The 104006-nt window shown below is 32.2% G+C and overlaps 11 protein-coding genes across 11 annotated transcripts; 5 read left to right on the top strand and 6 right to left on the bottom strand.

Annotated features, from left to right (window-relative positions):
- The first annotated feature begins 10138 nt into the window (after positions 1-10138).
- LOC129895178 (uncharacterized) lies at positions 10139-10887 on the top strand. The gene has a single exon (XM_055970856.1). It carries the CDS (start codon positions 10196-10198, stop codon positions 10640-10642), a length of 447 nt encoding a protein of 148 aa, XP_055826831.1. The 5' UTR covers positions 10139-10195; the 3' UTR covers positions 10643-10887.
- Positions 10888-15363: 4476 nt separating this feature from the next.
- LOC129895836 (oleosin G-like) lies at positions 15364-16473 on the bottom strand. The gene has a single exon (XM_055971608.1). It carries the CDS (start codon positions 16351-16353, stop codon positions 15847-15849), a length of 507 nt encoding a protein of 168 aa, XP_055827583.1. The 5' UTR covers positions 16354-16473; the 3' UTR covers positions 15364-15846.
- A 329-nt stretch (positions 16474-16802) lies between these two features.
- Positions 16803-20732, bottom strand: LOC129895835 (zinc finger BED domain-containing protein DAYSLEEPER). The gene is made up of 4 exons (XM_055971606.1): positions 20426-20732; positions 20135-20359; positions 19105-19979; positions 16803-18300 (listed from the first exon to the last, which is right to left on the bottom strand). The coding sequence occupies exons 1-4, from the start codon at positions 20463-20465 to the stop codon at positions 17383-17385; spliced, it is 2058 nt and encodes a 685-aa protein (XP_055827581.1). The 5' UTR covers positions 20466-20732; the 3' UTR covers positions 16803-17382.
- A 2372-nt stretch (positions 20733-23104) lies between these two features.
- Positions 23105-26113, bottom strand: LOC129895508 (uncharacterized). Its single transcript, XM_055971230.1, has 4 exons — positions 25695-26113; positions 25474-25595; positions 24305-24466; positions 23105-23322 (listed from the first exon to the last, which is right to left on the bottom strand). The coding sequence occupies exons 1-4, from the start codon at positions 25914-25916 to the stop codon at positions 23217-23219; spliced, it is 612 nt and encodes a 203-aa protein (XP_055827205.1). The 5' UTR covers positions 25917-26113; the 3' UTR covers positions 23105-23216.
- Positions 26114-37354: 11241 nt separating this feature from the next.
- Positions 37355-45155, bottom strand: LOC129893887 (protein decapping 5-like). Its single transcript, XM_055969312.1, has 8 exons — positions 44881-45155; positions 42303-42403; positions 40591-40662; positions 39638-40509; positions 39044-39197; positions 38098-38268; positions 37902-38003; positions 37355-37816 (listed from the first exon to the last, which is right to left on the bottom strand). Exons 1-8 carry the CDS (start codon positions 45038-45040, stop codon positions 37658-37660), a joined length of 1791 nt encoding a protein of 596 aa, XP_055825287.1. The 5' UTR covers positions 45041-45155; the 3' UTR covers positions 37355-37657.
- A 1795-nt stretch (positions 45156-46950) lies between these two features.
- On the top strand, positions 46951-48396 carry LOC129894189 (peptidyl-prolyl cis-trans isomerase CYP26-2, chloroplastic). Its single transcript, XM_055969750.1, has 2 exons — positions 46951-47915; positions 48100-48396. The coding sequence occupies exons 1-2, from the start codon at positions 47077-47079 to the stop codon at positions 48200-48202; spliced, it is 942 nt and encodes a 313-aa protein (XP_055825725.1). The 5' UTR covers positions 46951-47076; the 3' UTR covers positions 48203-48396.
- LOC129894188 (uncharacterized) lies at positions 48210-54470 on the bottom strand. The gene is made up of 7 exons (XM_055969749.1): positions 54326-54470; positions 53999-54182; positions 52817-52940; positions 52333-52670; positions 50839-51844; positions 49797-49990; positions 48210-48765 (listed from the first exon to the last, which is right to left on the bottom strand). The coding sequence occupies exons 1-7, from the start codon at positions 54406-54408 to the stop codon at positions 48685-48687; spliced, it is 2010 nt and encodes a 669-aa protein (XP_055825724.1). The 5' UTR covers positions 54409-54470; the 3' UTR covers positions 48210-48684.
- Positions 54471-60682: 6212 nt separating this feature from the next.
- Positions 60683-61767, top strand: LOC129896255 (mavicyanin-like). Its single transcript, XM_055972112.1, has 2 exons — positions 60683-61123; positions 61211-61767. Exons 1-2 carry the CDS (start codon positions 60949-60951, stop codon positions 61546-61548), a joined length of 513 nt encoding a protein of 170 aa, XP_055828087.1. The 5' UTR covers positions 60683-60948; the 3' UTR covers positions 61549-61767.
- Positions 61768-69063: 7296 nt separating this feature from the next.
- Positions 69064-71894, bottom strand: LOC129896660 (uncharacterized). The gene is made up of 3 exons (XM_055972597.1): positions 70550-71894; positions 70210-70446; positions 69064-70115 (listed from the first exon to the last, which is right to left on the bottom strand). Exons 1-3 carry the CDS (start codon positions 71813-71815, stop codon positions 69942-69944), a joined length of 1677 nt encoding a protein of 558 aa, XP_055828572.1. The 5' UTR covers positions 71816-71894; the 3' UTR covers positions 69064-69941.
- Positions 71895-88753: 16859 nt separating this feature from the next.
- LOC129893886 (uncharacterized) lies at positions 88754-90952 on the top strand. The gene is made up of 5 exons (XM_055969311.1): positions 88754-89482; positions 89586-89822; positions 89923-90088; positions 90704-90788; positions 90844-90952. Exons 1-5 carry the CDS (start codon positions 88754-88756, stop codon positions 90950-90952), a joined length of 1326 nt encoding a protein of 441 aa, XP_055825286.1.
- A 2822-nt stretch (positions 90953-93774) lies between these two features.
- Positions 93775-99112, top strand: LOC129893800 (uncharacterized). Its single transcript, XM_055969199.1, has 9 exons — positions 93775-93873; positions 94332-94412; positions 94913-95035; positions 95900-95977; positions 96595-96741; positions 97026-97097; positions 97196-97318; positions 97492-97572; positions 99018-99112. Exons 1-9 carry the CDS (start codon positions 93828-93830, stop codon positions 99110-99112), a joined length of 846 nt encoding a protein of 281 aa, XP_055825174.1. The 5' UTR covers positions 93775-93827.
- Positions 99113-104006: the final 4894 nt, after the last annotated feature.

Raw genomic sequence — 104006 nt, 5'->3', positions numbered from 1 at the left:
CTTAAGTAATAAATATTTACTCTCTTTTCACTCTTTAAAATATATGAATTAGCGACAAATAAATTTTATAGTTAAACAATAAAATTTATCAGCGACAAATTAATGATAAATTATTGCTAGGCAATACAATTTTCTCCTTTAGTTAGTGGTGGAAGTAGTGATGAGAAGAGAGAAAGGAGGAATAATTTTTTTAAAAAAATAATAATCAAATTTTGGAGGAAGGATCAAAATTTGATCTTGAACTATGCGAAAAGTTTAAATTTATGTATTGTTTAAAAAGGTTTAAAAGTAAGACAAATTTATTCCTTTCGCATAGTTGAAAGACAAATTTGACCCGAACTAGTAACAAATAGAGCAAATTTAACCTCAATTATTAACAGAGGACAAATCTGTTCCATTTCACATGTATGCCGAGACAAACTTGACTTTTTCCCCTTCTCAATATGTTTGACAAAAAAAAAATTAATTAAAATTTTTATGTTCAAGCAAACACAGACATATAAAATGAAACGTGAGAGCTAGCTATACTTAAAAGGGGAAGTGCAAAGTGTGTCACCGTAGGTGTACGTGTTAATGTGGAGCAACGGTTAGAGATTGCTTCAAGTGCTCCATCATTTTGTTTAAAAATATATACTGATGTCTTGTCCAAATTGCCTAATGATACACTGTCCTAGAGAATAAGATAGAGCAATCTCAATTCTCAACTTTATGTGGCTCATATTTCATAACATGGTCATTTGTATGCCTGCACAATCAGCCACTTGTCAAGTGCCACTAATGTTTTGTTTTTTTGGTTTTATTCCATATGTTTATAAGGAACAAACTCGAGAACCAAAACTTGGAAAAGAACAAATCCAAAACGATCGAGAATGCTATTTGCTCATACCAATATAGAAGTGCTAGGATATTAGTTAATTAACCAATCATATGTCGAAACATCTAATAGCCCGTGTAATAAAGGGAAGCAATTCATGAGTCATGCCACTAGAGAATCATTAAGAATCGACTGAATTTTAGTTGATCAATATGTTAGGCTATTTGAATGATTACTCACCTTATAATTTTCTCTCCTATTTACGTATATTATTTTATTCTGTAAAAATTGAATCAAAACTCTTAATGGTGTTTACTTCATAGTAATATAAAAAAGAGAGCATTGTAGTAGAGATCTTTCTTCAGATTTTTCTTTATAACATTCATTTTCCCTGTGATATGCAATATAACCATTCTTTAGATTAATTTAAAATAAATATAAATTAATTATGATTTGACAAATTTATCCTTATTTATATTAAATTCTTCATATTAATGCATATTATTTAAGAATAACTTAATTAATACTTTAAAAATAAATCAACACAACCAAACAGAGCATCATTTCTCATGTGATCAATGAGCAAAAGCTATTATCTTGAACTAATTACTCCAGTAATTAACACAACCAAACGACCCCTAATTAATAGTTTTACGAGGGTTTATTCGGATTGCTAGCTTCTCTCTCTCTCTTTTTTTTTGGATAAATAGATAAGAACAAAACTAAAGACATATTAATTGGAGTCACAAACCATTACCAATTACCCATAACACCAAGTGGTACATTATTGATTATTACGGCAAGCATAACCATTATTTCCCATTGAGAAGATAATCCTAGCCGTTGGTGCATAGCTTATAAATTTTTATTTAGAGTAATAGCATGTAAACAATATTAAAGAGGTAAATCATATTATACAAATTTTGTGTGATAAACTCGATCAAAAAATATATAATTTTTTTTAAATAGATTATTAAGAGATGATGTGCTCAACCAATTCGATTATTCGTGTACCACATACCTGGAAAGAGTAATTAAGAAAGGGAATATGGTGGGACCAAACTATGTTGGAACCCAAATTACAAGTTGCGATGCTGATTAAGAAATACTCATTGAAAAGACTTCATTCATTTATTGAGAGATGCTAAATGGCCCAAAAAATTTGGTCTAAATTTGACCAAAAAGATAAAAAGTCTATAATATCCTTATGTCGATTTTTGTATTTATTTCTTCAATACTTTTCCCTTCAAGACAAAATTAATTGTCTTTTATTTTCTAAACTTCTTGAACAACTAAAATACAATCTCTTTGGTTGCTAAGAGAAATGAAACGCTTTTTTGTGTATTTTTTGTGTGTGTGTGAGATAGTTCATTTGATTAACAAAAAATATATAATTTATTTGTAAAAACAAATATTATTCAGTTAATTAAAAAAAGTTGTACGCTTTAGTTAAAAATTATTTTTGTAATTTCATTTTTATTATATTAATATATTTTTTATTACTATACCATACAAATTATATTATACGTATACATAACCTTCATTTCCTTCCCCATCCCTCCCGAAAACTCAATTATATTCACAATATACCAATGAATACCTTTGAAAAATATTTTTTCGCTTAAAATAAATCACTCTATTGAAGGAGACAATTAAATTTTTCGTTAATAATAACTATAAAAGAATATCTTATCTACTTAAAATTATACTTAATTATTTTATAATAAAAATTTAGTAAAATATATTGTAGTAATTAAGCGTGAATTTAAAAAATTACAATTTAATTTTTTTCTTTAAATATAACCAACTAAATAGATTAGTCTATACGATGGATGTTTTTCAAACAAACAATAATCTAATTTTTAAAATTAGATATTTAATAAAAATAATTGATGATATGACATTTATAACTATACCATGAATAATATACATTAATTGTTTTTATATGATAATCATTCCAAACAAAAATTAATATATATAAAGATTGGTAAAAGTATTTCACCAATTTTAACCACAAATAAAAAATTTAGTTACTCCAAAATACTTTACTAATTAGGAGGATGTTTAAAAAACAAATAAATTAAAGATCACTCAATACCTAAATATCGATTATAATACTTTAAAATAGATATATTTTATGCAGGATGCTACACTAAATTACAATATGTTTAATTTCTATAAATAAAGTATAACATCATTAGGATATATTTTTTTTTAAAAATATTTTCATATAATATAGGATTTTCTATTGAAGGAGACAATTGAAATTTATGATTTTTTATTAATTAAAAAAATATACTAATTAGTCAGTAATACACAATTTAATAAATTGAATGGATTTTTAAATTTACAGTTGATTTTTATTTAAATATAATCAACGAATAAAATTACATACAATTCAACATGATAAATTGATCGTTCATACAACGTGTGCATTTTTTTAAAGAAAAAAAATAAGAATATAATTTAAAAATCAAATGCTTTAAATATAAAAAAATATAAGACATTTATAACCATACCTTGAATAAGATATAAATTTTCGTATATTGTAATTGCTCTAAATAAATAATAATAATTTCTAGTAATTGATGGAGTTATTTCACCAAATCTAACCACGAACACATGATTAATTACTTCAATTATATTAATTAAGAAGATGTTTCAAAAAAAAAAGGAATAAAATCATATGTATATATTCTATATGTTTATATATATTTAGGCCCAATTATTAATTAAATAATCAATAAAATTATATATATATATAATTCTTGATTTGATAAGATGACTAATTGTAACGCTTAATATAGTTCTCTTGGAAATTTTATTTTTATTTTGGTAAATAATATTAAGGACACGTATAAATAATTTATTATTAATCTCTTATTATTAATTATATTAATTTTTTATTGGTACATGAGAAAATTATAAATTTCAATAATTGGTCTCTTTTAGTTATAATATTGATTTGACTTTTTTTGTTTGTACCATCTCTCATTTAAGTAGATAAAAATCAATATATACATATATAATTTATAATTAAATAAATAATTTAATTATATTTTATTTATTACTTTAGCTATTAAAATAGAGCATTGCAATCATTTTTCTTCATGCCTCAATATTAATATGTTCATCATTCACAAAAGCTCAAAGTTTTGTAATGAGATTAACAATTCAGGACTAAAGTGTGACTACAACACTAATGTGTGACTCTCTTGGGTTGCAATTACTATGGTCGACACTTATAACTATATAATTTTTTTATAATTTCTAGGCTATGTCGTTGTCTATCGTGTAAAAGTATTTTTGAGTTTGACAGTTGTTATTATAATATTTTTAAATTATATTAAAAAATTGTTTAAGTATGTAGTTAAATTTATTTAAACATAATAATGAATAAAATTACATATGGAGAAATACAGGCAATGATTCGCAGGTTATCAAATCGGTGTAACATAGAGACACAAGACTACAATGTTAATGTGCGACTCTTTTGGATTATTGTTAACTAGGGTTGACACTTATCCACTTCAGTAAAACCTCGATAAAGTAAAAATCTCGCTAAATGAATATTTTTCTCCGGTCCCAACTTGGGTCAGTTATATTAAAGTAATATTCTCGCTAAATGCATTAGATAATAATTAAAAATAAAGTATTAAAGGCCCCAAAAAGTATAAAGTAATAATTACTAGAATACATCAAAAATTTATATATATTTAATCAGTCAATAATACTAGACCCATAACTATTGGTTAAAGATGATTTTTGTACACCTTTCAAATGATGAGAAGACATTATACTTGGATTATGATTTTTGAACATCTAGCTTTTTCCTTTTATAGTTAACATAAAATGTCTTCATATTCTATATACATGAATACAATTAGAAACATTAGACTTCACTAAATTCGTTTAGCTTTCCTAGATTTAAATAATAAATATGCAAAGACTACACTTTTTAGTTTCCTAGATTGAAACTTTTGAAGTTCTTAATTCAAATATTTTCTTTCTTTCTTATGACACATGCTACAAAATACTCTGTAAAATAATAAATATTTATAGATAAATTAATAATCTCGATAAATGAATATTTTTTTCCAGTCCAAAGCATATGCATTTATAGAGGTTTTACTGTATATGAGTTTTATGATTTATACAATGTGTTGATGTCTAACATGTGTAAAGTATTTTGAGTTTTGACCGTTCTTATTGAGATATTGTCAAATTATATTTAAAAATTTATTTAAATGTATAGTATAAATTTATTTTTACATAATAATTAATAAAATTATTTAATTAAAGATCATATTAATAGTAAATATAAGTAGTGATTCACAAGTTATCAAACTAACGTAATATAAGGGCACATGACTAGAACATCAATGTGTGACTTTCTTGAATTGTTGTTAATTAGGATCGACAGTTATGAACTAAATATTTTTTAGTTATTATATTTCTATAACGTATCGATATCTACATTATTTAAAGTGTTTTGAATTTTAACTATTGTTAGTGAAATATTATAAAAGTATATTTAAAAAATATTTTAATGTATAATTTAAATTTTCTTAACGATAACAATTAATAAAATACTTAATTAAATGACATGTTAATAACAAATATAAGTAATGACTCATAGGTTATCAAATTGGGGAAACTACAACATTGTGCAACTTTCTTGAATTGCTATTAACTAAAATTGGCACTTATAAACTTATGATTTTTATGATTTCTATAATATGTTTATGTTTATCATGTCCAAAGTGTTTTAAATTTTATTTGTCGTTATTGAATATTTCAAATTATATATATATTTTAAAATAATAATTTAAATTTGTTTAGATACAATAATTGATAAAAGTACTTAGCTAAAAGTCATATTCGTAACATATTTTTTAAAACAAAGTGGTTTATGACAAAATTTTAGATGTTTCAATAAAATTAATTAGAAAAGACATTAAAATACCTTGCATACCTATTTGATACTACTACTTAAAATATTTGTTATAATGCAATAAATGTGTCCCTTTTCCATGCATTGAAAATGTATCCTATGTATGAGAAAATAATTGATAAATAAATCAATAAAAAAAGTTCAAATTTGAGAGGAAGGACAAAAATATCAAAATAATAATAATAATTTATAATGTAAATAAATCTTTTTAGCATTTTGGCCAAATTCTTTTGGCCCAAAGGATTTTCCCTATTCATTAGTAAACTCCTTTTGGAGTTGACTCAACCAACACCAAAGCTTGTCTTTCATTCAACGCCTTTTGAGCCTCTTTGAAATATATATCCACATTTCACACACATTTCAAATTACTCATTTGTCCAAAATACTTGTCAAGTTTTGTTTTTAAAAAAAGTTATTTAAGTTAATATTTAAAGTTAAATTAGATTAAATAACTTTAAATTTAAATAATATTAATATTTTATAATACATAAAATATTATAAATAAATATTTTTTTATATTAATATAATAAAAAATATATATTAGAATATTAATTAAAATTCATATAGACTGATTCTCTAGAAATAAAAAGCGAAAAGTATTTTGGAACGGGAGGAGAAAAAAAATATGAAAAAGAAAAAGGACAGAAGTCTTTCAAGCATCAACGTGTGAAGTGCTTTGCGAGTACAAAGTGATCCAATGGATTTTCACTATATTTATTGCTTAGTACTCTCTAGCAATAATTGTAACAGCGCTAATTCTTTTAATTTCATAAAGTAATACTCCCGCCGTCCCATATTATATAGATATTTTATATTTTATATGATAATTAAAAATTATTAATAGATTGATTATTTTTACTATTTTGCTTTTTGTTCATATCAATGCACATAAAAATAAATTAAATATATATATATAGAGAGAGTATATGAATAACTATTATTGAGAATTATTCAACTTCAAAAAGACTATATTAATTGTAGGGGTAAAATATGAAAATTTTAATTAATTCTATCATGATTTAGTAAGTAATCAAGTAATATGAGATAACTATTTTTAGTAAGATATCCTATTTAATATAGGACGGAGGTAATAATAATTTATTTTTTGCTAGATTTAATTTCCTCCAATGAGTTAATTCACGATACGTATTTCTTTCAAATTTAAAGTAATAGTTCGAGTTGAATATTGAAGTTAAATGTAACGCATAATTTTATTACTAGATCAAAGAGAGATTATGAGAATTTTTTGGTCAAGAAACATTAATCAAATAAGCACGCACCACACATGTATATAATAACCATTAAGTAATAATTGATGTATTTTTTCCCTTGTAATTTCTAATTACTATTTAGAATATTAATTTTTTAAATGGCATTGACTTCAAAGCTTTATAGGATAAATTTCATAATGATTCACTTGCCTTAATAAGATAAATTGTTGAAAAAGAAATATGGCAAGCAAAATTTTTTGGTTAGAAAATCTATCTGATCAAGTCACTACATTTTTCTTAATGTTATAAAAAGGAAACATATAATATCTAAATGCTCTTGCTAAATTAGTGGCCATAAAAACCTTATTATCAAATCTAATGCTCTCTTTCACACAACTTAAGTGTCTTAGTTTCATTGGCACAAAATTTAAAAAATAAAATAAAACATAGTAGGTTTACTAACTATTTGATTGGCACAAATTTAAAAGAAGTATTAATAAATAGCCAATTCAATAACTAACCTTTCTAAATGCTAAAATAAAGTCTCCAATTTTAATTGTATTTATTAGAATACTAATTATTTTACATCCTCAATTATTTGAAGGAAAAATTACCTATTTACACACCTTATATTACCATATTTATTAATATTTTTTACCATTTATAAAAATCTCAGAACTTCCTCTTTTTTTAAGTCACTCTCCATCTCACAGATACAACATATTTCACTTCTCTCAACTATCCTAAATTCACGCCTATTATCAAGTCACAACTACTGCAGTTTTTTTAAAAAAATTTCAGTCCAAGTACTACTCAATTTCAAGCTTCTAAGTAAGGTAATTCAAGTTATTCCTTTTCTGTCATCTAACTTCAATCTCACCTCCATTGATTTTCATTGATTTCTTTTGTAATTTTTTGTTGTTTTTACTCTTGTTGTTCACTAATACGTATGGAATCCACTCTATCTTTTAGTGTTGGTCTCACACAATTGAAACAAAATCAAGAAATTCTTGTTTCACTGGGTTCTGATTCATCTTGGGAAGGTTACCACGAGGTTAGATCCAAATATCGTAACGATCCAATAGTTATGGATAAGTTACGTGCGAAATTAAAGTCGAAATCTCCAGTTCAACATGCACCCACAGAAGCAGACAAAAAAATTGAAGGGGTTACAACACGCCCTAATCTCCCAAAGGTATGAGTTTATCTAAGCAGTGTTCTGTTATTTTTATTTTTAAATCTCGATTTTTCTAATACATTTCAATGTACCTTCTTAATGTTTGTATTTTGATACTTAAGCTTCTGATATGGTTTTTGTTATTATTTTTCTGATACATAAGGTCTAATGTTTTTTATAATTTTCTGATACATCAAGTACTAATCGAGATACATAAGGCGTTTCTGATTTTGCATTATTTATGATACATTAATTTCTGCTTTTTCTATTATTTTTGCTATCTAAAGGCAAAACAAAGTGTCTCATATCAATATACATAAGCTCTACACACTATGAAATGTACATAGTGTTACTTTCTATAAAACAAATTTATAATATATGTATCAAATAAATATTAAACAATTATACTCACTGTATCAAACTCAATATAAATATCTCTACACACTATGTATCTGCATATGTCAGAACTCATTAACATTTCAGAACTCATTCAATACCATACACATAGCAAAATAACTTCAAATGCCCATATTTTTTACTGTCAGATCTTTTAACTTTGTAATTGAATCCATTATCAATATTGTATTTGGCCATTAGCAATTAGTGTTGCTTTGTCCTTATACAATTACTTCTCACTCACTTTCACACCAATTGTATCAGTTGTGTAGTTCGTCACATCCAATTTAGGTATATAATAGGTTGTAGCATTATCAGATTCTTCTAAACCAAGAATTTGTGAATCATTCATGTTTACTTCGACACAAACAATTGCTCTAGATGTAGCGTCGAATGCTTGTATCTCACATATCTTTCTATCTGATGTTGTTATGCACAGAAGATACATTACGAATTCAGGTTTGTTTTTCTTCAACTCTATGTAAAGATTAACACCATATCATTACGAATAATTATTGGCGACGAGTTACCTTAAACTATGTATCGGATTTCAATTTTTTTTACTGATTCATCTATGGTCAATTCAGCAACAATTGTTGATTTTAGATTCACGAAAGATATATTGTCGCCAACTACGATTCCATCACTTTTGTATCGTTCATAACTCGCCTCGGATTGCCAAACTCTGAAATGTCTCAGTAAAATCGAGATATTCATCTCGAATAGCTTGATGAATTTTGAATTTTGGTTTGAAGTTTGTTAGGATCCTATGTTCTGTTTTTTGAAATTTTCAAATTCTTCATAACTGTTACGCTTTGTTTGGGTTAATTTCCTTATTTAACTAAGTAATTTATTGAAAAAAGGAAACTTAACTTGATTTATGTTATCTTTCCATAAAAAACTCAACAACATTAATTATTATATATCAAATCGCAATGTATCAGGCGCTACTCTTATGTATCAGAAAACTGCCCAAAAACAGAGAATTTGGATAATTTTAAAAAATATCATAATAAGTTATAATTTAACTTTTTCACTATGAATTTTAAGTAAAATCTACTTATTTGAAAACATCTAAATAATAGATTCTATGCTGCTCTTCTTTGAATGAACGCGCCAAGTTTAAATTAAACTACATGGAAAATATTAAAAGTTTTTGGCAACAAAACCGTTGAACTTAAGTTTTTGGCAAACTACATTATCATATAATCTCTGACTTTTATATTCAAAGAAATCCCACTTGTGCACACAATTAATAAATTTCCAAATAAATAAAATCAAAATCAATCATAATTCCAAGGTCAAAATTTCCTATCTAATCTTCGTTCATTTTTAACTGTCATATTATGGTTCTTATAATCAATTTGACTAATATTTAAAAATAAATTAAATTATATTAATTTAATATTTTAAAATAAAAATAAAAATATTTAAAAACCATATGGAAAGTACTTATAAATTTCATATTTTTTTGACTTTCGAAGAAGAAATTGTAACAAGTAAAAACGGGAATAGAATTGTTACCGGCTATTTTCGGTTAACCACCTTTGCTCGCCCTCTGTTATAAATACGCCTCATATTCGTTTCCACCTCTTTCACCAGTTGCTCGAAAGCCAAAAACAGAGAAAAGGAAAAAAAAGAAAATGGTTCTACTAACACCACCACGAACTCCGGGCCGTGCTGCAACGGCGATAGCCGGCTCATCGAAGCGGCTGATGGTGAATTTCATCGGTTCGATGTCTTTGTTAGCTTTGTGGTTGAAGAAAGCAAGCCGAGGAATTAAAACCCAAAAACTCGGGAGCGATTCGCCCAAATCGCCGCTAGCGAAGCCGAAGGAGTTTTTCGCGACGATTAGTAAAAAAGCGATTAATCTGAGGCACAAGAAGAAAGCGAAAGGAGAGCTTGTAGATGAAGATTTCGGCGACGGAGGGCTTTGGCAGAGGGGGATTTTGATGGGAGACAAATGTCAGCCGTTGGATTTCTCCGGCGTGATTTATTACGATAGCGAGGGGAATCGATTGCAGGAGGTGCCGATGAGGTCTCCGAGGGCGAGTCCGTTGCCGAGTTATCTTTACGCTACACCAAAGTGAATTAGAGAGAGAAAGTATCAGTTAGTTGATGCTCTGTTTTTAGGCATGTAGTTTTGGTTGGTCAGTTTTCTCTCTGTCTACAGCTTAAACTTTTTTTAAATTTTAATTGTTGTTATTATGCTGGTTTGGTTTGGGTTAATTACAAAGAGAGAGCGCATATATGAGCTAGCTCTCCTAAATCTGGAGAAAATACTGTATAAAAAAGGTTTTTGAATTTAGTGGAATAAACTGAATTTGGGCTATAATATGCTTCACTGGGATATTAATCCAAAATATTATGTTGCTATGAATTTGCAAATTCTTGCTTATTTAATAGTATAAATTATGTTCACTTTTTTGTGAATAGTACCAAATTACAGACACAGAGACCATCACTTAATAGCCCACCCAAATGATTTGAAGTATTTTAGATCAAAAGTTTTAGTTTTTAAATTTTATATCAAGTTAAACGGTGATGGATCACGATCTAAGTTGCATGCCCATTTCCTTCCCTTTTTTGTTTCCAAAAAAATATTACTCCCCCCTTCTACATTTCTTGTAAACTATTTCTTTATTAGTACGCTACATAAATATTACTAACATATTTAAAATCATAATTTTTAAACGTTGTAATAAATATGGTTAAGAATTGAGGTCATGGACGAAAGACTTAATATATCTATTCGAAGAGGCAAAGAAGCAGTTGATTAGGGAAATATTAAAAGCATTTTTTTCCCAGCATATGTTATAGTTTTATTACGATGATTAGAGAGTTAAGTTATGGAGGTTCAAATTTTATTACAACTTGTTACTCCTCTATTTTCCTTTTTTCAACTATTTAATGATGCCAGTTTCCAAAAGAAATATAGAAAAAACTAGGGGTTTGTTCACCTCTCAACATGACTACTATTTCGTTCTCATCGAAAACCAAATAAGTATTAGTTTTCATATATATTAGAACTTGTTCCATCTCAAAAGGCCACAATCATGTCTAAAATTGTTTCGTATAATTAAAGGCTTTAAACGTCAATACTTGGTGATTTAGTCGTTGGAAATATTTTAGGGGAGATAAGAGAACATCATCAAGTATTTTGATTCCCTTTCAAAGCCCACCTATATGCATTATATAGCCATTATAAATTGAATAATAAATTAAATAAATATCAAACAGATGTATAGAAATTTAATTTCTCATTTTGATTAAGACGTTTCCACATAAACAATTAAGATTTCTTTTTTTTTTTTAAAAAAAGCCATAAGCCGCAATAGTAGTACGCGGGCATGAACTCAGTCATCTCCTAATTATTTTGTTTAGTGAATAATTACTATTAAAAAAATGACCTGGTCCACTTAATTAATAGTGCATATAGTATTTTATTATATGAAATAAAATGACACTTTCTCATGCGAATTTGAGTAGATATGGCAAAAAATGTGGTTGAAATTGAATGATTCAACCTTTTGTTAATTAATTCTACTACTACTTTTATCCTTGTGGGACAAAATTTTGCATCATAAGTATGGTCTACTGGACAATCTGGGAACACTAGTCTCACATACAGTTTGAACCAGTCAATATCCAATTTTCTTCTAAAGTAAGCACAAAAATAATTATGAAAAATCAATTCAATCATGAAGTGATAAATACTCTTTTTATTTATAATTGAAAATTTACATTATTTGATAGAAAGTGTATAGTCACCCCAAAGTTAGATTTATTGCCGTGAATCTTAAATTAATTGGGTCCAAAATAAATACTGATAAATCTTCTCCAGTCAACTATAAAGGCTTACACAAAGTACCAATAGGCATGAGTCATATTATTTAGTCCAATTGCATATTTTTTTCTTTTTTCTTAAAAGAAGAAAAATGGAAGGTCAAAGTCAATAAATGTCTCGTACTTTCTTTTGTCTCCAAAGTCCTAATCAGTATTAGGTACTTACTATTAAGCAATTGATATTTCAAAGAATGAAATCTTTTTTTCTTTTTTGCCCAAACATTTCAGTAATTGGTCTGTCATTTTGTGTGTGACTACACATACCCTAGCTCAAACGTGAAAAAAGAATACTTGAATTAGGTGGAAATTATTACTAATTCTCCATCTCATAAAATCATAAATTTTTGTATCCCCACCACGTGTCACCATCTCCTTTATCTGTATATATAAAGTCATAATATATGATACGTCCTCTAATTAAAATTAAAAGGGGGTCACAATTACCTTCTTCTGTGGAAGTATCCTTCTAGGCCTTCCTTTTTACGGTAGCATGACATTTGTACAAGTGAAAGTCACCACGTCAAAGAGCTTAAATTTCTCCACATCTCAAACCAAATGTACACATAAGTCATAACAAACAAGCTTTACATTCCTGGTCCTTCAAAAAATTGTTCCATGTGAGCAGCGGCGAATTTAGGATATTAATAAGATGGGTGTATCATTATGTTAAAGATAAGATCTAAAATTATAGAAAAAAGACATGATATATTTTTTAATTTTATCATTTAGAATTGATATATCTCTCGTTATGAAAGAATGTATACTCCTAATGTTATACATATGGAACACATATACTCTTTTCCTCTAACATAAGTGCAAAAATAATAGTAATAAAAATAATTCATGTAGAGATATATTTGATCTTTCTCACATTTTTTTCTCAATTTTTTTTGATTTAACAGCTAAATTTGAATTTATTATTTTGATGATCAATTTTTTTTTGCACTAATTTTATTGTTAAAATTTACTATAACTGCAATTGTTAAAATTTACTATAACTGCAAAGGAAGACCTTGATTTGGCTTGTTTAATTGATTCGTACGTAATCCGAAAGCTTCATATGTGGTTTTTTTTTGGCAAAAATAAACTATGTCAAACCAAGACCAATTAATATCCAAACAAAACGGATTCAAACTTCTCCTAAAATCGCTCGCTATCTGGCTGAAAAAGATGGCCCAAAAGCTTTCTCTCTCCCAGCAAGAGAGACGAGATCGTGTCTCCAATAAGGGCATCATGAGATGTAGCTGTATCTCTCCCAGCAAGAGAGACGAGATCGCGTCTCCAATAAGGGCGGAGAAAAAGAAGTGTGGAGGAGAAGCAGCCGAGCTCATTCCCTTCGCTTCCTGGGCCCAAAGCAGTGCAGTTTTTTTTTTTTTTTTTTTTTTTTTTTTTTTTGGGAACAGACCATACACGAGGCTCCCACCTCTCATGCGCGGCCAGGGGTTGAGCCGCTCACCCCCAAGCTGTATTATACATAAAAATAGAAAGATACACGGAGGGGGGCATAAACCTAACCTCCAATCCTATGGTGGTTCATAAGCCGATATTCCTAATAAGGTCAATCAGCTCATCCCCGATACAAGCACACAAAAAAGGGTCCTAGAAACTATGCACCTAAAGGAGAGGACTCCTCTCGATACAAAGAAACTAGAAAAACATAAATAAGGGAGACTCTCCCTTTACATAGTAAAGGAAAAATCTAAATATAAAAGGAGATAATCTTCATAAAAGCTATATATACAACAAAATTTTAGCGTAAACGAAAATCATCAAAGAACATGGCTAAAATTATAACATGGGGAATCACAAACACTGCAATTGAGTGATCAATCCAAGAATGCAAAACAAAGTAGTAGATCATGGAGGCTTCTTAATCCGTTTGGTCTTCCTCCGCCTAAAGCTAGGTAGGCCGATTCTATCTAGCATGTAGTATCCTCGAATACCACGAGGTAGCTGCTGGAGGGTAGTGTAGTGGCCTGGAATGGTAAGAGTGTGACTGTGCTTGGAGAGAGCATCCGCAGTGAAGTTTGCCTCCCTGTATACATGTTTGCAAGCAAAGAAGGCAAATAATTTGGTAATATCAACAAGGTCATGAGTTACCTGGTGAAGGCTCCACGGAGGTTTCATCTGGTGACTGATCCATTTAGTGAGCAACTCCGAGTCAACTTCTAGGATAACATGATGGAAGCCCTGTTGAATGCACCATCTAAGCCCATAAGTAGCCGCCTCTAGTTCAGCTTGATTGTTGGTTCCCTCCCCTAGTGGTATGGCAAGCAGTGCAGTTGGGAGAGAGCATTCTATCTTGTTGCCCAACTTTTTTTATAAATACAAAAACTAAATTATAATATAGTCGAATTTTTTTTATTTAAACTACAATATAGTCGCAAAAAAAGATTATTTTAATTTTTTTTTGTACTTTTTTTTCTTTTTCGATTCACACTTTTTTCTATTCCTCTTAATTTTTAAGATAAAAGAATGAAATAAGAATAAAAAACTCAAATAATAATAATTAAATAAAGCCAAAAAATACTTTTATGTCAAAGAGATATATTATATCCCTACATGATTTTTTAAAATTTCATCGGAGCCCATTGACTTCTTTTTACAAAAATAAAAATTAATGATTGAATTGTGATGTTGGTTAGATTTTACCTTTTTTTATATATAAAAATAAAAATAAAAATTAATAAGCAAACGCTAAGTTCGAACTTGAATCCATAATATTGAAAACAAAGCCTTAAATAAATGAAGTATCTCATCACTGGATTCCTTTTTCTAATAAAATCGCCCCTGCATGTGAGGTGGCCAAGTGTAGTTGTGTTCATTTTATTTTATTTTTTAAAAAAAGGGCAGCATGCATTTAAGCTTCAGGATCCGGGAAGGGTCTAGGTAAAAGTGACTCCTCTATTTAAAAAAATAGAAAACTTTTTATACCTCATTAAAATCACTCCACTAGAATCTAGATTATTTGTTCAAAAGTGCCATAAAAGGAGTACACCTTCAACCCATTTAAACACAAGTAGGATCCAGTTTGACGCACTTTCAAGTCCCTACTGAAAGTTACTCATCAATTTCCTAGCAAGTTAAATTCTAGTTAATATTACCATTCCTTAATTGGGGTTTAGAATAAACTAGTGAATTCATATGGAAAACAACCTTCCCAGGGACTCGGGGATAGCTGGAGCAAGAGCTGCCTTTGTTGATGAGCTTGAGACACTAATTGAATGCAACAAATAATTGAGCAAACAAAAATAAATAGATTATGATGCCCCGGTTACAAACATCATCATTTCTATCCTCTCTGAGGGCCCCCATTATACCTCTATTAAAATCCAGATAAAATTAATCAACAAGAAAAATCCGATTTTATATATTTTTCTAAAAAAGAAGTGAACAAAATCTCGAGAAAATTAACCCGGTTCAAACAAACTTATAGAAACGGTTCAGCTCAAGCACCAGGAGCTGCATCCTTCACTTTACTATGAAGGTAGCCGCCGTATTCCCTAGCGTAATCCTTCACATGACTAGCCGTATCAGCAATCCGACTTCTCGCGTAATCAACCCGGTCCGAACCGGGTGGGTGAAATCCCCTAATGTACCTATATAACCAAGATAGAGACGCCAGCGTGGCAACCCCAAATCCACAGACAGATAGAAATCCCGCAATGGCTATAAACAGAACAGTACCCACAGGAACCCAAATCGGGCTCGAGATTAGAACCAAAGGGGTAAAGAAAATTAAACCCAAAATAATCGCGGTAAGTGTAAGGCCAGTGAGAAGGAGCAAAATCCCTCCGGAGATAATCAGGGTTAGAAATCCGACGAGTTGGGTGGAATTAGGGACGTGTTCTTGCAATTTGCGGAGGAATGAAGGCGTAGTCATATTGCTGTGGAATCCGGAGGATCGAGTTGGTGGCCTTTGTGGACGGCCGTAGCTGGGTTGTTGATCGGCCATTTTTGTTGCAGAGAGAAAAAAAGGGATACGAGTATTATGAATCTGGAGAAGGAGAAAGTGAGAGTGAAATAGATGAGAGTAAAGGGAGAAAAGGATGGGGTGATGTGACACGTGTGAGGAGGTGGATTACATGCAAGAACACACGTGGGGAGTAATACTCCTAGATGTGCTTTGGGGGAATTGGACCTTTTCTACTTGTCAGATTTATATTTTTCGAAAATTTAATGGTTCATATTTTCCCCTATGTTTCCATCTTGTAAAGTAATGTTATAAACGCGACTAATAATACGTTTTAATTTGGTTGATTTCTTATAAAGTGGTCATATTACAGGTAGAGATAGGTTGGAAAAAATTAAAATCAAATGATTAAATAAGATTATGATGCATTTATAATTTATCAAAGACAATGACTACAGAGGAGAACCTGAAGGTCCAAGATCAAGATTAGGGTTTAAAATCATCGGAGTTAGTTCAAGTTGTTTAGGATGCTAGTTTTCTAGTGATTGGGGTTGATAGTGTTAGTACTTATAGGGCGGATGGGTGATATATACCTTTATTTCATTTTCCTTTCTTTACATTTTGGGCATGAAATCTGCTTTCTTTAATGGTGACTTGTACTCCATATCCTTTACCACACAAGATAGATTCCTACATCTTGAGCAAAGCATCGTAGTTTGCTAAAAGTGGAATGATATGTTATAAAGGAGTAAATTTTAAGCTGGTATAAAAAAAATAAAAAAATCCACGCTCTAATTTGCAGTTTCAAGCTAAAGCAGCTCCTGATTCAGCCTATCAGTTTCAAACAAATCGATGATCACGATCCTGTTACCGGGACTTTAGGGGAAAAAGAAGTCATGCTATATTTCCTAAGAAAATATATTCATTGTCTACTCTCTATCAACACCTGTACACTAAACATATGATGCATCTACATAATACATAGAACAAAAGATGGAACTTCAATGTAAAGTTTATCAGCCATTCCATGGCTTCAATTAGATACCTTCAGTTTCATCAATTAAAATCCTATCATGATTTTTGTTTGTTGTCGGAACCTGCCATAGAACTTTCAGCTGCTGTAGTGATAGCTAGTTCCATTAACCTGTCACAATCAATTTCAGTTGATTTATACTTGAACTTAAATCCGCTTTGCATCCATGACTTTATACAATGCAAAGCTTGAGTGCTCTCATAGGGTGTTGAGAACCTCTGCTTATGTATCTCATCACCTTTGCTGCAGAAAAGGTCTTCAGGCGCCAAAGCAGTCGGTTGTGCAGCTAAAAAGTCTCGAGCCATGATTGACAACCGCGGGTAGCGTGCATTGTTCACCTTCCACCATTCCAACACATCTGTTGGTATAGGAGCAGGAGGCTCTGATAAATATTGGGTGAGCTCATCTGTGGCAGAGGACATGCTTGCCTTGCGTTTTTTACGAGCAATTTCCTCTGCAAAAGAAACGCTTCCTCCATCTTCCAGGTCATGTACAGCATAAGACCCGGTGATACAAGGAAAATGACTGGTGGAATAGTTTCTTATAAAATGGCTTCTGGCCTCCTCCAAGTGATTCTCACAATTGAGACTTTCAGGAATGAGCTCAACTTTTATTCTTGGATCAAGAATAGCAGTCATATATGTGAAGGAGTTGCAGATCTGGTCGTTGTAGCTTCGAGCTTTCGTAGCCATTTCTTCAGCAGCACTTTTGAGCCAGTCAGGGCTGGGTCGAGAGTCTCTACAGGCTGTAATTGTTTCAGAAATATGATCCATGAAAAAAAGAACCAAACCAATGGTTAGTACTTTGTTTGTACATATGTCATTGATGGTTTTATAGAAAGGTTCTAAATATGAATGCATGATATTCACAGCATTCTTCTCCGCGGTGTTGAGAAGCACCCTACTGCCTAGTAGTTCATCATACTTCCGGACGACAGTTTCCATTGATTTACCTGCCTACATGGAAAAATATAATTATAGTCATCACTCATTTGTAGATTAAATGTAAAGCAAAACCTAAAATCCAGTTCTTGTGTTTCCTCTTTAAGATGGCGTCCGCTTTTATCTACAAGTAGCAAGAAACAACCCATAACTCAACAATGTTGACGTATCTATGTTTCCTTTGTGCAATTTTGTCTAACAGACATCCAAATGTAAATTGAACGTTAGGAATGATAATGCTTTGGTTGTAGAGTCTAAATAATTAAACCTAATATAAATTCTATTCCTGAATAGGATTGACATTTTGAGTGCAAATATTTTGAACTTTTTACTTGTATAATTATCAAAGTTTCTCTTTTTAATATGGTAAACCTTGCGCCATAACTCCCCCATTCAGAAGCTCTTCAGTGGTTGAAAGTGGAGGGTCCTTGACACTGATCAAAGTTTTATCTCTAAAAGACATACAAATCAACTTCCAATTTCAAGCTGGACATGTATAAACTGACTGTTGCTAAGCATAGATTAGAGGTTGTTAATCAAGTATAATCATGATATCAGAGAAGAGAATAAAATTCATTATCATAATATATTCAACACAATTAAAGGCAATCTAATTATACACGTATTATTAACATTGAAGAACTTCACTATAAAAATGTAACAAGTTAAAACGATTTTCAGAGTGAGCTTTGAATGGTACTGGTCCAACATCACAGTAAACTAATATAAGATAGATATGTGTTTTTACCTTGTTCAACATTTTTACGAGAAGCTAGTAGCTTGAAAATTTTAAACATATTTAACAGGACAGAGAAATACCTTTCGTACAATGTCAAGCATCTGGTAATTGCCACTCCAACGAGGTGAGGCATCAAGAGGGAATTTCCAAGTGCCTTCTTGATAAGCATTGCAGCATTTTAAAAAATGTTGAGAGATCTCAAAGGATGTGTTCATCTTTAGGACAAATTCTCTTATTTTAGAAATTATCGACTTTGTAGAACTTAGTCCATCATTTATGACCGAATTCAAAGTATGAGCAGCACATGGGAGATAGTAGAAAGGACTCATTTTTTGGTTGTCCATATCTTCTTTGAGTGTATGGCACGCGTGCAGTGCAATCGGACTATTATCATGTGTGCAACAGAGGACTCTATTATCAATATTATAAAGCTTAAGAACTTTCAACAAAGCATGAGAAACTTCAGCAGCCCCACAAGGAGAGGTTATGTGACAAATATCAAGGAGCAACTTTTGGAAGGACCAATTTTCATCAATCCATTGGCATGTGATGCTCATATAAAGGAGTTGCTCGTAAGACGTCCAGAAATCAAGAGTTATAGAGACTTTGGAAGAAATTTGGTCTACTATCACCCTTACATCTTCCTGCATACTTGTAAAAACATCACAAAGTACTGTTTGGAACTTGTCTTCAGGCCAAAGTTTTACTGTTGGATTGAGAAATTTAAACGAATTCAAAAGCCAATGCCCATCCAAAGTCGAAGGAGGAAGAGACGCGAGAATGAGCCACTTAACAAGTAACCAGTTCAAATGATCGAGCTCCATATAAGGAACTTTGAGGTGAGGTTTAGGTTGAAGCTTCTTGAGAACACTAACAGATTGCGGTGCAGGACTTGCAACATTTACTGTTATATCATATCCTGGATGGCGATTGCTTAGATGTTTTCCCAAATTGCCTATAGATACATCATAATATCCATATTTTTTAGCTATTTCATCAAGATGTAACTATAACTTTACCACATTTGATTATCAATTCATTATGTATCACATGAAAAAATAAGCATTTGTCTTGATTAATCAATCGGTGAAAAAAAAGGTTTAGACGTACCGGTGGCTGTTGCAATTGAATAACTCTGTCCACAAAATTTACACTTTCTAGTTTTCCCATCCGGTGCTGTTTCAAAATACTTGAGATACACTGATGTGAGGGCCTTTTTCCTTAGTTTTGTTGAAGGATCATTCTCTGAAGCACCCGGGCCAATAGCGATAGGTTGTACGTCTGGAAGGATTGTAGTTGTAGCTTCCACAACAGCAAGGGATTTGGATTCCATTTCTGTTACAGAGAGAAAGAGGATCAAAGATGATGCGTACACAATCAGAGGTAGAGTGAAAAAGTTACCTTTTAAGGTCTTATAACCAGTGTTGACATTCCAATCCATGGCGAAGAAAATCAATAGCAAAACATACAAATTAGTGTTGAAAATTTGGAATTCCAAGTTTAGTGAGAGAAAGAGAAAGAGAGGGAGAAAATGGGTTGCAGAGAAAGAAATGGAGGGAAAGGAATTGAGTTTGAAGTGGTGAAGGGGAAGCTGAGAGCCAGATAGATTAGTGATGGAAGCCGATCTCAGATCCGACTGATACACAACTTATGTGGAGACGAAGCTTTAGCCTTTAGTTTGGTAAAGCCGTCACGCCAAACCCTTCTCCCTTTTTCTTTTTCTACTTTTATTACTACTCCTTTCTCTTTTGTTTTTACTCAATTTTGTCCCATTAATTCGAATTTACCAAACAGAGAAAACACTCTTTAACAAGATTTTGGAATTTCGAGATTTTCCCTCCCCTTCAACAATATTTGCAACGTTATAAATACAAAAGCTAACAAAAAAATATTTTCCTTCAACAAACATGTCAAATCATTTAGTATATGGGATGGACAAGCAATAATATTCCATGAAATTGTCAAAACAATTTTATCATTTTAGTATAAATAATGGATAAAATAATTTTAAAATTATACATGAAAAAATAATTTTAAATTTTATACTGAAATTATTTTTCTAATTTCACGTAATATCAAACGACCCCATGTGCTATACAATTTGTGAAATGTAATCTGCTTACAATATTTTTTAAAAAATTGTTTGGTGTGCTCTACAGCTGATTTGTGTGAACTTTTCTAACTTATTTTTTTAAGAGTAGAGCGCAAAAAAAAACAACAACTGTAATTTCAAGTGATGCCATGTAAACAGCTCAAGCTGTGGAGACTTTTACTGAGTTGAGTTGCATCAACTCGGACTCAGTTCTCTAGCCGCCATTTTTTATTTATTTTAATTTACTCTTCTTTTTTTAATTTATATTTTCTCCAAACTATTTTATTATAAAAAAGACTTAGTCTTTAGTCTTTGACTAAATCTTAGATGTAACAATATTTTTGTTAAACTAGCAAAGTTATTTTGAATTATGGAATGTTTTAGAGTGTGAAATAAAATGACCATTTCTCAATTTTGTCTTCTTTATCAAATTTATCTTTATAACTAGTACTAGTATTTTTATCATTATTTTCGAGTTTCTAGATTTTCATTTTCAAGTCGAAACCCAACGAATCTGAGGATATTTTCATTTTATAATATTTAAGAAAAACCAATGAACTTACGATAGTGAAAAATAGTTAAATTTTTTTGTTATACTGGGAGTGGGAGATTAGAAAAGGGGCAAGAGAAACTGAAAATCGAACGCATATTTATTAAATGAAAGAACTTTACGGGTATCAATTTTTAGAATTCTATATTAGTCAGCGAATGAATTAATATAATCTAGAACTTGAATAATTTTTTCTTCTTGAATTAGTTTTTGGAATCGTGTTAAGTTCAAATATTGTATTTTACGTTATTAACTAAAAACTTTATGAAAAAAGGTGTTTGTTTTTAATTATCACCTATTGTGGGGAAAGAATTCTACCGATACCATTAAATTATAAGCTTTAGTGAAAAAATGTGTTTATTTTCAGCTGTCACATTTTTTTCTTTTTATAAAGGAAACTTATGATAATTGAAAACAAATACCTTTTTCGATTCCTTTTTTATCTTTTCTTTCGAGTTCATTGATGCCATTTGTTTTGGTGGATATAGAAATAAGAATATTTAATATATGAAATTTAAACCGATAAATAGAGAATAATTTATTAAAAAATAGAAAAGACAAGTTCTGAAAAACTTGACATTTCTAGTACTCTTTGGCATGTCACTCAAGGGCCCTTTGGGCTCTAAACATTTTTGATACGCAAATCTTGTCACTAATCGCAATGATAAAATCTTGTGCTCATGAGTTATGTTAGGCTGCATAATTTCAATACAAATTATTTACAATGTTTTGTGGAATAGATAAAACTTGTCTTGTTTATAATTTATGACGGACGAGGATAATAATAGTACAGATTATTTTTGGTGGGCGCATAAATGCTCACAAATTTTGTCGGACCAGCAAAACTTATCTGTTAAGTTGTTCACAAATTTTGTTGGACTAGCAAGACTTGTTACTATATTTTCATTTTACCTAGTCGTTCACAAATTTTGCTCAACTGAAAATAAATTTCTTTGTTCAATTCTTCACAAAATTTATTGGACTAACAAGGACTTGCTACTAGTTTCATTCTTCTATCTTGTTAAATTATCACAATCAACAGGTACCGTTAGATACTTAGGATAGTTCACTTAGAAAGTTAAGTGAGTTTTAGATTATAAAATAAAGTTAACTAACTTTTTAAGAGAACTATCCATAATTGAGGTAGTGATCATCTGAAATATTATCTTGTTAGATGCCTGAAAGTATTAAGCCATTTTTTCTCGATTTAGAGAGTAGTGTTCCAGACTATAGACAACAACAACAACAACCCAGTGAAATCCCACAACGTGGGGTCTGGGGAGGGTAGATTGTACGCAGACCTTACTCCTACCAAGATAGGACGGCTGTTCCAGACTATAGAGATTAATGAAATTTACAACTATATTGATTATCATCAAAATGAATCACATGATTATGAATATTCATTTTCCAAATTACCAAATAAACTTTGTGAATTTTGTAAACTTTTTTTTTTTGGTCTTTGTTCTATGCCCTGTAAGTCAAACTAACAAATTCCACTTTTGTCATCAAATGATGAATAACAGCAGATAATACATAATTCTTGATTTTTAATCTCTTCTTGCCCATCTTCTGGATCTCCCTTTTCTCCAAATAATGGCATTCGGGTCTGGACAAACTTGGTATGGAATCCTTGGTGGATCAGTTATTGGGACACTGCACACATTATATTATTCAATCAAATCATCAATGCAAAGTGGGACACATATTATGTGTTTTTTGGTGGATGATTTATACACAAATTAACCACCAAATGTTACTAAAATCGTACATGATCACAATTTTAGACTGCAAGAAAAATAGTAATTCCAAATAACTTCCTTTATATTAATAGTGGTTATAAGGGTGGTTCAAAATTTTCTTTAAATCATCATAAGTACAAATTTCATGTGAGACAATTTTATATTTGTTCTAATTCCCTTTATAAGAATTTCTATTAATGCCTCTGTCAACAAATATATATATCATCCAAGATGTGATATCAAGTTGACAGGCAGACAAACTCATTTATTTCTTGTTACTTCTTTGCTTGTAATGAAAACCCTATCCTTAACTCTTTAATATTATATATAAATATGCTTCACTACCAAAAAAAAAAAAAACCTATCCTTAATTTCTATTGTCTAAAGCTGTACCATATTGCCTTACATATATATTCCTGATCACATCACAACTAAGGTATAGCCAATTCATTTTACCACTTTAAGCTAATGATTAATAGAAGAAGAAAGGTTCAATCGTATTTCATTTTGAGGTTCGATTAATTTGGATTCACATCGAGAAGTTTCACTTTCGATGTAATGCTCTCTACTGGAGATGACTCTGTTCACAAAGTTCAAATCCAAAATCGTTAAGGAATTCAGAAGCAAGGCTAGAATTTTTTGAGTTTATAGATTTTAAATTCTAAAAAAGACGGTTTATTGTGTTCATGATAAATTACTTTGACATATTAGGTAAATCAAAGCTAGTAAACTTTATTCTAGAACCTTTAGTTATAGAAAGGTTAAATATTGGTTTATTCTTGATGAACCTTTATCATTTTAGTGATTTAGTAGGATTATACAAGAGTCTGGACCACAGAGTATAATATATGAAGCAGGTAAATAAGAAAAGGAAAATTAGGAATACATATTCTTACCTCAATGCAGCAATTTCAATTTGTGACAAGTCCATGTTGGTTGAACTGTTAGGTAAAGAAATAGTCCTTTTCCTGGTTGTGGTTATCAATTGTGTTGGTTGCTTGATGGCCAGTACTTTGCAATTCAAATTGCTAGCTATACTGTTATGGGCCATGGCCATCCTAGTAAGAAATGAATAAATGGTACTACTAGTTTTAGTTCCACTCTAAATATATTCAAGAAAATATAACATTCCACATGAATTGATCCATGTAAAGCATAATGATTATTGAGAATTCATACCGTCGACTTAATAAAATATATATTTTGAATTTAAACTTGTTGATGAAATGATCATATCTTTTAACATGTAACAGGTACATGTTTAGCCAATGAAAAATGACTATGTTCTCTCCAATAATTCAAATATTTAAATAAAATAATCACACAATAATAATATGATATTTTGAGGATCATCTGATAGGCATGAATAAAAAAATTTAGGAAACGGCCTGCCAATGGGAAACGTGGCAGAGCAGAAAAGATTGGCCAGTCTAGCACAAATCTCACCAAGTAAACAACAACAAATAGGAGTTCCACAACAAACTCAATTAATAATTCACAAATCCTTATCCAACCCTATAAATTTTAGATCAACTAATAACTAAGTTAACTATGAAAGCGTACAAATATTTCTACTTGGAATAATCGTCGTTCCATTCTTAACTAAAGATTTTAGATTTTAAATTTAAATTTTAAATATCAAAAGAGCTTTACCCATTAATACTAAAAGCGGCTGTTCGGAGAGTTGACCAACCATAGCTGTATGCCTTTAATGGCTCTATTACTAGCAACTTCCTATCCATTTTCTATCTACAATGGAATAATTCAATTCACACAAATTCCTTATCATTTAATCAATCTGTCCCTAAAGAGTAAAGACTATACCCTATAGTCTTAAAACTTTTGTTCTTATTAAAGAAATGTACTCCTAATCAAGATTGTGACGCTCAAAGGTGTGATCTAGAGATTAATTAATCAAATTAACGAGGTATCGGATTCAAATTTCATCGAAAATCAAGATACTAGATAATTTTCTTCATATTTATCCAAGTTTTGATAGTATCCGATATTTGTATTGGTAGGAGATAGCAGATATCGCGTGAAGGGGGATGGAATTGAAACTTACTTGTAGATAAAGCTATGATCATGAAGTCCAACAACAAGAGTTGAAGCTCCAATTTGTCTAACCATGTCAGCAATTTTCCCACCATCTTGATCTCCTTCAGTGACCACAATCTCTGTCTTGGTCTGTAACAGATCAACCACCTATCTCTGTTATCATATATGTATCAGCAACAATACAAATTAAAAAAAAAAAAAACAGAACAAAAACACAGAGTGACTTACGTTGGGAAAATTGTTGCAAAGGTCTTGAAAAGAGAGAGCTAATTGAAAACCTTTGAGACGAAGATGCCTAAGTTTGTTGCTGCTTCTGGATCTCAAATTTGGGAAAACGTGAAGAAGTGTCACTAAATCTCCATAACGTAAGAGATTATGAAGAGCCCATTGTAGAGCTGTTCTTGATACCTCTACATCTTCTACTATTATCACTATTTTCCTCACATCCATCCCCACTACCTCTTGTGTTTTCTTCCAAAAAAGTTTCTATGAATTTTTTGGCCTAATCAGAGCTCTGGTTTTCTCTTTTGATGTATAGTAACAAACAAAACATAAACATAAGACTCTGTCTGCTTACGTTTTTTCTTTTTAATAAAAAAATTGAAGTGTGCCTGTAAGATTGAGATTGGATGGAGAGAAAAACGAAGTATTGGAGTAATAATATAGTCGAATTATATGGGGTCTGTCTCTGCAGGTTGTGCGAGTATGCCAGATTGGACCGGGCAAAGACTAGAAGTCAAATGAACCAGTTGGAGTGAATTTGAGCTAAAAATTAATTAATATTAGTGCCTAGTAAAATCATTTTCTTTATCATAAAGAAAATATCACAATTAGCCATGAAATATAATAAATCCAACTCGTTCATTTATTAACTTGGGTTATTTGACTGATACAATTTAACACATTGGAAAAAAAAATTGGACTAATATGTAAAATCTAAATTAACGCATAAATTTGTCAAAGTATATTTGTGGAAAACTTTGTGCACCAATTCCTGTGTTTTGTATAGGGGTGTACATGGACCGGGTTGGTTCAGATTTTTTACAAACCAAATCAAACCATTTGTGTTGGGTTATTAAATTTATAAACCAAACCAAATCAATAAAAGTCGGGTTTTTCGATATCAATTTTTCTCGGGTTTTTTCGGGTTTTTCGGTTTTTTCGATTTTTTTTGGATTTCTTGGGTTTTTCATAGTATCTAATAAAAAGCACAGAGTAGTACTTCTTAAAAAGAGTTCTAGTACAAAATATCAACATATAAGATGGAGACAAAACACTGTTTGAAGTTTTAACTTTATAATATAACTTTATAAGATGAGCTTTTTTTGTATATTATTTAGATGAGCTTATCAAGTCCAAATCTAAATGTAAGAAAGAAAACAAAAATTATGAAAAAAATTTAAAAAAAATTTATAAATTACATTTTAATAAATATATTTATGTATAACATAATTTAAAAATAGTATATCTATAATCGGGTCGGTTTGGGTTCGGTTTGACTTTTTTTAGTTAAAACCAAACCAACCCTATAATGGTCGGGTTTTTTTTCCAAACACCAAATCAAGTCAAACCAAACCACTAGTCGGGTTTTTTTTCCGATTTGGTTCGGTTTATCGGTTTGGTGCGGTTTATCGGTTTGCCCTGTACAACCCTAGTTTTGTACCCAAATTAATGTTTGTATGTGTGTAATTATTAGGGATTTAATTTGCTAGACTCGGATACAACATGGGATTTATTACTGTGAACAAAAAGCATTTACTTATGTAGATTTCATGAATAGACTTTTAAGATACTCAACTGTACATTCAATAATGCTCGACATTAATCGTGCAACATTTTTGTTTTCATTTCACAACATTGACAGTACTGTTAGGAGATTGGGAAAAAAAAAGTACTACTACGACTACTATATAATTGATGTATCGTTTTAGATGTCGAAAAATGATTTGAAATATAAATAATTAATATTGAGAGCAATACAGAAAAATAATAATTATATTTTTTAAATATATTAAACAATACTTATATAGTATTAGTACTTTTTAATTAAAAAAAAACAAGTGGAGTGACGAGAAACATCCTCAGAAAATTGTGGTGGTCTGTTTTTTGGTTCTTAGTCCTTTGTCCTCTTTTCACCATTTTTTTTCTTCTTTAGTTTGTTCTACTCAACGTTATTTTAAACATAAGAAGAACCTTTTTTTATAAAAAAAATGAAGCAACCTTGAAGGAAAATACATATTTATAAACTTAAATAATTTTTCATAATTTTCACAACAGAAAATAGCTAGCAATTAATACCTTTATTTATGAGGGGCGAAATCCTACTTTAACTCAAAAACAAGAAAACTTATTTCTATATGAATTTTGATTATAAATTTTAACTAGACATAATTACATAAATTAAATATCAAATTTTAAACAATTTAATCTTTTAATATAGCTTTGAATTATTATTCTAACAAACAAAATATGTATAATTACAATTAATAACAATAACATACTCAATGTAATTTTGAAATCTGAAAATATTAAAATGTATGCAAACCTAATTCATATTTTGCGGAGATGGAAAAATTCTACCTGACATAAACTTTCGATTCAAATAAAATATTTTAAATCAGTTTAAAAGAAAAAAATACGGGAAGTGATATATTATTCAATAATGTGAACACTCACTCTGAGGAGGAAGTGACTGGTTAAAGTGACCTACATAAAAACTAATCATACCGTTTCATATTAATTGATCATTTTTTTTTCCACATCCATATTAAAAAATCATAAATAAAAAGATAATTTTACTAATTCACTCTTAAAAAACTTCTTAGCAGTTTTACAAATGAATGTGAACACTTTCAAAAAGAATTAATTGTAAGAATAATATAGGAAAAAAACAATTAATTCTTTAATTTCTTGATTTAGTAAGGTGGACAATTAATATGGTATAACTATTTTTTTAAAAATAATTAACTAATATGAAATGAAGGGAGTAAAAAAGAGTCTTTTGTAATGGATCTGAGATTATACCTACTGTACCTTTAACTTAGTAGTAGTAAAAGTTATTACATTGTTCAATTTTACTTATTCAGTTTGGATTTTGCCACACTGTCCTTTTCTTAAGAAATTATGTAATTATATGCGTATTTTATCACAATATTTATAGTCATTGATATATAGTTTTAGGTCTTAAGAAATGATTTGGTAAATAAATACTAATTAATATTAAGGAAAAATAATTGTCTTAATTTCTTGATATGTTAAAAATAATAAGTAAAAATAAAAATTATTTTAGTAAAGAAAGACGTAATATCTGTTGTTAACAATCGAAACCGAAAGTTATATATTACTGTATATTCATAAATTGAGCTAATTCAAAGGAGCTTTAATACGATGCTTGTCACTTGTCATGATTTAATTTTTGTCTGAGAAAAAACAGCCTCGAGATGTTAAAGTGCAAAGGCATGCAGCTATACAAGCGGTTGGTTAGTAAATGCTGTTTGTTTTAAACTTGTCCAGACAACCTGTTATTAATCAAACGTTACTTTGTCTGATTTGTCTATTCGATTTGATTATTAATTAGAATACTAATTTATAAATTTTTGTATATATGCTAGCTAGAGAAAAGGAGAGTGGCATTCATGTCAATTCACCCACCACCACAATAATATTCATATCAAAAGAATAATGCTTGTTATGAATTAACTTACTTGACAATTTTATAAAGGAAGAAGAACAAAAGAATATGTATATAGAAAGTATTAATAGAGAGAGTAGTAATATAGAGAGAGTAATAGTAATTCTTTCTTTTATGTGTTTGTGTGTTTTTACATTGAAGTTTAAGGCTATATTTATAGCCATATTTACAAGTGGAGGAAAATATTAGTGGGCATTTTACCCACTTAAAAAGTAAATGGACTATCCACCATTTTAAGTGGACAACCATTTTACTTGGTTGATAATACTCCCCCTTGGATGTCCACGAGAAATGTGCCTCGTTAAAACCTTATTAGGAAAAACCCAGTGGGAAAAAGCCTAATGAAGGAAAAAGAGTACACATATCTGATAATACGTCTTGAGTGCTGCCTCATTAAAAATCTAATCAGGAAAACCCAGTGGGACAAAACCTTGACTAAGGGAAAAAGAGTACAGCGCGTATTTTGCTCCCCCTGATGAAAATATCACTTAATATCTCGAAAACGACGCATTCCAATTTTGTATCTCATTTTCTCAAAGGTTGATGTTGGCAATGCTTTGGTGAACATATCCGCCAAATTGTCACTTGAACGAATTTGTTGGACATCTATTTCACCCTTCTTTTGAAGATCATGAGTGAAAAAGAATTTTGGTGAAATATGTTTTGTTCTGTCTCCTTTGATTTATCCTCCCTTCAGTTGAGCTATACATGCAGCATTGTCTTCATACAATATTGTTGGAGCGTCTTTTGTCAAAGAAAGACCACATGTTTCTTGAATGTGTTCAGTTATTGATCTTAACCAAACACATTCTCGACTTGCTTCATGAATGGCTATTATCTCTGCATGATTTGAGGAAGTGGCAACCATAGTTTGCTTTGTTGAACGCCATGATATAGCTGTACCACCACATGTAAATAAATAGCCTGTTTGCGATCGACCTTTATGGGGATCAGATAAATATCCCGCATCTGCATAACCAATCAATTGTGACATGGAATCATTTGAGTAAAACAATCCCATATCAATGGTACCTCGAAGGTATCTGAATATATGCTTAATTCCATTCCAGTGTCTGCGTGTTGGTGAAGAACTAAATCTTGCTAACAAGTTTACTGAGAAAGCTATATCTGGTCTAGAATTGTTGGCAAGATACATTAATGCACCAATTGCACCAAGGTATGGTATTTCAGCACCAATAAGTTCTTCATCATTTTCATAAGGCCGAAACGGATCTGTATTAATATCAAGAGATCTCACAACCATTGGAGTACTCAATGGGTGTGCTTTATCCATATAAAATCTCTTTAAAATATTTTTAGTATATGTTGACTGATGGACAAATATCCCATTTGTAAAATGTTCAATTTGTAGACCAAGACAAAATTTTGTCTTTCCAAGATCTTTCATTTCAAACTCCTTTTTCAGGCATTTTACTGCCTTTGAAAGTTCTTCTGGAGTTCCAATAATATTTAAATCATCAACATATACTGCTATTATGACAAATTCAGATCCAGACCTTCTCATAAAGACACAAGGGCAAATTGGATCATTTTTATATCCTTCTTTTAGCAAATATTCGCTAAGACGATTGTACCACATTCGCCCTGATTGTTTCAACCCGTACAAGGATTTTTGAAGTTTTATTGAGCAATTTTCTCGAGAATCCTTGTATGCTTCAGGCACTTTGAACCCTTCGGGAATTTTCATAAAAATGTCGTGGTCCAATGAGCCATATAAATAGGCAGTGACCACGTCCATTAACTGCATTTCAAGCTTTTCATGAACTGCCAAATTCATTAGATACCTGAAAGTAATTGCATCCACCACAGGGGAATATGTTTCCATATAGTCAATGCCAAGTCTTTGCGAAAAAACTTGGGCTACAAGTCGTGCTTTATATCTTACGACTTCACCCTTTTTATTTCGTTTACGCACAAAAACCCATTTGCGCCCTACTGGCTTGACACCTTCAGGTGTTCGAACTATTGATCCGAAAACTTCACGTTTTTCAAGTGAAGTTAACTCTGTTTGAATTGCATCCTTCCATCTTGGCCAATTATTTCTCTGTCTGCATTCATCGACAGATTTTGGTTCAAGATCCTTATCTTGTTGCATTATTTCAATGGCAACATTATAAGCAAAAATATTATCGACCACAATATTATTTTGGTTCCACCGTTTTCCTGTCGAGACATAACTTATTGAGATTTCTTCATTCTCATTATTTTCAGGTACTTGGACCTCCTCGGTGGTATCACCATTTGTTGTGTCTCTGGGCTCTTCTTGAGCACTCGCCTCCAAATTATGATCATCTTGATCATTCATTCCTTTCCTTTTTCGAGGATTTTTATCTTTGGAACCAAATGGTCTTCCACGTTTTAAGCGTGGTCTAGATTCATTTGCCTGAATAAGTTGTCCTACCGGGACATCAACTCGAACTTGAGCATTAGCAGCTGGGATATGCGATTTAGTAACCCGTGGAAGGTTAGTAAATGCATCCGGCAGTTGATTTGCAATATTCTGCAAATAAATCATCTTTTGAACTTTTTGCTCACATTGATTTGTTCGAGGATCTAAATGAGATAGTGACAATGAATTTCAATCTATCTCATTTTTCATCTGCTTATGTTCTCCCCCTAATGTTGGGTATACTGATTCATCAAAATGACAATCAACAAATCTTGCCGTAAATAAATCTCCAGTCATAGGTTCCAGATATTTTATAATAGAAGGAGATTCATACCCAACATATATTCCCAACCTTCTTTGGGGACCCATCTTTGTGCGATGCGGTGGAGCAATTGAGACATATACCGCACACCTAAATATTCTAAGATGGGATATATTTGGCTCCCTTCCAAACGCCAACTGTAATGGGGAAAATTTATGATAATTTATTGGCCTTACGTGCACAAGTGCTGCTGCATGCAAAATAGCATGCCCCCATACTGAAATAGGAAGTTTTGTCCTCATTAGCAATGGTCTAGCTATCCATTGGAGGCGTTTAATCAATGATTCCGCTAGACCATTTTGTGTATGTACATGAGCGACCGGATGCTCAACTTTTATTCCAATCGACATACAATAATCATTAAATGATTGAGATGTGAACTCACCAGCATTATCAAGACGAATTGTCTTTATTACATAATCTGGAAATTGTACTCTTAACCTTATAATTTGAGCTAACAATCTCGTAAAAGCCATGTTGCGAGTTGATAATAAGCACACATGTGACCATCTTGTAGATGCATCTATCAAGACCATATAATATTTAAATGGTCCACATGAAGGGTGAATTGGCCCACATATATCACCCTATATACATTCCAGAAACGCAGGGGATTCAATCCCAACCTTAGTTGCTGATGGTTTGATAATCAGTTTTCCTTGGGAACAAGCAACACAAGAGAATTCCTTAGATTGAAGAATTTTCTGATTCTTCAAAGTGTGCCCATGTGAATTCTCAATAATTCTGCGCATCATATTATAACCGGGATGGCCCAACCGGTCATGCCAAATGATAAAATCATCAGAATCAGTAAACCTTTTGTTTACAATGGCATATGATTCAACAGTACCAATATTTGTATGGTACAACCCAGAAGAAAGTGCAAGTAATTTTTCGTGCACAATTTTCTTCTCCATATTTATTGTAGTAATATAAAGGTATTCAACATTTCCTTCATTTGCAGTCTCAATATGATAGTCATTTTGGCGAATAACCTTGAAACTTAACAAGTTTCTTTGAGACTTACTACAATATAATGCATTATCAATTACCAATATCGTTCCTCCAGGTAGTAATAAGGTTGCTTTTCCAGAGCCTTCAATTAATTTTGTACTACCAGATATTGTATTGACATAGTCCTTTTTCATAATCAAATGACAAAAATATTTCTTTTCTTTTAATATCGTATGAGTTGTGGCACTATCCAAAATGCACATATCTCCATTATTCATCTTGAATCCAATTGAAGACTGATAAATTTATTTATCTTCATAAAATAAAAATGCATTGTAAGAAATAAAATAAGTAACAATTTTGCTAGAAAAACATAAGTTCTTTTTTTTTAAAGTTAAATTATGGTAATTTAGAATTTTAAAAAAATTATATGATTCAATTATGATGAATGTTACAATAATTTAGTTTATGGAATTATATACTTATTAACCTTAAATAAATATTATACACAAGTATTAAAAACAAATATAAAATATTATAAAACATTAATATAATATTATTCATCATGTATAGATAATTTGTTTATTGACAAAAATAATACAATCATTATATATTATTAATGTCTAAAACATTAACAAGAATAAATAGTTATTATAATGATATTAAATAAGGCGAATATTATTTTTAGTAACAATATGATATTAAGATTAAATAATAGCACACTAATAGTAATTAATTACAACATTGTAAAATAGCACAATGTAATAAATAATATACAATTATCATAAAAATGTAACCTTGATTATTATTTTTTTTCTTCAAATACATAAACGTAAAAACACAATAATTCGAAGTACATGATAACATATTGAAAAACATGAAATTAAACATCAATTAAGATCCTTAAAAAAATCTCCAACCTCCAAATGAGTAATATCATTGAGGTCATTAAAATCATCATCCCTTAATGCCAGATTTGTTTCAATATTATCATTATTCAAAGGCCTTGCCTCAACATTATTTTCGAACGCCAAGTGTGACTCTATCCGAGCATTAGAAGAAGAGGCACCACCTCTATTTGCCTTTCTTTTAAAAGAATTTTGATAAAGTCTTACAAAATGCTCAGGCGTCCGACATTCATTTTCTAGTGGTCTTTCATGCCACAACGATGACAGTTACTTTTTGAAGGGCCATTTTGAGAACTGATATTGTTCTCCCTTTTATGTTGACCACCACCACGACGATTATTATATCGTCCTCTGCCATTGCCACGCCCACGCACATTATTGTGACCTTGATATTTATTATGTCTTCTTTCAGACTGGCCATATGCTTTTACCATATTTGCCTCCGATAACGGAGCAGTTCTAGTGGGACGGGCTTCATGATTTTTCATTAAAAGGACATTATGTTGTTCAGCCACTAGAAGGCATGATATCAATTTCAGAGTATTTTTTAAAACCCTTTTCACGGTATTGGTGCTGTAATATTACATTAGAGGCATGAAAAGTAGTTAGTGTCTTTTCTAACATGTCTTCATCATTTATATTTTCCCCACATAATTTTAATTGAGAAGTTATTCTAAATACAACAGAATTATACTCAATTACGGTTTTAAAATCTTGAAACCGTAAGTGCATCCACTCATAACGAGCCCTTGGCAATACCGTTGCCCTGAGGTGGTCATACCTCCCTTTTAAGTCTTTCCACAATTCAAGTGGATCTTTCACTGTCAAGTATTCCATTCTTAGGCTTTCATCTAGATGATGACGAAGGAAAATCATAGCCTTTGCTTTATCCTGACTTGATGCTGTATTTTCTTCAATTATAGCATCACCAAGACCCTTAGCGGTAAGGTGAATTTCAGCATCAAGTACCCATGACAAATAATTTTTACCAGAAATATCAAGTGCCACAAATTCCAATTTTGACAAGTTTGACATGATGAAAATTAATTTGAAAGTAACAAAGATAACTTAAAAATTAAATTTCTTTAGTAGATATACCTGATATAGAAGTTAATTTTCTGAAAAATTAGAGCTTCGTGCTGATAACGTGTTATGAATTAACTTACTTGACAATTTTATAAAGGAAGAAGAACAAGAGAATATGTATATAGAAAATATTAATAGAGAGAGTAGTAATATAGAGAGAGTAATAGTAATTCTTTCTTTTATGTGTTTGTGTGTTTTTACATTGAAGTTTAAGGCTATATTTATAGCCATATTTACAAGTGGAGGAAAATATTAGTGGGCATTTTACCCACTTAAAAAGTAAATGGACTATCCACCATTTTAAGTGGACAACCATTTTACTTGGTTGATAATAATGCTTTAATTCTTCTCTATTATTCTTATCCATCAGGAAGAGAACAAAAAGAACATAACTTGTGTTATATACTACAAGCTTCTTAATATTATTGTATACAATAAAGTTATAAACTCTTTTTTGCAGTCTAAATGAAAATTAATTAGGCTAATTAAAAGTACGACAAAAGGAAACAAATCTCACAATTCCCTGCTATCTGGCCGTAAATTGAGAACATGCATGTCAAAGAGGAAAACACACACTCAAAATTTGTCAGCACGAAATATTAAATGTACAACTATATATATATATATATATATATATATATATATAGTGCGGGGTGGAGTTAGGTATTGGTAGGGGTTTGTGATATATATATATATATATAATAGATATTGAATATCTTTAGATTAATTCTTCAAATATTTACTTCTTCAGATTTTGATTTCCTTATGGGAAAATCTTGTTTTCGCCATTTAGTGCCTGATCAAAAGTAGTCTTGCATGCATTTTTGTCAAATTTTCAAATACTTGTTCATCTTTCAATTTATGAAATAAGCGTAAAAAGTATACCTAAACTATTTCATTTTTTTGACTTTCATATCTGAATTTTTAGAAGTGTCACTAGCGTGAGTTTCACACTTAAACTATCACTTATTAGTTTGAGAAACACACCTCATGATGTGTGTAATAAACTCTCTTTACTCTCTTTATTTTTTGAAAAAAACTTTGCCACATGTCATTACACATAAAATTAAATAAACTATTAATATTGATAAAATCAAAGACTAAAGTATTTCTATCCCCCTCCAAAAACAAATTATTTTATAATTTTTTTTTTTTTAAAAATGATACTTCACCTCCTCCCCACCACTTTCTAAAAAAATATTATTATTTTTGGTTTTTTTAAAAAATGTTTTTATTTTTAATTTTTTTTTAAAAATAAATTATACCACCTCATCTAACCTTCCTCTCTTAATTTTTTTTTATATTTTTCTCACTTTGTGTTAGATATGTACATATATTTTTAGAAAAATATATTTTTCTACTTGCGTACCAAATATAACAAAAATAAAAGTCTTGCATCAAGTAAAAAATACTTCCTAAAATCATATGTATATATCTAACACAAAACGAGAAATTTTTTTGGAAGCGGAGGGTCAGGTGAGGCAGGGTAGAATTTGTTTTTTAAAAGATAAAATAATATCTAAATTATTATTTGAGGGGGAAGATGAAGTAAGATAATTTTTTTAAAAAAATTATAAAAGAAATTTAAAAAATAAAAATAAAAGTAAAAAATTTGGATGGGGTTATGGTGAGAGAAAGTAGTGGAGTGGGAGAAGAAAATTATAAAATATTTTATTTTTTTCCATGTGAAGTGTGATATCACAATTTTTTTTACATAAGAGAGAGTGTAGTATACAACATGATGAAAGTATAATAAAAGACAGAGGTGTGTTTCTCATAGTTTAGGTATGACACTTCCAATAGTTTAGGCATAAAACTCAAAAAAGAGGATAGTTTAAATGTGTTTTTGACACTTATCTCTTCGAATAATACATCATAATTCATTTACGTACCAAGCTTATATAATATTATATATGCTATAGAATTGCCAATAGACTGGTACTCCAATGGCGACGTCTGATATATCGTAAATACTTTGTTTTGATAATAGGATTAATTTTAATATTGAAATTTAATACTATAAATAAGCAAAATGTAAATGTCATATTATAATTTAGTATATACCTGATGTCTTAGTAAATAGACTATAGAGTAGTGCTAAATACTCCTGTGAGTTTAAAGGATTACATACAGAGACAGAGGAAATGATGCAAATTGAATAGAAGAAAATTGACATTTATAGATCTTACGCGTAAAATTATAAAGAAGACATTAAATTAAAAATAAATTTGAAAAAAGCTACAAAACCAATTCTCTCCATGCATGATAAATAAAAATTCCATTTTTAACAAGGAAACCTTATTGGTCTTGGATCTATTAACTTGGTGATGAGCATTTATGGGAACTGGGAAGGTAATTCTACTGCTCGTTGAACCCAGCTCATAACAGTTAATCCATTTTTAGCATTTCAAAGAAACTCTAACAAAAACATCCATCCAACATTGTCAACAAAGTTTGTCAAAGACTTTATTTAAAGCAGCTATAACTGCTCTAACTAATGAAACACCTCCAAAGTCAAATGGATATGTATATAGACAAAGTTTGTAGAAGAAGTTATTGAAAGCAGCTATATATAACTGCTTATTTCCCCTTTTTGGAAAGAGCAAAAGCAAATATGTCAATCTCTTCCTCAAGAAGTTATGGTATCAACTGATAATTTACCGCTGATCACATACTTGAAGAATTACCAAGCCCTACAACTTTGAATAGTTTTCGACCATGATTGTTACACTAGACCATAAGATTAAGTTAAATGCGACCAGAATTTGATACACGACTGGATATTATTGAAGGGTGCCATGCAGCAACATGGAATTAAGCTCATTTTGAGAGTCGCCTCCAAACAGTTCTTCCAGGACCACGATGACTACCACGCATATTGCCATGTCCTCTGCCACCAAACGAGGCTTGAGATGTCCTAGCCGAGTGTGATCCCTTCCCATGATCCTGATGGAGTAGTGGGATCTTAACTCCAAACGTCTGGAAACACATCAACAAGACTCTTAATGAAATGAAAAAGTGATAAGCGTTTATAATGACATCGGCCAAAGAATGAGGCTATTACCTCATCATCTCTTCTCCTTTGTTCGGTCAGCGTTACTTTTGATTCATGTTCAGGTGCTCCATAAGAGAGAAAATCGAAGAAGTCATCTTTACGGTAAACAGGCTGCAGAACAGATAGTAATCAATAAATAACCAGGTACCTATAGCGAACCTTAGACAACTTATAAATCAACTTTTGATAATTTCCACCAGCTTACCTTGCTATTGTCTTTTTCATGTACTTCTCTGGCTTTACCTTTAAGATCACCATCATCCGCTTTGGCTTTGTTATTTTTTCTGAAGAAATCCCAGACCTCTTTTTTATTAAACTTTTTATTCATTGCCTCGAAGTCAAAATCATCCTTGAATCTTGTTATGATATGGGGATTCTGAAAATGAAAACAAAAGTTATTCTGAGGAAAGATGTGCGACTATTGTTAACAAACCAACAAGGAAATAATTTTAAAAATGTTAATAATAATTAAGAGAGCAAAACTAAGCACGCTCACGTTTCCCTATGTGCAAAAGATTTGAAAGAAAAAGGGAATCATCTCTAAGGGAGAGGAATGGGGTCAAATTTGTAGGTATTAAGAGGAAAATAAGATATGTATATATCCAAATAGCTAGGCTATGTTTTGTTTATAAAGAAAGCAAATAGATTTGACAAAGGAGTACTGACCAAATAAGTGTATCACAATAACAATAAAAGAAGAGAGAAACTTAGACTTGCCACAATTAATTATCCTATGACAATACGAATCTATAGTGATACCGTGTGTGTAACTATGGTAAATATCAAGTGTACACGTGAGACGTAAATGAAATTTTGGACTAAGAAAAGTGGATAAAACAGGAGGCAGGTACAGTAAATACTTGAACTTTCTTTTAGGCTTGGCACCAAGGAAAGTGAAACAGAGATGGAGTTTTCTACCATCCACAGGTTGGCATCTCTATTCAAGAAACAGGCCAAAACACCAGTTTAAACTAGCAATTCAAAGAAGTTAAACAAGTGTGTTAAGTTACCACATTTGCCCTTCCTAGTGAAGGGCCGCTGTGCGGATGATGGCCTCAGCACATGAATGCATAATAAATAAACATCTCCTAAAACTCATATCACTACCTATGTAGGGCTTGAATGAAAATGCAAACAATAGAGAGAATTACCTGATCTCTTCCCTGAGCAGACCGAGTACCTTTATCATGATGAGATGATGTAGATCCCTGCAACAAGAAGAAGGGAAAAAAAAGAAAGAAAATAGAAAAGGTATTGTTGAGCACAGAAACAAGTAGAAGAACATTGACTAGTGTTGTTTTGGGTCAATGTGATCCAAGCAATTAGAATAGGGAGAGAGGGAGAAGAAAGAGAGAGAAAGAAGCACAAACACAGAACAGAACCCTGCAAAGGAGTCAGTTTATGGCGTACCATGTACATTAACCTAATGGTCTAGCTTTTTTGAAGTGTTAAAGTACGAAAGAAATCAAGCCGGAAGATGCTTCCATTTTAAGTTTCACGGAGTCAAGAGCAATTTTGGTTAATATTTGCTGTTTTCATATTTTTTAAAACTTTAATGTAGTTTACAAGTAATTGCATGCAGGAAGAAAAGACTTGGTTGTTTGCTAACCTGCATTCAGCAATAGTTATGGTTTAACTGATCAATGACAAGGAACAAATTAGGTTTACCCACAAAACATAATTTTAAAAAGGGAAAAGGGTGACATCAGCTCAACTGTTTACTATAAATGGCCAAACCATATCACGAGGAAGAACAAAGTAGTTGCTGAGGGAAAAAGAGTGGACATACAGTTTTAATTGTGTGTTTCAGCAATGACTCCGAGGTTTCTTCAGTGCTATCTGGCAGAGGTTCCACTACTGGTGCTGGAGCAGTCTTTGCATTGATATTTGTGGTCTGCAGTGACTGAGATGGAGAGGACTGCCTCGGTCCTGACTGCTCCTCAATTGTCATGGGACATAGCTTTGACTGCCTGCTGAAAGATACACCTGTCGGCTCAACTGAATTTCTTTCATCAGTAACTGGAGCCAGAGTGGCATTCTCATCAAATACTTCTGGAAAAGAAGATGCCATGTTTGGGTCAGGATTTGCTGGTACACTTGAAAGAGCACCAGACCCAATATTTGGCATTGGAATGGACGATAAATTAGATGCCAGTTTATCAAACTCCCCAGGATTGGATTGGACAGATGGTGTGGATAGCAAGGGAGGAAGTGCATTGCTGGTGTTCAAACTAGTACTACGACGCAGCCACAAGGGATGCTGGTGTTCAGAAAAACTGGATCCTCCAACTACAGAGGTATTTACATTCTGGTGTAGCGCTTGCTGCTGAACTGTGTCCTGTGATGCCACCAAACTCAGTGGAGGCACAGAAAATTGCTGTTGAAAATGACACATTCTTCCTGAGGACCCAACTAATCCGGGCAAATAATTAGGCACAGCAAGCCTACTGATATTTGCAGGTGGAGGAGGGAGCAATGAGCCCCAAAAGCTTGAACTTGAGGCTGATGGGTCATGGGGCTGAATGGGTTGGACACTGGTACTACTAACATTTGCTACTTCTGCAGCACTGTGAGATGTTGAGGCCATAGTTGTAGGTGTGGGATGAGGAAAACGAGGCTGCAAAAAATTTACATGCAGAAGGTTAGACAAGTCTCCAGGGTGTAATCAGAAAAACTAATCCGTATAAGATAAATATACCCGTATTATAGCAGTATCGTCAGGTACAACTGATGTACTTTGAGGTGATGGAGAAGATATAACCTGCAGATCCTGAGGCAACTCAAGGCAAAAGAAAAAGAGAGATTCCGTCTGAGATCATGTTTTCGGAAGAAAGAATGAATATTTTATAATGCTGATAAATGGATCTATTGTTTAATTAGTTGATGTTTCAACATTAAAAGAACCTTCCAGCTCTGGCAGATAATTCAAGGACTTCATGATAAGAAACAAAACTGTATGCAGAATAAACAAAACTATATATGCAGGTTGTTCACCAAGATTGATGAGAAACCATTCAGTGCCACTCACAGGCTGCCACAAACTTCCAATACCATGTTCTGCACACACTTGATATAACAACCAGGAAGATCTTTTCCTTTTTACCATTTGAAGCCCTGAACGAAACATATGTTACCATAGCTTATATGAAAGAAGGAAAGAAGAGAGAGAAACCTAAGAACCTCCCACCTCTTTTTCTGATTTCAAAAGTATACAATTCTTCCTACAGAATGGGCTTAGTAAGAGGAATCTCTCTTGAAGGGCTCCTATATATAGGTCTCAGAAATCTATTTTTCAGGAATAAGAACATCATCACTTACTTTTTACGTACGAGGCTATAGATGGTCTATCTAAGGCTTAGAACCAATGCTGGAGTTCCAAGTTCCGACCTGAGTTTTTGCAGAGATTTCGTATACTTAATTTCTCATTTTTTATTCCTTATCAATTATATTCATTCATAATGTTCCATTAACAATTACTAGATCATTTTGGTGCTTTAGAGCCTTGGTGCATGTACTAATGCACCCAATCGGACTTCACGGCTTAAATGCACCTCAGGCAAGCCTTTAACGACACTGATCCCTAGTGTCACCCCTATATGGAAGATGCCAATCATGTTGCCTTCAACTTCAAGCTGATAGGGAGGATTAATTCATTTTCAAGCTTGTAATAATCATTTCTGGAAGTGACTTGTTACTTGATCGTCAAAAAAGGAAAATAAATACATCTCAAGGAAAAGATTCCTACCACAATGCAGTTCTGCCTCAGAATTATGGCATATTCACCACTTTCAACATACAAAGGATTTGTACTATACTTTTTTGCTACTTTATCCCGAAAAGGAAAAAAAATTGCATTTCACGGGGAAGATCCTATTACATAACAAGTTTGCTTCAGAATTATGGAATATTCTCTACTTTCAACATCCAAAGGACTTGTACTGAGCTCTTTTGGTGTAACTAACACCATATTGGTGTACAACAACAACTAGCCTCAATCCCAAGAAAGTTGGGGTCAGCTATACCAATCCTCACTGACCACGATACTCCTTATTGACTGGTCCCAAAAGAAAATTAAGAAGGAATACTGGAAAAAAGAGGTTCAACTCACTAGGATTATAGATTACCAAATTTGTCGTGGGGACATACAGCAGAATTTTCAAGGCAGCTCTCATGAGGAACAAACTAACAAATTTTACACATCAAAGCAAATTTTATCCGAACGTTCAAATGACTGATGAAGACTGAAGAACTAACTTCTTATTGTAATAGAAAGCAAAAAGGTATGAATAAATGTGTCAATTCGAACCATTGGAACAGCTTCACAACATCCTAAATTGTTTGAAGACATTTCATTCACCTCAAAAAGTCTAGTTGACAAGTTAGCAGGTAAAGGATGTAATTACAGCTCACCTTTATGTTGCTTCCGCGTAAGTATATATACTCATAGATACAGTCATGGGCAGAAATCTGAGGGCCATACTTCAAGCGTCCTTCGGTCCCAAAGAATTTCACTGCAGCCAGATATAGATTAATTATGCATCAAAAGGGTACGTGATATGAAGGAAAAATTCGACATGAGAAGAGTGTTCTACGCCTCCAATCCATACTGATACATAAAGCTGGACAAACAACTGAATTGCTGTCAATAGGAACTACACTAGATATATTTAAAATATTTTATAATAATAAATGAGCAAGAAACAGAATCCAGGAACTAGAAATCATCACATTACTTTACTAAATGGAGATCAGTACGCAAAAGATTCTTCTTTATTTGGTTGCTTGCAGCAATTTTTTTTTTTATTTCTTTCCACAAAAAGAGTTTTATTTCCAATTAGTAATTGGAAAACATATTATACATTTCTAACCATATTCTACTTCAATATTGACGACCAGCCTCAAAAGAGCTGAAAGCTCCAGAAACTCAATCCAAATATTCTTCCTTTTATGTGCTTACTCAAAGATGAGCTTATTTAGGAATAAAATTCTAGTAAATTATGTTGTATGAGGAACTATACGAAATACAAGTAAATTTTGAACAATGATCCACTCGTTATTTGAGAATGGAAGTTTAGGTTTAGATCAAAAGGAATTCAACATAAAGCAAGATATATAGCAATAATAATTGGTGTATTATATGGACGGGAAGAAGCATTCACTAAGCTGGTCTAGAATAATGCTGCAAATCCTGGTCTAGTGTATCTTCAAACAAAGTTAACAATTTCCAGGTTACCAACAGTGTAATAATTATCTATGTGCAGGTCATAGACACTATGATCCCTATTTCATGCATGCATCTCAAGTTACCTGTGATGTTGAAATACAGCTGCATAAGCATTATTTAATCCAATATCCCTACTAAGGTTTCTGCTTCCTAATTAGGTGAAATCCCAAGGTGACATTGAATTTGTGAAGATTCTTGACTAATTTAAGTGGCTGCTCTAGCAAGTTGCTTGGTGTTGTTAGGGTTTATGCTTTCCCTAACAAAGTAGTGTGAAAGAAAAGTTCTAACTTTCCATTACTCATACCCTCTCTCATTGTACTCTTCCTCAATCTCTTTTTCTTCTTTCTTTTGTGAAGCACTATTCATGGAAGCGTGAACTCCATGAATTCTAGCAGCTTTTTCATTTTAATAAGCTTCTTACAATTATATCTTCTTTCTTTGCCATTTTTATTTACTAGATGAGATATATCCCCCATCTTGAAAACCATGTGATTGATTTTTCTTCTTTTTTGTGAACATTCATGTGATTGATCTTTTGATCACATCCATATCATTGAATCTTGGTCAGATGCTTTTCAAAAAGTTCTGATCTTTAATTCATCTTTCTAGGATAAATTACATTTTTTTGCCTTTTTTGTCTATGCTCCCAACAGAACTTCAATAATAGCACCAATAAATACAATAACTGATAATATTTGTAATGCTAGCTGGATCCAATTTTTTCAGTGTTGATCACAAAAAACTCTTACAACATACATACACACCAAAATCACTACAGAATTCCAAAAATCAGTCCAATGGCCAAATTAACTGGAAAAAACACACAACAATAGAAGTACTATTTCTGTGTGGTTTTGTACAAAAACAACTCACATTCGAGTCTATAGTACCACGAAACCACTAAGAATCAGTACAGATAACCAATAAAGAGTTATCAAAACATACAGATACAACAAAAAAAAGTAGCGAGGAAAGGACTATATGTGGTTTTGTATAAAAACAACTGAAATCTATGCTATAGAACCACAAAACCACTAAGAATCAGTATAGATAATGAATGAAGAGTTACCAAAACATACTGATCCAACCAAAAAAGGAACAAAACCTAGTATGATCAGAGTGAGGAAAGGACTATTTCTGTGTGGTTTTGTACAAAAGCAACTCAAAATCGATGCTATAGAACCACAAAAATCATGAAACCACTAAGAATCAGTACATATAACCAATGAAGAGCTATCAAAACATACTTATCCAACAAAAAAAAAGAACAAAAAATAAATTAGAGACTCACAGTGAGAGAAGGACTATTTCTCTGTGGTTTTATACAAAAACAACTCAAAATGACCTATAGAACCACGAAACCACTAAGAATCCGTACAGATAACCGATGAATGAGTTATCAAAACATACAGATACAACAAAACAAAGAACAAAAAGTAGTACCAAAGTGAGGAAAGGACTATTTTTATGTGGTTTTGTTCAAAAACAACTCAAAATTGATGCTTCAAAACCACAAAAATCATGAAATCACTAAAAATCAGTATAGATAACCAATGAAGAGCAATCAAAACATCCTGATCCAACAAAAAAGAAAAGAAAATCAGAGACTCAGAGGCCATTTCTCTGTGGTTTTATACCAAAACAACTGATAATCGAAGCTACAGAACCACAAAACCACTAAGAATAACCAATGCAACGTTATCAAAACATATAGATATACCAAAATGTATATCGATTGTGTATCAGAGTGAGAAAAAGTTATACCATTTCGAAGACCGATGCTATGAACGTTTATCTCGATTATATATCCCTCATAGCGATTTTCTGATATAGAAGTGATTGAAATGAGACTTCCGATGCCTAATTCGGCCGTCCTGGCCGGAGCTGCTCTCTGATCAACGCCACCGGCAGTTTCTGCTGCCATGAGTGTAGTTTGAGGCAGTGTAAAAAACCCTATGAACTGGTAGAGATCAATTTATAGAGAAAAGAAGAGAAGAGAGAATAGATTTCAACAATCTGAGAGAGTGAAGAAGAAACGGTTTCACGTTTTATTTGAGCACTTGTCAAAAGCGAGGGAAGCTCCTTTTTTTTTACCTCTATTTTGTATTTTGTATTTATGTTTTCCCATCTCCCATTTAATTCTCTTCTTTTTTTATTGTGTGCTTTCCCACGTGGGATTTTGGATTTTTCTTTTCCCCTTCTTTTGTTTTTCATAATTGATGGATTCAAACTCTCTTATTTACCCCTATGTTTAATCATACTTACTCTCTTAAATCTGTAAATGTTTTTTACGCTCCACGTTTTTAAGCACTTGGCGAGGGAAGCTGGCTATTTGTATTATTATGCATGCACTGAGCTGTTTTTCCCTCCCCATTTAATTTTCCTCTTTTTTTATTGTATGCTTTCCCTCGTGGGATTTTGGATTTTCTTTACCTTCTTTTGTTTTTCATAATTACTTGTTTTTTAAAACTAGGGATTGGATTCAAACTGTCATTCACCCTATTAAACTTGTCAAAATATTTAATTAGATATTTACTAGACTAAGTCATATTATAATTAAATATCTACATTTTTATTAAAATCTTTCAATTAGATATTTTTGATTTAAATTTTGAAACAAATAATTGCATGTGAGTTTCCATTCATCTATTGATAGTTAAGTTAATTATCTTCTTTAATTAATCATATCAACTTTAAATAAAAAATGTCTGAAGTTTTACTGTTTATTGAGGCGAATGTGTATAATTAAAAGAGATGATATGTTTTATTTGCTTAATTTTACTACCTAATAAATGGATGAAAACACATAAAAAGAATTTAATCAAAATTAAATTGAAAGTCTCTAATTGAACATTTTAGTAGGAGTTTGTTGGTGTTTAATTGTAACAAGACTTAGCTTGAGTGTCTAAATAAAATATATTGACAAGTTTAAGAGGTTGGCTACGTATGAAGCCTAAATTTTATGACAATTTTTAATACTAGATTATTAGGAATGTGTATAAATGTTTCATTTTACTACATTGGGACTTGTTTTATTTACTAGAAATAATATTTTTTCCCCATTCTTTCCATTGTTAAATTCTCGTTAAGCTTGAAGTCGATGTTATGATAGAGTTCTTACCTAGAAAAGTGATATTTAATTATTTTTCATATAATATGTTTTTTTCACGTCATAATCTTAGCTCCTTCCTTCCTTTTGAAAAAACTAATAATCTGTTTTTGTACAATTGAAGAAGATAATTTAGAAATGAATTCTGGAATTGATATGATAATATCTCACAATGATGATTAATATTATCATACTAGTGGCAATAGATTCGTTCTAAGCCCTTTAACATTAGAAACTTAATTTGTAATTATTTTTTCCCGCTCTTTGTAACATTAAGTTATTATAGACATTACAGAGGCATTATAGTTAATCTTTAATTTGATGAGGTTTTTGTTGATCACTTGTATTATTGGGGTACTTATGGTATATAGGACATAGTTTGAAAAAAGACAATTTGCTCTTCTAATCTAACGAATAAAAAGCTCCATTGAAAAAGAAAGAAATATATATAAAATAAGTATTAATTCTTTAACTAATAGGATCTCGACAAGTTTTATCATTTTGTTTACTTAATTTGTCATAATTACGTGGACATGTTCACTAATAAGGTATTAACTAGCATTTTGACCTAAGTATTAAGGGATGTTTATGTCTTTTTCATAGTTTATACCAATTAGAGGTGGTAAAATTATATCTCACTAGAAAATTAATGAGGCAAGTGAAGAAGGGTGGCCCAGTCAAGTCTTTATGAACCAGTAGCATGATAGTATTAGATATGGATGGGATTGGCTTCTGATGTTTCTATCCACAGAAAGACAGTGTATGTTGAAGGAGAAAAACAGACTTCTTTCACCTATTTGAAACGTTAAAAAACAATTAGAGAGGCAGAAAGGGACCAAAATCAGTAAATTATGCAGTCTTCAGCTCAGTCTCTTCAACCTCCAGCAACCCCTCTTCCTCCTAAACAAATTCAAGGCACAACTACAAGCAAATGTATCAAATTTTCGCGCAGAGAACTTGCCGTCAGTACTAGTTCATCCCTGCTTCTACTATTAGGCTCCCAAGCTATTGAGCCATTGAATGTATCAAGGGCAAGAGCAGATGAACTTCCCGATAAAATAGAACCAGATGAAGAGCCTTCAAGAAAAATCGAATACTGTTCAGATCAGAATGTAACAAAGCGAGCATTTCTTGAAGTATCGATTGATGGGGAACCTCTAGGAAGGATTGTCATCGGGCTATATGGTGATACTGCCCCGTTTGGCTCATCAAGGTTCAGTAATCTTGTTAGTGGAGCAGCAGGGGTTAGTTATAGAAGAAAAGAGTTTGTGAGGATAATGCCAAATTATGTACAACATGGTGGATTGAGGTCCTATGGAGTGGATGCTGAACTTGCCAAGAGTAGTGGAAGAACTATGGCAATTGATAACCTCGTAGACGAATGGGAGAAACAGAGTGAAATGTGTCAGGGTACTAAGAATGTAGCAACAAGTGTTAGCATTATTGTGAGGGATCCTTCAAAACCACCTCCGAAGATGAAGCTGGTTGCTCGAGGAGGGAAGCTCGAAATTGATCAAGAAGAAGTGGGAAAAGATGTGAATGGAACAGAGTTTACAATTGCCCTTAAAGACTCACCTGAGTTAGATGCCTCTGCTTTAGTCATTGGGAGAGTCTTGGAGGGGATGGATGTTGTTGATAGAATTGGCCAAGTCAAAACTGTGAAAGAGAATACAACTTCTCCTTACTTCAGGTACTGGCAATCTCCCAATCACCTACCTCAGCTGGCTACTAATGATATTTGACTAAGCAAGAACACATAAAAATAGACTAACTGGTATTTTTCAAGGACAAAGAGAATGACATAATAGTTTCCTACTAAGAAAATCATAGTATACACCAGACATAACCAACAGATTTTCTGGTTTTATCGACAGGGCAGCCAAGTTGATAGGAGATAAAAGGGCTGTAGTTGCAGAGAGAGGCTTCAACAGACCTTACTCAAAGGTAAAAATAACAAATTGCGGCTTGCTGGAATGATCAAAGATGCTGTTAAGAGATTTTTGTCCTTTCATTTCTGTTAAGAGGAAGAAACGCTCAAGTAAAATCATGTACAAAACAAATTCCTAATGCAATTTTACCTCTCGACAGAAAGCTTACATCAATGGTAATAATTATGGTGTTTTCCCCTTGTTTACTTTCTCTGTCTCAAAAAGCAGATTACGATCCTCTTCCAAATAAGTAATCAATAATAGCATACACAAAAAGTCTCCCTTGCTCACTTTGGAAAAATTATATCAAACAATGTCCTGCTAATTAGCCACTACAACAAGCCTAGAACAGAGGCGCATCTTCTACAGTATTCTTCAAAAGCACATGGTTGTAACATCCAGGTAAAATATAGGCAATAAGATGCAGAAACTGTCTCCATAGGGAAGGTAATCTTATCGCAGTCTGCCCGGTGAAAGTCTTTTTCCTCTCGAACCATGGGGTGTACTCATAACATGGATAACTTTGCTGATTTAACTTGGACGGACAAGCTTCCTTCGTTTAGCCTGTGGAGATGTAAAAAGCTTTTGCACGGAAGCAACAGGATCATCCACCTGCATAGGACCAAAACAAGAAGTCATTTGCTTTCTGGCAATATAATTTTTCCATTCATTGCATTACTCGGACCATCTGGTATCAAGAGATCAAAAGGAAGCTTATCCTTGCACTGTCTCAAACACCACTAACAAATGTGTTTTCAAGGGCCAATTCACCAGATAGAAATCCACTAACACCTCTATAAACTAAACCATTAAATTCAAATAAACAGCTGTGACCAAGAAAAATTTCGACAAATTAAATGAGCTGCAAAATCAGCTGATAAATCGTTTTCAATTATCAGCAAACAAAAAGACAACACTGACAGCTTAATCTGGGCAAGCAACATCCCTAAGACCGTCAAACTGATAGTCAATTTTGTCTTGGATGCCTCAGCAGTGTTATAACGGCATGAAACATGACTGTACATCTTAGTCTAATGATCTCATTTACTTCCTTTTTTTTTGTGATTTACTAAGAAAATATAATGGATTGAAGTTGTCATGTTCACATAAACTTGATTAAAAGAATAAGTAGAGATGATCAAAGAAATGTGAGGTTCAAAATCAAAACCTGGTGTCCAGAAAGGTAAGTTGTCTTTCCAAAAGAAGATAGTACTAAATATAATTTCTCTCTGAATTATGTTTGGTCTAAGCATGGATTCAATTAGCTGAAGTACAAAATGCAGTATTCAAATGGTTTTCTTTTTTCGGAATTACTAACATCACTAGTTTAAAGTAAACAATCATGCGTTAAGTTAGCAAATTATCATATCCAAACAGTCAGCTCAAATTGTAGTTATCCAAGTAAAGGCCACAATGAAAATGATTTTTGTAAAGGAATAGAAGAAATAGCATTTCATCAATAGATCTGCCAAACACCAACCAAAATGTGAGTTTATACGAATAAGGTTGCTTTAATTAGCTACAGATTGTTATCTGTTTCATAGTAAGCTAGCCTAATTACTACTAGAATTAGCTAACAACAAGTCTTTTTTTAAAACTAACTTGCTACTTTATCTATTAGTACTAGTTTACTTCTTCCTTACCTTAATCAAGGAAGATGGAGCATAATTGGACAAAGGAGAAGAAGATTCCTCATGACGTTCTAAAGCGGATAATGTTTGTTCCCATCCTGGTGGAGAGCCACCATTAGACGCTATCCAGGGACAAAAATATCTGTGCAGCTTGAATGGATCAAACTCCAAAGCTTTATCTAAGGATAGCATTCGCAACTCCTTCCCTGAAAAGATAACATAGTCTGTCAGTTACACTTGTTCGCTCAACATAAAATATATACCTCCTCTTTCTTTACTATTGCTAACAATATTAACACCCCCACCCCGGGCGCCAAACAAAAAAGCATTAAGATACAACATTTGCAGCATGCAGGGAGATGTACCTCCTTAAACACTTAAAACTGAGGTATACTAAGAGGGCTGAGTACTGTTCATCTCAGAATTTCTGCATGAAAATATGTTACTTTTGTGAAATTGTAAATTGGTTGAAAAGTATCTCTTTTCCAAGCGTATATGTCTGATATATCAGCAAACCAGATAAAAATACTAAAAGAGGCAACATGATGCAACTCAAAATGAGTATCATGGAATAAGGGGCCTGCCTAGACTTGAAGCTAAGAGAAGAATGAAAAACTTGGGCATCAATGAGGTGAGGTCTTTGGATAGACAGCAGAATGTAGATAGGTGTTGTACTACTGATTCATCGACATAAAAGAGAATACCAAAAGGAAGATGAAGCTTAGGACTTCATATGGTCCTTTTGAAAGAAGTGCAACATAACAAGAGACTGAACAGTCCTTGGACAGCAATGCAGGTTCGATCTTCAATTCAATGCAAGTATAACAAATTTGGACCAATTCATGAAACTGGATCTATATTGCTAAATGCTGACAAACTAGGTTAACCTTGGACATTTCATGAAACTAGATCTGTATTGCTAAGTGCTAACAAACTTGGTTCACCCTCCAATTGCCACTATAAATCCACTTCATGGAACAAATTGCAACAGTGCCAATGCTAATGGGCAAGCATGATCATAGAACACTACACAAGTTACTAAAAACTGAATTACCTCGACTTGATGAAATGTCATGAATAAGAGGATGCACTCCAGCCGTAGTAACATCATTCGCATTGCCTTGTTCCCCTCCTTGTGTACAATTGTTAACCTCAACCATCACTCTGCTCTGACCACTTTCCCCTACACGACTTGTGACACTATCCATGCCACTTGATCCAAAATCATTTCCAACCTTGTCCTTACAATGACCCGTGACTGCTGGATCAATCTTGTTCACACTTTCTGCATTATCAGCCATTTCAGTGGTGTTACCAGAAACTTGCGCTGCAGCCTGACTGTTTTCCGGTTGAGCTTCTGTACTCACTTCCAATGAAGACAGTGAAGTTCCTTCCTCAGTATTTTCTCCTGCAAAAAACTCTGGATTTTTGCATACACCAGATGAGCTCTTGTTTACTAAATCATCCTTAAGCTCAGATTCAGCAATAAACCATGCCCTCAAATTCCGTCCAATGATTGGCAGAGATATTTTCGCCCTATAATTATGTGTTGCTGGAGGAGGACCACCGGCAATCGTCAAGTTGAAATTTGGTGGTCTTCTAGCTAACATAGAGTTAGCAGAAGTTGCAACTTGTCCTATGCATTCTCTACTCTCATCACGATCACTGTTGCCTGAAAGAATGTTTTTACCACCATCGGTGTGACTGATATGGCCATTATTGACATGTGTGTATCCACTTACTCGTAGAAATTCCAAAGGCCGACAAACCATGGAAAAATCCCATAGACCAATACAAGCCCCACAAAGCCTGCAGTCGAGAACAACAGAATTTGGATTGATTATTGTTTCTTCAGAAGCTTGATTGTCATCATCTGGCTTGCTCTCAGAAGTCTTATCAGTACATGAACTGTAGACAGTGATAGTCTGACTCTTTCTGCTCAAAATAGACTTATCTGAGAGACTGGCATCCTTACTAGATTGATTCAGCTGATCCTTGGGGTCAACCAAATATGGCAGTCTGCGGAGTTCCCAGCCACATAAGCTAATGAGTTTCTGTGCCTAAACATGATTCAATATATCAAATATCAAAAACCATAAATTGACAAACACAACTACTTCATCTAACAAATCAATTTATTTTTTTTAGAAAAAATAGCTCATAAAATTATTTTAGAGTAAGTCTAAGCTAAGAAAATTAGATTTATAGCTTGATAGGATATTTACACTGCTCACCTCCCCCACCTGCGCTCCCCCTAAGAAGAAGAATGATAAAGTCTCGTGATAATTATAAGATTTCTCAATCCCCACCACTTCTCCTCAAAAAGAGAGGAACCTAAGGATATGCGGTCCAAGAATAAACAGCATAGCAATCAACCGGAAAATGGATAAGACAAATTTTTGATAGCAAGATATGCACTTGGGCACTAAATCTTTCCATCAAACTAATTAAATCAGAGAGATCAAGTTGAGTAAGGCTTAGAAGCACTTTTGTACTTGTCATCATTCTCCTGCAACGAAAAACTACATGCTCACATTTCTTTTCATACCTGATAATATGTGAGAGAAGAAGCTGAAGTGGGTTCATTTCTGGTGTCTTCTTCTTGGGGAGTTTGCATGGACTCATCATGCTCCACAGTTAAAGATTCTCGTAGAAATTGTTCCAACTGAGGGCTTTTCAAGAAATCAATGGCCTTAGGTGAAATCACGGGAAGAGCAGCAAGCTGTGATAGAACAGAATCCCGAATTTTATACTGATCAACTAGCACAGCAGTAGCTCTGGGTGGAAAATCTGCTAGTTTTTCATCACAGACATTGTCAATCCAAGGGCAAAGTAGCTTGTGTCCACTATCTAGCTTCAAGCTGAACACCAAGGCTGCTTTGTCAACTGATGCCCACAAATGAGATAACCATGAAATGAGAAGCACAAATTTGTTATGAAAGGAAAATAAGGTAACAACGACCAAGTGCTTCTGTTTTAAGAAAAATAGTAAGATATCAAATGCCACAACATAGAAAAGATGTATAGCTTACCTTGTTGTTGTGTCCAAGATGGCGGAGTAGTGAAGAGCATTCGTGATCCACATGCTTCACAGGCAATGGTATCCATATCTACGTTAATCCAACCCCTTCTAGCACAGTTAACAGCACTGATTGTCTGCCAAGGAACAAAAGCATTGCGGTATAAGATTTACAGCATGGCAGAGTGAGACAGTTTTCTGTAAAAATAGATCAGCAGAAGCCAGAAGGAAAAACCACACAAGGAAGCCTTTTTTCCTAAGGAAAGATGTAAACCTAACCTTTAAAACAACATAAAGAAGAAATAAGTGGATAATAGGAATGAAAAAGAGATGACACGTTCTAAAGGAAGAAGAAACAAACACTACAAATTTCAAGATGAATCTCCTAGGATAAGGATAAAAGCCTGTATAAGCTCAAGCAGTCAGCTACAGCGATTATCTTTGGAGTTGTACTAAATGATTATACTTCTCTCTTACAAGAACAACTGAGAAAAAGTTTATCATTAAGAGGTACAAAAAGAGAGTTTGTCATCTGTTCCCTTGACGCTTTACATGTTAAATAATTATGCTTCTCTATTACAAGAACAACTGAGTAAAAGCTTATGTTGAAGAAGCATAAAAAGAAAGTTTGTTTTCTGTTCCCTTGAGGCATTACATGTTTGTTACTTAGGCATGGCAATGAGGTGTGCGAAGGCCACCATTCTGACCCCCCAACCCCAAATTTTAACTTTATGGTTCTGGAATTTTAGAACAACAATTTTAAGTGCTAATAACTGGGTTCTAGATTTTTAGAACAACTAAACACGAATACACTATTTGAGCATAAGTTACTGGATCGGCTGAACCTGTGATTGGGCTTCTACCTCTGCCACTTGCCCTGTTAATACCCCACCCACCTTACCTTCTCAGGCTGAACTGCACTTTCCAGGTGGTACTTTAAAAAGTCTCTGTCTGTGGATATCAGTGATGTAGTACTATTTAATTTAGTAAGGACTATGTTCGTAAGTACAACAACAACATACCCAATGTAATCACACAAATGGGGTTTTTGGGAGTGTAAAATGTATGCAAACCTTACCCCTACCTTTGTGGGGTAGATAGACCCTCGGCTCAACAAAGTGACTATTTAGATAAGCAAATCTCAACATTTAAACTAAGAACTTCATAAATAAGAAGGGGCAGTAAAATATGGAACCTGTGGTTTTGCAAACCAGGTCATAGACTTAAAAGTTGATATCCTTCTAAACAAATCATCTCGGTCCCATGGTTTACACGGCGGAGCTTCCCCTGAACCTTTAGTAGCTAATAAGTTGTGTTTGTTAACTGTTGATGACATATCAGGGCGCTTCTTGCCTCTTGATAATTGAACTCCAGATGCACTATAGCAGCCAAAATCAAAACGCCAGAATTAAGCACCGTAGCTCAAAGTTGAAATTAAGAACATTCATGAAATTTTGTATACAAATTCAGTCGCCGAACTAATAAACAAAAATTAAAATTATAAAGAAAGGGAAAAGGGAACCTGGAATTGGGTTTGGATTTAGGAGGAGTACGAAAGATCTTGTCCATGGCTTCCTGAAATCGCTTCTGTGATTCTTCAGCCATTTCTTCTCCTTTTTTTTTTCACTGTCTTAATCTGTTCATGGAGGATTAATCGCTGAGCTATTTTCCGGTGCCCAAATTTTAATTATAAAAAGGAAAAATAATAAAATTAACTTTCATTAATAAGACAACTTTACCCTTCAATTCTAGATCATTCCAAACAAATCCCTGTCCTTAATAAAATTGTAGATAATTTATAAGCCTTTTCGTTTGAACACAAATTATACCGAAATGGAATTAGTTATTTTAATATTATTTAATTATTAGATTTAAAAATAATATGCAATGGATCATTTCTAAAAAGTTGTTCCTTTTAAAAATTATCTTCTATCTAATTCAGTAGGAAAAAAAATTGAAAATTTTTTGGAGATATTTTTGTTGGATGCGTGCATCTCACACGAATTATCATGAAAAATGTTTGTGTGTATTTATTTAATTTTATGACAGTTTAAGAAGTTGTTTGGTAGGGTATGAGAACAGTGTTGAGTACTGTGTATTAGTAATATTTGTATTAGTTATGCTGATAGTATTTTTTATGATAAAGTTTGATTTGGTGTATTAAAATAACATGTACTGCATAATTTCTAAAAAACAAATCTTTCACAAATATGATGGAAATGATTTGAAAAAAGATTTTGAGAGGCAATTATGCCGTAAATCATATTAATGCATGCATTAAACCAATTGTATAACTAATTTAATATGATAAATATTCATATATTAGTTATTTATACCATAATACCAAATACATAGAGTGTAAACTAATACATATATTTTAAAAGTGTACCAAATAATGCAAAAGTAATGTATGCATTATTTTTTTAATGAACATTCCATAAATATTAATTTGTACAGATCTAAAATTAAAAAAATATAAATATATGAAATGAGACAAAATTAAAGAACACATTAACGTATTATACCTTTTTAAAATTCATTTCAAAGTTATATAATATAACTGAGGACATGGACTGTCATTGTGGAATAAAACATATATACCCCATCTCTTTCTTATAACATGTGTCTTCTTCTCCGTCTTTAAAAATCCATTTCAATTGTGGTCTAAATAGATTGGAGCCATTGAATTCAGTGTTACGTTGGTGGTGCTAGGTTGCTAATACCTTGTTACATTTTTTTCTTTTAATTTTTGAATAAGTTGTTAACTGAGGAAATCATGATCAATGGAAAATCTCATATGAGATCGATGTACATAAAATGTTTCGATAATAGTAGTAGCTTTTTTCATGTCCAGACCAAATAGTTGATATCTGAATACCAACTCTAAAAACAACATAACTTAATTAATAGCCTTTACATCCAGGAAAAATAAAATAAAATATAATGAAGCATTTCCATTATCTTCATCACTTCTTGACTTATTTTTTTTTTTTTTTGATAATCTTAATATTTACGTCCGCTTACGCGTGTCGTAGGATATTTTCACCTCATTAATACATGTAATCATTTGCTTGTCCACCGAAATTTGAATATAGATGGAAAGAAATTAAAATATATTTATTAGAATTTGAATGTGGAACGTCGTATTTTTTTTTGAATTAAATATTAAGTTAGTAAAAATACACATACCATTGGAAAACTAAACATAAATATATTTGTGTAGTTGTATGCTAAATAAATATGTGTGTTTATGTCAAACTTTTTTATGTTATAGCAATTGTCTAATAAATAATTCACCAGTCTTTGTCTTGTTCGATTAAATATTTTTCCCTTTTTAGAAAAAGAAAGAACCTAAGAGGTGGAACAAATTAGTCCCAAGATTATAACGAAGAATCTCATATATAAGTGTTATATATTTGCATGATTATAAAATTAAACATGTTCTCTAATTGGAAATAAAACACCTAATAACTCTAAAAAAAAAGAGATAAGAAAACAAATACTCTACCTATTCTTAGATGAACTAACTAAAAAAATTACTACCAATTAAATATGAAAATGAACTTAAGGTTGTCCTATTCTTTAGTAATTTGCTCATTAACCTCGAAATCTTTAAGAAAATGACGCCAACACTTGTTTCGAGTAGCTGAGCAACAATTGCCTTCTCTTCTTCTTTTCAATTCTTTGCTGACTCCCTATGCAAATCATAGGTAAGACAAATATTAATTTAAAATCTCATAACGATAAAACGAAAAAATAAATTAAATTAGATATATGAATATGTTTTAGAGAACATTACATGTGTCGGTGTAGGAAAATAAGATGATATTGATAGTAGAGTCAATGTCTTTGGATGAGACATGCTAAGTAAGCTATCAATTATATATCTCATCAAATATTCATGTTGAAGTTTGAGATTGATCATGTCTAGCTCTAAGTATTCAATATGATGTGTTAGTGTGACATTTTAATATTAATAAAATTAAATAATATGTCACATTATGTCAATTGGTGGACATTATATTTGTGCCTCTTTACTCTCATCAATGGTGATAGAATGTGGTCATTAGTTGTTAGTAACTTTTGTAACCACCAACTCTTCATTTCACCATTCTTCTACCTCTTTATTCTTGTAACTTATGTGCCATTTATTTAGCCAATTTACTACTCATAATCTTCCTATTTATTGCAAGGAAGAATTCCTCACTTATAAATAGTGATGGATTTGTGTACAAGCTATGAATAAGAGAAAAGAGTGTAAGAAAAGATGAGAAGTTTATATTAAGGTTAATATAGTGAAAGACAGAGTTGAGACAAATAAATTATTCTGAGTTTTCAACTATATTCACTATATAAAAAAGAGTATTTATATGTTGAAGGAAGGTGTTTTTTTTTGTAGAGCTTTGAAGTTTTCAACTAATCCGGAGTTGTTTGGGTCAATTGTATCCTGGAGGGGAGAAGAGTATTATTGCTGGATCGGTATAGATTATGCCAAAGTGGGCTTGAATCCCCTTAAAGAGAACGAGATATTCGTACCTCAGCCTGAATATTTATTTATTCATATTTGTTCATTTTTATTTTCAACTGTAATTTATTGTAATCTGTGGTATATACACCAACATGATGTAGCGGTTGTGTTGGAATCCACAATTGAAGTCCACGTTTGTCCAGTTCAGAAAAACTTGTCTTCATCATTCGGAGAAAAAAAAGTAAATAATTCTCAAACGAGTAGCTAGGTATTCATAAAATTATATGTACGTACGTACCTCATCCCAAATGCACAAGGACAATACCATAATGCTTCACATAAAGCTTTTCCAAACTGTCTAAATTCAGACAACACTAAAAGCATTGAGTTATAATTAAGTACCTCCAAAACCTAACGCCATCCAATTTGAACTATTGTTAAGAAGCAAATTTTGATTCACCATTGACCACATCCTCATCAAGTGTGCAACAACTTAAATGAAGAATACTAAGACATGTGGACTGAAAAATATAGGGCAAATTGTATAAAGAATTCCTTAATATCAAATACACCTCATGGAAATCGTATAAGTATCCACGCAATGCGCTAATAATATTAAATTATTATTTTTAATTATTTCATATGAAAATATCATGTTTGAGCATGTTAAAATCATATAACCTTGAAATAAAAGGTCAATTATCATTGTATTTCTCAATAAAATACAGGAATAAAATGTTTAAACCCACCCTTAATTTTTCTTTTAAAAAAATAATTTTACCCTCCCCACACCTCCACCACCCATGACTCCAATACCCCCACCTCTAATTCAATTTATACGAAAAAAATCCATGACTCTAATACCCCGACCTCTAATTCAGTTTATATGAATAAAATATTCATCTAATCGTAATAAGAAAAGACTTTTATTCTTCATATTTTTTAATTATATTATTCAAAATCTAAAGATATAAGATTGATAATATCTCCCTCCCCCTTTCTCCCAATTTATTTTTTAAAAAGAAATATTCTACTCTCCCCACACCTCCAACCCCCCCCCCCCCCCTTCCACCCTTCCTCTACTTCTAATCAAAATCTGTATGAGTGAAAATAGTTATGTAATTAACAATAAAGCATTTGCGTTTAATCTTTTTTCTTATTGTATTATTTACTATGTAAAGACTTTATGTAATCAACTGTATTTATTGTTATCAAAAAACTAAACTAACAAAATTAGAATAAGAAATATAACTTACTTGATTTCAGGCTTGAATATAGTAGAAAAATAATTTTGCCTATAATATGACCATCACTCATCTGCGTATGAAAAGAAAAATATTAAAATAAAATAAAAACTTTAGAAAATGAGAAACGAAGTAAATAAACTCACTACTATAACTAATGATCATCTACATATATAAAAAAAACAAAAAAAACATAATATTGGATATAATTGTAGGAGCATATATAAGAAGATGTTAAGAAGTTAGAATTTCATTTCAACTCAAACTTCATTTAAGTTTAAATTCAAATATCACATCTATTTATTATAATAAAATTAGTTTATTTCTCTTCCGTATTTTTAATTTTTTAAATACAATCCAAATATTTTTTATAGTTAACAATAACCGAATAAAAAGAAATCAATCTTTTTCCAACATTTTCTCCCTCTTTTTCTCGTTTCTTCTTTTTTTTTTTTTTCTCGTTTCTTATTCTATTCTTTGTTTTTTTTCTCGTTTCTTTTTCTTTTCTTTCTTTCTTTATTATTATTATTATTGTTGTTATTGTTGTTGTTGTTGTTATTTATATTATTAATGATGCCATATCTTTATTTTTTATTTAATATTTAAATCAAATATTATCAAATATATTTTATAACAACTTAAGGATAAGTTTATGAAATAGTCTGTTATGGATTTTTATAAATACGTATTTCTATAAGTTATTATTGCACATAAATCTTATCTTTAATTTTCTAATTGAATTATATTTTTGAAATTTGCCAAATTTAAATTTAAATATATTTAATATTCAAATTAAATATATGAAATAATAAAAGTTCTAAAAGTAAGAATTTATTTAGGACTCTTCTATGGTGTATTTTTATTTTTAAATTAATTTTTTTTTCTTTTTTTCAAAAATCTAATGTATTTTTAAATTCAAACATTAGTTTTTTAAAATATTTTTATCTTTTAATTTAATATCTAAATTAAATGTATTTAAATTTATTTTATAATATCTGAAAATGATGAGTTTATTAAATAGTAAGAGTTCATTTAGAACTCTTCAACCATAGGTTTCTACTTTTAAGCTAATAGAAAGTTCTTTTTTTTTGAAAGTTTAATATTTTTAAATTCAAATACTTTTATTTTTTAAATTAAAAACTTTTATTACAATATTTATTAACTTTGTCTTAAAATTGCCAAGTGGCTTTTTCATAGGTTGCCACTTGACTTAAGTAAACTACTCTCCTTTATAGATATGTTATATACAATCATAATAAAGATAAAATTAATTTTATTAGTATACTAAATTATACTATAAAAGACATACAAAGAAATTAAAACTTAGTAAAGGCGAGTTGGGTTATGAGTTATGACCCACTTTTTAATCCATTTCACTTCAAGTAACTATTGGGCAAGTCAATAAAAGTGTCAATTAGTTATGACCCGCCCATATATTAATAACTCAGCATATTTTAACTCGTCCAAATTTAGCATAACCCACCCATTTGATATCCCTAATCATATGTCTCACCTGATCTTTACACTTGAAAGGGTCTTTTGGTTCAAAATCGGGATTTATATCAGAAATTCGGGATAGATAATCCTACATTCTATTATGGGATAAATAATTTCATGATTATAGTATATGTTTATTTTTTATTTTAACTAATACCCACAAAATCACAATCAAACATAAATCTCTATTAATCCTCTAACCAATCGGTCAGTTAGCTTAATAGTCCTTCAATTTTCAACTGCTTCCAATTATTTTGTTGCGCCGAGATCACGATGCATATTAGTACTTGTTGGAGTAGCATAATTATCGTTTTCTACAAAGAAATTAAATCAAATTAGAAAGGGACCCAAGTAAAAACAGGATGGTAAAAAAAAAAAAGAGAACACGAAGAAAGGGAAGATGACATTAAAATGTTAATTAATTTTTTCTCCAAGTGTAAGCAGAACATCACTTCTCACTATAGAAAAATGAACAACTAAATTTTCTAGCAGCCTATTTTTCATTTTATGAATAATGAGCGGCGGAGTTAGTAGCATCATGATCGCTCACAATCGTATTGTAAAATTCAAAATTCATAAAGTTAAAATTTCAACTTCGAATAACCTAGCTATCCAAATAATGATCAAGTAAAATTAAAATTCAGCAATTACTTGAATTGACGTTTGAAAAATAGTAATACCGAGTCAAATGAAGAACTTCCCTTTGAACCTTTTTTTTCGCTAACTAACTTCCCCTTAACTAATTCCACTAGGCATGCACCCCCAAATTCTCCCCCAATAACTCAAAAAAGGTCACCAATTTCGAAACAACTTCTCCTTTTTAAACAATCAAACTAGCCACAATTCTCATCTCAATTTCACAAATCACAAGTAAAGCATATACAACTACTCCCTTTTTTTCCAAGTCCAAAAAACAACAACAACATTTTTTTCATCATGACTTCCTCTAAAGCTTTTCTCTACTTGGTCTTTTTCTCTTCTTTTCATTTCTTCACTGCTTTTTCCACTGAATTCACTGTTGGTGGTGACAAAGGATGGGTCATCCCTAAAGATGATCAACTATACAATGAGTGGGCTGGCAAAAATAGGTTCAAGGTTAATGACACCTTAAGTAAGTAGTACTGATCAATTCATCGTAAAATTATATTATACTGTCAATATATATAAATTAAACTAATTGGATTGTGTCTATGTGTAGCGTTTGAGTACAAAAAGGACTCGGTGTTGACAGTGACTCAAGAAGAGTACGAGAAGTGCAAGTCGGTGCATCCGATTTATTTTTCGAACAATGGAAAATCCATATTCAAATTGGATCGACCCGGCTTGTTTTATTTCATTAGTGGAGTATCGGGTCATTGTGAAAGGGGCCTAAAAATGATTGTCAAAGTATTGGAACCAGCAAGCCCACCTGATCAAGTTGCAGACCATAGTACTGGGCCTTCTACTAGTGGTGCAGCCCACTTGGCTAAAGTTGTTGCTTCTCCAAGTCATGTTGTTGTGTTTGTGGTTTCATTATTTGGAGCTATTTTTATTTAGTTTATAAATCCTGGAAAAACATTTGTTTTAGAATTTAGGTTGAGGTTTAGGTAGTGTGATGCTAGGTTAAGGGAGGTGGGGCTGGGGTAATAGCTAGGTTTTTAGAACTTAGTATCATTAGTTGTTTGGATCTTAATTGCTACTTTGATTTTTGGAATAATTCATTTCTTACCTGACGTCAGTTTGCGTAAGAATTACGTGCAGTTATAAGAATATCAATATGGTTGTGTCTTGATAACAAATTAATTGAAATTAGACTAAATATTTATAACGCTGATGACTAGTTAAATTTTGCAAAATATTGTTCTCTTCTAATATCTATATCTATATACACACGTAAAAGAGTTATTTATACTATTAATATTATATTTTTGAACTATAATAGAAGATTGGTTCCTATTCTTTTTAGGTTATCAATTAATGTCTGGTGTAAAAAAATAATTATACCAATCACATAATTAATTCAAAAGATAACTACGGGTATTTTTATTTAATGACATTTTTCAGACAAAGCATTAATCAATAAAATCAGAGTGTTACCTAAAAAGTTCTTAACAAAATCAAAAAGTTCAACAAGTTTTCCTGACCAAAGTAAAATAATTTGCAAAATAAAAAAAAAAGAAGAAGAGAGTATGAGAAGAAGAAGAAAACCTATAGCTTTTCTATTATTTTCTTCTTTTTTTCGAAAATAATAAACTCAACCTATTGAAATCATTTTCATAATTATAAACCGCTGTCATCTTTTTGAACTCAGCAAAAATCAATTATGTCGTATTTCATAATTAAAAGTAATTCGCTTTCCCCCAACATAATGCTTATCATATGGTGTATACTCATGATTTTTCCATGATATATTTCATTAAAAAACAAAGCCTCTATTGTTGAATCTAAAATTATAAAATAGTTAATTCATAAGACGCTGTTAAAAAGCTAATAATGTAGAAAAAAATTACATACTTTCAAGGAATTCTGAAAACTGAATTCACCCACACTGAAGATCAGCTTGCTGATCTACTCACAAAGAGTCTTGGCAAAGCACAACATCAACTACTCCTAAGTGGCTTAGGAGTCATGGATTTGTTTAAACCACGAGCTTGAGGGGGAGTGTTGACTAGGAAGTTAGTTAGGCAAGCTATCATGGTTAGTTAAACTAACTAAGTCTGTTAGGAAGTTGTTAGAAGTTTGTTAGAAGCAATTAGTGGAGCAACTTGTACATGTACTTTATAAGTACACATGTTACACACATGTATTATGTGAATAAGAAAAATAAGGTACTGAAATTCTTTCTCTTCTCTCTTTCTTTCTTCCCTTCACCCTCTTCTCTTCAATTTCTGCTCACAATCAAACTCCATCAATGGAGTTTTAACAATAACACTTGCAACGAGTCACTTATCATTTATTAAATATTTTATCAATTATTAATGCTATTAAATTATTTGGAAAAAATACCATGAAATAGAAATACTCGCAATTATCTTTTAAATTCTATGATAGGTATAATTATTTTCACCAGACATATATATATATATATATATATATATATATATAAATAAATATAAATCTTGAAAGAGCACAGTATTTTGTAAAATAATTAGTCATAAACATTATAAAATACTTTAGTCTAATTTCAATTAATTTGATATTGAAACGTAATAATATTAATATTCTTATAATTGCGATAGTTTTGGTTATTAAAAAAGGTATTTTTGTAAAGATAATTCCATCGGTATTAATGGTACATACCACCACAACATTAGGCATTTGACCATGAAAAAAATCACTTTATTTGAAATTTTCAAAGTTGGATTGGAGCTGGAGTTGTGTTTGATCATGGTTTTTGTAGTTAATATTTAGAATTTAAATGTATTTTAAAAAATCTACAAAATATTATTTGAATATGGAATATAATTTAAATGAAGTTATTTTATGAAAATATTTTTTTTAGAATTTTCTTGAAAACAAAATAAATTTAAAAATGAAAAAAATAAAAGTAAAAATAAGGTTCTGATTGTTTTCCGAAATTCAAATACAATTCAAATTGTATTTGGAAATAATATAAAACCGAAAAAAAAAGTGAATGATATTCAAGCTCAAACAGGTCTCCTATCCATGAAATTCTCACAAACAATTAAAAAGGGTCCTTTGGTAAGTGAAAGAAAAGGGCTCTTTTCCTCCTTGTCCACATAATATTATGTTGAGACCAACTAAATATATATATAGGCTTCACCAATTTAACACAAAAAATTGAAGAGCCTGTTAAAACACCATTGAAGGTGTTCAAGCTCACTCTTCCATAGATGGAGAGTGAGCTGAAGAGGATGCGTCTGTGAGGAGAGAGGAGTAGATAGAGAAGAAAGAATAAGAAGAGTAAAGTTAGAAAGAGAGAGAGTTCCAAAAATATCAGTATATTACTTCATTATACTGTATTCAAACATGTATTTATACTTGTACATGGAGAGGTATGAATACCTCTACTAACTACCTCCTAACAGATTCTTAACAGCACACTAACTACTTTTAGTTAGTCTAACTAACTCCTAACAACCATTAGCTTGTCAAATACTCATTTTGTCAACACTCCCCCTCAAGCTTATGGTTTAAACAGATTCATGACTCCTAAACCATTTAGGAGTGTTTGGTGTTGTGCCTTGCCCAAGCTCTTTGTGAGTAGATCAGCCAGTTGATCTTCAGTGTGAGTGAACTCAGTTTTCAGAACTCCTTGGCAAATCTTTTCTCTTACAAAGTGACAGTCTATGTCAATGTGTTTGGTCCTTTCATGGAAAATTGGATTTGCTGCAATTTGTATTGCAGATTTGCTGTCACACATCATTCTAACAGGAAGATGAACTTGAATACCAAGTTCTCTGAACAAGCCAATTAGCCAGGTTACCTCTGCTGCACAATTTGCCATACTCCTGAACTCAGCCTCAGCTGAGCTTCTGGAGACTGTCTCTTGTTTCTTGGATTTCCAGGAGATGAGGGCCTCACCAAATTTAACTAAGTAACCTGTGACAGACCTCCTGGTTTCTAGACATGCACCCCAATCTGAGTCACAATAGGCAAGAAGTTGATTTGAAGAGGTTGCTGGCATGAAGAGTCCAAGGCCTGGGGCATCTTTAATGTATCTTACAACTCTGAGTGCTGCAGCCATGTGTGATTCCTTGGGGCAATGCATATATTGACTTAACTTCTGTACTGAGAAAGATAGATCAAGTCTTGTCATTGTAAGGTAGAGAAGTCTTCCAACTAGCCTTTAGTACCTACCAGGGTCCTTCAGCACAGGATCTGTGTATTCTTCTTTGGGAGGAATACATTCATCAAACTTTACAGAAGTGAGTTTCAGATTTTGTTCAAGTGGTGTACCTGCAGGTTTAGCTCCCCCTAGACCAGCTTCAGCTATTAATTCCAAGGCATACTTCCTTTGAGACAAGTGTATACCTTGACTGGATCTGGCAACTTCAATTCCTAGGAAGAATTTGAGTTCTCCTAGATCCTTCATCTTGAATTGTTTCTGCAGGTCTTTCCTTGTGCTGTCTATGAGAATTTGTCTGCTCCCAGTGATCAGAAGATCATCTACATAGACTAATATAATGACTATGTCATCTTCATCCTGCTTAGTGAACAGGGAATAGTCATAGTGACTCTGAGTAAATCCCAACTGCAGCAGTGCTTCTGTTAGCTTTAGGTTCCACTGTCTGGGAGCTTGTTTGAGGCCATAGAGTGACTTGTGGAGTTTGCAGACTTTACCCTTCTCCCCCTGTCTAGCAAACCCAGCAGGGATAGTCATGTAGACCTCTTCTAAGAGATCACCATTGAGGAAAGCATTATGGACATCCATTTGATGAATAACCCAGTGTTTAGCAGCAGCAAGAGCAATAACTGACCTGACAGTGACCATCTTGGCAACAGGGCTGAAAGTCTCACTGTAATCCAAACCTGCTTGTTGGCTGTATCCTTTTGCAACTAATCTGGCCTTAAATCTTTCAACCTCACCTGAAGCCTTGTACTTGATCTTGTACACCCACTTGCAGCCAATAAGTGTCTTACCAGGGGGCAGATCCACCACAGACCAATTGTGATTATCCTGCAAGGCAGAAATTTCAAGCTGCATAGCCTGAATCCACTTGGGATCCTGAGAAGCTTCAGAAAAGGAGGAAGGTTCAGAGATGGCAGAGTAAGAAGCAAGAGTGTGAACATAAGCTGGGGACAGATGAGCATAGGACAAGTGTGCAGAGATGGGGTATGAGGAGGAGCTATGAGCAGCAGTGATAAAGTCCTGAAGCCACAGAGGAGGCTTAGTTTGTCTAGATGACTTCCTGGTGGGGAGAACATGGGGTGAAGAAGAAGAATCAGGAGAAGAAGGCACAGCAGGACAGACACTAGAGGGAACTGAAGGCACAGGGGAGGAGATTGGAGGTGATTGAGAGGAAGATTCAACAGTGTCTGGCAGAGTAGTGAGAACAGGAAAAACAGGATTTGAGGAGATGTGGAGCTCTTTGAAAGGAAAGACATCTTCCTTGAATACTACATTTCTATTGACAAACAGGGATTGGGAATGCAGGTCATATAGAAGGTAGCCCTTTTGAGACATAGAGTACCCCATCATGACTGCAGGAATAGCTCTAGGAGCAAATTTATCTGACACATTTGGACAGGCAGCATAGCACAGGCACCCAAAAGTCCTGATGTGAGAGAGTGAAGGAGGCTGTGAATACAGCAATTCAAAAGGAGATTTGTAATGAAGTAGTTTAGAGGGTAGTATGTTGAGCAAATAGACAGCAGTTGTAACACACTCACCCCAAAATTTCAAGGGAATGCTGGCTTGAAATCTGAGAGCCCTGGCCATGTTCAAGATAGTTCTGTGTTTCCTTTCAGCAACACCATTTTGTTAAGGTGTATATGTACATGTACTCTGATGAAGAATCCCAAGGGTGGACAGCAGAGATTGGAATTCATGACTGAAGAATTCACTGCCATTATCAGATCTAAAAGTCTTAACAGTGGTAGAAAAAAAATTCTGAACCTGTGAGAAGAACTTTCTTAGCACCACTATAGTGTCAGATTTGGAGGTAATAAGAAACACCCAAGTATATCTTGAAAAATCATCTACTATAGTGACAAAATATTTCATTCCAGTATGAGTTGGTACTCTATAGGGACCCCATATATCACAATGAACAAGTTCAAACACAGACTTAGACACATTAGAACTAGTTGGGAATGGGAGTTTAGGTTGTTTAGCTAAAGGGCAAACAATGCAAGATAAATCCACATTTGTTTGTACAAGGTCAAGACCTGTGGACCTCTTTATTACATCTATAGGTGCATGACCTAATCTTCTATGCCACAAAGACATGGACTCAATTTGACTTGATTGATGTGCTGAGGGAACAGGAACAGCTGGGACTGAGTTGATGAAGTCTTCCTTGAGGATGTAGAGACCCTGTTCTTCTCTACCAATCCCCCTGACCAGTCCACTGGAGAGATCCTGAAAGATACAAAAATCAGGAAATAATGCAGCCATACACTGAAGTTCCTTAGTAAGTTGTGATACAGATAATAAGTTACACTTGAAGTCTGGAACAAATAGCACATTGCTGATACTTTGGTTTCCAAACACTTTTGTTTTCCCAGTGTGTGAGACGGATGTTACATTTCCAGTGGGAAGTTGTACTTCCCTCTTATCAAAGTTAGGCACTGGTTGAATAGTGTCTAGTGCATCTAGACTAGCAGTCATGTGATCTGTTGCTCCTGTATCAACTATCCATTCCTTAGGCACATGTTTGGATACTAAAGCTGACAAAATACTACCTGCAGAGGCTGCTTTGACTGAGTGCTCCCCTGCATTTTCAGTTCCTTTTGCTAGCATCTGCATGATTTGCTGGTACTGGCTTTGTGTGAAGAAGCCTGTTGGAGCTGGGAGATTTGAACTAGTAACATCAGGTTGCAAGGCCTCTGCTTGATTTGCATAGGAAGTAGCACCTTTCTTCTTTGACTTCCAGCCTGCAGGATAACCTTTAACCTTGAAACATTGTTCTTTGGTGTGTCCCCTGTATCCACACACTTCACACACCACCACAGGTTTCTGAGGCTTCTGTGGATGTGGCTTATATTGAGGGTCATAGTGTCCTCTATTTGGTTGAATGCCTCCACCTTCTCCTGGTTGATGTCCAAAGTTACCACTCCCTTGAGTATGAGCTTTCTGACTGAATAGAGCTGTGCTTTCAATAATCCTATTATTGGAAGTTTCAGAACTTGCACTCATCAGATTTCTCTGACTCTCATGATCTAGGATGAGAGAGAAAGCTTTGTTTAGGTTAGGAGTGGGAGTCTGAAGTAGAATTTGACCTCTAGCAGCCGAGTAGGACTCATTCAGTCCCATTAAAAACTGAAGTAATCGTTGATACTCAAAATATTCTTTGAATTTCCTGGACTCATCACAAGAGCATCCTGGACACGGCATAATTGAGTCAAACTCATTCCATAGGCTCTTCAGTGTAGTATAATAGTCAGTTACTGACAAAACTCCTTGGTTTAGGCTATGAATCTCCTTATGAAGGTGAAATACATGCACTCCATTGATTTTGTCAAATCTTTCCTTCAAGTCACACCACACTCTGTGAGCATCATCACTATACACAACACTACTGAGCAGTCCTGGTCTTACAGCGTTCATGATCCATGACAGGACAACCGCATTACACTTCTCCCAAATGTCAACATACTCAGGACCAAACTTAGACCTAGGAAATCTACCATCGACAAACCCTAGCTTACTCTTACCTCGAAGTCCAATACGCATGGATCTACTCCAGATTGCGTAATTTTCTGAACCTGTGAGTTGTAAGGAGATCAAGGAGCTTCCTGGAGTGTCGTTTGGTTGAAGATAGAGTGGATGATTGTGGTCTATCACCGGAACTCTAAAGTAATCTGTTTCAGCTGTGAGATTTATGTTTGGATTGTTCATTTCTGCGGATCCGCCTTCGGCTTCAGTTGTGACAGCCATTTTTTCAACACCTTGAGCTTTGATTTTCTTCTAAATTGCGAGTTGCAGACTCTTGTAGCACCACACCGTCGCAACCTCGCTCTGATACCATGTTAAAACACCATTGAAGGTGTTCAAGCTCACTCTTCCATAGATGGAGAGTGAGCTGAAGAGGATGCGTCTGTGAGGAGAGAGGAGTAGATAGAGAAGAAAGAATAAGAAGAGTAAAGTTAGAAAGAGAGAGAGTTCCAAAAATATCAGTATATTACTTCATTATACTGTATTCAAACATGTATTTATACTTGTACATGGAGAGGTATGAATACCTCTACTAACTACCTCCTAACAGATTCTTAACAGCACACTAACTACTTTTAGTTAGTCTAACTAACTCCTAACAACCATTAGCTTGTCAAATACTCATTTTGTCAACAGAGCCAAATTACATGAACAAACAAATTAAGACAAATTAAATGAAGTTTAATCTATTATAACAGCCTATTTACCATTTGTTAAAGATTACTAGCAAATGCTATAATATAGAGGATTTTTATTTATAATCTTAAACGAAATAAACAAGAAACATATGTATGCGTGAGAACGTTACATGTGCAAATGCAGCAACGCTAAGCTGGTATTGATAGAATCAAGTGTAATTCGTAGGATATATGTTGACCTTACCCTACTTTATGAGGTAGAGAGGTTGTTTTCAATACAACTTTGACTCAAATGAAATTTTTCCAAAGCAGAATTGCAAGAATAATATGACAACAAAATAACAAGACACAAGGCAAAGTAGGCCATGTCCGAAGCAATATTTTCGGAAATGTCGAAAACTAATATAAGGCAATGAACTCTTGTTCACTAAGCTTTATTCAGCGCCTTCTTTGTTGAATTGCTTTGTTTCTATAGAAGCATAATCCTCTGCTTTCTCCCTGTACCTTTAACCACTTCTACTTCAAAGTCAGATTGACAACTCACAACTATCAAAAAAGATCAACACTCTAAGTAACTAAAATGATGTTTACCAACTCCTAGGGTAGTTGCTGATTTTCTTAAAGAGGTACATTCACTATGGTACATTAATATATCCTAGATTTGGAATTAAGAGACAGCATTTCTCTTGTAGCATAACTGGATATTACATACAATGATACAAGTACATTTTTCTTAATCTCAAACACACAAAGAGCTTCTTGTTGTGTCTATCCCTCTCATTTTTCTGATAGACTATACCTTCGCATGAAGACCTTTTATTCACAAATTCAAATTACATGAATTTAGATAAGGCAAAATATATGGTATAATTTGCTTTTACTCAAACACAGATGTTTTACTACAAAGTATCTCAATTTGGCGAACAGAATAAACAAAGTATCTCAATTTTGCGAACAGAAAAGAGAGTGACCTAACTTAATAATTGCCAAGTAAATACGAAACTGAACTTCTTTGCCTCTTCCTTTTCATCGGTAACTACTTCTCTAACCATGAAATCCTTTAGGTAATGGTGCCAGCACTTGTTCTGAATATCTGTGCAGCAGTTGCCTTCCCTTCTGCTTATCAAAAACTCGTTGCAGATTCCCTGTGCAAATAAGCAAATGATAAGAGGTTTTAAATTTAAAACCTTAAACAGAAAATGGAAAACCAATATATATATATATGCTTGAGAACATTACAAGTGCAAATGCAGCAAAACTAGCTGGCATTGATAGAGTCAATGCATTTGGACGAGACATCCAAAGTAAGTTGTCAATTGCATATTTCAGCAAGCATCCATGGGATTCCTGTGGAACAACTTTGAGCCTTATGTCTAGCTTTAAGTGTTCGATATGAGGTAGCACTTGTGTTGGAATTCGTCCAATTGATATGCTCCACAATTTATGTCCTTGTTTGCCCAGTTCAAAAAAACTTGTCTTCATCATTCATGCATTGTCAAAAGATGGCTAGTCAGTACGATGGAAATAAAGAGTTGAAATAAATGATATATATTAAAAGATCTAAAGGATGTTCATGTACCTGATCACGAATGATTAAGGCCAATCTTATACGGTTGTTAATTTTTGTAAGATGACTTCTCAATTGGAGGAACCAAGCTCTATTGATCTTCTCAATTTGAGGAACCAAAGAAATGCCGAAGGTCTTCAAAAACTTTGGAGTTTCACTTGGAGCTAAAGATGATTTAAATGTTCTACCGACATATTGGAAAGAACATAAATTGGGAACTGAAACTACACTTTTCCTTGAATAATTATAATTATACAGTTGTGTGAACATTAAGGTTAATTTTCTAAGGGATGGACTCGAAATTTTGACACGCTTTGATGTCTCACAAGGGCCAAGCATTAGATTCTCAAGATGAGGAAAATCTGAAATGAAGTGTTCATGATCAAGACCCACAGGAAATAGGTTACATTCCAAGTGAAATTCCCGCAACATTCTACAAGCTCGAATATCCATATTAACTGCAACTTTGTTGCTGCTATTATACTGAACAAAATGGAACACTTGTAAACTCGGGGCAACAACTTGGACATCGGTAATAGAAGGATAAGAACCCACCAACTGCACATAAAGCTTCTTCAAATGATCTACTTTAGGTAACACTAGAGACCTTAGCACCTTGCAATTCACCAATCTCAATTCTCTAATATTAGGGCACTTACTAATAAACTCTGATAGAGCTTCTCCACTTAAATTAACATTATCCAAATCTACTTGTTGCAAAGAAACAAAATTTGCTTCACCATTAAACAAACGTTTATAGATTCCACATCGAGTTAGATGAAGAACTGTAAGACATTTTGACTGAAAAATAAACGGAATCCAGTAATTAAAACACCCAAATTTCAAATACACCTCATGAAAATCAATTCCGTCGATCAATTTCATTAGATCGTTGATATTATCATGATGTGTTAATTGAGCACGAATTACCCTTTTCTCAGCCTTGTTTAACTCAGATTGGCAAGTGTCGAGAGAAGAACGGATCCATTCCAAGAACTTGTTGTGTGATTCTTGTATAACGGCAGCGGGTGTAGTTGGAGTGATTTCAAAGAAGATTGATTCGTCGAATTCTAGAGGGAAGTATGAAGGTGTGTTGCGATGCCAATTTTTGGAAACAAGGCGGACTTGAAAGAGCTCTTCAGATGTAAGGTAGGAAAAAATCGAATGGAGGACATGATCGGGCAATCGGGATGTTGGATCGGACGAATCAGTATGAGAAATTCTTGGTTTTTTAGCAATTTCTTCATCTGTTTGAGAAATGGGGCAGAGCAGAGCCATGCCGTGGCCTGAGAAAAGAGAAATGACAAGTAAGATTCAGAGAATCTAGCTGAGAGAAAAAAAAAAACTAAAATCACACATAAGATGAAAATGGAAATAATACTCGTGTCTTTTCAATTTATGTGGTACAATTAATTTTGAGATATGAATTTTTAAATTTTGATTGTGATTCCGATATGAACTTATTGAATTTTTTCAAAAAAACTTGTATATTTAAAAATTACATAAAAATTATAAATTATAATAATTAATAACTTAAAATACTTTAAAAAATATAAAAGAAAATTTTGATCAAACAAAAATTTGTTTGACTCTCGGGATTCATATAATGACATGTAAATTGGGACAAAAAAAATATATATTCTTTCACGTGGTCCATTTATAATCCGTATTTATTATTAAAGCCAAGCAGTTTAGTCGTAACCCTAACTAGCGTTAATTTTTAAACGAAACCACCTTGCATGTGTTTTACGTTAACTTTTTTCCCTTCAAACGTATATTTTCTTTGTCGCCCTTTAATTGCATCTTAAAAAAGTAAATCAATTTACCCCTTTTTATGGTGAGAGTTTTCTTTTCATTATATTTTCATTTTGATTTTGTTAAATATTCTTATACCCTACTTATTTATTAAGAAAATTAAAGACATAAGTATTTCTGAATTATGATTGCATTTTTAGAGACATAATTTAATTACGAAAAAATTATTATCCTAAACTATTTAAAAATGAAATTACTATCCTCCTAAAATATCAAAATTAGATTTGCGAAGGATGATGAATTACACAAGCTTAACACCTATAATTTCCGCTTAAATTTTTCTTTTTCACTTTTTTCTCACCCCCTCTTTCCACTTAAAGTAAATAAATTTTATGACTAAAAATGATGTTTAAGTGATAGTGTCAAGGCTCTCTCGACCATAAGGTCACTAAAGCAATCGCTTGAAACCTTAATTTTTTTGAAACCTCAATTTTCTCCCAAAGATATATATATATATATATATATATATATATATATATTGTTTAAAAAAATCTTATGTATTGATAAATTTGACAAGACGTATATAAGGTTGAGAAGGGAGTTGTAGAAAGTAGATTGGTTATACATGGCTAAAATATTTTTTTATGTATATAAAGTAGATGTCAAATCCCCTTCGACTAGCTTGTGTGTCTACTTATTTAAATTTTGAACCCTCTTATTTAAAATCCTGGCTCCACCACTGTGTCCGCATATATCCTACCTCTCCAGATCTCATTTGTAGGATCACACTGAGTATGTTATAATTATTTAATTTATATATGTTAATTAAAAAAAAATGTTCTTATAAAGTTTGATTTTAGGCTCCAAACTTATTGAGACGGCTTTGGATAGTGTAAATTAAAGAGGTGGTGGCAGGCGACAATAACTATTTGAGTTGAAGAAGTCGATAGTGAAAGACTTTTGATGTTGTGGAGAAGCAGCCAGATACGGTGAGAAAAAAACTATTTTCCGGCAATGTAAAAATCAGACAAAGTGTTGAAAGAAAGACCCATGAAAAAAAAAGGAGAAATTTTAATAATCAAGAATATTTAAATACTTATAAAAATAAAATTTTTACATTTTTCTTTTAGCAAGAGTGAAAACACATTTTCTTTGCCATCTCAACATTTTAAATAAATTAAAATTTTATTTTAAAATAGTTTTAAAAGGTAATATGACCCCATAAAAAAATATGTATTTCTAAAACTTCGATCATAATTCAAAGAGATATTTAGGTCTCTCCCTTGTTTATTCTTGCTTGGGGATTTTTTCATTATTTTATTTTTTTTACCTTTTTTATTGGTTATTGAAACGTACGTTATGATAAAAACATAGTCAAAAAATTGTTATTTGTTTATCTTATTGAATGAACTTTTCAGAATCTATTGATTTTTGGGTCATTTCTTTGTCCATTTTAAAATCATTTAATCAGTTACTGACAGAATTTTCTGGCTGAGGCTGTGAATCTCCTTATGAAGATAAAACACATGTGCACCATTAATCTTATCGAACCTCTCCTTTAAATCACACCACACTTTGTGAGCATTATCACTGTACACTACACTACTTAGCAGATCTGGCCTCACAACATTCATAATCCAGGATAAAACAACAGCATTGCATTTTTCTCAAATATCAAAATACTCAAGGCCAAACTTAGATTTAGGAAACCTACCATCAACAAACCCTAGTTTACTCTTACCTATTAGTCCAATACGCATGGATCTACTCCAAATTGCATAGTTCTCTGATCCTGTGAGTTGCAAAGAGATTAGAGAACTTCTTGGAGTGTCATTAGGTTGAAGATAAAGTGGATGATTGTGATCTATAATCGAAGCACTGAAATGTACTGCTTCAGTGGTGGTAGTTGTTGAGTTTGTGTTGGGGTTGCTGGCTTCCATTGATCCAGCTTCAAACTCAGCTGTAATTGTCATTGTTTCACAGATTCAAGACTTGCTTTTCTTCTTAACTGTTGACTATCGATTCTATTGCTTCTTGGCTTCAAATCTCAACAGTTGAGTGCACTACACTGCAGGATACAGTGAAGGCTCTGATACCATGTTAAAACTCCATTTATGGAGTTTGATTGTGAGCAGAAATTGAAGAGAAGAAAGAAAGAGAGAAGAGAAAGAACTTCAGTACCTCATTTTTCTTCTTCACATAATACATGTGTGTAACATGTGTACTTATAAAGTACATGTACAAGTTGCTCCACTAATTGCTTCTAACTAACTTCTAACAACTTCCTAACAGACTTAATTAGTTTAACTAACCATGGTAGCTTGCCTAACTAACTCCCTAGTCAACAGTTATGTATACATATTAACACGACATTGGATGTTTGAAAAATCTTACATTATTTATGACCACCATTAAATTTGATTTATGCAAATATTTTTTTTAAAAAAATAATTAAAAAAAATAATATATATATATATATAGCATCCTGATCTAATATTTTTTATAAGATTTTTTTATTTTTTAAAAAGAAATTTGAAGTGCGTAGTCTAAAAAATTCTTAAGAAATTCTAAAATATCAACAAATCTTCACCACTAATTACACTTTGTTTGGATAGCGGTTTCCCATGATTTCATAATGTACGGTACTATATGGTATGGTATGATACTGTACTGTATAGTACAATACTATGTTTGGATAGGCTGTATGGTTTGCTATTGTTTAATGATAATTTTGTTGTTTGGTTTGATTGTATGGTACTGTATCGTAACTGATAAATTTATGAAAATGCCCTTAATTATTATAAATATTAATAATAATTGAAGAGAGAATTTCAATTTGAAATTCCTAAAAGCTTCAAAAAGTGTTGCGGAGGAGAATGAGTAATACCACGGTGAAAGCAGTAGATATATTAGGATAACGTTTAATAAAGAATAAAGAGTAAATTAGAATTATTTAAAATAAAGTAAGGGTATAATTGAAAAAGAAATAAGTAAATAATGGGATACCACCAAATTGGTTGTTTCAAAAGGCGAGGGTTTTCATGGTTACCTTTTTTTTTTTTTTTATGGGAACAGACCCTACACGAGGCTCCCACCTCTCGTGCACAGTCAGGGGTTGAGCAGCACTCCCAAGCCTTAACATAAATAATCAAAATAAAATACAAGGAGGGGGACATAAACCTTACCTCCGATCCTATGGTGGTTCATAAGTCGGTTAACCTATTAAGGTCGGCTAACTCATCCCCGATACAACAGAGAGACTAACTATAACTAGAAAGCATTAAACCTGTGAGAGGACTCCTCTCGGTACAAATCAACTAAGAAAGCATAAATGAGGGAGACTCTCCCCTTCCATGAGAATACAAGAAAGTAGCCTACACTAGTCCTATTCAAGAACAAGTATACGAACCTTCTATCTCGCATGGGTTGGGGAAATTCTTTTCATCTTTGCTCTTTTTAGACATGTCGTACCAAGTAGGTCCAAGGAAAGTTGCAGCAACACCAATCGTAGCCAAGTTAGGAAAATTAGAGATAAAAAATTTTCAAGAAGGTTGTTTTATCCTTTTTAATCTTCTTCTCCTGAAGCTTGCCATTCCTATCTTGTCTAGCTTTATGTAGCCCTTGGTTTCTTGTGGAAGTTGTTGAAGGCTGTAGAAGTGTTGTGTATTATCAAGTGTATGGCTGTACTTAGATAATGTATCAGCTGGAAAATTTTCTTCCCGAAAAACATGTTTGCATTGGAAGTATTCTAGCAGTTGGACCAGTTGTTGGAGTTCATTAACGTAGTTTTGAATGTTCCAGGATGGTTTGATGTCCAGATTCAGCCACTTGATCACAAGTTCCGAATCTACTTCCAATATTACTCTATTATAACCATGTTGAATGCACCAATTAATGCCAAAACTGGTTGCCTGCACTTCCGCTTGATTATTTGTTCCAACTCCCAAAGGAGAGGCAAAAGCATATATCAGATTACCCTTATGATCCCTTACTATGCCTCCTGCTCCTATCTTTCCTGGGTTGCCTATGGAACTCCCATCAGTGTTAAGTTTAACTATGTTAGGGGGGGTTTGAGCCATTTAACCTGGGTTACTTTTATGTCATGCTTACAGTTTTCTATCCAAATAATTAGATCCTTCCAAGCTGGTGGCCATTGGATATATGGAAAAGCTGTAGTAATAAGCATGTATATTTCTTTGATTATATTGAACTTCACCCTAGTAGTACTAGATTTCTTTCCTCCATATTTACTTGCACACCTGTTCTTCCAGACATTCCAGCAAATAAATATAGGGAGGGCTTGCAACATGAGTTTATGTACAACATTGTTTGGTTTGTAGGTCCACCATCTCATCAAGATGTCTCTAATGGAGTTTTGGTCCTGCCTGATTCCCCCTCAGTTGGAGAAATATGTCCAGATGTGTTTAGCAAAGCTTCCCGAGACAAATATGTGATCTATGTTGTCCAAACCAGGCCTGTAGCAGCATGAGCACTCTGCGGTTTCTCTCCCAAAAGAAATCAGTTTATCATTGGTTGGCAGTTTGTGTCTCAATGTTCTCCAAAGCAAGAATGAAGCCTTGAAAGGGATGTTAGCATGCCATGTCATCCTATCTATCAATGTCTTGTTTTTTTTCTTTCTCACATTTTCCCAAGCTGATTTACAAGTGAAATTTCCACGTGATTGCAGCTTCCATTGAGCTTGATCTAATGTGTTTTGTTGGTACATGATTTTAGTATTGAGAATTGTGTGTATCATGTGTTGAGGGGCCTGTTGCCTGATTTTCTCTTCATTCCATTTTCCATTTGTCATGAACATGGAGACAGTGGAGTTGTTGAATCTTAGAATATATTCATAGTGATTGGCTAGAGGGCCAATACCCAGCCAATCGTCCCACCAGAAACTGCAGTTTCCTGAACATAAGTTCCACTTAATGTGAGGTTCTATGTCACCTTTGTTCTTCATCATGTTCTTCCACATGAGAGATTGACCTGTATGCCACTTTTTTGTGACAGGGTGAGCTCTTTGGCAGTATTTAGCTCTCAAGAAATCCCCCCATAAAGATCTCTTAGTTCTGAACAACCACCAATGTTTGTATTGCATTGCCAGGCATATATCTTCTAAGTTTTTTACACCAATACCTCCCTCCTCATATGGTAAGCTCAGGGTTTCCCAAGAGGCCCAGTGATACTTCCTTTTCTCCTTATCCCAACCCCAGAAGAAGTCAGCTATAAGGCATTTTATTTGTTTCAAAGTGGTTCTGGTAGGGGTTATGGCAGATAACAGATGTATAGGAAGTGATTGAAGCACTGATTTGATCAAAGTGGCTCTCCCCCCATAGCTTAGCATCTTTGTCTGCCACCCTTGAATTTTAGCAATCACTTTTGAAACTATACCAGTGAAATATATGACCCTTTGTCTTCCTATATACAATGGACATCCCAAGTATGTCATAGGCCCATGAGTGCATTTATAACCAGTGATGGTCACTACTCTATCCATTATATCAGCAGGTGTATTGGTAGGGATTAAGATTTGGCTTTTGTTCTTATTAATAAGCTGCCCAGAAATGCCTTCATACATCTGAAGAGTCTTCATGATGAGTTGAAGAGAATACTTGGAAGTTGAGGTGAAAATAATAATGTCATCTGCAAAACTCAAATGGTTAATTTGAGGACCCCTTTTCTCCATTTGAAAACCAGTGTATAGATAGTGCTGATGAAGGTTGTTTAACATTCTGTTCAGCACCTCTGCACCAAGAACAAAGAGAGCAGGAGAGAGTGGGTCTCCCTGTTTGAGACCTCTTGTTGAGTGGAAAAAACCATGCCTGCTGCCATTTATAATGACAGAGTACCAATTGTTAGACATTATTCTCCATACCATGTCTATGAAGGTTTCCCCAAATCCCATCTTTCTCATGACAAGACAGATAAAGGACCATGAGACTCTATCATAAGCCTTGGCCATGTCAAGTTTAATAACCACATTATCTCCAATTTTGGGTTTGTTTATGTTATGTATAATTTCTTGAGCCAGCATAATGTTCTCAGATATGCTCCTTCCTTGGACAAATCCAGACTGATTATCAGAAATAAGATGTGGAAGGATGGGAGCTAGTCTGCTACTAAGGAGTTTGGAGATTATTTTTCTACTAAAATTGCTGAGAGATATAGGTCTGAATTCAGATAGTCTATTAGGATGTTCAACTTTTGGGGTTAGAACCAGACATGCATGGGAGACGTATTTTGGGATGTCATGGCCATTAAAGAAAAACAGAATCAGCTCCAAAAGGTCCTCACTGATAATGTCCCAGCATACCTGGAAAAACTTGCCACTCATCCCATCAAGACCTGCAGCAGAAGTACCACTCATAGAGAAGATCACTTTCTGTAACTCCTCTTTAGTAGGTACCTGTTGCAACATGTGGTTTTGATTGTCACTGACCTTTCTAGGTATGTACTTAAGGAAATCTTCATTGATTTTCTTGTTGTCTGTAGTGAATATCTTTTCAAAGTAATGACATGCAACCTTGACAATTTCCTCATTTCCCTGAATACTATTACCCTGATCATCCTCAATTTTGTGAATATACAGTCTTCTCCTTCTCCCTCTAATGATAGCATGGAAGTAATTGGAGTTGGCATCCCCTTCCTTAAACCATTGGAGTTGAGTTTTTTGTTTGAGGATGGATTGCTCTATCTTTAGATACCTGATGTATTTGGCATTGATCAAGTTCAACTTGGTTCTATTATCTTCGGAGTTATCACTGATTATTGCATCCTCAGCCTCTCTAACTTTTGTCTCAAAATCAGTGATGGAAGAGAAAATATCACCATATTCTTGTCTTGACCACTTACTCAGAGTGCTTCGCACTCTTTTCATTTTTTCCTGAAATCTTGTCATAGGATTTCCTGCAGCAGGTTTTCCCCAGCACGTTTTCACTACATCAAGGAAGCTATCATTATCAACCCAGCAGTGTAGAAACTTAAAATATTTAGGGGCATTGTTCTGTCTCTCTGCACACTCCATGAATAAAGGGCAATGGTCTGATCCAGTGGAAGCTAAATGAGTAATAGTAGTCATAGGCATCATGTCTAACCACTTATCATTTACCATAGCTCTATCTAGTCTCTTCCAAATCCTGGCATCATTCTCTCTGTTGTTACACCATGTATACTTTGCACCATGAAAACCCAAGTCTATGAGTCCACAAGCTTCAATAGTACTTATGAATTCAAAACTTTTGTTCATGTTGTAGGGTATGCCCCCCAGCTTCTCTTCAATGCCAGTGATTACATTAAAATCCCCTATTGTACACCATGGTTTGCCTACATTGGAATATAGTAGTAGTTTATTCCAAAGATCTCTTCTCAAATGATCTTTATATTTAGCATAAACAAAGGTTGTGAGATAGGTAATATGCCATGTAACATGTTTGATCTCATAGGTAATCTGCTGCTCATCCTGATCTATAATGGAGCATGTTACATCTTTATTCCACAAAAGCCAAATTTTGTTGTTGGAATTATGAATAACACTGTCCATATTAAGCTGAATTTTATGGGAATTGAGGTGTGATTGGTTTGAGAATGGTTCAAGAATTGCCATCATAGATATTTTGTGATAGTCTTTGAGTTTTTGGAGTCTATCCAGTGAACCCTGAGTATCAATACTCCTTGCATTCCAACATATGGTATTAATCATTGAGACTTATTTGATTTGGACCTTGTTTTGATGCCACTTTTGCAAATAGCATTATCCGAACTTGTTGTGTTATCTTGTTGTTTCTTTTTCCTATTTTCTTGCTGACCCCTGGTAGACAGAGCCCTCCTTTCCTCCTCTTCTTTTTGAACCTCATCATATTGGTCAGGATCTTCCTCATCCTCAGAATGTGTGACTCTGTATTTATCTGTTAGTTCTTGTGGAGTAATTTCCTTATTAAGGGCACATTTTCCAGTATCCGGTTTCTGAATTTGCAAGGCTGTCACATGGATGCCTGCATGTTCCACCACCAGTACATCATGTAAGCTCTGTTGTCCTGATTGCATTTCTTTAATAATTTTCTTCTTCAACGCATCCCTTTTCTTCTTACTAAGGGCTAATGTAGCCTTGTTGTTAAACGCCTGAGGACTCTCATTTTGCCTTTTCGGATCCGAGGGTTCCTTATCCATTATGTAGCAGTCCTCTTCTTGTTGTGAGTATTCATTGTACCTCTCCTTTCTGATTACAGTTGTAGTAGTTACCTCTGTGGTAGCAGGAGCTCTAATGTCTTTCCTAGGGTCAACCAAAGTACTTTCCCTCCCTCTAGTAACCCCTTCCTGCAAGTTAGTGGGTTCCTCCTGTATTCCCCCATCCTCACCTCCATAAACTACAACAGCTACATCATTCACAACATTAAAATTATTGGGGGAGCCATGGGGCTGTGGGAGAGATAAGTCAATACCTGGCTCCTTCATTTTTATAATATTGCAGTCATCCTCAAGTGTATCATTTGTGTCAGCATTTAAACCAATAATTGGGACTTGGGGGTGTGGGAGAGATAAGTCAATACCTGAATCCTTCCTTTTTGTCGTATTGCAGTCATCATCCAGTGTGTCATTTGTGTTAGCATCTAAATCATTAATGGGGACTTGGGGGTGTGGGAGAGATAAGTCAATACCTGAATCCTTCCTTTTTTTTTGTTGTAGTCGTCATCCATTGTGTCATTTGCATCAGCATCTAAGCCATTAATGGGGACTTGGGGGGATGAGAGAGATAAGTCAATACCTGTTTGCTTTGCTAGATTCTGCTTTGATTGAACATTCTTTTGTTGTTCCTTCTGTCTTGGTTTTTTCTGAATTTGCCATTCTTGTTGTTCCTCCTAGTTTTTGTTCCTATTTTGGTGCTGTCTCTGTCTCCCGGCTTGATTTTCCTTTGTACCTGCATTAGTTAAAGATATATTATTCTCATACATTTGTACAGTGGGTAAGGGACATACCTGGTTGTCATCTTCTTTCCTGGTTTTATTATTCTTTGCTTCTTCAGCTCCTTTCCTTTCTTCATCTCTCCTCTTGATATTACATCTTGTCATAGTATGTCCTTGATGCTTACAATAAGAACAGTATTCAGGTAAACCTTCATATTGTATAGCTTGCCATCTGCCTTTATTGTGATCCTCTTCATCAATTCCTAACCATACATGTTGAGGCCTTTCCTTGGTGATATCCATTTGTATCCTTACTTTTGCAACACTGCCTCTAGTTTTTTTAAGAGATGCTGCATCCAGGTACAGGGTTTTACCAATCGGGTCTAAAAGGGTGGTTATAAACTTTTTATTGTAACAATGCCACGGTAGTTCTGGTAGTATGACCCAAACTGGTACGATAGGAGTTTCCTCCTCTGGCCTAAAGGTTGGAGTCCACAATTGTAGTCGCATAAGTTGCCCATCAATATACATTTTCTGTTTATTCCAGACTGAAATATGATCTTCCTCATTATCAAGATCAATGTAAATGTGTCTTGCATTGAAATGTGCAATTTTGACACCTCCCGTGAGTTGAGTCTGCTGAATAAAGCTTCTTCTGATAAGCTCTATCTTGGGCATTGTATTGGTGAATTTTCCTATTAAAGTATACTTACATCTAGACGCAAGTTTCACAAAAAAGTCTTCCTTTTTATAGATTATAGCTGGTAGGCCCTGTCTGGTGGTGTAGACAGGAGGTGAAATATTAATAGGCGCTTCAGTTCTATTTTGGTTAACTCTTAGTCTAGTCGCATAAGTTTGTATAACTGTGAATGGACTTGGTTCTGGGACAGAATCTATTTTGGGGCTCTGCAACTGGGGTAGCTGTTTTGATTTTGTGGGAGGTTTGTCATTTGAATTCTGGATATTTGGTTTATACTGAGGGTTGTGTTTAACAAAGTTGGATGTTAGCTTGGTAAGATCATGGGGGAGTTGAGTCTTGTTAGATGCTGAATTGTTATGATTAATCTTGGTATTGTTATTACATGCATCATTTTTTCCTATGTTGTCCTGAGTATCAGTTTCTATAGCGATAGGATTCAATTCATTTTCACCCTTATTTTCCTTATTATTCTTAACCTCTTGTTGTACAGAATGGGTTACCTCTTTCGACTTATGTTCAATCGGAATAGATACACTCTTACTTGGATTGATTTGGATATTGCTCCTTGTCGTTTCTTCGCTGTCGACATTCGACTGTTTCGAGGTCCTTTCCTGTGTGGCATTTCCAGCACCAGTTGATACGCTCTCCGAGTCTTCCACATTTTGTGTACCTGTGTCAAATCTCTTCAAATTCAAGAAATTCTCATCTGAGTTAGAGAACTCTTTATCAGAAGAACCACTCTCAGTATCCGAGTCACCTTGGGTATCCCCAGATTTTCCGATTGGGAGTGTGAAATCGTTTGAAATTTGTTGTGTATCTGATTGTTTAGAATCAGACTCCGCGTCTTTACCCTGAGTTTCACCATTGCTTCTATTTTGTGACCAGAAGATGATTTTTTGTGCCCAAGCTAGTTGCTCCTTCGAAATCTCTACAGGGGTCGCGTTGTAGCCGATATACGAAGAGCTACGAATGGAATTAGGTGTTGATTCCAGTTGGGTCTTGTTCCTGGGTGAGAGAGGCTCCTCTTGGACTAAGTCCGGTGGTCTGCGGAGTGCCGCCGGCGGCGATAGGGCCATTCCGGCAGCTCTGTATGTTGTCGGCGTTTGAGTATAGAGAGAAGAGAGAGGATAGTATTGTAAAGAGAGATTTAGGGCTGCTACATGTAAGTTCGTTTTCATGGTTACCAAACCATGAAACCAAACCATACAATACCATGTAATTAAAGAAACAATCTAAACAAACGTGGTTCTCTTACTAACCATATCATATCATACCACAAAAAATCACCGTCCATGCAAGTTGTAAAGTGAAAATTCTTCATGACTAAAATAAAATAGTCAGTATAATAATAATAATAATAATAATAATAATAATAATAATAATAATAATGGTAAAAAACTTAAATATATAATTTAAGCATCTAAATAACCCATATATAACAATAGTTTGACTTTACATCAACATAGCAATAGAATCTTTACAAAACAAGGCAAAATAAAAAATAAAAAATAAAAAAATCAGTAAAAGAAAAAATAACCTACGCACAATTTATAGTAAATAAGATGTTAATTCCTTAATTTAATCTCATTTTGTTATTTATCTTCCACAAATATCTAAATCATTAGTTAATGCTTCTCTCTCATAATCTCAAAAGAAGGTATTGTAACCAAAAACAAACTCTCTATGTCTTATTAAGGTCGTTTCAATGGCTGAAATTAAACAACAATGTGTCGATTTTAATTTAGCACGATGAAAAATAAGATGTAACAGGTATGTATCATTTTTTAAAATTACTTTCGATTTATTTTTATTAGAATATATAGCTCAATTTTACCAAAAAAAAAAAGAAGCAGTTATTTCAGTGGCTGAAAACTCTCTTTTTAAGGTTTTTTTTTTTTCTAATGTAAATGCGATGTGGTTAAGCATAAAAAAAACTTATTTGTAAACTGATTATGATTCAATGCGTGTGACAATACCGTTATTTATATAATAGTTAAAACGGAACATTCAATATGATTTGTAGATTATGGTATTATGCATTGTAGAGTTGCACATATAACCAAAATCAAGATTAACACCAAATATATTGAATTCTATAAATTTACCATGGTTTATTGTTAATATTAATTTGTAAACCAATGTTAAATAATAATATACTCACTTTTTAATTAATTTGATTAGACAAAACAGTTTGGTAAATTCTTGGTTATATTATGGTGTAATTTTGGTTTAAATTATGTATTAAACTGCATATCATATTTTTACCATAACGTACACCATTCATGTACGATATAAGTAATATGTAAATTTAAAAAATGGGTACATAATTTAATTATATGATGGTGTTATGCATTTAGTTGATTGTTTAATTAAATTTATTATACAAATAAATTGGTATTTTTGGTTAGTTGTGGTGTAAATGTTATGTCATACATTATATATCAGATTGAAATGTACATCAAATTGTCACCATAATGTACACCTTAATTAAATAGTAATTTTGAAAAAATTATAAATAATTAATTATATCACTATGTTATACATTGATGTAGATTTGAATGTTTCTAACTATTTATGGAACTGTGTCGCAGGAATGTACGCAAATTTCAAGATTAAAGGAGTGATATATGATGCAATCATGAAATATGATCTATTGTTTTTTAATTAGGAGCCGACATAACGACATTTAAGTTGGTAATCAAATATGTTGTGCTACAAAAAAAAATTGGTACATAATTGATTAAATTACGGTGTAAGTCATTCTAATGTTGGAACATATACAAAGCTGTTATGAAATAAAGATGGTGGATGTACATTCACCCTTTTTCCCTAACCCAATTAATCTTCCTCTTCCCCTAACCCAATTAATCACATTTTCCCTACCCAATTATTCATCCTTTAACCTTGTAAATTTGGCTATAAATAGTCATGCCAAAGAATGAAAAGAACACACAAAAACACAAACAACTATCTCTCTTTATCTTTGTCAATTATCTTTTTCTCTTTCTCTCTTACTTTCTTAAATAATTGCTAAGTTAGTTTGTTTCATAATATCTAAATTAATTTATTTTATAATACATTATCAGCACGAGCTTCCATCACTTTGAGCTATTTTAAAAAGGTAACAAAAGGATAAGAATTTTATTTATTTAAATTGTCTAATATCTCTAAACTTGAATTTGTTGCTTTTGATATATCTGGAAAATGTCACTCATCATGGGCACTAGATGCCGAAATACACCTAGAACCGATGGTTCTGGCAGACACCATCAAAGATGACAATATGACATCTAATCAAGACTGTGCCAAAGCCATGATATTTCTCCGCCCCCATTTTGTCGAGGGGTTAAAATTACAGTACCTCACATTAAAAAACCCTCTTAAACTGTGGAAGAATCTAAAACAAAGATATGATCATCTGAAGTTGGTCATCCTTCCATGGGCATGTCATGATTGGCTCAATTTGAGATTAATGGATTTTAAAAATATAATTGAATATAATTCTGCCTTGTTTAGAATTATAGCACAGTTAAATTTATGCGGAGAAGAAATTAATAAGCAAGACAAACTTGAAAGAACATACTCCACATTTTCACCCGCGAATATGCTCTTGAGCAAAACAAATATTCTAAATTACTTTCTCACCTTCTTATTGTTGAACGACATAACGAACTGTTAATGAAAAATTATGATAGTCGGCCCGTTGGTTCTTTGTCACTTCCTGAAGCGAATCAAGCAAACTATAACCAATGAGAAAGAGGTCATGGCCTAAGTCGTGGTCGAAAAAGAAATTATAATCATGATGTTCGGATGACACCGAGAAATGATCAACAATATAAAAAGAAGAGTGAGAAGCTATAACAAAGAAAAATTCAGAAAGTGTATGTCATAGATGTGGAGGTATGGGGCACTGGTCACGGATCTGCTGATCATCAAAACATCTGGTTCAGCTATATCAAGCATCCCTGAAGAGAGAAGAAATTAATCCATAGACAAACTTTATCTCTGAAGATAATATTGAGTTTATGAATATTGATAAGCTAGATAATATTTAAATATTTGTTTTCAAAAGGAAATATGAATATTGATAAGCCAGATAATATTTAAATATTTTTTTTTCATTTGTTTGTACTAAATAATATATTTATATTTTTTAATTCATATAAATAAAATTTGTATAATGAGTCATGTTTTAATTATAATATTTACTTTATTTTTTTTTGAAAACAAATATGGATATGTCTCAAATTTTGTTTGGATCAATGATCAATTATGAAGATATTTGTATAATTGATAGTGGAACGATTCATGTCATTTTTAAAGACAAGAAATATTTTTCCTACATTCTTAAAAGAAAAGCAAATATTACTACAATTTCTGGTAATTCAAAAATGATTGATAACAAGCAGCACATGAAAATTCATCATTCGTAAGAATCTTCTGGTTCTTTAACGGATGTCCAGTTGAATTTTCAAGAATTCGTCTCATCATTATTGAACCAGAATGACCTATTCGATCATGCTATAACACAAATGTATTTAGATCAGTAAACTTCTGATTTACGATCATATGTGCTTCAATTGCACTAATTTTTGCATAATATAGGTCAAACGACAAGGTTGGTAATTTTTTCAAAACATATTTCTGGCCTGAGACACTCTTGGTTATACCAAGATATTCAGTATTTATTTCATTTAGTGTCTCAAAATGATATCCATTTCTGCGGATATCTTTAAAACTTAACAAGTTTCTTGGGGATTTAGAAGAGAATAGTGCATCTTCTATAACAATTTTTGTCCCCTTAGGCAGAATTATAATAGCTTTTCCGGAACCTTCAATTATTTTTGAATTACCAGAAATTGTAGTAACATTTGCTTTCCTTCTAAGTAAGTTGGAAAAATATTTCTCATCTTTAAAAATAGCATGAGTTGTCCCACTATCAATTACACAAATATCCTCGTGATTGATCATTGATCCAAACAAAATTTGAGGCATATCCATATTTTTCTTCAAAAAAAATAAAGTAAATATTATAATTAATGCATGATTTATTACACAAATTTTATTTATTTACATGGACTAGGAAAATACAAATATAATATTTAGTATAGATAAAATAAAAATAAAAAGAACGTGATTTAAATATTATTAGTCTTATCAATATTCATATTTTTCTTCTGGTAATTAAAAAAATCAGCTATATCCAGATGCATAGGCTCAATATTATCCTCAAAGATAAAATTTGTCTCTGAATTATTTTCTGCTCTTTTCAAGGACGCCTGATATAGCTGAACCAATCGTTTTGATGACCGACAAGTCCGCGACCAGTGCCCCATACCTCCAGATCTATGACATACACTTTCTGAATTTTTCTTCGGTAAAGCTTCTGGCCTTTTATTCTGCCTTTTATATTGCTGATCATTTCTCGGTGTCAGCCGAGCATCATGATTATAATTTGTTTTTACCATGACCACGACCACGACTGGGGCCATGGCCTCTTTCGCGTTGGTTATAATTTATCTGATTCACTTCAGGGAGTGGTAAAGAACCAACGGGACGACTATCATGATTTTTCATTAATAGTTCATTGTGGCGTTTAGCAATAAGAAGGTAAGATAGTAATTCAAAATATTTTTTAAAATCCTTTTTGCGATATTGCTGCTGCAGGAGCATGTTCGCGGGTGAAAATATGGAGTATGTTTTTTTGAGTTTATCTTGCTCAGTTATTTCATCTCCGCATAAATTTAACTGAGCTATAATTCTAAACAAGGCAAAATTATATTCAGTTATATTTTTGAAATCCATTAATCGCAAATTTAACCAATCATGACGTGCTTGTGGAAGCATGACCAACTTCAGGTGGTCATATCTTTTTTTTAAATTTTTCCACAATTTAAGGGGGTCTTTTAACGTGAGATATTGTAATTTTAGCCCCTCGTCAAGATGGTGGCGGAGAAATATCATGATTTCTGCACGGTCTTGACTAGATGCCGTATTTTTATCTTTGATGGTGTCTGCTAGACCCATCGATTCTAAATGAATTTCAGCATCAAGTGCCCATGATGAGTAGCTTTTTCCAGAAATATCAAGAGCAATAAATTCAAGTTTTAAAATATTAGACATTTTAAGAAAATAAAATTCTTACCCCTTTTGTTACCTGCTAAAAATATAGCTCAAAGCGACAGAGACTCGTGCTGATAACTTGTTAAGAAATATACTAGTTTAACAATTAAAAAGAGAAACAGTAACAAAAAGATTAATAAATAGAGAGAGAGAGAGAATTTAGAGGAGAACGGAAGGGAAAACAGTGTATGTATTTTTCTATCTTTCTGTGTTCTTCCATTGCCCATATATATAGGCACAAGAATATGATTACATACCAAGTGAACAAGCTGCCCACTTACAAGTGGGGCCCACTTGAAAAATATCCAATACCTAACAAAAAGTATGAAATTTTAAATGGAGAAAGGTCAATATTGCTGAATTATGTGAAAGAGACTTTTTATACTCTTTGTTATATTTTGAAATAAAAAATATCTCATTGTTATCTCAAGAGGCCATAAATATCCTCAATAATTCACAATTTAAATTTTTAGTGATGTACCAAGTCACGTTAGACTAATTCCCCTACCTAAGCATTGCCAATTGCAATTTACTATAAAAAATCTGAACCTTTAGTGGCTACAAAAGTCACCACAAAATCTTAGAATATCATCACTAAAGTTTTTCACTGTTTTATAACATTGGATTATAAGAATGATTTTGTGTATTTTTCTTCATAATAGGGACGTTGTTTTTAAAAAATCACAATTGACGTCGATCGAGGAAGAGCTGGAAGAGACTATATATTTTATTTTTATGTTTAGTGGTGAAGTTGCTTCTTTGCAACAAGTAGAATTGGATAGTGTTAATATAAGTGGAGAAACACTATCAAAGTTTATTAGTAAGTGCCCTAATATTAGAGAATTGAGATTGGTGAATTGCATCAGGCTAAGGTCTCTAGTGTTACCTAAAGTAAATCGTTTGAAGAAGCTTCATGTGCAAATGATGGATTCTTATCCTTCTATTACCGACGTACAAGTTATTGCCCCGAGTTTACAAGTGTTCCATTTTGTTCAGAATAATAGCAGCACAGATGTAGTTAATATGGATATTCGTGCTTGTAGAATGTTGCGGGAATTTCACTTGCAATGTAACATATTCCCTGTGGGTCTTGATCATGAACACTTCATTTCAGATTTTCCTCATCTTGAGAATCTAATGCTTGGCCCTTGTGAGACATCAAAGCGTGTCAAAATTTCGAGTCCATCCCTTAGAAAATTAACCTTATTGTTCACACAACTGTATAATTATAATTATTCAAGGAAAAGTGTAGTTTCAGTTCCCAATTTATGTTTTTTTCATTATGTCGGTAGAACATTTAAATCATCTTTAGCTCCAAGTGAAACTCCAAAGTTTTTGAAGATCATCGGTGTTTCTTTGGTTCCTCACATTGAGAAGATCAATAGAGCTTGGTTCCTCCAATTGAGAAGTCATCTAAAAAAAATTAGCAACCCTGTTGCATTGGCCTTAATCATTTATGATCAGGTACACGAACATCCTTTAGATCTTTTAATATATCACATTTATTTCAACTCTTTATTTTCAACGTACTGACTAGCCATCTTTTGAAAATGCATGAATGATGAAGGCAATTTTTTCTGAATTGAGCAAACGAGGACATAAATTGTGGAGCATACCAATTGGACGAAGTCCAACACAAGTGGTACCTCATATCGAACTCTTAAAGCTAGACATAAGGCTCAAAGTTCATCCACAGGAATCCCATGGATGCTTGCTGAAATATATAATTGATAACTTACTCTGGATGTCTCATCCAAATGCATTGACTCTATCAATGCCAGCTAGTTTTGCTGCATTTGCACTTGTAAGTTCTCAAGCATATATATATTTATATATTTTGGTTTTCCATTTTCTCTTTAAGGTTTTAAATTTAAATTCCTCTTATCATTTGCTTATTTGCACAGGGAATCTGCAATGAGTTTTTGATAAGCAGAAGGGAAGGCAACTGCTGTACAGATACTCAGAACAAGTGCTGGCGCCACCTCCTAAAGGATTTCATGGTTAGTGAAGTAGTTACTGATGAAAAGGAAGCGGCAAAGAAGTTAAGTTTCGTATTTACTTGGCAAATATGTAGTTAGGCCACTTTCTTTTCTATTTGCCAAATTGAGATACTTTGTAGTGAGATATTTGTGTTTGATTTAAAGCAAATTATACCCTATATTTTGCCTTATCTAAGTTCATGCTTTGCGTGATTAAAAGGTCCTTGTGCAAAGGAGTAGTCTATCTGAAAAATGAGAAGGATAGACACAACAAGAAGTTCTTTGTGTGCTTGAGATTAAAGAAAAGGTCTAGTATGCAACGTCAATAAAATACATACTTCATGATTTAGGCATAGAATAGTTTGTTAACCTTTTAAGTTTAACAGTGGTACTTTTGAATTTGAAGGATATTATACAGTATAGAATGTTGTTTAAGTTCATTAAATACTTGCATTTCAAAGTCCAGGCAGTGTGCTTTCTAGGTGGACATAGATTAGTTTGTCGCCCTATTGTTTGAGCCTTTGAGGGTTGATATACTTCTATCCAATTCAGCGACAAAGTAGTGTGATTATTTTTCTGTTTCTCCTATATTGTCTCCCTGTTAAAATCTTCTGGTGTCCTTCCCTCTCGCCATGATAGACTTACACATTTGCCTACGGTGATCATTGGTTTTTATCTGCTTTCTTAAGTTCCAGTTATGCTACAGGTGAAATGATGTCTCTTAATTCCAAATCTAGGATATGCTACTGTACCATAGTAAATATACCTCTTGAAGAAAATCAGCAACTCCCGTAGGAGATAGTAAACTTCATTTTGGTTACTTATATTGTTGATCTCTTTTGGTAGTTGTGAGTTATCTGACTTTGAAGTAGAAGTGGTTAAAGGTATAGAGGAAGCAGAAGAGGATTATGCTTCTTCTATAGAAACAAAGCAGTTCAAGAAAGAAGCATTCTGAATAAATGCTTAGTGAAGCAGAATTGCCTTATATTGCTTATCGACATTTTTCTGAAAACATTGAATCCCACACACGAGGACATGGCCTCATTTGCTTTGTGTCTTGTTATTTTGTTGTCATATTATTCTTGCAATTTTGCTTCTGAAACATTTCGTTGGAGCTGAAGGTGTATTAAAAACAATCTCTCTATCCTGTTGGGAGCGTCACGCTCAAATGGATTTTGCATGGGCCCTGACAGGATAGGTGAGGAATCACTCTGGATCTTCTTTTTTTGGGCTACAACTTCGTCGTGCGCGATCTGAATTTAATTTGTCTTCACAAATCTTTAAAAAAAAAAGAGAGAGAGATGACAACTTTACGGTGACTATAATCTATACATTTGACCAAACAAATTTAACTTATGATTTGAGATAAACCTCCGCTGCAAGTTAATTACCTCATCTATCCTATATTAGATGGGCATCTAAAATTTTACTAAAAATAGTTGTCTCAATATTACTTGATCACTTGCTAAATTATGATAATATCAATTAAAAAAAAATTATTTTACCCCTACAATTAATATGGCCTTTTGAATGTGAAATAATTCTTAATACTAGCTATTCATATCTTATTTTCAGGATATATATATGGGGAATTTTTGCATATAGCAACTCAAAAATACCTTAATTATGCTCCATAGCTATAGTTTGCTAATTACAATTCGTAGCCATAGTTATAGAAACGTTTATATAATTCACGCATTATTTGTATATGCTTGTATAATTTGCGGTATAATTCGCAATTTTTGTATAACATTTGTATATTTCACTATACAATTAATACACAACGTTTGTATAATTTCCTATATAATTTTTAGTGTTTGTATATTTCACTATATACAATTTGATTCGCGCACCGCGTTTGTATAAATCGCACGAATTATGCAAAACAAAACTGTATAATCGCATGAATTATACAAAATTCAAACTGTAATTACAACTAGATGTTTGCCGCGAGCCATAATTAATTCAAACTATAGTTATGTTAGCTAATTAATTAGTATATGTTTGCTTATCCGCGTAATTTTTCCTACATATAGTAAAATTGATCAATCTATAAATATTTTTTTAATTATCGTGTAAAATAAAAAGTGTTCAACTAATATGGATCGGAGGGGGTATCAATTGGACGAACATTCTCTTTAAATTTGTTTTTCTTCCATTTAATTTTACGTTTTTCCCTATGGAAAAAGAAAGGGCAAAACTTAATCTCTCCTCGTGTTTGGCTACCCTCAAAGGGGATATTTTGGAGTCAGGGATAATATGCAATGCAAAACAACAAAAAAAAATGAATAAAGTAAAGTAAATTAAGAAAAAAGCGATAGAAACTTAGAATAATAAACTCAAATTAAAGAGGAATATAAATTGGAACAATTGCATATCATAGAAGTATACTTCTTATATCAGGAAAAAAAAGAAAAAGTAAGGGAGGAATTATTCGTTACAATTCGAAAAAAGAAAACATGGTTAATAACACTTTTGATCCTTCACTTATTTATAATTATACAATTATAAAATTTTATAATATTTAGCTAAACATTAGGATGTGCAATTTTGGTACTTTTCCTTAAAAATAGGTAAATGTTACCTAAATTTCACAGCGATTCTTCCCAATTACATTCTATTCCTATTCTTTTAAAAATTATGGGAAATTTCTTCTTTTTGGTCACTTTCAAATACATCACGCACGTCCTGAAAGTGATGTATCCGACGTCCTCATACATTACGTCAGTGATGTCTTCGATCGATACATCAGAGAATAAGAGAGAGTAGGGATTTCTGTAATTTTTTCAAATGATAGAAAATTTTAGAAAATCTGATAAAATAAGTTGTGTATTTATGTAATTTTTCCTAAAAATATTCACATATTTTCAGATTTAGTAACCATTTCATTGTTTAATTCCTCATCGAGTATTATGTTAAACTCGTATTGTGTACATCTTATTTGAAGGTACTACACATCTAAACAAACAATCTAAATATTACATATTTCTTAAATAAAAAAGATCTAAAATATACATTTTAACTAATTGAATGTTGAATGTGTTGCTCCAAAACCGTAAATCTGGACAACTTGACTGTCTTGTGTTGTGATTAAATTTTGAATAGGTAAACGACAAAACTAGACTTTTCAGCCTTCATAAAAATGATAGATACATATTCTGGGATTGCAAAAAATCAAAAACCATCACAAAATATATTTCGTACTAAAAGATATACTTAAAATGCTAAAAATAGTATATAGGGGATTTTCAAATAAAAAATCTGGACAAATATTGTCCTATACTGCGTCTCTATTTTCTAATTTATAATAACAGAATTAGGGGCCAACATAAATATAAGAGTTGTAAGTATGATATCTCAAAGATAAATCGAGTGACACAAGAATAGAAGAGATATAACTAAGGAGGTAGCTTTTGAAATGGGGCAATAAAAGGGCGATGTTGTCTAAGTCTGAGCGGTCAATCCAATAAACCCTTGTTGGGCCGTAATGAAACGGTATAAATGTTGAAAAACTATAAGAAAAGTTTCAAATCTTTGGTAAACACAGCCCATATGAAAATGAGAATTTACTCTTTCTATTTTACTCTCTATGTTGGCATTTTTATTTACATATCCATCTTTAATATTGCAACTACTACTCATGGATCTGCAGGTTATATATTACTTTAATTTGTTATATTGTTAGTACTAATGATCTTAATTTGTTAACGTTTTTGATGAATATAGGTGGAGTATGTGAAAAAGTGGACTGTGTAAAAGGCAAGTGCGTAGAAACTGGAAAATTACTGGGACTTGGATTCAAATGCGTTTGTGATCCTGGCTGGACACAAATGCAACTTGGCCCTCTTGCTTTGCCTGCATGCACTCTTCCCAACTGTGAGTCTCTGCAGCAGCTTTACTATTTTGTCTGTTTGGCCAAAATTTTCCAGTCTTTTTTTTATTTAAAAAAAACACTTTTGATCAGAAGTTGTTTGTGTTTGATCAATATGTTTTGAAGACACTCTTGAGCAATAATTATTGTCTGAAAACAACTTCTCTTAATTCCTAAAAATGCTTATTTTCTTCTAAAAGCTTTGCTAAACATCTCACTTTTCTTAAAATAAGCACTTTTAAAAAATTAAAAAAACACTTTTAGACTTACACAAGCTTAGCAAAACAGACTACTAGTATACTATTTGGTCAAATTTGCAAATTTCATTTTTATTTTAAAAGAATTTTTGTCAAAAAGGGAAATGAAAGTCTTGAAACAATATAAAGTAAAGTTATTTTTTGTGTGATTGATAATTTTAAAATTTAAATCGCGAAATCAATCACGGATGCTTTTAAAATTGCAGGTACGCTCGATCTTGGTTGTAAGAGTGGTACACCATCACCACATCCGTCTCCTCAAAGCTCACCCTTTAACATTACTGACCGTAATCTCTGTTGTCCCTTTATTTTCTCCCCTTTTATTAGTAGTAATATATATTCTAATCTGTTTTAATTATGTGACATAATTGATATAAATTTTGAGAGTCGGAATTTTTAATTAGGATCGTGAAGTTGGACATATAATATTTGATTATATTAAAATAAATTTATATATTAAAAACTATCTAAGAAGTAGTATAAGTTATAACAATTAACAATTCAAACTATTTAAAAGATATATTAAAATGTTATAATTAAAAAAAAATAACTTATCTGAATCTCAAAATCTTAAAGGTGTGATGTAAATTAAGAAGAAGAAAGTATAATATTGTGCTTAGTAAAATCCGCACTGATGGTAAAGTTTGTAGTTTTGATTATTTGCATTTGTTTTATATAATTTTTTTTGTCGTTAAGATCAAGTAATTTTGTCATATGAACACTTGAAGGCGGATAATACAAATTAAAATCTATTTAATTTATTTTTTATTTTGTTATTTTATCACAGCTTGCAGTTTAATATGGTGTGGTGATGGAAAATGTGAAATTACCGGAATGGGACACTACTGCAAATGTAATGAAGGCTCTTCCCAATACATGAATATGTCTAAGCTACCTTGTCTCGATAAATGTAAGTTTTCAATAAATTAAAATTTGAATATTTTTAAACACCAATTTGTCAATTACTGTAGGTAAAATAATTCTCTTAGCATAATAAATACACAATAAAGAATATTCAATTGGAAAATTATGATTAAGAGGCTATTAAGATTCAAGCTCTACGTTATGATTGGAATTGTGCTTTTCTTGTACTGAATCCATTTAATACAAGGATAATAATTACAGCATGTTTAAAGATAAAATATACATTTATCAATTAATTAGAAATCTCAAGCTGTACCTCATTAAACTGCATTATTTGAAGGGAAAATTACTTGATTGAGTGCTTTTTAAAAATTAATTATTGATTTTAGCGATATTTTTTATTTATTACTATTTATAGCAATACATAGCAATATTATGATAAATCTACACTTGTATTAAAAGTGAATTATGCATACAATATAAATGTATTATAAGTGTTTTAAAATATATATTATGTTTGTATAGTAAGAAACTAACATAATGTATTATAAGTCTATTAAAATATGTGATAAATGTATTATTCATCTATAAAACTTGTATTATATATGTTTTATAAATAGTTCTCTGCAATATGTATTAAAACTGTATTATAAATGTATTATAAGTATTCAGTAATTTTTTTTTTATTGCTATAAATGATAAATATTTTTTTAATATTGTATATTTATGTAAGTTTCCCTTATTTGGAACTCAAAGGTAATCTACTATGCCCTTTCCCAATCTATAAAAGGAGAGTGAAGATAACAAAATGTGTAGATGGAATCCTAATTAAAAATTATACAAATTATTATTTCATCTATTATATCAGTCAAGTCGATCCACTAAAAATAAATAATTCTCAATTGATCAGGCGTTTTCGAACCAAATTGCAAAGGAGAGGCGCTGGAACCTCGGCCTAGTCTTCCACCCCCTCCGTCTCCGGGGCATGGTATGTCAAACTAACGTTAATTCTTTCGTGATATAAAACTATTTGAGTATAAGTCTCTTGGGGATTTCTTGGACCTATACTCTTTCTTTATTTTTTTCCTCTTGAAAGTTGTGGACTTTTAAATTAGCTATGTGGTCAAACTTTTGGGAAGCCAAAAATACATATTTTAGAAAGTCATGGTGTTTGACCAAGTAGGGAAAACAAAGTTCTTTGAGAAATAAAAAAGAAACAATATCTCACTTTAATAAACTTTAATTACCTTGATTTGTACACAAGTTCTGGTATAGTTTATTTATTAATCTTCCAAACTGTAATACTTAATAGAAACTTAATCAGGAGTCATGCATGGGAGCCCTCAATCTCCTCTCTCTTTCTCGAATGGTAAGTTAACCAAACCAAAAATCTCTTTAATTTTTACTTTCTTTTCTTCAAAAAGATACAAAAGGTTCTGTTTTAGTCTTGCCTATTTTAATTTTTGTTTCCAATCAGATTAGATTAGTCTAAATACTCTCTCAGTAATTGTGCTCATTTTATAGGACACGATCATTACTATTTGAAACGTAAATTAATGCTAAGTTTAAGAGATTGTGTTAATTATATTTTTTTTTGATGTATAGATGGATCATGCAAGTTTGACTGTGGAAAAGGGAAGTGCGTAGAAACTGGTGAATTTTTAGGTTTGGGTTTCGAATGCATTTGTGATCCTGGTTGGACACAAATACAAATTGGCCCTATTACGTATCCTGCATGCAATGTCCCAAACTGTGAGTCTCTTTCCGTCCGTATTTGTATGCTTGGTACGACATATATTATTTTTTATGAATTTAAATTCAAGTTAAATAGATATGAGCAAAAACAGTTTTTTTTATAAGATTCTCACGAGTCAATATAATCTATATATTTAGTCCTAATTAGACAAATTATATTAAATGAGCTGAGTTGGAAGAATAAAAATGAATAGAGTTAATAAATGGACGTATCATCGAAAAATTAGATGGATTGAAAAAATTATATATTAATGGGCTAATTCAGCTACTCTTATGTTCAGGTACGCTCGATTTAGGTTGTGGAAGTCAAGCAGCCTCGCCACCTTCGTCTCTACCCTTTAACATTTTGGACCGTATTGTTCCCATCAAAAGCGTTCTCTTTTTTCTTTTTTTTGATTTTTAAAATAACAAAGTAATCCATTAATATTTTTTATTTTTAATTTTGTGGCAGCTTGCAGTTTAGTATGGTGTAATAATGGAAAATGTGAAGTTAACGGAACAAAACATTACTGCCAATGTAACGAAGGCTCCGAAAATTTGATGGATGCGCCTGAGCTACCTTGTTTCGATCAATGTGAGTTCCCTCTTCCAACCCAAGTCTCTCTTCTTTTTCTTTTCTTTTTTTGCGTCGAATCTAAACATTTATTATTGATTTACAATATTTACAAGTTAATCTTTATGATAACTTGGTACAAATAATTATTGATTTATAAGTAATTAGCTAATAAACATTTGTTAATGAAACAGGCGTATTTGGAGCTGATTGCAAAGGAGTGGAACTGGGTGATCATCAGCTGGGCCTTCCATCCCCTTCACCTCCGAGGGATGGTAAGTTAACCTAATCCTCTTTCTTAATTTTAGCTTATTACTAATATATTGATATAGTAAAAGATAACTACTATTTTTTTTAAAAAAAATAATTATAAATAATTAAAGCCATGTGCCTCCAGTTATACGCACTCGATGGTATCCGAGATCGATTTTTTGACGTTAATCCCTATCTTATACATTCGATAGAAAAAAAAAATGTAAATAGGTGGAGGAGTAATAAGGTGTTTGAATTAGCTTATTTTTAGATTCTTTTGGCTTTAAACACTTTTTTTAATTTAGAGATATTTGAAAAAGTTGAAAGTGCTTTTAAGCAGACTAAAAAATATTTAAAAATAAGTCAAAAGTAGGGTAAATGTAAGGTATCTACCTACTTTTTGAATTTTTACTTTTTATAAGCTTAATCAAACGTGCACTAAATCTTTCTTTCCATTTGACGTTCATTGCTCAAAACTCAAAATTCAGGTTTTGTCGTGTCATGAAAATTTGAAAAATAAGAGTGAAATAGAACATGTCGTGTCACAATTACTGCTTAAAAGTCAAACAGTTTTTCCTTCAACAAATCACAATGATTTCAGAATATTTTTATATATTAGAAATTGTGATTTTACTCCAATTCAACCATTTTTCCTGACAATGAGTGTATAAAATTTGGGTATTTTACTTAAATTCCATAATAAAAAAGTTTAATTACAATTTATTCTGATTTTTTTGGTAATTACTCAAATTTTCTCTTTTTTCCGGATTTCTGATACATACGAATGACGCTAATATATCGCGATTTGATACATAAGTTATTTTCATGATAAATCGCTAGTTGATACAAACCAAACGTATCATAAAACCTAATATATCATGAACACAACCAAAATAACAGTAAAACTTATGTTTTACTGATACATTTTGTGTTTGGTTTTGTATCAACTAGCGATGTATCATAAAAGAACTTATGTATCAAATCGCGATGTATTAGCATTATTTCTATGTATCAGAAGAAGGATTTTTGAAATTTTTACAAATAGTAGGGAATAATTGAAAATATAGGAATATAAGGTGTGTAATTTAGTAATTTTTTCCATAAAATTTAGATAAAGATCCTTCATTAGCGAAAAAGGGCCTGGAACTGATTGGGCCTGTAATATGTGGGCTTTTAATCGGTCTCGTTTTTATTCAAGAAATTGCAATTAATGACTTTTAAAAGAAGTGGTTTCAAAATCATTCTTGTTTATCATCTATTCATGAAGCAAACGGTGTTAAAATATTTTTCATAGAAAATATTTTCCAACGTACCAAATGCATCCTTAACTTCATAAATAAAAAGGAAATGTCGATGAACTAGATGGCTTTAGCAACAAGAAGTTGGACTAATAAAACATTTTTGTGATTAGAAAAAACTTAAATTTCCTGATGTTAAGGCAATTTTTTTTTTAATTATGCTTTGGCAGGATCCAGTGGAGTCCCTAAGGATCCCAACTGCTCGAGGAGTCTGCGTGTTTCGTTTGTTTTGCTGCTATTTTCCATATTCCCTGTTTTAATGTAGATGATCATTATTGTACTTGACCAGCTTTTGTTCTGTTGGTGAGAATAATTAAAAGTTGCTAATACAATTATTCACTTCTATAACAACTTTGACAATATATATGAGATAGGCGTACACATAATTTTTCATAAGGAATGTCAATATTTTAGAAAAACATAATTCAAATATGCTATTACAACTCCTCGATGAGTTTTTATTTTTTGAAACGTATTTAACATAGACTTATTAAAAATATTACTAAGTACTTGATCCATTCCAAAAAGCATGTCATGATTTGAAATATGAGAGTCAAGCTAACTAATGTTTAGTATGAATTTCGACATAAATCTTCAATTCTTTTTAAATAGAATTTACATATTTAAAAAAAATACTATGCACAATAGTTATAATTCAAAACATTTGTGAAGTAATAGAAAAAAGGGAAAAGGGAAAATATACCTCTCAACTTTATAATTTAGAGCAGATATATTTTTCTGTTAAAAAAGTGATGTATATGCATGGGTATGGGAGTAGCTAGGGGTGAAAATATGGCGTATGAGGTAGAGTTGTTGGATGAGAAGAATACCAACATAGAATATCATTAATGAAATTTGTTTCTCTATTACCATTGAAAAAGTTATTTTACTCTTCTTCTTTTTTTGAGAAAATCGTATGATGGTCGGCAGAAACACGTCTGCACCTTTGCAGACACGTAACTTGGAGATTGATAAGGTTGTCTGATTGCAAAATAGTACAATAAGGTTCCTTCCAATCAAATGAAGTAAATCTGCAGTTGTTGCAATTTTGTGTGGGACAACCAATGCTGTAGCTCTCCAAGTAATGCAAACAAATATCTTAAACTTTCTGATTAAGAGAGAAGCAATTCATTTATCCCACATCGCTCGATGGCTAATTTTAAATGGATCTCTCCCCAAATTAATAATTTTAAATTATTATGTCATGCCAAAACGCCTACGTTGTGCAGGCAGAATTCCAAATGAATCTCTGCAGCCATGAGGCGGTAACCAATGGGTCTCTTCCAGCTACTTAATATATTGTCCTCTTCTTCACTAAAACTTTTATTTAATAGAAAAAATGATACACTATTAATGGGTTCAAAAAGTGAAATTTGGAATATCCTTAACTTCTTCGAGCTTTCCGGAAGACTCTTACGAACGGCGCTGACTTCCGCCGCATACAGACGATAATTTTTTAAATTTAATGATAACTTTTATTTATAAAAAATAAAATGCAGACTGCCGTAAGATGAGAATCATTTCTTCCCGCTCCCAAAGGGCAACCAATTTTTTAGAAATATGTTAATTATGTAATATATAATATATACGTCTTATAATTACACTTTTAACTCTTGAATATAAATAAATAATATTCTCTCGATTTTAGAAGTGTAATTCGTCTAATACTCCCTCTAGTTCATATTAATTTAATTATTGAGATTTGTTTCATAATTTTCATATATGAATTAATTATTCAACGTTCAAAAAAATTGTGGCTTTTTCATATTTACCCTTCACTAGGTTCTTAAGTACTTTATATTTTCTAGGAGACTAATTTGAAATAATCAAAAAGATAATGGTGAATAATAGGCTTTAATTTATGTCTTTAAATATTTTTGTTAAGGGATGTGTCATATCCAAATAATTGACTTATCATTTGGTTGGGAACAAGTTATCCCAAGATTAATTATCCTGGGATAAGTTATCCACCATGCATATGAGATAACTTATCTCATTACTATGGTATAAATGGTGGAATAAATTATCTCAAACTTGTCAATCAAACAAGACACCAAAATTTTATCTCTAGACTATTTTTTAATTTAGGAGTATTTATTTTTATCCCTCACATAAACGACTCCTTAATATGAACTAGAGGGAGTATATTCCTTAATAATTATTTAATCTTTATTTATTAACGTATCTATTAATTCTAGAATAATTTAAAATGACAATTACTATTTTGAATCAAATATTTTTAGTATACATGACAACTAAAAAGAAATGAAGAAGTGTGTATCTTTATTTATATTTGTTGGTTTTAAAATTAATATTGAAGTTTTTAATATCGGATATAAAACAATATTATATTTACTTATTTGTTCTTTTCTTTTTTAATTTCTTAAATCTTCTAGGCATTTCCATTGGCCTGCCGAAATTTGATTTTTCTAACAAGAAGGGTTCGCTATAGTGGAGATTGGAATATCATGCAATCTGACAATTATTTTTATATTTTTTAAAAAATGTGTGAACGTGAACATATACATTGCATGTGTAATATAAGTCATTTTTTTGTATCCCTACATTTCAAAACAATAAAAATTTATTCGCGTTGGATGTTCACTTCAAACAAATAAAAAATATATGTAATAAATGCAATTAAAACATGTATACATTTTTGTATTTAGTTATAATTAAGTCAATATTTTTATTTTGTTTTGTTGATTTTTAAGAATAACTATTTAATTAGGTGTAGATATTCGATGCGAATAAATATTCAACGTTATTATTTTATTTTTTATTTTTATTTTTTCATTTGATGTTTGATACTTATATTAGAATCCGACTATTTTAAAGTTCAGCCTTATTGGCCCCAGCCATATTGTTACTATCTCATTTGTTCTTTTCATTTTAACTTGAGATAAATGTCAAAAACACATCTAAACTATCCCTTTTTTTTAGTTTAATATCTAAAAACAATTACTTCTTTTTTGGAGGATGGTAATACTTTAATATTTAATTTTAACTAATTCTAAGAATTTATTTAATTTTTATCATTATAGAATATTTTAGCTGTGTGACAAAAAAAAATTAAAAAATAGAGAGAGTGTATTACACACACCATTGAGGTGTGTTTTTCAAACTGAGAAGTGATAGTTTAGGTATAAAACTCACACTCCTAATAATTTAGTTATGAAACTCAAAAAAATAGATAGTTTAGATGTGTTTTTTGACGCTTTTATCTCTCTTAACTTCTTAAATCTTCTTGGCAATCCCATTGGATTGCCGATATTTGATTATTTTAATAAGAACTTGATATAATACTTTCATGATTCAGATAATAGGGATTGGAATATTGTGCAATCTGATAATTGTTTTTTTATCAGCATTCGCAGCCTTAGAACTTAGTGAAATACGTGTGTGATTATGTCATGATTTTGTACGCCTACTATAACCACAAAAAATTATTCCTATTAAAATTTACTATATAGTGTGTAATTAATTAACAAATATGTTTAATATATTAAAACAATAAAAGGTTGAGTCAATTAAGTACTCCCACTATCTTCGGATTAAAAATAAATAAAATAAAAGCGTATTCATAAGAAAAAAAATTAACACGCAAATTGAATACCACTTTTCATTTTTATTCTTTTAGTTATTTTCAAATTATTATTAAAAATAAAAATAATTTAAAGTAAAATCATAATTATGTGCAATTAACTTTTTTGATTTTATCACCTACAAAATGTAAATTGTAAATGAAGGACAAAAATAAAAGAAATTTTCAAAAACTCTTTTGACCATTGAACAACTAACTTATTTTGAACATTGAAAAAATGCTCAAAAATTTAATAGTTATGGAATAGAAAAAGTACCTTGAATTAGAATTGAGAAATTTTATAGCTTGAATTTTTAGTCTTCTCTATTTATTGGCTGTGTACTATTTGGAGCATATTCTCACCCATTTCTACTAAGAAATTGATAAAATCTCAAAAATAGACGAAAGAGTGAAAAGTGAGGAAGAAATAGAAATTGCTTTCGAAATGAAGAGGACTAAACAAAAACAAAAGAAGATCCATATCAATTGGAAAAAAGGTGGATTTCAGACAAAATCGATGAAACGGATAAAAATCTAAGTGAATAAATAAAAAATAAAATAAAGGATAAATTTCATTCTCACCCTATAGAGACAAGGTATAGCAGCAATATATTGTGAACAAAAAAAGTTTTAATAAAAAATAAAGAATTTGATTCAAAAAATAATTTTAAAAGTAAGTAATAAACTAATAAAAAATCGAAAGTATAGACAAATACAAGAAAATATAAGAAGAGATGGGTCCGTCCCTGTATATTTGATAATTTTTTCCTACAATAAAATTAATAATCTCAACATCGTTAGTCATCCCATCAATTACTCATTAATTAAAAAAAATAAAAATTCAGCTAATCCTCTTATTTCACCTTCAAGTTATGTGAGATAAGTAAACTTGATTATTAGTTTTTTAGCTTTAATAAAGTTTTAATTAAAAAAGGAAAAATCATCCAAAATGTCCCTATTTTATATTTTGAAGATCAATAAAATAAGATATTTTATAGTTATAGAGCAAGAAATTCAGTAGAAGCAATGATAAATAAATACAAATACAAAAGGAGAGAAAATACAAAAAAATAAATAAAAATCATACAAAGTTGTATACAAATTAGTGCCCCTTTCTTTGCATTCTTTAATTGAATCCCGGTTGATTAAGACGAAATTAACATCTTCAATTTTTTTTACTCTTTTTGATGGTTAAAAATAAAAAAAGTAAATACGATTTAATTACCGGCGAAACTCAATGAAAAAATAGCATTGATATCGATTTTCTTTTACCAATTAGAATTGCCTAAATATTTGATACTAATAACTTTTTACAGCGGGGCATATAAAAAAAAAACTGCAGTCTTCCTCGTTAATATGGAGTAGTTGGTAAAAATAATGCTCGGTACTAATTACTTTTTCATTCACCAATATAACATCGTTTGATTAGACACAACATTTATGGGGAAAATAAAGACTTTTGAAATTTATGTCCAATACAAATTTATACATTTATATGATAAATCATTCAATATATGGAGAATTTTAGAGTCAGTAATTAGAGAAAATGTGACACTTCTTTGAGATAGATTTTTAA

The sequence above is a fragment of the Solanum dulcamara genome, chromosome 7 (genome assembly GCF_947179165.1).
Source record: "Solanum dulcamara chromosome 7, daSolDulc1.2, whole genome shotgun sequence".
Taxonomy (NCBI): Eukaryota; Viridiplantae; Streptophyta; class Magnoliopsida; order Solanales; family Solanaceae; genus Solanum; species Solanum dulcamara.
The sequence above is the reverse complement of the archived record's forward strand: the minus strand, read 5'-3'. Positions and strand labels throughout refer to the sequence as shown.

Bases quoted from the DNA above. Each gene is read 5' to 3' on its own strand.
- LOC129895178 (XM_055970856.1), top strand. From the start codon at position 10,196: ATGGTTCTACTAACACCACCACGAACTCCGGGCCGTGCTGCAACGGCG.
- LOC129895836 (XM_055971608.1), bottom strand. From the start codon at position 16,353: ATGGCCGATCAACAACCCAGCTACGGCCGTCCACAAAGGCCACCAACT.
- LOC129895835 (XM_055971606.1), bottom strand. From the start codon at position 20,465: ATGGATTGGAATGTCAACACTGGTTATAAGACCTTAAAAG. The intron at 19,980-20,134 runs GTACGTCTAAAC...ATGTATCTATAG, and splicing joins TTCAATTGCAACAGCCACCG to GCAATTTGGGAAAACATCTA. The intron at 18,301-19,104 runs GTATTTCTCTGT...TTTTCCATGTAG, and splicing joins TGCTTGACATTGTACGAAAG to GCAGGTAAATCAATGGAAAC.
- LOC129895508 (XM_055971230.1), bottom strand. From the start codon at position 25,916: ATGGATGTGAGGAAAATAGTGATAATAGTAGAAGATGTAGAGGTATCA. The intron at 25,596-25,694 runs GTAAGTCACTCT...GATCTGTTACAG, and splicing joins TTTGCAACAATTTTCCCAAC to ACCAAGACAGAGATTGTGGT. The intron at 23,323-24,304 runs GTAAGAATATGT...TAATGTGTGCAG, and splicing joins ATTGAAATTGCTGCATTGAG to TGTCCCAATAACTGATCCAC.
- LOC129893887 (XM_055969312.1), bottom strand. From the start codon at position 45,040: ATGGCAGCAGAAACTGCCGGTGGCGTTGATCAGAGAGCAGCTCCGGCC. The intron at 42,404-44,880 runs GTATAACTTTTT...ATCTGGCTGCAG, and splicing joins TAGCATCGGTCTTCGAAATG to TGAAATTCTTTGGGACCGAA. The intron at 40,663-42,302 runs GTGAGCTGTAAT...GAGTTGCCTCAG, and splicing joins TACGCGGAAGCAACATAAAG to GATCTGCAGGTTATATCTTC.
- LOC129894189 (XM_055969750.1), top strand. From the start codon at position 47,077: ATGCAGTCTTCAGCTCAGTCTCTTCAACCTCCAGCAACCCCTCTTCCT. The intron at 47,916-48,099 runs GTACTGGCAATC...TTTTATCGACAG, and splicing joins ACAACTTCTCCTTACTTCAG to GGCAGCCAAGTTGATAGGAG.
- LOC129894188 (XM_055969749.1), bottom strand. From the start codon at position 54,408: ATGGCTGAAGAATCACAGAAGCGATTTCAGGAAGCCATGGACAAGATC. The intron at 51,845-52,332 runs GTATGAAAAGAA...AATCATGTTTAG, and splicing joins CTTCTCTCACATATTATCAG to GCACAGAAACTCATTAGCTT. The intron at 48,766-49,796 runs GTAAGGAAGAAG...GGTCCTATGCAG, and splicing joins CTCCATCTTCCTTGATTAAG to GTGGATGATCCTGTTGCTTC.
- LOC129896255 (XM_055972112.1), top strand. From the start codon at position 60,949: ATGACTTCCTCTAAAGCTTTTCTCTACTTGGTCTTTTTCTCTTCTTTT. The intron at 61,124-61,210 runs GTAAGTAGTACT...GTCTATGTGTAG, and splicing joins CAAGGTTAATGACACCTTAA to CGTTTGAGTACAAAAAGGAC.
- LOC129896660 (XM_055972597.1), bottom strand. From the start codon at position 71,815: ATGGCTCTGCTCTGCCCCATTTCTCAAACAGATGAAGAAATTGCTAAA. The intron at 70,447-70,549 runs GTACATGAACAT...TGAATGATGAAG, and splicing joins CCTTAATCATTCGTGATCAG to ACAAGTTTTTTTGAACTGGG. The intron at 70,116-70,209 runs GTAATGTTCTCA...TTATTTGCACAG, and splicing joins GTTTTGCTGCATTTGCACTT to GGAATCTGCAACGAGTTTTT.
- LOC129893886 (XM_055969311.1), top strand. From the start codon at position 88,754: ATGTTTAGTGGTGAAGTTGCTTCTTTGCAACAAGTAGAATTGGATAGT. The intron at 89,483-89,585 runs GTACACGAACAT...TGAATGATGAAG, and splicing joins CCTTAATCATTTATGATCAG to GCAATTTTTTCTGAATTGAG. The intron at 89,823-89,922 runs GTAAGTTCTCAA...TTATTTGCACAG, and splicing joins GTTTTGCTGCATTTGCACTT to GGAATCTGCAATGAGTTTTT.
- LOC129893800 (XM_055969199.1), top strand. From the start codon at position 93,828: ATGCAACTTGGCCCTCTTGCTTTGCCTGCATGCACTCTTCCCAACT. The intron at 95,036-95,899 runs GTAAGTTTTCAA...TCAATTGATCAG, and splicing joins GCTACCTTGTCTCGATAAAT to GCGTTTTCGAACCAAATTGC. The intron at 97,098-97,195 runs GTATTGTTCCCA...ATTTTGTGGCAG, and splicing joins ACCCTTTAACATTTTGGACC to CTTGCAGTTTAGTATGGTGT.